We start from the raw sequence: 142450 nt of genomic DNA, 5'->3' as shown, positions 1-142450 counted from the left end.
GCCTAGCTCTAACCCTGTCCCTTATCCTAAGCCAAACACTATCCATAATGCTAATCCTAGTCCTAATCATAATCCTTAGCCTAAATCAAACACTAACCCTATTACCAGTCCAAACCATAGCCCTCATTCTACCTCTAAACCTAACCCAAAACCTAACCCAAACATTCACCCTTATTCTGACCATCACACTACTTATAGGTCTAAATCTGTCCCTAACCCTAAACTGAACCCTGAAAGTAATCCTACCAGTAAACTTTTGCCTAAATCTAACTGTAACACTACCCCTAAACCTAAACCTAATCCTAAATCTAGTGATTACTCTAGCCCTAGACATAAACAAAAACATAGTCATAGCCCTAAAAATAACCCTTAACCTAAACCAAACAATAACACTACCCCTAGACTTTACCCTACTCCTGATTCTGGCTTTTACCCTAATTCTAATCTGAACACTGATCCTGAAACTAACACTAAATCTAGCTCTAAAAATGACTCTAAACCAAAATCTAAACCAAACACTAGAACTAGCCATAAAACTAACCCTAATACTAATACTAGCACTAATTAGAACCCTAGATCTTACTTTACCCATAGCACTAACCCTAGACTTAAACCTAATACAAAACCTGCCCTAATCCAAGGCCTAAACCTACCGTAAGCATAACCCTAACCCTAAACCTAGCCCTAACTTTAAATCTAACCCTCACCTTAGACCTAAGCATAGCTCAAGGCCTAAACTTTGGCCTAAACATAACCCTAGCCTTATCCCTAACCCTAAACCTAACTCTAACCCTATACATTACCCTTATGATAACACTATTCCTAATGCTAACCCTAGGCCTAACCCTAACCTTATTGCAAACCCTAAATCTCTCCAATACCCTAAACCTACCCTGAACACTAAATCTAACCCTATTAATTACTCGAAACCTAACTCTAACCCTAATGCTCACTTGAGCCCTATCCCTAAATCTTAACCTAATACAAACCATTACCCTGACCTGAAAATATCCCTAGCTCTAAAACTGACCCTTAGCCTAACCTTAACACATACACTAGAATAAGACATAGACCTAATCCTAAATCTACTCCTAACTGTAATACTAGCTCTAACATTATCGCTAGCCCTAATTCTAGACCTAAATCTACAACAAACCCTAGCCCTCATCCTAGCCCTAAACCTAGACTTAATCATAACCCTAACCCGAACACTACCCCAATACTAATTCTAACCCTCACTCTACCTCTAAACCTAGCTATAACACATCCCTTACCATAAACTTAACCCTAAACCTAGCCCTAATGCTAGGACTAATCTGAACACTAACCCTAGTTCTAAGCATTACACTGATTTAAACCTATCCCTAAAACTAACCATAACCCCAACCCTAAGACTAACTCTAACTCTCATGTTAACCTTATCCCTAGTTCTATACCTATTATTTACCATAACCCTAAACCTAGACCTAACCCTTGTCCTATCCTTAGACCTAGCACTAACCCTAGATCTAACCCTAACTCCAAGTCTTAACCTAACCCTAAGCCTAAGCCTAACACAAACACTAGCCCTAATCCTAATGCTAATCATATAACCTAGGACTAAAACAAAACTGAGCAATAGGGGCTGAGGATGTGGCTCAAGCGGTAGCACATTTGCCTTGCATGCATGGGATTCTGGGTTCAATACTCAGCAACAATAAAAATATAATTTAAAAAAAGATGTGTGTCAACCAAAAAATTTAAAAAAATTAAAAAATATTTAAAAATTCTCTCTCTCTCTCAAAAAAAAAAAAACTGAGCAATAGTCCTAATCTTAAACCTTAACATAAACCAAACCCTAACACTGCACCTAGACCTAACCCTAGCCCTAATTCTAGTCCTATCCATAACCTTAAACTAACCCTGACCCCGAATCATATGCTAACACTCACCTTATGTCTAAACACCACCCTAAACTTAAACCAAACCCTAACAGTAACTCTAGCCTAAATTCGAGTCATAACCCTAACCTTAAACTTACTCTGACACTGACTCATATCCTAACAATCACCCTAGCTCTAAAGACCACCCTCATCTTAAACTGAACCCTAAAATAATCTAGCCCTTATTTGAGTCCTAACCCTAACTCTAAAACTAACACTGTCTCTGAATTATATCCTTATACTAACCTAGCTATAAAAATCACCCTAACATTAAACCTAACCCTAACACTAGACCTACCCCTAACCCTAACCCTAATTGTAACCTAGTTCTTACATTATCTATTGCCATAACATTGGCCCTAACCCTAACACAAAAATTAGCACTAATCTGAGCCCTAAACCTAGATTTAACCCTAAACTTAAACTTAACTCTACTCTAACCCTAGCTCTAAGCCTATCCCTTATCCAAAGCAAAACCATAATAATGGTAACCCTAGACCTATCCCTAATCCTTAAGCTAACCAAAGTCCTAACCCTATTTATAGTCATAACCCTACCCTCACACTAGATCTAACCCTATTCCAAACCCTAAGGTTAACCCTGACCATTATTTTGACTCTAACATTAATCCTAGGTCTAAACCTGGCCCTAACCGTAGACCAAACCATAACACTAGCCTAGACCTAAACCAAATCCTGAATCTAGCCTTAACTTTAGCCCTAGACCTAAACAAAAACCTATCCCTAGCCCTTAAAGTAACCCTTAACTTAACACAAACACTAACCCTACCCCGAGACCTAAACCTAGTTCTAATTCTGGCTGTAACACTAACTCGAACCCAAACACTGACTCTGCTTTTAAGAGTAAACCTACCTCTAAAACTGACCCTAAACCTAGAGCAAACCCTAACACTGGCCAGACTGCTAACTTATACCTAAACCTAACCCTAACCCTAGTCCTAAGACTAACTCTAACTCTCATACTATCCCTATCCCTAGATCTAAACCTATCCATTATCATAACCCTAACCCTAGCCTTAACCCTTGCCATATCCTTAGTTCTAGCCCTAACCCTAAATCTAAACCTAACCCAAAATCTAATCCTAACCCGAAGCTTAAGCCTAACACTAAAACTAGACCTAAACCTATTGCTAATTTTAAAACTAGGCCTAACCCTAACGCTAGCAGTAAAACAACCTGAGCAATAGCCCTAAGCATAAACGTTAACTTAAACCAAATCCTAACACTACACTTAGATCTAAGCATAGCCTTAATTCAATACTTAACCCTAACCTTAAATCTAACCCTGACCCTGACTCATATCCTAACACTCACCCAAGTTCTAAACACCCTCCTAACCTTAAAATAAAACCGAAAAGTAAACCTATTCTTAATTCGAGTCCAAACACTAACCCTGACTGGACTCATTTCCTAACACTAACCCTAGCTCTAAATATCATCTTAACCATAAACCTAACCCTAACACTAGACCTACCCCTAACCCGAACGCTAAAACTAACCCTCATTGTAACCCTAGCTAATACATTAGCCATTGCCCTATCATTAGCCCTAATCCTAACCCAAAATCTAGCCCTAATCTGAGCCCTATACCTAGATTTAATCATAACCCTAACTCTAGCCCTAACCCTAGCTCTAAGGCTATCCCTTACCCTATGAATAACCCTAACACTGATGGTAGCCCTAGACCAATGCCTAATCTTTAGGCTAACCAAAATCCTAACCTTATCAATAGTCCTGACCCTAGCTCTCATTCTAGCTCTAATCCTGTACCAAATCCGAACACTAACCCTGACCCTTATCCTGAGCCTAACACAAACCCTAGTTCTAAACCTGACCTTAACACTAGGCTAAAACCTAACACTAGCCCTGGACCTAAACCTAATCCTAAATCTAGCTTTATCTCTACCTCTAGACCTAAACAAACACATAGTCCTAGGCCTAACAATAACCCTTATCCTAACACAAACACTAACCCTACCCCTAGACCTAAACCTACTTCTAATTCTGGCTGTAACCCTAACGTGAACTCTGACCCAAACACTGACTCTGTCTTTAACATTAAACCTACTTCTAAACCTGGCCATAACTGAAAATCTAAACCTAACACTAGATCTTGGCATAACTCTAATCCTAAAACTAGCTGTATTCATAATCCTAGCTCTTACATTACCCTCAGCTTTAACCCTAGGCCTAAACCTAACACAAAACCTAGAGCTAATTCTAGGCCTTATCCTAGCCCTAAGCATAACCCTAACTTTAACCATAAACCTAACCCAAACCTAACAGTCGCCTTAGTCCTAACCCTAGTGCCGCGTCCGGCCAAGGGAGCTGAGTCCGGCGAGGGACGGCGAGGTTAAAAGACACACAGGACACCAAGGTTCTTCATGCAGGAGTCAATACCCTTTATTGCTAACACACCTTTTTTTATACCCCAAGCAGCAGAAGTGGAAATCTACCCAAAAGCAGGAGGGAGGGGGGAGAAATTTAGTTTCAACATTTGTTATTGTCAGGTACCGAAACCTCCCTTAACAAGAAGTCCATCAGACCGGAAAAGGTCAAGGCATTCCCGTGGGACACATATGTCTCAGACGGACAAGCAGGAACAGAAAAACCGCAAGTTCGCCATGGCCTTGTGAGCTGGCCACACTGGCATGCAGAACAAACTAGTGGAGGTTGGGCTCCAGGGGCCAGGGTAGACCTGCTGCCAACAAGTCCCCCTCTTTTGTTTTTTGCATGGCAGTGGGAATCAAGTAGCCCCTGTCTTAGGTCGTTCACAGCCCTTGCGATGCTTACCCGTCTCTGGGAAGGCCCCGATTCCCTGGCTTAGGTTGCACAGCAAGCGTGAAAGTTGCCCGTCACTGGGTACTACAAGATCAGCTCAAGGTGTTATGACCTATCAAGACATTATTGGGTGAGCGCTTAACTGTCTCCACCTACGGGACCCACGACCCTCACCGCCGAATGGCAGATGTGATTGGACCGAGAGATTAGACAGCAAAGATCCTAGTACAGGAAGGCAAGAGGGAGAAGTATGCATAGAGAAAAGATATGGCAGGAGATCTTCTTTTAAGGAGGACACTCATCTTCGGATCGGTCTGAAGTATATCTCAGAGGGGTGATCATCCATCTTCAAGCGTTGATAGTGAACCTGTATCAGCTTAGAGGTTGAAGGGGTGAGAACAACAGTGGCAGGATCAGCCATCTTGGGAACTTCATTTTGTCTTGAATTTTCATTCACCGGTCTGGTGCAGCGCTCCGGGATTCAAATGGGCTTCTCAGTTCCTGGGGGAAAAACACATACAGCTCCCCTCACTCTAGCTAAGAGTGGAGCCGGGGGTTGCCACTTTCCGGTGGATAAATCTTTCCACCTTATTTGAGCATCTTGTACAGTGGGAGGGGAAAAGTAGCGTTGTGCAGCCATGCACCCTCCAGTGTCAGTGAGTAAAAAATTTAAAGTAAATAGGGTTATACTTAGAAGTGCTTGTGGTCCCTGACAATTCCGGTATATCTCCCCCTCTTTTGTTTTTTGTAAATAAGTTTTTAAATGTTGATGGGCTCATTCCATGATAGCCTGTCCCTGTGGATTATAAGGGATTCCAGTCTTATGATTAATTTCCCATTGGGTGAAAAACCGTTGAACCGCCTGGCTTACATATGTGGGACCATTATCGGTTTTGAGGCATCGTGGGGTGCCCATGGAGGAAAAGGCTTTTAGAAGATGACTGATTACATCCTTAGCCTTCTCTCCAGTATGTAAGTTGGCAAAAATGAAGCCAGAATATGTGTCAGTGGAAACATGTATAAAGGAGAGCTTACCAAAGCTAGGGAAGTGTGTAACATCAGTTTGCCAGACATCATTAGGTTGTAGTCCTCTTGGATTAACCCCAAGGGAAGGAGAATGAATAAATGGTGCACAGGTTGGACATAATGAGACAATTTGTAAAGCCTGGTCTCGTGAACATCCTGTGTGGAAGCGTAAAGACTGTGCCTTTAAATGAAATTTGTTATGGAATTGTAAGGCCTTATCATATTCGGTCATCACACAGGAAAGGCCAACAGCATGAGTAGCAGCGTCTGCTTTTGCGTTGTCCTCTGACAAAGGTCCAGGGAGCCCTGTATGGCTTTGGATGTGGCCGATGTATAAAGGATCTCGTCTAGCCCAAATGAGAAGCTGTACTACCTGTAGTTGTTCTGTGATGGTGGATTGCTTTCCAATATATGATGCTGTTTCTATGACTAGAGCCAGATTGGCTACATACAAGCTGTCAGTATATACATTAAGAGGAATAGAACTATAGACTTTGAGAGCTATGATTAAAGCTTCAACTTCCACCTTTTGGGCCGACTGACCTGACACAGGTTGTCAGAGAATTTGAGATCCATCAAAAACGACGGCAAATCCATTTTTGGCCCCATCTGTATATACAGCTTGGGCCTTTGGAATAGGTTCCCTTTTCATAATCTTTGGGAAGATAATGGGACACCTTTTAAAGCCCTCCAAAAGTCTATGTTTAGGGAAGTGATTATCAATCTGACCCTTGAAGCTGCACAGGAAAAGACACCAAAGGTCATGTTCTTGTTGTAACTTGTGTATCATATCTTGAGTGTAAGGTTGAATAAGTATGTCAAAGGTTTTTCCAAACAATGCATCACCCAAATATTTAGCCTTCCAAATTAAGTTAATAACTAGCTCATAAAAGGGAGTCAGTACCCGGGGGTTAGAAGCCGGCAAGTGGACCCAATTAATGGGACCCGTTTGCCAGAACACTCCTGTGGGAGTAATTTTAGAAGATAGAACTATAAATGACAAGGACAGAGAATAATCTATCTGCATAATCTGCATGTCCTGCAGAGCCTCTTCTATTAGCCTCAGTGCTTGTAAGGCTTTTGGTGTAGGTACTCTACTCGACGTAGGAGAAGGATCTCCTCACAAGAGGTCATACAGGGGCTTGAGCTCTCCAGTTGGAATATGAAAGGACGGGCACAGCCACTGTATTTCTCCGAGGAATTTCTGCCACTGATGTAAAGTTTTGAGTTGATTTATCTGGAGCTGGGGTCTCTGGGGAAAGATTCCTATGTTATTAATGATGTATCCCAAATAATTGTAAGGGTGTTGAAACTGGACCTTTTTGGGCGCTATGACCAGCCCTGCCCCTTTTAGAAGGGATTGGAGGACTTCATAAGATTGAAGAAGCCTTTTTTTCTTGGGCCCTGCCAGTAAGATGTCATCCATATAATGAATGAGGTAGAGCTGTGGGAACTGCTGTCGAAAGGGTCGTAAGACCTCAGCTACAAAATATTGACACATTGTAGGACTATTAGTCATCCCTTGAGGTGGGATGGTCCATTCATACCTTTGGTAAGGTTCCCTAAAGTTTGTTGAAGGCAAGGAAAAAGCAGAACGCTTTCAGTCTCGTGGGTCTAGGCGGATAGAGAAGAAACAATCTTTTAAATCTATGACAATAAGGTGCCAATCCTTTGGGATCGCAGTAGGAAAGGGTAGCCCAGGCTGTAAGGGTCCCATGGGTTGCATAGTTTTATTGATAGCCCATAGGTCCTGAAGGAGCCTACACTTCCCAGACCCCTTTTGTATAACAAAAATAGGGTTATTCCAAGGGGAGGTAGAGGGCACCACGTGTCCTAACTCAAGCTGGTCTTGAACTAATAGGGAAGCGGCCTGTAATTTGTCCTTAGTTAGGGGCCACTGTTCTACCCACACAGGGTCATCTGATAACCAAGTAATGGACAGTGGAGGCGGCCGCACTTCAGTGGCCCCTAGGATAAATTTCCCAGTCCTCTGCGGTCTCTTCCCCTCTGGGTAACCTGTTCCACTGGATCCACGGGTGATATTCTGCCCTCATGTCTCTTTCCTAGTCCCCTTCCAGGGATCCACCCCATGTCTAGCATTGTATCATTAACAAAGTTATTATTTTCTTTTAAAGTCTGGGTAGTAAGAATAGCCCCCATTTGATGAAGCAAGTCCCTCCCCCAAAGGTTCATGGGGAGTCCAGTCACCACATAAGGCTGGAAATGGACACTATGTCCTTTGCCATCTCTCCATTTTAAAAAGGAGGCACTTCTTTTTGGTCGGGTTTGTCCTATCCCCTGTAATATGGCCGAGGGATTCTGGAGGGGCCAGGCAGGTGGCCATTGTTTTTCAGAAATGACAGAGACATCCACCCCCGTATCTAGTATTCCCTTGAAAGCCTTGTCCTGTATCTCAATGGTCAGGTTGGGACGCGAATCCAAATGAGCTACCCAAAAGGCCTGGGGAGTTCCAGTGGAGCCAAAGCTGCCGTTGCCCCGGGTCCCATGGAGGGCGTGCCCAGGAATAGAAGCTAAGGGTAGCAGCATCAATTGAGCTATACGCTCCCCGGGGGGAAGAATAACAATTCCTTGGGTAGCTTCTACTACTATTTTTTATCTCTCCCTGATAATCAGCATCAACAACCCCCGTAAGAATCTTCAAGCCCCACTGAGGTGCTCTACCTCGTCCCAACACTAGTCCCACTGTCTCCTCTGGCAGGGGTCCAAAAACCCGAGTAGGCAGCATCTGGGGTCCCATTTGGGGAGTTAATACCACTCGGGAGGTGGAACTGAGGTCCAGTCCTGCACTTCCTGGTGTTCCCCTGGGGAGTTCCCAGATAGAAAGGGGTTGGTCAGTGGGAGGCGGCGGAGACGCCCACTCCCTGGGGCACTGTTTGGTTCCTGTACTGCCCGTACACTTTGGCTTCTGGGGCCCGGGGCGGGCCCCTGCTCCCGTTTCCCTATGGTATTGGGTTACCCTGGATGTCAAATTTTGACCTGCACTCACTGCTCCAATGATTTCCTTTATGACATCGAGGACAAATTCCAGGCATCCCTCTGCCAGCACCCTCGCTCCTTTCCGGGCAGTTTCTCCTTATATGTCCCTCTTTTCCACATTTAAAACATCCCTTAGAGCGGGTTCCCCTGTTATCAGATTTTTGCATTCCAGTCTTAAGAGCAGCAGCCAAAACCTGACCAGTAATATGAGGCCCATCTATATCTTTGCATGCTCGAATCATATCATCTATACTTTTGGCCCTGGAGGACTTAATAGCATTTTGGCAGTAAGTGTTAGCGTTTTCATATGCCAGTTGTCTAATAAGTGGCATAGCCTGTTCCAGATTAGGGAATATTTTTCCAGCCGCCTGCATTAGGTGGGCTATAAAGTCCGAATAAGGTTCAGAGGACCCTTGAGAGATCTTGGAAATTTTTGCTTCAGTCTTAGAAATGGGCAGGGCTTTCCAGGCATGGACCGCAGCTGAGGCTATTTGAGCATAAACACCTGGGTCGTAACTAATTTGTTGGCCTATGGTGGCATACTGCCCAGTTCCTGTTAACATTTCGGCATTTTGCCATTGATGGCCCGCATTCAGGTTAATCTGAGCCAGCTCATGGCACCTTTCATGATATTCACTTTTCCACAATAAGAAATCCCCTCTAGATAACACAGCCCTGCAAAGTTGCTGCCAATCATTAGGTATTAGTTGACTGGCTGAGAGGGACTCGAAGAGGGTCAATGTGAAAGGGGCATGAGGTCCATAATTAATGACCACCTCCTTAAGCTGTTTTATGTCCTTGAAGGCTAGGGGGACATGGGCTCTGGCCGGCTGTCCATCAGCATCGACGTTTTCAATCATTGGAAAAACCTGAGCCGCTCTAGAACCCCAGTGGACCCCCGCCTGTCTAGTAGGGGCGTCCTCATTCCAATCAGGATTATAGGGAGGAGGTGCGGCAATTGAGGGGGCCCTAGGCACCCTCACATTTGCCCTTTTAAGGCGATGTTCTAGTTACTCTATCTCCCTTTCTAATCCCTTCTCTTCCTCAGAGAGAGAACTGAGGTCCTCAGGATCCTTTTCGGGCTTAGAAATCTGGAGGTGTTTCCTACCCCCTGAGCCCGAGTCCTCAAGAGGACCCTCATCCTTTACGGATTCTGCCATTTGCTCCTCCTGCACCTGATTAAGGGCCTGTTCACATTCAGCAAGTTGATCCTTGATCTTTACTTTATCTGTTAATAAAGCATCCTTTACCAACCTCCATAAGGAAAAGGTGGCAACCGGGACACTGTCCGAGCCCTGGTCCCTCAATAATTTCTGAAGGTCATGTCTCACCAGGTCCCAGTCACTATTATTAAGAAATCCTCCTGTCAGAAACCAAGGACAAGCCTGGGCAATAATTTCAACGAATTTGGTTGCTGTCTTAGTTTTTATTCCTGTTCCTTGTGTATTTAACAGCTCTTTCAGTTTGTTGGCCAGACGAACCTTCGCTGTTGAGTTACCCATGGTACGTACCCTGTCTCTTTAAATTATTTTTAAACCAATCCTCTCCCTTCTTTCTTAGAAAGTGAGCGCCGTCCGCTTACCCCTGCTTTCCGGATCTCGGTGGGAACCTCCAATTGTGGCGTCCGGCCAAGGGAGCCGAGTCCGGCGAGGGACGGCGAGGTTAAAAGACACACAGGACACCAAGGTTCTTCATCCAGGAGTCAATACCCTTTATTGCTAACACACCTTTTTTTATACCCCAAGCAGCAGAAGTGGAAATCTACCCAAAAGCAGGAGGGAGGGGGGAGAAATTTAGTTTCAACATATGTTATTGTCAGGTACTGAAACCTCCCTTAACAAGAAGTCCATCAGACCGGAAAAGGTCAAGGCATTCCCGTGGGACAATATGTCTCAGACGGACAAGCAGGAACAGAAAAACCACAAGTTCGCCATGGCCTTGTGAGCTGGCCACACTGGCATGCAGAACAAACTAGTGGAGTTTGGGCTCCAGGGGCCAGGGTAGACCTGCTGCCAACACCCTAGCTCAAAACCTAATTCTTACAATAAATATAAACCTAGAAATATCCCTGAATCTAACCCTAAACCTAGTCCTAATCCTAACCTTAGCACAAGCCCTAACCCTAGCTTTAAACTTACCCATTACCCTAACCCTAACCCTAAATTTAATTGTAAATGTAGCATTAACACTAACCATAATCCTAACTCTAAACTAAAATCTAACCCTAGACCTAACCCTTAACTAATACTCTATATAGCCCTAACCATAAATAAAACCCTAACCCTTACCATAAACCTAAACATAACCATAGACCTCACCCTGACCCTAAACTTAAATCTAACCCTATCCCTAACCCTAAACATATATTTAACCATATTTATTACCCTAACCCTAACCTAAACTTAATTATAATCATTCCCCTAACCCTAACCCTAACCTAAACCTACTGTAATCCTATCCCAAAACATAACCCTGAACCTAATCCTTGCTCTAACCCTAATAATAGCTCAGAACCTAACTCTTACACTAAACATAACACTAACCCTAACCATAGTTCTAACCCATACCTTAACACTAAATCAAGGCCTAATCCTAATCATAAGTCTAAATTTAAGCTTAGATCTAACTGTATGCATTACCCTAATCATAACCCATATCCTAATTCTAATGCTAGGCCTAACACTATTTCAAGACCTAATCTTAACCATAACCCTAGAACTAACCTTAACTCTAACTATATACATTACCCTAAACATAACCCTTTCCCTAATGCTAACCCTAGGCCTAAACCTAACCCTATCACTAACCCCAAACCTATCAATTACCTTAAACCTAACCTGAAGCCTAAATCTAACCCTATCATTACCCTAAATGTAACCCTATTTCTAATTTGAGCCCTAACCCTAAACTCAAACCTAAAAGAAACCCTAATCATGATGCTGACCCTAATAATTCGTCTAGATCTAACCTGACCCTTACACTAAACCTAATCCTTACATTAGACCAAGCCAAAACTTAACCCTAAAACTATCCATAACCATAAACCTAAACCTGACATTAGACCTAGATATAATCCTAGCCCTAATCCGAACACAGATCCTAGCCCATATTAGTATTAAACATAGACTTATTCATAATCCTAACCTTAAACCTAGACCTAACTTAAAACCAACCCTATCCATAATCTTAGACATAACAGCCCTATCCCTAACCTAAGCTTAACCCTAGGTCTAAAACTAAGTATAACTCTCTACCTAGCCCTAAAACTAGTTCTAACCCAATCCCTTACTGGAACTCTAAAACTAGCCCTAACCCTAGGCCTATCCCTAGCCCTTTCCTTACTCCAAGCCCCTAGATCTAAACTTAACTCTAAATCTAACCCTAATGCAAAGCCTAAGACTAAACCTAACACTAACCCTAACCCTAACCCTAATGCTACTCTTAAAAAATAGCCCCAACTCTAGCCCTAACGCTCATACAAAACCGAGCCATAGCCCTAACCCTAACCATTATCCAAAAGCAAACCCTAACCATACACCTAGACCTAACCCTAGCCCTAATTCTAGTTTTAAGCAGAACCCTAAATCTAACAGTAACCCTGATTCTGATGCTAACACTAACCCTAGCTTTAAACATCACCCTAAACATAACCCTTAACCATAACACTAGACTTAGCCCTAACCCTAAACCTAACCCAAAAACTAGCCCTAATTTTAACCCTAGTACTTACATTAGCCATAACCCTAACCCTAGCCCTAAATTACCCCAAAACCTAGCCTAATCTGAGCCCTAAACCGAGATTTAACCCTAACCCTATCCGTAACCCTAAACCTAGCATTAATATTAACCATAAGCTTAGTTCTAACCCTAGCTCTAACCCTATGCATTACCCTAGCCATAATCCTAACCTCAATGCTAACCCTAGGTCTAAACTTTACCATATACCTAATCCTAACCCTATCCATTACCCTAAACCTATCTTGAAATATAAACCTCACTATCCCATTACCCTAATCCTAAACCTATGCTAATTCGAGTAAGAAATATAAACCTTAACCTATCCCAAACACTAATCACAACCCTGACCTAAACAATACCCTTAGCTCTAAACCTGACACTAACCCTAAACCTAACACTTACACTACATCTAACATAACCCTAAACTATCTTTAACTGTAAAGCTGGATCTGAAACTAGCCCTTGCCCTAATACTAGACCTAAACCTATCCTTAATTCTAACCTGAATCATACCCTGAGGTTTAACCTTAATTCTGACCCTCGCCATAGCCTTAAACCTAGCTATAACCCCATCCCTTACCCTAAACCTAACCATAACCCTAACCCTAACTATAATCTTAAACATAACCATAATCCTTTTCCTAACCCTAGGCCTAACCCTAACACTAAACCTAGCACTAACCCTAATTTAGTTCTATCCTAACCCTAAACCAAGCCTTAAGACTAAATCAAACACTTTTTTTAAAGAGAGAGAGATAAAAAAAAAATAATATTTATTTTTTTAGTATATGGAGGACACAACATCTTTGTTTGTATGCAGTGCTGAGAATCAAACCGAGTCGCATGCCAGGCGAGTGTGCTACTGCTTGAGCCATGTCCCCAGCCCCTACCTCTAACTCTTGCCCTAGCCCTATCCCTAGTTCTATCCTTAGCCCTAGCCCAACCCTGGATCTAAACTTCACTATAAATTAAAACCTAACTCTAAATTTAACCATAACCATAATTCTAAACCAAACCCTAACACTAACCCTAACATTAATGCTAATCCTAAATCTTGCCTTACCCCTAGCCCTAGCTTTAAAACAAAACCAAGCCATATCCCTAACCCTAACCCTTAACCTAAACCAAACCATAAACCTACACCTAGCCCTAACACTAACTCTAAAAATAACCCTGACCCTGACGCTGCTCCTAATATTAATCCTAGCTCCAAACATCACCCTAACCTTAAATTAACCATAACACCAGACCTAGCCTTAACCCTAACCCAAAAACTAACCCTAATTGTAACCCTAGTTCCTACATTAGTTGTTGACATAACCCTAGCCCTAACCCTAACATAAATCCTACCCCATCATTCTAGGTCTAATCCTAACCCTGACCATTATTCTGATCCTAACAGTAACCCTAGGTCTAAACCTGACCCTAACCCTAAACCAAACCCTAACACTAGCCCTACCAGTAAGACTATAACTTATACCTAACACTAACATAGATCTAGACCCAAAACTAATCCTAAATATAGCTATAATTCTAGCCCTAGACTGAAACAAAATCCTAGTTCTAGCCCTAATAATAACCCTTAACCTAAACACTTACCCTACCCATAGAACTAACACTAGTCCTAATTCTGGCTCTAACCCTAACCCTAATCCTATCTGGAACACTGACCCTGACCCTAACATTAACCTATCTCTAAAGCTAACCCTAAACCAAAACCCAGTCCTAACACTAGACCTAGCCATAATCCTAACCCTAATACTACTCCTAAACATAACCCTATCCCTAACCCTATTTTAACCCTAATCTTACCCCTAACAGTAGCCATAAACCTAACCATAGTCCTAAACCAAACCCTAAACCTAACACAAACCTAGCCATAATCCTAGGTCTATACTTAGCCCTAAGTATAACTCTAACCCTAACCCAGCCCTAACACTAACCCTAACACTAATCCTTGCCTTAGACCTAACCCTAGCTCAAAGCCAAACCCTTAACCTAAATACTACCCTAGCCCTATCGTAAACCATAACCCTAACCTTAGCTCTTATCCTAACCTTAATCCTAGCTCAAACTTTAGTTCTAACCCTGTCAATTACCATAACCCTAACCCTAATCCTAATTGTAAATCTATCCCTAACACTAAATTTAACCCTAATCATAAATGTATCCCAAGACCTAACCAAAACCTAAACCTCATCATAGCCCTAAGCCTAGCTGAAACATTAAGCCTTACACTAAACCTAATCCTGAGACTAGCCCGAATCCATACCCTAACCCTAACTCTAACCCTAAATCTAACATTATCAATTACACAAACCTAACCCTAACTGTAAGGAACTCTCTAGCCATAACCCGAACCCTAAACAAAACCCTAACCATAAACATATCTCTAGATCTAAACGTAAACCTAAACCTTGCCCTTGCCATTACGTTAGTTCAAACTCTAATCTTCACCCTAACCTAACCATAACACTAGCCTCAAACCTAACACTTACCGTAAACCAAACCTAGCCCTATTCCTAACCTAACTCTACTTTTAGACTTAATGCAAACCATAACCTATCCATAACCCTAACTCTAAATCTATTCATTATACTAAACATAACCCTAAACTAATGTTAACCTTAACCCTATTGCTAAAGCTAACTCTACCCATTACCCTAAACCTAAGACTAAACCTAACACAAATTCAAGCCCTAAACCTAAACTTGTACTGAAACCAAATGCTAACCCTGACCATGGCCCTAATAATAACCCTAACTCTAAACCTGACCCTTACCCTAAACATAGGTCTTACACTAGACCTAGCCATAACATAACCCTAAAAATATCCTTAATCATAACCCTAGACTTGACATTAGCCCTAGCCCTAGTTCTAGCCTTGAACCTAACAGAAACCCTAGCCCTAAACATAGCCTTAATCCTAACATAAACACTAACCCTAGCCCTAATCCAAATTCTAACCCTCACCATAGCAATAAAGCTAGCTATAACCCCACCCATTACCCTAAACTTAATCCTAACTCCAATGCTATTCCTAAACCTAACCCTACCCCAAGGCCTAACACTATTCCTAGCCCTAATCCTAGCCGTAATTTTGATTTAACCCTAACCCTAAGCCTAGTCCTAAATCTTAATCTAACTTTTGTCCTAGCCATTTCCCTAGTCCTAACCCTATCCCTTACTGTAACACTAATCCTAGCCCTAATCCTAACCCTGGATCTAACCCTAACTCTAAATCTAACCCTAACCCTAAGCCTAAACCTCACCCTAACACTAGCCCTAACCCTAAAACTAATTCAAAATCTAGCCCTAACCCTAGGCCTAGCCCTAAAATAACCCGAACCATAGCTCTAACCTTAACCCTAACCCATAGAAATCAGGATAAAATGAAACCTTTTAGTTTTCAATATATTATGGCCTATAGGTGGGAACAGAAATGGAGCTGGAAATCAAATAGGGTTGGTACTAGCTGCATGAAACTTCACACACTCAATCACTTGAATTTTTAGTTTTCACTACATTATGGTGTATAGATATGTACCTTGAACTGAGAAGGCCCAACATGAGAAACATGGTAATGCTTGGTAAAAAATGAATTCTGACTGGGATCAAAGAAATTTGAACAAAACTAACTCTAAGCCAAACATTAGTTCTAACCCTAGCCCTAACCCTAATTCTAAAACTAAACCTTTCCTGTTTATAACATAAAAGTCAAAAACTTGGAGTGCTTAGTTGGGCAAGGTAACAGATGAATCCTGCCAAGTATCAAAAATTGAGACAAATAATTGGGGAAGGTGTTTCAGTACATGCCTATTTCCCCTATTTTCTCCTAAAGTGCTTTTGGATAAATTGTTTTTCATGCTTCAGCTTAAAGTATTTTCACAAGGAATAAATCAGTGCATGCCCACAGCAAAGTGATTGAGTGTGTGAAGTTTCATGCAACTAACACCAACCCTATTTGATTTCCAGCTCCATTTCTGTTCACACCTATAGGCCATAATGTAGTGAAAACTAAAAATTCAAACTGTTCCTGACACTGAACCATTTAACCTTGAAGGCTCAAACTTGGGAAGCCTATGAGGGTTGATCAAAGATGAATCCTGTACAGTATCAAAGTAATATGACCAAAAAATTGGAAGCTCTTTCAGTACATGTGTATTTGGCTTACTCCTAAAACACTCAGAGATAAAGTTTTTTTTTCTTTCTACTTCAGCTTAGGGATACTTCACAGGGAAAAAAAAGAGAATGCTCACTGAGAACTGATTGAGTATGTGAAGTTTCAAGCAGCTAGCACGAAACCTGTTTGATTTCCAGCTTCATTTCCATTCACCCCTAAGGGGCAAAAAGAAGAGAAATGTGAAAATTGAAACTGTTATGAGAGAAAACACTTTTATGTAGGAGGCCCAAACATTTGGGGTATAGTAAAAAATAGGAAAAAGGTGAATCCTGCCCAGTATGATAAAAATTTGAAAACAAAACTAACTCTTACCTTTACACTAGGTCTAGTCCTAGTCCTAACACTAACCCTAACACTAACCTTAACCTGTTTAGAGTCCCTTTGATCCTAGAAATTCCACACTTGGGGAGCCAGTTTGGGTAGGCTAACAGATGAATCCTTCACAATATCAAAGAAATCTGGCGAAAAAACTTGGGAGGCAGTTCAGTACATGCATATTTCCTCTTTTCTCCTAAAGTGCTCTCACATAAAGTTGCTTTGCATGCTTTAGCTTATGGCTACTTTTACAAGGAATAAACCAGAGAATGCCCATAGAAAACTGATTGAGTGGGTGAGGTTTGAAGCAGCTAGCACCAATCCTCTTGGATTTCCTGCTCCATTTCCATTTACATGCATACGTCAAAATGAAATGAAAACTTACAATACAAACTGTTCAGGAGAGCAAATCCTTGACACAAGGGGCCAAAACGTAAAGAACATAGTAAGGCTAAGTAATAGTTGAATCCTGCCCAGTATCAGAGAAATTCGAATGAAACTAAATCTAACAGAACACTAGTTGTAACCCTAGCCCTAACCTAATACTAAATCTAACCTAACCTGTTTAGAAAACCATTGATCATAGTAGTCCCCAAATAAAGGAGACCAATGGGGCAAGCTGACAGATGAATTTTGTGCAGTATCAAAGAAATCTGACCAAATTTGGGGGGATGTATTTCAGTACGTGCATATTTCCCTGTTTTCTCCTAATGTGCTCTTGGATAAATTATTTTTTTTTAATGCTTCAGTTTAAGGTACTTTCACAAGGAACAACCAGAGAGTGCCCACAGAGAGTTGATTGAGTGTGTGAAGTTTCAACCAGCTAGTACTAACACTGTTTGATTTCCAGCTTCATTTTCACTCACGTCAATAGGCCATAATAAAGTGAAAACTAAAAATTTAAACTGTTCCTGACAGTGACCTGGCAAACCTTGAAAACCCAAACTTGGGGATCCTACTAAGACTAGGAAAAGTATGAATCCTGTATAATATCAAAGTAATCCATGCAAAAAAAATTGAAGCTTGCTCATAAAGTGCTCACAGATAAAGCTGCTTCTTTATAATTCAGCTTTGGTCTACTACCACAAGAAACAAATGAAAGAATGTGCACTGAGAACTGATTGTGTGTGTTAAATTTCAAACAACTAGCACAAAACATGTTTGAGTCTAGCTCCATTTCCATTCACCCCTCTAGGGCAAAATGAAGTGAAACATGAAAATTAAAACTGCTCCTGAGAGCAACATACTACAAAAAGGAAAAGATGAATCCTGCCCAGTATCCAAAAAGTTGAAAAAAAATAACTCTAACCCTAACACTAGTTGTAACCCTAACTCTACCAATAAGCCTAAGCCTAACCTGTTAAGATAACCTTTGATCATAAAAGTTTTAAACTTGGGGAGACTAGTGAGGAAAGAATTTAGATGAATCCTGCACAGTATCAAAGAAATCTGACAAAATATATTTTGGTGGGGTATTTCAGTACATGCTTATTGCCCTGTTTTATCCTAAAGTGCTCTTGGATAAACTTGTTTTGCATGCTTCAGCTTATCACTACATTTACAAGGAAGAAACCAGAGAGTGCCGACAGACAACTGATTTAGTATGTGAAGTTTCAACCAGCTAGCATCAACCCTCTGATTTCAAGCTCCATTCTTATTTACTCATATAGGTCAGAATGAAGTGAGACATTAAAAACAAACTATTCCCAACAGCGAATCATTGAACTGAGAAGGCCCAAAACTGGGGCACATAGTAAGGCTAGGTAAAAGATAAATCTCTCCAATATCAAAGAAATTTGAACCAAACAAACTCTAATCCTAACACTAGCTCTAAAGCTAGCCCTAACCCTAACCATAACACTAACCCTTACCTGTTTATAGAACCATTGATCCTAGAAGTGCCAACCTTGGGGAGCCTAGTGGAGCAAGCTAAAAGATGAATACTGCACAGTATCAAAGAAATCTGATTAAATTGTTGGGAGACTTATTTCAGTACATACATGTTTCTCTGTTTTCTCCTTAAGGGCTCTCAGATACAGTTACTTTTTCATGCTTCATCTTTGGTCTACCTTCACAAGAAAGAAACCAGAGAGTGCCCACTGAGAACTGATTGTGTGAAGTTTCAAGTACCTCCTGCCAAACCTGTTTGATTTCCAGCTCAATTTTCATTCACATCAATAAGCCATAATGAAGGGAAACCTTAAAATCAAACTGTTCCTGACAGTGAACCATTGAACTGACAAGGCCAAAATCTTTGGATCATAGTAAGGCTAAGTAAAAGATGAATCTTACCAAGTATCATAGAAATTTGAAGAAAACTACGGCTGCATGGGTGCTCTCAGTGCAGATGGATGGCTCCACTGCACATTTTCTCTGGGCGCAGACAGCAGTCTCAGCCACACAGGCACTCTCTGCACAGACAGAGGACCCACAGAACACAGAGGCTTTGCTTGCGGGTCACCAGACCGAGCTCTGGACACAGTGCAAGGTCACTGCAGAACAATCCACCTCACCAAACACAATACATGGGTAACAGCAACTGTACAGGCACATGATTTCCAATTCAGAGACTAAGAGTAGGGAGACTCCAGGTAGAAGCTCAAGCCCTCTCACCCTGGCTACATCCACCACCCTGAGCACAGAGACTCAAGCTAGGAATCGACAACTCTACCTACTGCAAGAAAAGAAGACAGAGTTCTGAAAGACTTTTTTTTTGTTTGTTTGTTTCTTACTTTTCTTTTCTTGATATTCTCATCCATTCTCCTCTACCCTTCCCCCTCTGGTCCTCACAACATCAACATATGTGAAACCAAGAACTTTCCATGAAATTGGACTTTAAGAACTGAATCACTAGAATTGTATAGTATACAGGAATTGCATAGGCCCCACCTCACCACCTCTTTATTTGCTCTTATTTTTTTCTCCCTCTCTTTCTTACTTTCTTGTTACTTTTTCTTCTTTTTTTCTTTCTCCCTCTATCCCACTTTCAGTATCCTAACTTTTACTATTTATACATAGGGTAATTTTATGAATACAGATAAAGAGTTTGAATTTATACCTTCTTCCATAAATTCCCCCTGTCTATTCATTAGAGTTCTCCTCCAAAGTTGCTAAGTCAGATTGATCACATACCCTCATTCCTTTCCCCCTTAACTTAGCATCCTACCCCTGACCCTCAGTTCTCTATACACCACCAGAAATGGTATGCCTTTTATGAGGATTTGGGTTAGGATTAGATTTAGAGTTAGGTTTTTGTCTATGGTTATGGGTAGGGCTAAGATAGGGCAAGGGTTAGGACTAGTGTTTGGGTTAGGTTTAGGATTATGGTAATGGATAGGGTTAGAACTAGTGATAATGCTAGTATGAGTGTTAGAGTTAGTCTTAGGGCTATGGTTAGGGTTACGTTTAGGGTTAGGGATACAGCTAAATTAGGGCTTGTGTTAGTTTTAGTTTTAGGCCTTGGGTAAGGGTTAGAGTTAGGATTACGTTTAGAGTAAGGTACTGGGTTATAGCTAGGTTGAGGTCTAGGGCAAGGGTTAGTATCAGGGTTAGGGCTACTCTTAGGTTTAGGGTTATGATTAAAGCTAGGTTTAGGGCTAGGATGAGGGTTAATGTTTGTGTTAGGGTTAGGACTAAAATTAGGGCTAGGGATAATGTCAAGTGTAGGGTTACCTTTACATAAAGATTTAGTGTTAGGTTTATGGCTTGGTCCAATGTAAGGGTTAGGTTTATACAAGGGTTGTTTTAGAACTAGGGTTATTATAAGGGTCAAGATCAAGGTGAGGGTTAGGGTTAAGTTAGGGTTTAGGCTTAGGGCTTGATTATCATTAGGGTTTTGGGTTAAGGTAATGAAAGGGTTAGGTTTATGGTTTAGGTGTGGTTTAGTGTAATAGATATGGTTAGGGTTAGGCCTAGGGTTAAGATTAGGGTTATAATTAGGGTAATGGATAGGGTTAGGCTTAAGATTAGGGATAGGTTTATGTAAAGGATTAGGGCTTTTGTTTGGTTTAGGGTTAGGGCTTAGGTGTGGTTTAGTGTAATGGATAGGGTTAGGCTTAGCCCTAGGTTTAGCATAATGGGTTATCATTAGGGTAATGGATAGGGTTAGACCTGAGATTAGGGGTAAGATTATGTATAGGTTTAAGGCTTTTTTTGGGTTAGGGTTAGATTTACTTTTAGGGTTTAAGCTAGGTTTAGCAGCTGGGGATTTGGCTCAAGAAGTAGTGTGCTCACCTGGCATGCACAGGGCGCTGGGTTCGATCCTTAGCACCACATACCAATAAAATAAAGATGTTGTGTCCACTGAAAACTAAATATATATAAACAAGGTTTAGGACTGGGATTAAGGCTAGGATTTGGGTTATGTTAGGGCTAGGGTTAAGTCTACGGGTAATGTACAAAGTAGTGTTATGATTAGAGCTAGTGATAGGGTCAGGGATAGGGCTATGTCTAGTGTTAGGGTTAAATTTACAGTTACAAAAATGTTTAGAGCTAGGTTTAATATTAGAGTCAGAGTCAGAGTCCAGATTAGTTTTCAGGTTAGGGTTAGGATTAGAATTAGAGATAGGATTAGGGCTAGGGGTAGGGTTAGGGTTATGATTTGGTTTTGTTTTAGGGATAGGGGTAGAGTTATGGTTAGTTTTAGGATTAGGGCTAGTGTTAGTGTGAGGTTTAGGCTTAGGTTTAGGGTTAGATTTAGAGTTAGGTTTAGATCTAGGCTTTGAGCTAGGGGTAAGGATAGGGCTAGGATTAGGGCTAAGTTTAGGGCTAGGTATAGGGTGATGGTAATGGATAGGGTTAGAACTAGGTATAAGGCTAGGGCGAGATTTTGAGTTAGTCTTAGGGCTAGGGTTAAGGTTGGGTTAGGGATAGGTTTAAATTAGGGCTGGGATTAGGACTAGGGTTGGTGTTAGGGTTAGGCCTAGGTCTAACGCTAGGGTTAGTGTTAGGGTTAGGGTTAGGCTTAGGTTTAGGTTAAGGGATGGGATTATAGCTACTTTTATGACTAGGGTGAGGATTAGATTTAGGGTTATGGTTAGGGATAGGTATATGATTAAGGCGAGGTTTATGGCTAGAATGTGGGGTAAGGTTGGTGTTTGGATTAGGACTAGGATTAGAGCTAGGGCTATTGTCATGTCTAGGTTGACAGTTAGGGAGAGTCTTAGGGTTTGTTTTATAGCTAGGTCTATTATAATGGTCACGTTTCTTGTTAGGGTCAGGTTTAGAGCAATGAGTATTATTAGGGTCATGGTCAGGTTTAGCGTTTTTATTAGATTAAGTTTTAGGGTTAATGCTCAACTTATCACTACAGTTAGGGATAGGTCAATGATAGTTTTAGGTTTAGAGTTCAGGTTAGGTGTAGGGTAATGGATAGGGTTAAAGATAGCATTAGGGTTCAGCCTAGGGTTAGCAGAAGCGTTAGGGTTATCATTAGGGTAATGGATATGGTTAGAGCTAGTGATAGGGCTAGTGTTATGCTTAGGATTAGGTCTAGGGCTAGGCCTAGGTTTAGGGTTAGGGCAAAGATTAGGGTTATGGTTAGCTTCAGGGTTAAAGGTAGGGTAGGGCTTGGGTTAGGGCTAGGGTTTGCAATAGGCTAGGGATATGGCAAATGTTAGAACTTTGTGATGATTAGGGCTAATTTTAGGGTTAATATTAGAGCTAAGTATAGTTTTATGTTTAGGTTTAGGGTTAGGGTGATGTTATTGTTAGTGTTAGAGTCAGTGTTCAGTTTAGGGTTATGGTTAATGTGAAAACCAGAATTAGGACTAGGGTTAAACTAGGGGAAGGGTTAGTTTTGGCTTTAGGCTAAGGGTTATTATTAGGGCTGGGGCTAGCTTTTTCTTTAGGTCTATGGCTAGTGTTAGGCTTAGGTTTAGGTGTAAGGTTACCAGTAGCACGAGGGTTAGGCTTCAGTTTAGTGTTAGGTTCAGGTTTAGACCTATGATTAGTGTTAGGTTCAGAATAAGTGTCAGAGTTAGGGTAAGGGTTTGGGTTATAATTAGAGCTAGAATGAGGATTAGGGTTAGGACTACTAATAGGATTAGTGTTTGGGTTAGATTAAGGAATAGAATTAGGATTAGGATTAGCATTAGGTTTAGGGCTTGGCATAGGGTAAGAGATAGGGTTAGAGCCAGTGTTAGGGCTAGGTTTAGGGTTAAAACTAGGTTTAGGGCTCGGATTAGGGCTAGTTTTTGTGTTAGGGTTATGGCTTGGGTTAGAGCAATGGCTAATGGAATAACTATGGTTTTTAGGGTTAGTTTTAGGGTTGTGGTTAGAGGTTAAAGCTCTATTGTTAGGATTAGGTTTAAAGTTAGGGTGAAATTTAGAGCTAGTGTTAGTGTTAGGTTAATAGTCAGGGTCAGGTTTAGTTTTTGGGTTAGGATTAGGATTCAAATTAAGGCTAGGATTACTGTAAGAGTTCGTTTTAAGGTTAGGGTGGTGTTTAGAGCTACGGTGAGTGTTAGGATATGAGTCAGAGTTAGGGTTAGTATTAAGGTTAAGATTAGAACTTGAATTAGGGCTAGGGTTAGGTCTAAGTTTAGTGTTAAGGTTTCGTGTAAGTTAAGGTTTAGGGTTAGGACTATTGCTCAGTTTTGTTTTCTGCAAGGTTTAGGGTTAGGGCTATTGCTCGGTTTTGTTTTCTGCAAGGGTTAGGGTTAGGGCTAGTTTTATGATTAGCATTATTGTTAGGGCTAGTGTTAATATTAAACTTAGGCTTAGGTTTAGGGTTAGATTTAGAGTTAGGGTTAGATCTAGGGTTAGGACTGAGAATAAGGATTTGGCAATGGTTTGGCTAGGTTTAGGACTAGGATTAGGGCTAGGTTTAGGATTAAGGTAATGGATAGGGTTAGAAGTAGGGATAGGGCTAGTGTGAGAGTTAGAGTTAGTCTTAGGCCTAGGCTTAGGTTTAGGGTTAGGGATATGGTTAAATTAGAGCTAGAATTAGGCCTAAGGTTGGTGTTCACCTTAGGCCTAGAGTTAGGGTTAGGGTTAGGGCTAAGTTCAGAGTAATGAATGGTATTCTAGCTAGGTTTAGAGATAAGGGGAATGTTAGAATTAGGGTTAGGGCTATGGTTAGGGTTGGGGTAATGATTAAGGGTAGGTTTGGGGCTAGGATGAGGGCTATGATTTATTTTAGTGTTCGGCTAGGATTAGGGCTAGGGCTAATATCAGATCTAGGGTTATGTTTAAAGATAGTTTTAGTGTTAAGTTTATGGCTACATGTAATATAAGGGTTAGGTTTAGTGTCAGGGTCAGGCTAGGGGTATTATTAGTTTCAAGTTCTGGGTTAGAAGTTTGGAATAGATTAAGGTTTAAATTAGGGCTCGAGTTAGGGTTATGGTTAGTGTTAGTGTAATAATAGGATGAGGTTTAGGGTTTAGATTTGGTTTAGAATAATTCATAGGTTTAGGATTAGGGATAAGGTTAGGTTTAGGCCTAGATTTATGGTTATGGCAATGGATAGGGTTAGAAATAGGGTTAGGGATAGGGTTATGGTTTTGATTAGGGCTAGGTATAGGATTAGGGTTAGGGTTAAAGCTCGGGTTAGGGCTTGGATTAGGGCTAGGTTTTGGGTTAAGTTAGTGCTAGGGTTAGGGATAAGGCTAATGTAAGTACCAGGGTTACAATTAGTGTTAAATTTAGGGTTAGGATTAGTGGTAGTTCTAGTGTTAGGTTTAGGGTTAGGGTTAGGGTGATGTTTAGAGTAGGGTTAGGGTAAGTGTTAGTTCTAGTTTTCAGCTTAAAAACAGCTAAGGTTAGGGTTAGGGTTAAAGGTTGGTTTAGGTTAAGGTTTAGGGTTAGGGCTATGGCTCGGTTTTGTTTTATGGGTAGGGTTAAAGTTAGATTTAGAGTTAGGGTTAGGGTTAGACTTAGGATTAGGGTTTGATTTAGAGTTAAAATTAGACCTAGGTTAGGGCTAGAGCTAATAATAGGGCTAGGGTTATGGCTGGGTTTAGGGTAGGAATAGGGTTCCAGTAAGGGATAGGGTTAGAACTAGTGATGGGTCTAGGGTGAGAGTAAGAATTAGTCATAGGGCTAGGGTTAGGCCTAAGGTTAGGAATAGGACTGAATTAGTGCTAAGATTAGGGCTAGGGTTAGATTTTAGGTTAGGCCTAAAGTTACGTTTAGGGTTAGAATTAACACTAGGTTTAGGGCTAGGATAAGGGCTGGGGTTTGTGTCAGGTTTAGGGCTAGAATTATGGCTATGAATATTATCAGGTGTAAGCTTATGGTTGGGGATAGTTTTAGGATTAGTGTTATGGCCATTTCTAGTGTAAGGGTTAGGTTTAGTGTAAAAATCATCCTTAGAGCTAGGAGATTTATTAGGCTCAGAGTATTTGTTAGAGTTTGTTTGAGGTTAAGTTTTAGAATTAGGGCTTGAATTATCACTAGGGTGTGGGTTAGTTTAATGATAGGGTTTTGTTTAGAGTTTACATTAGGTTTAGGGTAATTGATAGGGTTAGGGTTAGTGATAGGGTTAAGGTTTGGCCTAGGGTTCGCATTAGGGTAAGAATTATTGTTAGTATAATGGATAGGATTAGAGCTAAGTTTAGGGCTAGGCTTATGGTTAAGAATAGGTCTTGAATTAGGGTTAGTGTTAGGGTTAAAACTAGGGTTAGGCTTAGGTTTATGTTTAGCATAAGGGTTAGGTTTTGAGCTAGGGTTAGGGCTAGGGTGAGGGTTAGGTTTAGGGTTACTTCTAGGGATAAAATTATAGTACTCATAGGATTAGGGTTAGGGTTAGGGTTAGGGACATCATTAGGAATAGGGTTAGAGTTAGGATAATGTATACGATTAGATGTAGATTTAGGGCTATGTTTAATATTAGATTGAATTTCAGGCTTAGAGTTAGGGCTATGATTATGTTTAGGTTTCTGGTAAGAGTTAGGGTTTGAGCTAGGGTTAGGTATATGGCAAGTGTGAGGTTTAAGGCTAGGTCTAGGATTAATTTTCCATTTAGGTTTAGGTTTAGTATTACACCTTGGATTATCAATAAGTTTAGGTTTAGGTTTAGAGTAACGGGTAGGTTTAGAGCTAGGTTTAGGGCTATGGATAAGTTTAGGATTAGGGCTAGGGTTAGGGTTAGATTTAGGTATAGGTGTAGGTTTAAGTTAGAGTAATGTTTAGGCTTTGAGCTCGGATTAGGACTAAGGTGAGGGTTAGGTTAGGGTTAGGGCTAGGGTTAGGGTTAGGATTAGGCTTAAGTCTTGATTTAGGCCTAGGATTAGCTCTAGGTTTTGTGTTAGGTTTAGGCCTAGGGTTAGGGCCATGGTTAATGTAAGAGCTAGGGTTATGTTGAGGGTTAGTTGTAGGATTAGGGTTATTGCTAGCTCTAGTGTTAAATTAGATGTTCGGGTAGGGTCAGATTTAGAGATAGGTTTACTCTAAAGGCTGGGTCAGTGTTTTGGTTAAAGTTAGTGTTAGGGTTACAGCCAGAATTAGGACAATGTTTAGTGTTAGTTATAGTGTTTGAGTTAGGTTCAAGATTATTGTTAGGGTTAGGATAGTGTAATCATGGTTAGGGTTAGGGTTAGGTTAGATCTAGGGCTAGAGTTAAGGCTAGATTTAGTATTAGGTTTAGGTCCTGAGTTAGTGTTAGGGTTCAGTCTATGGTTAGGATCAGTTTTAGACCTAGGGTTAGTGCTAGGGTCAGAATAAGGGTCAGGGTTTGTGTTAGGGTTTGGGCTAGGGTTAGAGCTAGAATGAAGGCTATGGTTAGGATAATAATAGGGTTAGGGTTTTGCTTAGCCTAAGGATTAGAGATAGGTCTAGGGTTACCATTAGGGTCAGGGTTTTTCTTAGGTTAAGGGATAGCCTTAGAGCTAGGGTTAATGCTAGAGTTAGGGTTAGGGTTAGGGTTAAATATAGGTTTAGACCTCCAATTAGGGCTAGTTTTTGTGTTAGGCTTAGGGCTAGATTTGGGCATTGGCTAATGTAAGAGCCATGGTTACAATTAGGGTTAGTTTTAGGTTTAGGTTTAGGGGTGGGTCTAGTGTTAGGTTTAGGTTTAAGGTTAGGGTAATATTTAGAGCTAGGGTTATTATTAGGATATGAGTCATCATCAGAGTTAGTTTTAGGGTTAAGGTTAGGATTCAAATAAGGGCAAGGGTTACTGTTAGTGTTCGGTTTAAGGTGAGGGCTGTATTTAAGAGCCAGGGTGACTGTAAGGATATCAGTCAGGGTCAGGGTTAGCTTTAAGGTTAGGGTTATGACTGGTTTTAGTGTTAGGGTTATTTTTAGGGTTTGGTTTAAATTTAGGAGGTCTTTAGAGCTAGGGTCAGTGTTAGGATTTGAGTCAGGGTCAGGATAAGTTTTAAGGTTAGAGTTAGGACTCGAATTAGGGTTCATCTAGGTGAGGTGTTAGGGTTTGGTTTAAGTTAAGGTTTTGGTTTAGGGGTTTGCTCAGTTTTGTTTTAGTCCTAGGTTTAGGGTTTGGGCTAGTTATAAGATTAGCATTAAGGTTAGGTCTCGTGTTAGTGTTAGGCTTAGGCTTTGGGTTAGGGTTAGATTTGGTTTTAGTGTTAGATCCAGGATTAGGGCTAGGTTTAACTATAGGGAAAGGGTTAGGACTAGGGTTATGGTTACGGTAACAGATAGGGTTAGAACTAGGGCTAGGGCAAGGGTGAGAGTTAGAGTTAGTCGTAGGACTAGGGTTTTGGTTAGTTTTAGGGATAGGGTAAGTCAGGGCTAGGATTAGGGCTAGAGTTAATGTTCAGCTTAGGCCTAGTGTTACGGCTAGGGTTATAGTTAATTTTAGGGTAAGGTATGGGGTTATAGCTAGGTTTAGAGGTAGGGTGAGGATTAGAATTAGGGTTAGGGCTAGGGTAAGGGTTAGGGTTAAGATTAAGGCTAGGTTAAGGGCTAGGATGAGGGCTAGGTTTTGTTGTACGTTTAAGTCTAGAATTAGGGCTAGGGCTAATGCCGGGCTTAGTTTTACAGTTTGGGTACATTTAGTGTTAGGTTTGTGTCTATTTGTAGTGTAAGTGTTAGGCTTTGGGTAAGGGTCAGGTTTAGAGCTAGGTGTATTTTAAGGGTCAGGATCAGGGTTAGGGTTTGTTTTATGTTAAAGTTTTGGGATAGGGCTCAAATGAGTATTAGGGTTAGACTTAGGGTTAGGGTAATTGACTGGGTTAGGTTTAGTTTTCAGGGTAGGTTTAGGGCAATGGAGAGCTTTATTGTTAGCAAAAGGGTTAGGGTTATTCCTAGGATTAACATTAGGATTAGGGTTATCATAAGGATAATATATAGGATTAGATCTATGGTTAGTGTTAGGGTTGGTTAGGATTAGGGCTAGAGTTAGGTTAGGTTTTGGGTTAGGGCTAGTAACCCTAGCTTAGAGTTAGGGTTATATTTATGGTAAAGTTTTGGTTTTGAGCTAGGGTTAGGTCTAGAACGAGGTTTAGGTTTAGTGTTATGGTCAGGGTTATGTTTAGGGTTAGGGATAGGGTTTTCTTTAGGGTTAGGATTAGGTTTAGGGTAATAGATTGAGTTAGGTGTAAGGTTAGCTTTATGGTTAAGGTTAGGTTTAAGTTTAAGTTTAGTTTTAGGGCTAGCTTTACTGTTGGTTTTAGGGTGTTAGGGTTTGAGTTAGGGTTAAGGCTATGGCAAGGTTTAGGTTTAGGGTTAGGTCTAGGGTTAGTTTTATGGTATGGGTTAGGGTTTTGGTTATGGTTATGGATAGGGTTTTCATTAGGGTTATATTTGAGTTAGGGTTATCATTAGGTTAGGGTTAGAGTTAGGGTAATGGCTAGGGTTAGAGTTAGTGTTAGGTCTAGTGTTAAGTTTAGGATTAGGGCTACGGTTAGTGTTATGGTTAGGGATAGTGCTAGGGTTATGTTTAGGCTAAGGGCTAGGCTTTGAGCTAGGGTTAGGAATAAGGTGAGGGTTAGGGTTAGGGTTAGGACTAGGGTTAGTGTTAGGGTGAAGGTTATGCTTAGGGTAGGTTTAGGCCTCAATTAGGGTTAGGGTTAATTAAGTTTTGTGTTAGGTTTAGGCCTAGGGTTTAGTGCTATGTGTAATGTAAGATCTAGGGTTTTGATTAGAGCTAGTTTTAGGGTTAGGGTTTGGGCTAGGTCTATCGTTAGGTTTAGGTTTGGGGTTAGGGTCAGGTTTACAGCTGGGTTTTATGTTAGTGTCTTGGCCAGTGTTCAGGTAAAGTTAGGGTTAGGGTGAAACCAGAATAGGATTATGGTTAGATCTAGCGGTAGGGTTAGTGTTTGGTTTATGTTAAGGGTTATTTTTAGGGCTAGCACTAAGTTTTTGTTTAGGTCATGGGCTAGAGTAATAGCTAGATTTATTATTAGGTTTAGGTCTAGGGTTAGTGTTAGGGTTAGGTTTAGGTATAAGTTTACTGGTAGAGCTAGTTTCAGGTTTCAGTTTTGGTGTAGGGTCAGGTTTAGATCTATAATTAGTTTTAGTGTCAGGTTAGGGCTAGGGTTAGTCTTTGCATTAGGTTAATGGTTATTTGGGTTAGGTTTTGATCTAGAATGAGGGCTAGTGTTAGGACTACTAATAGGGTTATCGTTTGGGTATGGCTAAGGATTAGGTGAGGACTAGAATTAACATTATGAATAATGTTTGGCTTAGGGTAATGGGTAGGATTAGAGCTAGAGTTAGGGCTAAGTTAGGGTTATGTTTAGGGATAGTTTTAGGGTTAGGGTTAGGGTTAAATCTAGTGTAAATGCTCGGATTCGGGCTATTTTTGTGTTAGTGTTAGGGCTTGGGTTTTGCTAAGGCCAATGTAAGAACTAGGGTTATGATTAGGTTAGTTTTAGGGTTGGGGTTTCGGCTAGGTCTAGTGTTACCATTAGTTTTAGTGTTAGGGTGCTTTTTCGAGCTAGGCTTTGTGTTTGGATATGAGACAGGGTGAGGGTTAGTCTTAGGCCTATGACTCGAATTAGAGCTCGGGTTATGGCTAGTTATGGGTTAGGGTTTGGTTCAGTTTAAGGTTTAGTGTTAGAGCAATGGCTCATTTTTTTTTTTTTTTAGGGCTAGGGCTTGGATTAGGGCTAGTTTTAGGATTAGCAATAGTATTAGAGCTAGTTGTAGAATGAGGTTTAGGCTTAAGTTTAGGGTTAGATTTAGACATGGTAAGATATAGGGTTAGTGCTCTTTCTAGGCTAGGGTTATGGCTCAGGTTAGGGCTATTGTGAGGGTTATGGTAACAAATAGAGTTATAAATAGATATAGGGCTATGGTGTGAGTTAGAGTTAGTCTTGGGGGTAGGATTAGGGGTAGGTTTAAGGTTTGGGTTCAAATAGGGCTAGGATTAGTGCTATGATTAATGTTAGGGTCAGGCCTATGGTTAGGGCTAGGGTTAGGGTTTGTTTTAGGGGAAGGGATGGGGTTATATAGTTATGTTCAGTGCTAGGGCAAGGGTTATATTTAGGGATAGGGCTAGGGTGAGGGTTTGGGTTAGGATTAAGTCTAGGTTTAGGGCTAGGATGAGGGATAGGGTTTGTGTTAGTGTTAGGGCTAGGATTAGGGCCTAGGTCTAGGGTTATGATTTGGAATAGTGTTAGGGACAGGTTTTTGGCTAGGTCTAGTGTAAGGTTAGATTCAGTGTAGGCGTCAGTTATAGAGTTAGGTTATTATTAGGGTCAGAGTATGGGTTAGGGTTTGGTTTGGGATAAGGTTTAAGGTTAGGGCTAAAATTAGAATTAGGGTTAGGGTTGGGGTTAAAGTGATGGATAGAGTTAGGTTTACATTTAAGGTTTGGTTTAGAGCAATGTATAGGGTTAGTGTTAGGGATAGGGTTAGGGTTAGGGCTAGGGTTATCATTTGGTTTAGGCAAACCAAATGAATAGGTTTAGTGCTAGTGTTTGGGCTTAGGTTAAGGTTAGGATTAGGGCCAGTGTTTGGGTTAATCCTAGGGTTACTGTTAGGGTCCGGTTTAGGGTAAGTGTTATTGTTTGATCTAGGGTTAGGGCTAGGGCGAGGGTTAGGTTTAGAATCAGTGTTAGGGTTAGGGTTAGGGTTAGGGCTAGGGTTAGCATTAGGGTTAGGGTTATGTTTAAGGTAAGAGATAAAATTGGAGCTAGGGTTTGGGCTATGGTTACACTTAGGAATAGGGATAAGGTTAGGATTAGGGATAGAGCAAGGGTTTTGTTTAGAGTAAGGGTTAGAGTTTTAGCTTGGATTATGGCTGGGGCAAGCATTAAGTTTAGGGTTAGTGCTAGGGTTAGGGTTAATGTTATGCTTAGGTCTAGATTTAGGACTTGTATTAGGGCTAGGTTTTGTGTGAGGTTTATGGCTAGTGTTGGGCTATGGGTAATATAAGAGCTAGGTTTATGGTTATGGCTAGTTTTTTTTTTTTTTTTTGGATTAGAGTTATAGATATGTCTACTGTTAGGTTTAAGTTTTGGGTTAGGAAAAGGTTTAGAGCTAGGGTTTGTTTTAGGGTAAGCATCAGTGTTTGGGCTAGCATTGGGTTTATGGTTAGGGCCAGAATTAAAACTAGAGTTAGGTCTAGGCCTAGGGTTAGTCTTTGAATTAGGTTAATGGTTATTTTAAGGCTAGGGTTAGGTAATGTTTAGGACTAGGGCTGGAGCTATGGCTATATTTAGGATTAAGTTTAGGTCTAGTGCTAGTGTTATGGTTAGGTTTAGGTATAGGTTTACTGGTCGGACTAGTGTTAGGGTTCGGTTTAGTGTTAAGGTCAGGCTTTGACCTAGAATTAGTGTTAGGGTCAGAATAAGGGTAAGGGCTAGGCTTAGGCTTTGGGTTGGAGTTAGAGATAGAATGAGGGCTATGGTTAGGACTAGTAATATAGTTAGGGTTTGTGTTAAGCTAAGGATTAGTGTTAGAAATAGGGTTGCATTAGGGTGAGAGTTTGACTTAGGGTATGGTATAGGTTTAGAGCTAGGTTTTGGGTACGGTTAGGGTTAGGGTTAGAGTTAAAACTAGGGTTGAGGCTCAGATTATCATTAGGTTTTGTGTTAGGGTTAGGGCTATGGCTAATGTAAAATCTAGCTTTACATTTAGAGATAGTTTTAGGGTTAGGATTAGGGCTAGGTCTAGTGTTTTGGTTAGGTTTATGTTTAGGGTGATGTTTAGAGGTAGGGTTAGTTTTAGGGTCAGAGTCAGTATTAGTTGTAGGGATAGGGTTAGGACTAGGTGTAGCATTAGGATTTGGTTTAGGTTAAGGGTTAGTATTAGAGCTATAGCTAAGTTTTGTTTGTGGGCTATGGCTAGGGTTAGGGCTAGTTTTTAAATTAGAATTAGATTTAGGGCTAGTGTTTGGGTGTGGTTTAGCTTTAGAGCTATGGTTAGATTTAAAGTTTGGTTTAGTTCTAGATTTAAGACTATGTCTAGGGTTAGGACTGATGTTAGGGCTAGTGTTAGGGTTTGGCAATAGATAAGGTTGGTACTAGAAATAGGTCTAGGGCTAGAGTTAGGGTTAGTCTTAGGGCTAGGGTTAGAGTTATGGTTACAGTCAGCAGTAAATTAGGGCTAGGATTAGAGCTATGGTTAGTGTTAGGATTAGGCGTAGGGTTGGGGCTAGGGATAGTGTTAGTTATAGGTTTAGGGTTAGGGTTAGAAATAGGGGAAAGTATGTGGATATACCTAGGTTCAGAACTAGGGCGAGGGTTGAAATTCGGGTTTGAGCTAGGGTTAGGGTTCGGATTAGGATTAAGGGTAGTTTTAGTGCTAGGATAAGGGCTCGGGTTTGGGTTAGGTTTCAGACAAGAATTAGGTAGAGTGCTAATGTCAGGTCTAGGGTTACAGTTAGGGATATTTTTATGGTTAGTTTTATGGCTAGGTTTAGTTTAAGGGTTATGTTTAGGGTAAGGGTCAGCTTAGAGATAGGTGTGTTATTAGAGTCAGTGTCTTGCTCAGAGTTTGGGTTAGGTTTTGGTTTAGTTTTAGGGCTCGAATTAGCATTAGGGTTAGGATTAGAGTTAGGGTTAGAGTAATTGATAGGGTTAGGTTTAGTGTCCATTTTAGGTTTAGGTAAGGATAAGGTTAGTGTTAGCCATAGTTTTAGGGTTAGGCCTAAATGTATACGGTTAGATTTAGTTTTATGACTAGTATTAGTGTTAGGTTTAGCATAACTCTTAGTCTTTAAGCTAGGATTAGTACTATGGCAAGGGTTAGGTTTGTGGTTAGGTCTAGGGTTAGGTTTACAGTTAGGGTTAGTGAAGGCTTAGAAACAGGAATAGGGTTGAGTTTACAGTTAAGGTTAGAGTAGGTTTAGGATTAGCACTAGTGTTATCATGATGATTATACGTAGGGTTAGTGTAATGGGTGGGGGTAGAGCTATGTTTAGATCTATGCTTGCATTAGGCTTATGTTTACAGTAATGGATAGGTTTAGGGCTAGGATTATGGTTAGGATTATGGCTAGGGTTAGTATTAGGGTTAGGTCTTGGGTTAGTATTAGGGTTAGATTTAGTATAAGTGTTAGGGTTTGAGCTATGGTTAGGGCTAGTTCGACCGTTAGGGTTAGTGTCAGGTCTAGGTTTAGGATTAGGGTTAAGTTTAAGGGTAGGGTTATCATTAGAGTTCAGGTTATGTTTAGGGTAATGGATAGGTTTAGAGCTAGAGTTAGGGCTAGGATTAGGGTTAGGATGAAGTCTAGTGTTAGGTTTAGGGTTAGGGCCAGTTTTAGGGTTAGATTTAGGTTTAGGGTAATGGTTAGGGCTAGGGTTAGGGTTAGGGTTAAAACGAGGTGTAGGGCTCAGTTTAGGGACAGGTTTTTGGTTAGGTTAGGGCTCCGTATAATGTAAGAACTAGAGTTATGATTAGGGCTACTTTTAGGATTACAATTATGGCTAGTACTAGCTTTAGGTTTAGGTATACTTTTAGGGTGATGTAGATCTAGCGTTAGTTTAAGCTCAGAGTCAGTCTCAAGGTTAGTTTTAGGGTTAGGTTAATACTGAATTAGGGCTAGGGTTAGGGCTAGGTGTAGGGTTAGGTTTTGGTTTAGGTTAAGGTTTAGGGTTAGGGCTATGGCTCGATATTGCTTTAGGGCTTGAACTAGATTAGGGCTAGTTTTAGGATTACTGTTAGTGTTAAGGCTAGTGTTAGTGTGAAGTTTAGGATTAGGGTTGGACTTAAAGTTATGGTTAGTTCTAGGGTTAGGGTTAGGGCTAGGGTTAGGGCTAAGGTTAAGGCAAGTGTTAGGGTTATACCAAGGGATAGGGTTAGATCTAGGAATAGGGCTAGGGCAAGACTTAGAGTTAGTTTTATTGGTAGAGTTAGGGCTAAATTAGAGCTAGGATCAGGTCTAGGATTAGTGTAAGGGACAAGTCTAGGGTTAGAATTAGGGTTAGATTTGTGGGAAGGGATGAGGTCATAACAAGGTTCAGAACTAGGGTGAGGGATAACATTAGGGATAGGGCTAGAGTTAGGGCTTGGGTTAGGATCAAGGCTAGGTTTAGGGGTAGGATGAGGGCTAGCATTTGTGTTAGGGTTAGGGCAAGAATTAGGGCTAGGGCTAATATCAGGTCTAGGGTTATGGTTAGGGATAGATTTCGGGTAAGATTTATGGCTAGGTCTAGTGTCAGAGATAGGTTTAGGTTGAGATTCACATTGAGAGCTAGGGGTATTATAATAGTCAGAGTCAGGTTTTGGGTTTGGATTAGGTTGAGGTTTAGTGTTATGTCTCAAATTAGCATTATATTTGAGTTAGGGTTAGGGTAATGGAAAAGGTTAGGTTTAGGTTTTAGGTTAGGTTTAGAGCTCAGGTTTGATTTAGGGTAATGAATAATGTTAGGGTTAGGCCTAGGGTTAGCATTAGGTTAATAGTTATCATTAGGTTAATGGATAGGTTAGAGCTAGGGTTAGAGCTAGGGTTATGTTGAAGATTAGGGATAGAGTTAGGATTAGGGTTAGGTTTAGCATATGGGTTAGGGTTTGAGCTAGGGTTAGTACTAAGATTAGGGTTAGATTTAGGATTAGGTCTAGGGTTAGGATTAGGGTTACCATTAGGGTTAAAGTAATGGACAGGTTTAGATGTCGGGTTGGGGTTAGGGTTAGGTTTAGGTTTAGGACTAGTGTTAGTGTTAAGTTTAGCATAATTGATATAGTTTGATCTAGGGTTAGGACTATGGCAAGGGTTAGGTTTATGTTTTAAGGTTAAGGTTTAGGTTTAGGTCTATTGCTCGGTTAGGTTTTGGGCTATTGTTATGTTTAACGTAAGGGCTAGGTTTTGAGCTAGTGTTAGTGCTAGTGATAGGTCGAGAATTTGCTTCAGCCTTATGTCTAGGGACAGCATTATGGTAGGTTTAGGGTTAGCGCTAAGGTTAGGGCTTGGGTTATCATTAGGGTTAGGATAAGGGTTAGGGTAATGGATATGATTAGATGTAGGTTTAGGTTTAGGGTTAGATTTATTTTTAGGGTTAATGTTAAGGCTATGGTTATAGTTAGGTTTATGGTATGGGTTAAGTTTTGAGCTAGGGTTAAGGCTATGGTGAGTGTTAGGTTTAAGTTTAGGTCTATTTTTAGTTTTCTGGTTAGGGTTAGGGTTATGATTATGGTAAGGCTAGGGTTATAAATTAGGTTAGGTGTAGGGTTAGGTAAGGTGTAGGTATAGAGATAGGTTTAGGGATAGGATATAGTTCAGTGTTAGGGCTAGGGTTAGGGTTTAGAATAAGGTACATTTCTAAATTTATATTCATGGTAAGTGTTAGGCTTTGAGTAAGGTTTGAGACTAAGGCTAGGTTTAGGTTTAGGGACACTGTTAGGTCTAGGGTTAGGGTTGGGCTTATGCTTAGGGCTAGATTTAGGCCTAGAATTTCTTCTAGGGTTAGAATTAGATTTTGGGTTTTGTTTAGGTGAGGGTTTAGGTTTAGAGATTGAATTAGCATTAGGGTTTGGTTAGGGTAGTGATAGGTTTAGGTTCAGGGTTCATGTTAGGTGTAGGGTAATAGATAGGTTTAGAGTTAGCAAAAGGTTTAGGGTTAGGCCTAGGGTTAGCCTTAGAGTTATGGTGTGCTTAGCATAATGGATAGGGTTAGGGCTACAGTTATTGTTTGTATTAGGGCTAGGGTTAGGGTTAGGCCTAGAGTTTGGGTTAGGTTTAGGTTTAGGATATGGTTTAGAGTTTGAGCTAGAGTTAGTGCTAGGGCAAGGGTTAGATTTAGGGTTGGGTCTAGGTTATAGTTACGGTTAGGGTCAAGGTTAGTGTTAAGTTTAGGGCTAGGGTTATTATTAGGTTTAGGGTATTGCAAAGGGTTTGATTTCATGTTAGGGTTAGAGTTACGGTTAGGTTTTGGTTTAAGATTAGGATTAGGGATAGACTTAGGTTTAGGTTTAGGGTAATGGTTAGGATTTGAGCAAGGGTTATCTCTATGGTAAGGGTTAGGTTTATGGTTATGTCAAGGGTTAGTGTTAGAGTAGATTTAGGGTAAGGGCTAGGATTATCATAAGGGTTAGGGTTAGGGTTAGGATAATGGGTAGGGCTAGAGCTAGGGTTTGAGCTAGGGTTATCATTAAGATTAGGGTTAGAGTTAGGGTAGTATATAGGCTTAGAGCTAAGGTTAGGGATAGGTTTAGCGTTAGGATTAAGTCTAGGGTTAAGGTTAGGTTTAGGTGTAGGCCATGGGTTAGTGTTTGGGTTAGTTTAAGTTAAAGGGTTAGGGATTGAGCTAGTGTTTTGACTAGGACAAGGATTAGAGTTAGAATCAGTGTGAGGGTTAGGGCTAAGGTTAGCATTGGGTTTAGGTTTAGTGTTAGGGTAATGGATAGAGTTAGAGGTAGGTTTTGGCAAATGGTGATGGCTTGTTTCAGGGTTAGTGATATGGCTAGGTCTAGTGTTAGGTTTATGTTTTTTGTTAGGATAAGGTTTAGAGCTAGGTTTTGTGTTATGGTAAGCGTCAGTGTTCAGTTTAGGGTTAGGTTTATTTTTAGGGCCAGCATTAAGACTAGGGTTTGTTCTAGGGGTACGGTTAGCATTTTTGTTTGTTTAAGGTTTAATATTAGTGCTAGGACTAAGTTTTTGTTTAAGGCTAGGCCTAGTGTTATCAGTAGAAAAAGGATTAAGCATAGGTCTAAGTCTAGTGTTAGGGTAAACTTTAGTTAAAGGATTACAGGTAGTGCCATTATTAGGGGTCGATTGAGGATAGGGTCAGGTTTAGACCTATGGTTAGTTTTAGGGTCAGAATAAGGGTCAGGAATAGAGTTAGGGTTTTGGATAGTGATAGAGCTAGATTGAGGATTAGGATTAGGACTAGTAATAGAGTTCGGTTTTGGGTTAGGTAAGAATTAGGTTTAAGATTAGAGTAGCTTTAGGGTTAAAGTTTGGCTTAGGATAAGGGAAAGGGTTATCACTAGTGTTAGGGCTAGTGTTAGGGTTAGAGTTAGGGCTAGGGTTAGGTTTAGGGTTAGGGTTAAAGCTAGGGTTAGAGCTTGGATTAGGGCTAGGCTATTTTTTGTGTTAGCTTTAGGGCTCCGTCTAATATAAGAACTAGGGTTACACTTAGGGCTAGTTTTAGGGTTAGTGTTACATCTATGTTTGGTGTTTGGTTAGGTTTTGTGTTAGGGTTATGTTTAGGGTAACAGATAGGTTACGGTTAGTGAATGTGTTAGGGTTCAGCTGAGGGTTAGCATTATTTTTAGGATTAGGGTTAGGGTTAGGGTAATGGATAGGATTAGAGCTAGGGTTAGGCCTAGGGTTATAGTTATAGTTAGTGTTACTGTTAGGGTTAGTGTTAGGTTTAGGGTTAGTGCAAGGTTTAAATTAGGGTTAGGTTTAGCGTAAGGCTTAGGACTTGGTTTAGGTTTAGAGTTAGTGTTAAAGCTAGGGTTGGAGCTCACATTAGGGCTAGATTTTGGGTTACATTAGGGTTAGGGTTAGGGATACAGATATTGTAAGACCTAGGGTTATGATTAGGGATAATTTTAGGGTTACGGTTAGGGCTAAGTCTAGATTTATGGTTAGATTTTAGTTCAGGTTGATGTTTTGATCTAGGGTTAGTGTTAGGTTCAGAGTCAGTGTGAGGGTTAGTTTTAGGGTTGGGGATAGGACTCTAATTAGGGGTAGGCTTAGGGCTAGATGAAGGGTTAGGATTTGGTTTAGGTTAAGGTTTAGGGTTAGTGCTATGGCTCATTATGTTTTAGGCTAAGGCTAAAGTTAAGGGTAGTTTTACGATTAATGTTAATATTATTGCTAGTGATAGGGTGAGTTTAGGCTTAGAGGTACATTTAGAGTTATGGTTATTTCTAGTCGTAGGGCTATGGCTATAATTAGGGCTAAGGTTAGGTTTAGTGTTTGGGTTACCGTTAGGGAAAGGGTTAGATCGAGTAATAGAGCAAGGGCGATAGTTAGAGTTAGACTTAAGGCTAGGGTTAGGGTTAAGTTTAGGGCAAAATTAGGGCTAGGAATATGTCTAGGATTGGTGTTAGTTTTAGGCCTAGGGTTAGGGATGTGTTTAGGATTAGGTTTAGGGGAAGGGATGGGGTTATAGCTAGGTTTAGGGCTAGGGCAATGATTAGAATTTGGTTTAGGTCTAGGGTTAGGTTTGTGTAGATTTCAGGCTATATTTGGGGTTAGGATGAGGGCTAGGGTTTATGTTAGGTTCAGGGCAAAATTTTTTGCATAGGAAAAATATCAGGTTTAGGGTTATGGCTAGGGATAGTTATAGGGTTAAGTTCATTGCTAGGTCTAATGTTAGGTTTAAGGTAAGGCCCAGGTTAATAGTAAGGTGTATTTTTAGGGTCAGGGTCAGGTTTCGGGTCTGTGTTAGGTTAGTTACTAGGGTTAGGGCTCAAATTAGCATTAAGGTTAGAATTAGGGTTAGATTTATGGATAGGTTTAGGTTTAGGATTCAGGTTAAGATTAGTGTAATTGGTAGGGTTAGGGTGAGTGATAGGGTTAGGGTTAGGCCTATGGTTACTATTTGGGTTAGGGTTATTGTTAGGGTAATGAATAGCATTAGAGCTAGTGTTAGGGCTAGGGTTTTGCATAGGATTAGGACTACAGTTAGGGTTAGGGTTAGGCCAGGTCTAGGGTTAGGGTTTGGGTTAGGTTTAGGGTACAGGTTAGGTTTTGATCTAGGGTTAGTGCTAGGGTTAGGGTTAGGTTTAGGATTATGTCTAGGGTTAGATTTATGGTTAAGGTTAGGGTTAGTTTTAGGGTTAGAACGAAGGTTATCTTTAGAGTTAGGTTAATGGATAGGGTTACATATCGGGTAAGGGTTAGTGGTAGTTTTAGGTTTAGGCTTAGTGTTAGGTTTAGGGCTAAGATTATCATTAGAGTTAGGGTAATGGATAGGGTTAAATGTCAGGTTAGGGTTAGGGGTAGTTTTAGATTTAGGGTTAGTGTTAGGGTTTGGGCTAAGGTTAGTGTTAGAGTAAGGGTTAGGTTTTTATCTAGGGTTAAGGCTACCATGAGGGTTAGGTTTAGAATTACGATTAGAGCTAGTGTTATCATTAGGGTTAAGGGTCGATTTAGGGTAATGGTTAATTTTAGAGATAGTATTAGAACTAGTGTTAACATTATGATTGGGGCTAGGATTAGAATGAGGTTTAGGGCTAGGGCTAGGGTTATTTTTAGGGTTCAGTTTTGGGTTTTATCTATTGTTAGGTCTAAGGTGATGGTTAGGGTTAGCATGAGGGTGTGGGTTAGGGTAAGGGATAAGGTTAGGTTAGGGTTAGGATTACACTTTGGGCTAGATTTAGGCCTTGGATTAGGGCTAGGTTTTGTGTTAGGTTTAGATCTAGTTTTAGTGCTATGGTGATGTAAGGGTTATGTTTATGGTTATGGCTAGGTCTAGTGTTAGATTTAGGTTTCCATTAGGGTCAGTTTTATAGCTAGGGTTAGTGTTAGTGTCAGGTTCTGTGTTTTGATTAGGTTTAGGGTTCGGGCTAGAGCCAGAATTTGTATTGGTTTGTTCTAATGGTTAGGTTATTGTTTGGCTTAGGTTAAGGGTTATCATTAGAGCTAGGGCTAGTTTTATGTTTAGTTCTTGGTTAAAGATCTGGCTCGATTTAGGATTAGGTTTAATCAAGGCTAGTGTTAGGGTTAGGTTTAGATATAGGGTTATATGTAGGGCTAGTGTTAGGATTTGGTTTAGGTTTAGGGTCAGAATAACTGTCAGGGATATGGTTAAAATTTGGGTTGTGGTTATAACAATAATGGGGGCTTGGGTTAGGATTAGTAATAGGTTTATGGTTTGTGTTTGACTAAGGATTAGTTTTAGGACTAGGGTAAGCATTAGGGTTGGGGATTGGCTAGGGTAAAGTATGAGGTTAGAGCTAGGGTTAGAGCTAGGGTTCAGGTTAGAGTTAGGGCTAGTGTTAGAATTAGGGTTAGGGTGAAAGCCAGGGTTAGGTATCAGATATGGGCTAGGTTTTGTTTAGCATTAGGTTTAAGATTATGGCTAATTTATGATCTAGGGTTATGATTAAAACTAGTTTTAGAATTAGGGTTAGGACCAAGTCTAGTGTTAGGGTAAGGTTTAGGTTTAGGGTGATGTTTAGAGGTAGGGTTAGTGTTAATGTCAGAGACAGGTTAAGGGGTAGTTTAGGGTTAAGATTAGGATTCAAATTAGGGCTAGGCTTAGGGCTAGATGTAAGGTTAGGTTTTGGTTTAGGTAAAAGTTTAGGGTTAGTGTTATTGCTCAATTTTGTTTTAGTGCTAAGCTTATGGTTAGGGCTAGTTTTAGGATTGGCGTTAGGGTTAGGGCTAGTGTTAGGTTTCGGTTTAGGTGTAGATTTTGGGTTAGAATTAGAGTTAGTTTTAGATCTAGGGTTAGGGCAAAGTGTAAGCTTAGGGCTAGGGTTATTCTAGGCTATGGCTAGGAATAAGGTTATGGTAAGTGATAGGGTTAGAATTAGGGCTAGGGCTAGGTTGATAGTTATAGTTAGTCTGAAATCTAGGGTTAGGTTTAGGATTAGGGCTAGGGTTAGTGTTAGGTTTAGTCCTAGGGTTAAGGTTAGGGCTAAATTTAGTGTAAGGATTAGGGTTTTGGTTAGGTTTAGGGTAAGCAATGGGGTTATATCTTGGTTTAGGGCTAGGGAAAGCGTTCAAATTGGGGTTAGGGTTATGATTAAGGCTAATTTTTTGGCCACGATGAGAGCTTCTGTTCCTGTTATGGTTAGGGTTAGCATTAGGGCTAGGGTTATAGTTATAATGTCAGGTCTAGGGTTATAGTTAGGGATAGGTTTCAGGTTATGTTTATGGTTAGGTCTAGTGTTAGGTTTAGATTTAGGGTAAGGGTCAAGTTTACAGCTATGTGTATTATTAGGGTCAGTGTTTGGTTTAAAGTTTGGTTTAGGTTAAGGTTTAGGTTTAGGGCTCAAATTAGCATTAGAGTTAGAGTTAGGGTTAGGGTAATGAATAGGCTTAGGATTAGGGTTCAGGTTAGTTTTAGGGCAATAGATAGGTTTAGGGGTTGTGATAGGGTTAAGCTTAAGCCTAGGGTTAGCTTTAGGCTTAGGATTATGATTATGGTAATGGATAGAATTATTGCTAGGTTTAGGGCTAGGGTCATGGTTAGGATTACGGCTTGGGTTAGGGTAGTGAATATAATTAGAGCTATGGTTAGTGCTATGGTTAAGGTTAGGATTATGTCTAGTGTTAGGTTAGGTTTTGGGATAGGGCTAGGGTTATGTTAAGGGTAAAGGTTAGGTTTGAGCTAGCGTTAGGTCTAAAGTGAGGCTTAAGGTTAGGTTTAGGGCTAGGGTTAGGTTTTGGGTTACACTTAGGGCTATGTTTAGGCCTAGGATTAGGGCTATGTTTTGTGTTAGTTTAGGCCTAGGGTTAGGGCCATGGGTAATGTAAGAGCTAGGGTTATGATTAGGGCTAGTTTTAGGGTTATGGTTATGGTTAGGTCTAGTGTTAGGATTAGGTTTTGGTTTAGGGTGAGCTTTGGAGCTAGGATTATGTTAGGGTCAGGGCCAGTGTTCAGATTAGAGTTAGTGTTGGAGTTACTGCCAGAATTAGGACTAGGATTATGTCTAGGGATAGGGTTAGAGTTTGATTTAGGTTAAGGCATACTGTTAGGGCTAGGGCTAGGTTGTTTTTCAGGTCTAGGGCTAGAGATATGGCTAGATTTAGGATTAGGTTTAAGTCTATGGCTAGTGTTAGGTTTAGGTTTAAGTATAGGATTACTTGTAGTGCTAATTTTAGGGTTCGGTTTCGGGTTAGGGTCAGGTTTAGACTTACGGTAAGTGTTAGGGTCAGAATAAGTGTCAGTGTAAGGTTTTGGGTTTAGGATAGGGTTAGAGCTAAATCGAAGGTTAGGGTTAGGATTAGTAATAGGGTTAGGGTTTGGGTTAGGCTCTGGATTAGGGTTAGGACTAGGGTTAGCATTAAGTTTAGGGTTTAGTTTAATGTAATGGATAGGGTAAGAGCTAGGGTTAGAGCTAGGGTTAGAACTAAGGTTAGGGGATGGGTTAGGGCTAGTTTTAGGTTTAGTGTTAAAAATAGGGTTAGCACTCAGATTAGAGCCAGGTTTTGGTTTAGGTTGGGACTAGTGTTAGGCCTAAAACCAATGTATAAAAAGGGTTATAATTAGGGCTACTTTTTGGGTAAGCATTATGGCTTGGTCAAGTTTTACAGTTAGGATTACCATTAGCATGATGTTTAGAGCTAGCGTTAGTGTTAGGGTCAGTGTCAGTGTTCGGGTTATAGTTAGGGTTAGGGTTAAACCCAGAATTATCACTAGAGTTATGTCTAGGGGTAGCGTTAAAGTTTGTGTTAGGTTCAGTTTTATTATAAGGGCTAGGGCTAGGTTTTTGTTTAGGTCTAGGCCTAGAGATATGCTAGATTTAGGATTACGTTTAGGTCTAGTGCTAGTGTTAGGGTTAGGTTTAGGTATAGTTTTACTGCTAGTGTTAGTGTTAGGGTTCGGTTTATGGTTAGGGTCTGGTTTAAACATACGGCTCCCATTAGGGTCAGAATATGTTTCAGGGTTACGGATAGGGTTTGGGTTATGGTTAGACCTAGAATGAGGGCAAGGTTAAGACTAGTATTAGGGTGATGTTTTGTGTTAGGGTAAGGATTAGGGTTAGGCCTAGGGTTAGCATTAGCATTAGGGTTAGCTTAGGGTAAGGGATAGGATTAGAGCTAGGATTAGAGCTATGTTTAGGGTTAGGGTTAGGCTTAGTGTTAGGTTCAGGTTTAGGGTTAAAGCTAGGTTTATGTCTTGCATTAAGGCTAGGTGTTGGTTAGAGTTAGGGCTAGGTTTAGAATTATGGCCAATGTATGAACTAGGGTTACGATTTGGGCTAGTTATATGATGAGGGTTAGGACAAGGTCTAATGGTAAGTTTAGGTATAACGTTTAGAGCTAGGGTCAGTGTTAGGTTCAAATTCAAAATCAGAGTATTTTTACGGTTAGAGTTTGGACTCAAATTAGGGCTAGGGTTAGGGCTAGGTGTAGGGTCAGGTTTTGGTTTAGGTAAATTTTTAAAGTTAGGGCTATGGCTCGGTTTTGTTTTATGGCTAGGGCTATGGTTAGGGCTAATTTTAGGCTTAGCATTAGGTTTAAGCTATTGTTAGGTTTAGGTTTAGGCTAGGGTTAAAGTTAGATTTAGATTTAGGAATAAATCTAGGGTTAGGTCTAGGACAAAGGATAGGGCTACTGTTAGGTCTTGGTTTATGGCTAGGATTAATGTAATGGTAAGGGATAGGTTTAGAATTAGGAATAGGGCTAGGATGAGAGTGAGAGTTAGTCTTATGGCTAAGCTTAGTGTTTCGTTAGGTATCGGGGGCTTAATTAGGGCTAGTAATAGGGCTAGGTTTATTGTTCTGTTTAGGCCTAGAATTAGTTTTAGTCTTAGGGGTAGGTTCAGTGTAAGCGATGGGGATAGAGCTAGAGATAAGATAGGGTGAAAGTTAGAATTAGGGTTAGGGCTAGGGTTTCATTAGAGTTATGATTAAGGCTAGGTTTAGGGCTAGGATGAGGGCTAGGGTTTGTGTTAGGGCTAGGGCTAGAATTAGTGTTAGGGTGAATGTGAGGTCTAGGGTTATGGTTAGGGATAGTTTTGGGGTTAGGTCTATGGCTACCTTTAGTGTAAGTGTTAGGTTTAGGAAAAGGATCACTTTTAGAGCTAGGGGTATTTTTAGGGTCAGGGTCAGGTTTAGGTTTTGTTTAGGTTAGGGTTTAGGGTTAAGGATTGAATTAGCATTAGAGTTTGGGTTAGGGTGATAATAGGGTTTGGTTTAGGGTTCAGGTAAGTTTTATCATAATGAATAGGGTTACGGTTAGGGATAGGGTTAGATATAGGCCTAGGGTTAGCATTATAATTAGGGTTATATTTAGGGTAATTGATAGGGTTAGGGTTAGGACTAGGGTTATTGGATAGGATTAGGGCTAGGGTTAGGGTTAGGCTTATGGGTTTGTATGTGTTAATGTTAAGGCTAGAATTACGGCAAGGGCAAATGTCAGGTCTAGGGTTATGGTTAGCATTTGTTTTAGGGTTATGTTTATGGCTAGGTCAAGTATAAATGTTAGGTTTAGTGGTAGGGTCAAGGTTTTAACTTGGCATATTATTATGGGAGGGTGGGATTTACTGTTTGGTTTAGGTTAAGATTTAGGGTTAGGGCTCAAATTAGCATTAGGGTTAGGGTTATGGTAATGATAAGATTAAGTTTAGGGTTCAGATTAGGTTTAGGTTAATGAAAGAGGTTAGGGTTAGGGATAAGTATAGGGTAGGCCTAGGGTTACCATTAGAGTTATGGTTATTGTTAGGGTAATGGATAGGTTTAGAGCTAGTGATTGGGCTTGGGTAATGATTTGAAATCTGGCTAGTGTTAGGGTAAGGTTTAGGGCTAAGTCCTGGGTTAGGGTTAGGTTTAGAGTTAGGGTTAAAATAGGGTTAAGACTCGTATTAGGGTTTGGTTTTGGGTATGGTTAGGGCTAGGGATAAGGCTATGGCTAATGTAAGAACTAGAATTACAATTAGTGCTAGTTTTGGGGTTAGGGTTAGGGTTAGGTCTAGTGTTATGGTTAGGTTTAGGGTTATGGTGATGTTTAGAGCAAGGGTTATTGTTAGGGTCACTGTCAGAGTCAGGGTTAGTTTTAGGGTTAGAGTTAGAACACGAATTATGGCTAAAGTTAGTACTATGTGTATGGTTAGTGTTTGGTTTAGGTTAAGGGTTAGGAATATAGGTTGTTTTGTATTAGGGCTAGGGCTACTTTTATGGCTAGATTATGTATTAGCATCAGGGGTAGAGCTAGTGTTAGGTTGAGGTTTAGGCTTAGAGTTAGGGTTAGATTTAGTTAGTGTTAGATCTAGGGTAAGGGCTAGGCCTAGGGCTAGGTTTAGGTTATGGTAACAAATATGATTAGAACTAGGTATACAGCTAGGGTGAGAATTAGAGTTAGTCTTAGTAGTAGTCTTAGGGTAGTGTTAGAGTTAGGACTAAATTAGGACTAGAATTAGGGCTAGGGCTAACCCTAATTCTAATTCTAATTCTGACTAGGGTTAGGGATAAATTATGGTGAGGATTAGCGCTAGAGTTAAGATAAGTTTTAGGGCTAAATTAGGGCTAGGATTAAGTGTAGGTTTAGTGTTAGAGTTAGGGTTAATTAGGGCTAGTATTAAGGCTAGTGTTAGTGTTGAGGTTATACCAAGGGGTTGGGCTAGAGTTAGGGTTAGCATTGGTGTTAACGTTAAGTTTAGGGGAATTAGTGGGGTTATAGCTAGTTTTAGGGCAAGGGTAAGTGTTAGAATTTGGAATAAGCCTAGGGTTATACTTCAGTTTAGGATTAAGCTAGGTTTAGGGTAGGTTAAGGGCTAGGGTTTCTGTTAGGGTTATGGCTAGGACCAGGTCTAGGGCTAATATGAAGTCTAGGGTAAATGATAAGGATAGTTTTAGGGTTAGGTTATGGCTAGGTATAGTGTAAGAGTTAAGTTTAGGTTAAAGGTCAGCTTTAGGGCTAGGGCTATTATTAGGATCAGGGTCAGGGTCAGGATTAGCTTTTGGTTTAGCTACAAGTTTAGTGTTGTGGCTCGAATTAGCATTAGAATTAAAATTAGGGTTAGGGTTTGTGTTAGAATTAGAATTAGGTCAGATCGATGTAAAGATGGCGGCTAGGGGAGTGCATTGCCCCCGTGTGCTGCTTCACTGTGTGGGAGTATGACAAGTCAGGATGGCTAAAGGATATCTTGTTAGGAATTTCCAGCAATAGTGGGGTGCTCCGGAACCTGGAGGAAGGATTTCCATTGCACGAGGATTGGCTATGGGGACTCAAACGCGAGAGGTTTGTCGCACGGAGGGTAACACTGCTTATTCAGCAAATCACCCCGCGGCTAGAGTCTGCAGCGCGCGCTGGGATAGAGACGCAGGGTTACAGCGCTGCAGTTTCTGCCAGCCGTGCAAGCACCGTACTCAGGGCTGAATTCTGGGTTCGAGACGGGGGAAGGAAGCTGTCCATCTCGGTTCTCCACACCGGTCAGACCACAGAGGAGGCCAGCAGCCACCATGTTGGTAAACTGACGTCACCTTCCCTGTTTTCAACTGACCGCAGCTCATTCAGCCATAGATCAGGTAATTTCAGGCTGCAATTCGCCTGCGGCTTGCAGACAGATTGCTAGGGTTCAGCGCCTGGGGGCTTCTTAGAACCTGACCTTATCGGAGCGAACACCGAGCATGGGGCGGCCGAGTTCCGGCTCCCGGAACTGTCCCGGAACCGCCCTGGCCCAGGGCTGTGGAGCCTGTGGAGGCTGCTTCTTGGACCCTGCTCCTATCAGAGTATACACCAAGCACTAAGCAGCCGAATTCCGGCTCCCGGAACTGAGCCCGCGGGGACTGCTTCTTGGAGCTTACACTTATAGGAGCTCACACCGAGCACGGAGCGGCTGAGTTCCGGCTCCCAGAACTTCCCTGGACCGGGGCTAGGAGCCCGCGGAAACTGCTTCTCGGTCCGGGTCCTGCTGAGGGCCGGTCAGGACTCACCTGTTGCTTTGGTTGCCCGGCAAGGGGAACAAAATGCTGCCATTCGCATAGGATACCAACATGGCAGAGATCTGATGTCAGCAGAAAGCGGCGGAGGAGAGAACTTCATCAATACCAGCGGTGACGTAAGCAGTTGGTCTCCTGGTAGGGGGGGTGAGGCACAGTCACCCGAGTCTCCTCAATTTGTCGTCGAGCCAGAGGGGAGGAGCCGGGCCGCCGCCAGCGTCCGGAGCAGGCCCAGCGGCTCGCCAGCGTGGTGACTGCGTGACCCCAATTGGAGAGGGGGCGGAGAGGAGCCGCCACTCGCACCTGCAAGGTGGGCGACCTGCGACCCAGTGGTACATGGGCGTGGTAGGAGGGGCAAGGCAGAGCCGCCGTTCGCGCTTGCAAGGTAAACAGACCTGTGACAGCCTGGCGGGTCAGGCCCAGTGGCCTGCCAGTGTGGTACACACGTCACCCCAACTGGAGTAGGGGCAGAGCAGATCCTTCTCCCATGCCCAGATCAGGCCCTGCCGGTGTGGTGGTCACGTGACCCCAATTGGAGTGGGGGCGGAGCGGAACCGCCACCCATGCCCGCAGGGTGAGCAGACCAGTGATCAACCTGCAGATCAGGCCCAGGGGTCCGCAGGCATGGTAGGAGGGTCAGGGCAGATCCGCCGCCCTCGCCTCCAAGGTAGGCAGACCTACAACAGACCGGCGGATCAGGCTCAGGCCCAGGAGCCTGCTGGCATGGTACAAACACCACCCTAATTGGAGTAGTGGCAGAGCAGAGTTGCTGCCCGTGCCAGGTACAGGCCCAGTGTCCTGTAAGCGGGGTAGTCACGACACCCCAATTGGAGTAGGGGCAGAGCAGAGCCTCCAACCGTGCCCGAAAGGTGGGCAGATCTGCGACCGACCAGCGGGACACGCCCAGTGGCCTGCCGGTAGGACAGACACGTCACCGCATTTGGAGTAGGGGCAGAGTAGAGCCGCCGCCCGTGCCTGCAGGGTAGGCAAACCTGCAACCGACTGGCGGATCAGGCCAGGTGGCCTGCCGGCGTGGTACACTCGTCACCCCAATTGGAGTAGGGGCAGAACAGAGCCGCCGCCAGCTCCCAGAACAGGCCCAGTGACCTGCCGGCGTGGTAGCCACGACACCCGAATTGGAATAAGGAGAGAGCAGAGCCGCTGCCCTCACCTGCAGGAAAGATACGCAAGCAGTATGAAAAGACAAGGAAAGAAAGGACCACAAGCAATGCAGGTCAACGCAACTTTAGAAGAGGTAACAGCTGCAGCAGATGGAATGTCAGATAAAGAATTCAGGATATACATGCTTCAGATGATCTGGAGTATCAAGGAAGACATTAAACAGCAAAATCAGACAATGAAAGATCACTTCGACAACGAATTACGCAAACAAATCCAGGAAGCAAAGGATCAACTATACAGGGAGATAGAGGTTATAAAAAACAAACAATCAGAAATCCTAGAAATGCAGGAAGCAATAAACCAACTTAAAAACTCAATGGAGAATATTACCAGAGAAGTAGAACACTTAGAAGATAGAACATCAGACAATGAAGACAAAGTATTTCAACTGGAAAAGAACATAGACAGCTCAGCAAGACTGTTAAGAAACCATGAGCAGAACATCCAAGAAATATGGGATAACATTAAGAGACCAAACTTAAGAGTCATTGGGATACAGGAAGGAACAGAGCTCCAAACCAAAGGAATGAGCAGTCTATTCAATGAAATAATACAAGAAAACTTCCCAGACTTGAAGAATGAGACAGAATCCAAATCCTAGAAGCCTACAGGACGCCAAATGTGCAAAATCATAAGAGATCCACACCTAGACACATTATAATGAAGATGCCCAACATACAGAATAAGGAGAGAATTTTAAAAGCTACAAGAGAAAGGAAGCAGATTACATTTAGGGGTAAGCCAATCAGGATAACAGCTGATCTTTCAACACAGACTCTGAAAGCTAGAAGATCCTGGAATAACATATTTCAAACACTGAAAGAAAATGGGTTCCAACCAAGAATTGTGTATCCAGCGAAATTAAGCTTCAGGATGGAGGATGAAATTAAAACCTTCCACGATAAACAAAAGTTTAAAGAATTCGCAGCTAGAAAACCATATCTTCAAAACATCCTCGCCAAAGCATTACAGGAAGAGGAAATGGAAAATAACAATGAAAACCAACAGTGGGAGGTAGGACAGTAAAGGGGGGGGATAATCAAAGAGGAAAACAAACCATGTTTAGTAACAGAAATAAACAAATATGGCTGGAAGAACAACCCATATCTCAATAATAACCCTAAGTGTTAATGGCTTAAACTCACCAATTAAGAGACACAGGCTAGTAGAATGGATCACAAAACAAGACCCAACAATATTCGGCCTACAGGAGACGCATTTGATAGGAAAAGACATACATAGGCTGAAGGTGAAAGGTTGGGAAAAATCATATCACTCATATGGACTTCGGAAACAAGCAGGAGTGTCCATACTCATATCAAATAAAATAGATTTCAAGCCAAAGTTAATCAAAAGAGATGAAGAGGGACACTACATACTGCTTAAGGGAACCATACACCAACAAGACATAACAATCATAAATATTTATGCCCCAAACAATGGTGCAGCTATGTTCGTCAAACTGTTCTCAAGTTCAAGAGTCTAATAGACCACCATACCATAATCATGGGAGACTTCAACACACCTCTCTCGCCACTGGACAGATCTTCCAAACAAAAGTTGAATAAAGAAACTATAGAACTCAATAACACTATTAATAACCTAGACCTAATTGACATATATAGAGTATACCACCCAACATCAAGCAGTTACACTTTTTTCTCAGCAGCACATGGATCCTTCTCAAAAATAGATCATATATTATGTCACAGGGCAACTCTTAGACAATATAAAGGAGTAGAGATAATACCATGCATCTTATCTGATCATAATGGAATGAAACTGAAAATCAACGATAAAAGAAGGAAGGAAAAAGCATACATCACTTGGAGAATGAACAATAGGTTACTGAATGATCAATGGGTTATAGAAGACATCAAGAAGGAAATTAAAAAATTCTTAGAGATAAATGAAAACACAGACACAACATATTGGAATCTATGGAACACATTGAAAGCAGTTCTAAGAGGAAAATTCATTGCTTGGAGTTCATTCCTTAAAAAAAGAAAAAACCAACAAATAAATGATCTCATACTTCATCTCAAAATCCTAGAAAAAGAAGAGCAAAACAACAGCAAAAGAAGTAGAAGGCAAGAAATAATTAAAATCAGAGCTGAAATTAATGAAATCGAAACAAAAGAAACAATTGAAAAAATTGACAAAACTAAAAGTTGGTTCTTTGAAAAAATAAACAAAATCGACAGACCCTTAGCCATGCTAGCGAAGAGAAGAAGAGAGAGAACTCAAATTACTAGCATAAGGGATGAAAAAGGCAATATCACAACAAACACTTCAGAAATACAGAAGATAATCAAAAACTATTTTGAATCCTTATACTCCAATAAATTAGAAGATAGTGAAGGCATAGATAAATTTCTTAAGGCATATGATCTGCCCAGATTGAGTCAGGAGGATATAGAAAACCTAAACAGACCAATATCAATTGAGGAAATAGAAGAAACCATAAAAAGACTACCAACTAAGGAAAGCCCAGGTCCGGATGGGTATACAGCAGAATTTTACAAAACCTTTAAAGAAGAACTAATACCAATACTTTTCAAGCTAGTTCAGGAAATAGAAAAGGAGGGAGAACTTCCAAATTCATTCTATGAGGCCAACATCACCCTGATACCTAAACCAGACAAAGACACTTCAAAGAAAGAAAACTACAGACCAATATCTCTAATGAACCTAGATGCAAAAATCCTCAATAAAATTCTGGCGAATCAGATACAAAAACATATCAAAAAAATTGTACACCATGATCAAGTAGGATTCATCCCTGGGATGCAAGGCTGGTTCAATATACGGAAATCAATAAATGTTATTCACCACATCAATAGACTTAAAAATAATGACCATATGATCATCTCGATAGATGCGGAAAAAGCATTCGACAAAGTACAGCATCCCTTTATGTTCAAAACTCTAGAAAAACTAGGGATAACAGGAACATACCTCAATATTGTAAAAGCAATCTATGCTAAGCCTCAGGCTAGCATCATTCTGAATGGAGAAAAACTGAAGGCATTCCCTCTAAAATCTGGAACAAGACAGGGATGCCCTCTCTCACCACTTCTGTTCAACATAGTTCTCGAAACACTGGCCAGAGCAATTAGACAGACGAAAGAAATTAAAGGCATCAAAATAGGAAAAGAAGAACTTAAATTATCACTATTTGCAGATGATATGATTCTATACCTAGCAGACCCAAAAGGCTCTACAAAGAAACTATTAGAGCTAATAAATGAATTCAGCAAAGTGGCAGGATATAAAATCAACACGCATAAATCAAAGGCATTCCTGTATATCAGCGACAAATCCTCTGAAATGGAAATGAGGACAACCACTCCATTCAAAATATCTTCAAAAAAAAATAAAATACTTGGGAATCAACCTAACAAAAGAGGTGAAAGACTTATACAATGAAAACTACAGAACCCTAAAGAGAGAAATAGAAGAAGATCTTAGAAGATGGAAAAATATACAATGTTCATGGATAGGCAGAACTAACATCATCAAAATGGCGATATTACCAAAAGTTCTCTATAGGTTTAATGCAATGCCAATCAAAATCCCAATGGCATTTCTTGTAGAAATAGAGAAAGCAATCATGAAATTCATATGGAAAAATAAAAGACCCAGAATAGCAAAAACAATGCTAAGCAGGAAGTGTGAATCAGGCGGTATAGCGATACCAGACTTCAAACTATACTACAGAGCAATAGTAACAAAAACAGCATGGTACTGGTACCAAAACAGGCGGGTGGACCAATGGTACAGAATAGAGGACACAGAAACCAATCCACAAAACTACAACTATCTTATATTTGATAAAGGGGCTGAAAGCATGCAATGGAGGAAGGATAGCATCTTCAACAAATGGTGCTGGGAAAACTGGAAATCCATATGCAACAAAATGAAACTGAACCCCTTTCTCTCGCCATGCACAAAAGTGAATTCAAAATGGATCAAGGAGCTTGATATCAAATCAGAGACGCGCCATCTGATAGAAGAAAAAGTTGGCTACGATCTACAGTCGGTGGGGTCAGGCTCCAAATTCCTCAATAGGACACCCATAGCACAAGAGTTAATAACTAGAATCAACAAATGGGACTTACTCAAACTAAAAAGTTTTTTCTCAACAAAAGAAACAATAAGAGAGGTAAATAGGGAGCCCGCACCCTGGGAACAAATCTTTACTCCTCACACTTCAGATAGAGCCCTAATATCCAGAGTATACAAAGAACTCAAAAAATTAGACAATAAGAGAACAAACAACCCAATCAACAAATGGGCCAAGGACCTGAACAGACACTTCTCAGAGGAGGACATACAGTCAATCAATAAGTACATGAAAAAATGCTCAACATCTCTAGCTGTCAGAGAAATGCAAATCAAAACCACCCTAAGATACCATCTCACTCCAGTAAGATTGGCAGCCATTAGGAAGTCAAACAACAACAAGTGCTGGCGAGGATGTGGGGAAAAGGGTACACTTGTACATTGCTGGTGGGACTCCAGATTGGTGCAGCCAATTTGGAAAGCAGTATGGAGATTTCTTGGAAAGCTGGGAATGGAGCCACCATTTGACCCAGCTATTCCCCTTCTTGGTCTATTCCCTAAAGACCTAAAAAGAGCATGCTACAGGGACACTGCTACATCGATGTTCATAGCAGCACAGTTCACAATAGCAAGACTGTGGAACCAACCTAGATGCCCTTCAATACACGAATGGATAAAAAAATGTGGCATTTATACACAATGGAGTATTACTCTGCATTAAAAAATGACAAAATCATAGAATTTATAGGGAAATGGATGGCATTAGAGCAGATTATGCTAAGTGAAGCTAGCCAATCCCTAAAAAACAAATGCCAATTGTCTTCTTTGATATAAGGAGAGTAACTAAGAACAGAGTAGGGACTAAGAGCAGGAGAAGATTAACATTTAACAGGGATGAGAGGTGGGCGGGAAAGGGAGAGAGAAGGGAAATTGCATGGTAATGGAAGGAGACCCTCAGGGTTATAAAGTGGAGGAGGTAGAGAGAAAGGAGGGGAGGGGAGGGGAGAGGTGGGGAGGGGGGAGGGTGGAGGATGGGAAAGGCAGCGGAGCACAACAGACACTAGTATGGCAATTTGTAAATCAATGGATGTGTAACTGATGTGATTCTGCAATCTGTGTATGGGGTGAAGGTGGGAGTTCATAACCCACTTGAATCAAAGTGTCGAATATGATATGTCAAGAAATTTGTAATGTTTTGAACAACACACAATAAAAAATTAAAAAAGAAAAAAAAAGAATTAGAATTAGATTTTGGGTTAGGGTTAGAGTGAGTGTTAGGGTTAAGGTTCGGGTTGGGTTAGTAATAGGTTGATTGTTAGGGTTCGGGTTAGGGTTAGGGTTATGTTTAGGTAAGGCTTAGGTTTAGGGTTAGATTTACAGTTAGGATTAGGATTTGATTTAAATTTCGGGTTAGGGTTAGTCTTAGGGTAAGTTTTAGCGTTAGAGTTAGTATTAGTGTTAGTGTTAGCATTATCGTTTGTATTAGGGTTAAAATTATTTTTAGGATTTTTGTTAGGGTTAGGGTTAGGGATAGTTTTATGGTGAGTATTAGGGATAGAGTGAGGCTTAGGGTTAGTTTTAGTGTTACAGTTATGGTTAGGGTTAGTGTTAGTGTCAGGGTTAGAGTTAGTGTTAGGGTTAGGGTTAGGGTATAGTTAGCATAAGGTTAGTGTTAGGTTTAGGGTTAGGTTTAGCTTTAGGGTTGTATAGGGTTAGTGTTTGAGTAAGGGTTAGTGTAAAGATTTGGGTTTGAATTATTGTTATTGTTAGATATTGTTATGTTAATTATATTGTTATGTTAATTATTGTTTGGTTAGAGTTAGGGCTAGGTTTATGGTAAGAATTTGGGTTAGGGTTTCTGTTAGGTTTAGGATTAGGATTATATTAGGGTTAGGGTTAGGGTAAGGGTTAGGTTTAGTGTTAGTGTTAGGGTTCAGGTTACTGTTAGATTTAGGGTTAGGGTTTGTGTTGGGGTTATGGTTTGGGTTATGCTAAAGGTTAAAATTAGGGTTAGATTTAGGTTTAGGGTTAGGGTTAGGATAGATTTGGGGTTAGGATTAAGGTTAGTGTTAGGGTTAGGGTAAGGGTTAGGGTTAAGATAAATATTAGATTTAGGGTTCATGTTAGGATTAAGGTTAGTATTCGTGTTAGGTTTAGGTTTAGGGTTAGGTTTAGGGTTAGGCTTATATTTAGGGTTAGAGTTAGGTTTAGGGTTTGGTTAGGGTAAGGTTTAGGATTAGGGTTAGTGTTTGTGTTAGTGTTAGAGTTAGGTTTAGGGATAGTGTTAGAATAAGGGTTAGGGGTAGTTTTAGGGTTAGGGTTAGAGTTAAGGTGAGGCTTAGGGTTAGTGTTAGGGTAGGGTTAGTGTTAGGGTTAGGGTTATGATTAAGTTTAGAGTTACCCATATGGTTAGTGTTAGATTTAGGGTTAGGATTAGGTTTAGGGTTAGTGAAAGTTATAGGGTTGAGGTTAGGCTTAATGTTAGGATTAGGGTTAGGGTTAGTGTTAGGGTTAGGGTTAAAATTAGGGAATGGTTAGGTTTAGTGCTATATTAGGGTTAAGGTTATGTTTCGGTTTAGGATTTGTGTTAGGGTAATGGTTAGGGTTAGAGTGTGGGTTACTTTAGGCTTAGGTTTAGGGTTAGGGTTAAGGTTAGTGTTACGGTTAATATTAGGGTTATGGTTAGGGTTAAGGGAAGGTTTAGTGATAGGGTTATGGTTAGTTTTAGGGTTATGGTTATGGTTAGGGTTAGGGTTAGGTTTAGTGTTAGGGTTAAGTTTATTGTTAGGGTTAGTTTTAGGGTTAGAATTAGGGTTAGGGTTCATGTTAGGGTTAGTATCAATTTTAGTGTAAGGTTTAGGGTTAGGTTTATGGTTAGGCTTAGTGTTACATTTAGGGTTAGGGTTAGGGTTAGGATTACTTTTTGGGTTAGAGTTGGATTTAGGTTTAGGTTTAGTGTAAGGTTAGGGTTAGAGTTGAAGTGAGGTTTAGGGTTAGATTTAGGGTAGGTAGGGTTAGGTTTAGAGTTAGTGTTAGGATTAGGGTTGGTTTTAAGGTTGTGTTTGAGTAAGGTTTATGGTTAGGGTTAAGGCTATTGTTAGTGTTTGCGTTAAGTTTAGGTTTATGCTTAGTGTTAGGGTTAGGGATAGTTTTACAGTTAGTGTTATCATTAGGTTTAGGATTAAGAATTTTCTTACAGTTAGGTTAGGATTAGGGTTGGTTAGTGTTAGGGATAGGGATAGATAGGTTTGTGTTAGGGTAGAGTTAGTTTTAGGGTTAGAGTTAGTGTTAGGGTTAGGATTAGGGTTAAATTTAGGGTTTGTGTTTGAGATAGTTTTACGGTTAGAGTTAGGGTTATTTTTAGTGTTTGGGTTAAGTTTAAACTTAGGTTTAGTGTTCAGTTTAGAGATACTTTTAGGTTTACTATTATAATTAGGTTTAGGGTTAAGGTTTTTCTTACTGTTAGGGATACATTTAGGGTATGGTTAGTGTTAGGGTTAGGATTAGTCTTAGTGATAGGGATAGTGTAAGGATATGTGTTAGTGTTAGGTTTTCGTTAAGGTTAGGATTCGGTTATGGTTAGGGATAGGGTTAGGGTTAGGGTTTGTGTTTCGGTTAGTGTTAGAGTAATGGGGTTAGAATTTCATTTGGGATTAGGCTTAGGGTAAGTGTTAGTGTTAGGGTTAGGTTTAATGTTAAGATTGAGATTAGAATTAAGGTTATGGTAAATTTTATAGAGTTAGGGTTAGGGTTATGATTACAATTACTGTTAGTTTTTTTGTTATGGTTAGGGTTATAGTTAGTGTTAGGTTATCCCTAAACCTTACTCTAACACTAACACAAATACTAATCCTAAACCTAACCATAACCCATAACGTAAAACTAACTCTAACACTAAACCTAAACCTAACACTAACACTAGTGTTGGGGTTATGGTTAGGGTTATAGTTGGGGTTACAATAAGGGGTAGGTTTAGGTTTAGAGTAAGGTTAGGATTAGGGTTAGCGTTAGGTTTAGGGTTAGTGTTAGGTTTAGGTTTAGGGCTAGGGTTAGGGTTATGATTAGGTAAGGGTTAGGTTTAGGGTTAGGGGTATGGTTAGGATTAGATTTAGGTTTAAAATTTCAGTTAAGTTTAGTCTTAGGGTGAGTTTTAGTGTTAGGATTAGTGTTAGTATTAGTGAGCATTAGGGTTATTGTTTGTGATGTGGTAAATTTAGGTTTAGAGTTAGGGTTAGGGTTATGGATAGTTTTAGGTTTAGTATTAGGGTTAGAGTGAGGCTTAAAGTTAGTTTTAGGATTACGGTTAGGGTTAGGGTTAGTGTTAGGGTTAGGGTATATTTAGGGTTATGGTTAGTGTTAGTTTTAGGGCAAGGGTTATGGTTATGGTTAGCATAAGGTTAGTTTTGGGGTAAGGGTTAGTGTTTAGATTTGGGTTTGAATTAGCATTAGGGTTAGAGTTAGGTTTAGGGTAGGGTGAAGTTTAGGGTAAGGGTTAGGGTTTGGGTTAGGGTTTTTTAGGGTTAGGATTAGGATTACATTAGGGTTAATGTAAGGGTTAGGGTTAGTGTTATGTTTTGGGTTAGGGTTATGGCAAGGTTCATGTTTAATGTTAGGTTATTTTTAGCTTTAGGATTGGTGTCTAGGGTTAGTGTAAGTGTTAGTTTAAGGGTTATGGTTAGGGTTGGGGTTAGTGTTAGACTTACGCTTTGGGTTGGGTTTGGAGTTAGGGTTAGCGTTTAGGTTTTGGGATAGGTCAGGTTTACTTTGGGGGTTAGGATTAGTGTTAGGGTTTGTGTTACTGTTAGGGTTAGGGTTGAATTTAGGGTTAGTTTTAGGTTTAGGTTTTGGGTTATGGTTAGAGTTAGATTTTGGTTTAGAATTAGAGTTAGAGTAAGGGTTCAGGTTACCTTTAGGGTTAGTTTTAGAGTTACGGTTAGGATTAGAGTTAGAGTTAGTATTTGGGTTAGAGTTATGATTTGTGTTAGGGTAAGTGTTATGGTTAGGGTTTGTGTTAAGGTTACAGTTAAATTTAGGTTTGGGTTATGGTTAGTAAGAGGGTTAAAATGAGGCAGAGGGTTAGGGTTAGGGTGAGTTTTGGGTTATGAGTAGGTTAGGATATGTTAGGTTTAATTTTAGTTTTAGGTTTAGGGTTAGGGTTAGTGTTACTGTTAGGTTTAAGTTTAGGGTTAGGGATAGGGTTAGTGTAAGATTTAGGTTTAGGGTTAGGAGTAGGGTTAGTGATAGGGATATGGTTGGGGTTAAAGTTAGTTTTTGGATTAGGGTTAGTGTTACTGTTCGGTTTAGTGTCAGGGTTAGGGTGAGGGTTAAAAATAGGAAACAGTTAGGGTTAGTGTTAGAGTTATATTTTGGGTTAGATTTGTGTTAGGTTTATGGTTAGGGTTATGGTTAAGGATAGGTTTAGTGTTAGAGTTATGGTTAGTTTTAGGGTTAGTGTTAGGGTTAGGGTTAAGTTAAGGGTTAGTGTTAGGTTCAAGTTTAGTATTAGGGTTAGTGTTATGGTTTGGGTTAGGGTTAAGGTTAGGGTTTGTGCTAGGGTTAGGTTAAGAGTTAGTGTTAGTTTTATGGTTAGGTTTAGGGTTAAGGTTAATTAATTTATGAGTAATGGTTAGGGTTAGGATTAGTGTTTGGGTTAGTATTAGAGTTTGGTTTTGGGTTAGTGTTAGATTTAGTGTTAGGATTAGTGTTAGGGTTAAGGTTAGGGTTAATATGAGGCTTAGGGTTAGTGTTACAGTAGGGTTAGTGTTAGGGTTAGAGTTAGTGTTAGGGTTAGTTTTAGGTTTAGTGTTTGTGTTTGGGTTAGGTTTAGGGATAGGGTTAGGATTTTTGTTAGTTTTGGGGTTAAGTTTAGGGTTAGGATTAGGGATAGTTTTAGGGTTAGTATTATCGTTAGGTTTAGGGTTACAGTTTTTTTACTGTTAGGAATAGGATTAGGGTATGGTTAGTTTTAGGGATATGGTTACGATAAGTGATAGGTATAGAGTAAGAGTTTGGGTTAGTGTTTGGTTTTGGTTAGGGTAAGGTTTCAGTTATGGTTAGGGTGATTTTTAGGGTTAGGGTTTGTGTTATGGTTAGGGTTAGAGTTAGGGTTGGGGTTAGAATTTCGTTTAGGATTAAGGTTAGAGTTAGTGTTAGGGTTATGATTGTGTTTAATGTTAGGTTTAGAGTTAGAATTAGAGTTAGGTTAAGTTTTAGGGTTAGGGTGACGGTTATGGTTACAATTAAGTTTTATTGTTAGAATTAGGGTTAGTGTTATTGTTAGGGTTAGGGTTAGTGTTATAGTTTGAGTTACAATAAGGCTTATAATTAGGGTTAGAAATAGTTTAGGGTTGGGTTAGGTTTAGGTTTAGGGTTAGTGTTGGTGTTAGGGTTATGTTTAGGTTTAGGATTAGTGTTTGTTTTAGGGTTAGTGCCAGGGTTAAATTAGGGTTAGGGTTAGGATTTGTGTTAGGGTTACCGTTCGTGTTAGGTTTAGGTTTTCGTTTATGGTTAAAGTGAGGGTTATGATTAGGATTAGCATTAGTGTTTGTGTTAGGGTTATAGTAAGGATTAGGGTTACTGTTAGTTTTAGGGTTAGGGTTAGTTATAGGTTTAGGGTTCGGTTTCGAGTTAGGGTTAGGGTTAGGGTTACAGTTAAGATTAGGTATAAATTTTGGATTAGGGTTAAGTTTTGCATTAGGGTTAGTTTTAGATTTAGGGTTAGGGTTAGAGTTGGTAATAGAATTAGTGTTAGGGTAGGGTTAGGGTTGGGGTTTGTGTTAGGGTTAGGGTTCGGGTTAGTATTAGGGTTAAGGAAAGGGTTAGGTTTAGGGTTAGGGTTAAGGTGAGATTTAGTGTTAGGTTTAGGGTTACGTTATTGTTTGGGAGAATGTTAGGGTCATAATTAGGATTAGGTTAGTGTTACGTTAGTGTTAGTGTTAGTGTTAGGTAAAGGTTTAGGTTTATGGTGAGTTTTAGGGTTAATGTTAGGGTTAGGGTTATCTTTAGAGTTAAGGTAAGGGTTGGGATTAGAATTAGGATTAGGGTTTCGTTAATTTTAGTGTTTGGTTTAGGTTTTGTGTTACTGTTATGGTTAGCTTGAGGGTTAGGGTTACAGTGAAGGTTAGTTTTAGGGTTAGGTTCGGTTTACGATTAGGGTTTGGGTTCATGTTAAGTTTAGGATTAATATTAGTGTTAGGTTTAGGTTTAAGGTGATGGTTAGAGTTAGGGTTAGGTTAGTGTTAATGTTAGGTTAGTTTTATGGTTAGGTTTAGTGTTAGGGTAAGATTTAGGGTTAGGTTAAGGTTAGGGTCATGGTGTGGATGTGTTAATGTCACAGTTAGGGTTAGTGTTAGTATTAGGTTTAGGGTTAGGGTTAGAGTTAGTGTTAGTATTAGGGTAGGGTTAAGATTAGCATTAGTGTTTGGATTAGGGTTAGAGTTAGGTTAAGGTTTAGTGTTAGCTTTTGGTTAGTGTTAGTGTTCGGTTTAAGATTAGGGTTAGTGTAAAGGTTAGTTTTAGGGTTTGGGTTATATTTAGGGTAAGGGTTATTGTTTCGGTTACAGTTAGGGATAGGGTTGTATTTAGGTATGGTTTAGGTTTAGTGTTAGGGTTACAGTAGGATTAGAGTTAGCTTTAGGTTTAGGGTTAGGGTTAGTCATGAGTTTAGATTTAGCATTAGGTTTAGTGTTAGGTTTAGATTTAGGGTTACGGTTAGGAATAGGGTTATAGTGAGGATAAGGTTTAGTGTTAGGGTTAGTTTTAGGGTTATGGTTAGGGTTAGGGTTACGTTAGGGTTAGGGTTATGGTCAGGGTTAAAGTTAGGATTAGGGTTAGGGTTAGTGCTAGGGTTAGGGTTAGGGTTAGGTTTAGTATTAGGATTTTGGTTAGGTTTATGTTTACTCTCATTTAGGGATAGTGTTAGGGTTAGTGTTAGTGTTAGCTTTAGGATTAGTTTTGGGGATAGGGTTCGTGTTAGGGTTAGGGTTAGAGTGAGGGTTAGGGTAAGGCTTAGGGTTAGTGTTAGGGTTAGGGTTAGAGTTAGTGTTAGGTTTAGGTTTAGGTTTATGGTTAGTGGTAGGGTTAGGGTTAAAATTATGGTTAGTGTTAGGCTTAGGGTTAAGGTTAGGGTTTGGACTAGGGTTACGGTTACAGTTTGTGTTAGTATTAGTGTTAGTGTTAGGGTCCATGTTAGGGTAAATTTTAGGGTTATGTTTAATGTTAGGGTTAAGTTTAGGGTTAGTGTTAGGGTTACACTTAGGGCTATGGTTACGGTTACAGTTGTGTTTACAGTTAACATTACTGTTAGGTATAGGTTAAGGGTTAGTGTTATGTTAGGGTTAGGGTAGTGCTAGTTTTAGGTTAGGATTAGTGTTAGATTTAGGTTTAGTTTGAGGGTTAGTGTTAGGGTGAGGTTTAGGTTTAGGGTTAGGATAAGTGATAGGTTTAGGTTTAGGGTTAGTGTTAGCATTAGGGTGAGGTTTAGTGTTAGGGATAGTTTGTTAAGGTTAGGGTTAGGGTTAGTGTTTGGAATAGGTCTAGGTTTAGGGTTAGTGTTAGGTTTTGGTACAGGTTTAGGTTAGTGTTAGGTTTAGGATTAGGGTTAGTGTTAGGGATACAGGTAGGGTTAGGGTTAGTATGAGGGTTAGGTTTTGTGTTTGGGTTAGGGTTCAGGTTAATGTTAGGTGTAGGATTAGTGTTAGGGTTAGTTATAGGGTTAGGTTTAGGCTTAGGGTTAGTGATAGTGTTAGGTTTCATGTTGGGATAGGGTTAGGATTAGTTTTAGGTTTAGGGTTAGGTTTAGGTTTAGTGTTAGGTGTAGGGTTAGGATTAGGGTTAGGGTTAGTGTTAGTATTAGGGTTAGGGTTAGGTTTAGGGCTTTTGTTAGGCTTAGGGTTAGTGTTAGGGTTAGAGTTATTGTTCATCTAAGGGTAAGGTCTAGGGTTGGGATTAGATTTAGTGTTAGTGTTAGTGTTAGGGTTAGGGTTAGTGTTAAGTATAGTGTTAGGTTTACATATAGGATTAGGGTTAGTGTTAGGGTTAGAATTAGTGTTCGTGTTATGCTTAGGGTTAGAAATGGGTTTAAGGTTAGTGTTAGGTTTAGGGTTAGGGTTAATGTTAGGATTAGGATTAGGTAAGTGTGAGAGTTAAGGTTAGGTTAGGGTCAGGGTTATGGTTTAGGTTAGGGTTTCTGTTAGGTTTAGAGATAGAGTTAGTGTTATTGTTAGGTTTAGGGTTAGGGATAGTGTTAGTGTTAATGTCAGGATTAAAGTTAAGTTTAGGGTTAGTGTTAGGTTTAGAATTAGGGTTTGCTTTAGGGTTAGGTTTAGTGGTATGGTTAGTGTATCGGTTCGTGTTAAGTTTAGGGTTAGGTTAAGTGTTAGGTTTAGTGTTAGGGTTAGGGTTACTGTTAGGGTTAGGTAAATTTAGCATTAAGGGTTATGTTAGAGTTATGGTTATGGTGTCATTTAGCATAAGGGGTAAGTTTACAGTTAGGGTTAGGTTTAGAGTTAGTGTTCTGATTAGTGTTAGGGTTATGGTTAGCGCTACAGTTATGGATAGGTTTAGTGGTAAGATTAGGTTTAGATTTAGGGTTAGTGTTAGTGTTAGTGTTACTGTAAGGGTTATTGTTAGGATTAGGTTCAGTGTTAGGGTAAACATTAGGTTTACATAAGCATTAGGGTTCGGTTTGGGGTTAGGGTTTGGGTTATGGTTTTTGTTACAGTTAGTGTTAGGGTTAGTTTTGTATTATGGATAGGGTTACATTAGGGTTAGCATTAAGATTAGGATTTGGAATAGAGTTAGGGTAAGAGTTAGGTTAGCTTTAGGGTTAGAACTTGAGTTAGTGATTGGGTTTTGGTTAGGGTTAGAGATAGGATTAGTGTAAGGATAAATTTAGGGTTAGGTTTAGGTTAGGGTTAGGGTTAGGTTAAGGTTTTTGATATGGTTACTGTCCATGTTAAGGTTAGGGTTAGTGTTAGTGTTAGGTTTAGGTTTAGGGTTAAGGTTAGTGTTAGGGTTAGGGTCACATTTAGATTGAGCTTTATTGTTTGGGTTTGGGTTACAGTAAGCTTTAGGGATATTGTTAGGGTTAGGGTTAGTGTCAGGTATAGTGTAAGGTTTAAGCTTAATGATAAAGTTAACATTAAGGTTAGGGTCAGTGTTAGGGTTAGGGTTATGGTAACGGTAAGGATAAGGTTTAAGATTAGGTTTCATGGTAGGGTTAGGGTTAGGGTTAGAGTTAGGGTTAGGATAAATCATAGGGTTTGTGATAGGTTTAGGGTTAGGTTTAGGGTTAGTGTTAGGTTAGGGTTAAGTTTAGGTTTAGGTTAAGATGAGGGTTATGGTTGGATTTATGATTTGTGTTATGATTAGGGTTAGTTTTGCAGTTAGTGATACAGTTAGGGTTAAAGTTAATTTTAGGATTAGGTTTAGGGTTAGGATGAGGTTTAGGATTATGTTTAGGATAATGGTTAGAATTTTTGTTCGTGTAAAATGAGTGTTAGGGCTTGTGTTAGGGTTAGGATTAGGTTTAGTTGTAAGGTTAGGTTTAAAATTTGTGTTAGGTTTACCATTAGGGTTATGTTTAGATTTACAGTTGCGGTTTGGATAAGGGTTAGGGTTAGTGTTAGGGTTAGGGTAGGTTTGGGTAAAAGTTAGGGTTAAGGTTAGTTATAGTGTTAGGGTTAGGTTAGGTTTGGTTTTAGGGTTAGGGTTCGTGTTAGGTTTAGGGTTAGGGTTAGTTTTAGGTTTAAGTTAAGGGTTTTAATTTAGGGTTAAGATTAGTGTTAGGGTTAGGGTTAGTTTTTGTGTTAGCATTGGTGTTTGGGTTAGGGTTGTACTTAGGTTTAGGGTGAGTGTTAGTGTTAGGGTTAGGGTTAATATTAGGTTTATGATTATGGTTAGCATAAGGGTTAGTTTTAATGTTAGGGTTAGGGTTACTATTAGGGTTAGGGTTTATTTTAAGATTAGGGTTAAGTTTAGGTTTAGGGTTAGTGTTAGGGTTAGTGTTTTGGTGAGCGTTAGGGTTAGGGTTAGGATTAGGTTTAGGGGTAGATTTAGGGTTGGAGTGAGTGTTTAGTTTTACAGTAGGGTTAGGTTTAGTGATAGGATTAGGTTTAGAGTTAGGGTTTATGTTAAGATTAGGGTTAGGTTTAGGTTTAAGTTTAGTTTTAGGATTATGGTTAGTGTTTGGGTGAGGGTTAGGCTTAGTGTTATGGTTAGGTTTAGTGTTAGTGTTAGTGGTAGGATCAGGGTTAGGTTAGGGTTTGTGGTAAAGTTATGGGTAGAGTTGTTGTTAGGGTTAGTGTTAAGGTTAGGGTTAGGGTTATTGTTAGGTTATCATTATCGTTAGTGTTAGGGGTACGGATTGGGTTAGTGTTGTGTTAGGGTTAGGGTTATGGTTATGGTTAGGTTTATTATTAGGGTTATGCTTATGGTTAGGGTTAGTGTTAGGTTTAGTGTTAGAATAAGGGTTAGGTTTGTTTTAAGGTTACGGTTAGGGTTATGGTTAGGGTTACGGTGGTGGTTAGTGTTAAGATTCGAGATATGGTTAGGGTTAGGTTTAGGTTATGGTAAGGGTTAGGGTTAGGTTAGGATAAGGTTTAGGGTTAGGGTTCGTGTTAGGGTTAAGGTTAGGGTTAGTGTTATGTTTAGGTTTAGGGTTAAGGTTAGGTTGCATTTGGTGTTAGGTTTAGGGTTAGGTTTAGCATTAGTGTTTGGGTTAGAGTTATAGATAGCTTTAGGGTTAGTGTTAGAATTAGGGTTAGGATTTCTGTTTGGTTTAGGGTTAGGGTTAGGATGAGATTTAGGGTTAGGTTTATTATTAGTGTTAGGGTTAGTGTTAGCCTCATGGTTAGGTGTTAGAGTTAGGTTTAGAGTTAGGTTTAGGGTTATTGTTAGGATTAGGATTAGGTTTAGATTTAGGATTAGGATTAGTGTTTGAGTTAAAATTACTTTTAGTGTTAGGGTATGTGTTAATGTTAGTTTTAGGATTTGTGTTAGGTTTAGGTTTAGGGTTAGTGTTAGGGTTAGAGCTAAGGTTAGTATTATTGTTAAGGTTAGGGTTAGGTTTAGTATTAAGTTTTTGGTTAGGTTTATGTTTAGTGTTGGTTTAGGGTTTGTGTTAGGTTTAGGGTTAGGTTTATAGTTATTGTTAATGTTAATGTCAGGTTTAGGGTTAGGTTTAGAGCTAATGTTAGGGTTAGGATTAGAGTTAGAGTTAGTGTTAGGGTTAGGTTTAGGGTTAGTGTTTGGTTTAGTGTTGGAGTTAAATTTATGGTGAGTGTTTGGGTTAGTTTTAGGTTTAACATTACATTTTGGATTCGGGTAAGTTTTAGGGTTTGGTTTAGGGATATGGTTTCAATTTGTGTTAGTGTTAATGTTAGGGTTAGGGTTAGGGTTAGTGTAAGGCTTAGGGTTAGGGTTACGGATAGGTTTACTGTTAGGTTTTTGTTTAGGTTTAGGGTAAGTGTTAGGGTTATGGTTAGTGTTAGTTTTAGGGATAGGGTTAGGGTTAGGTTGAGTGTTAGTGTTAAGTTTAGCTTTAGATGTAGGTTTAGGGTTCCTGTTAGGGTTAGGGTTAGGTTTGGTTTTGGCTTAGGGTTAGTGTTAGGGTAAGGTTAGTGTTAGAGTTAGTGTTAGTGTCAGCTTTAGGGTTAGGATTTGTGTTAGTGTTAGGGTTAGGATTATGGTTAGTGTTAGGGTAAGGTTTAGTGTTAGGGTTAGAGTTAAGGTTAGGGTTAGGTTTAGGGATAGCATTTGTGTTTGAATTTTGGTTATAGTTAGGTTTAGGGTGAAGGTTAGGGTTAGTGTTAGGCTCAGTGTTATAATTAGGTATAGGTTTAGGATTAGAATTCATGTTACCCTTAGTATTAGGGTTAGGGGTAATTTTAAATTTAGGGTTAAGGTTAGGGTTAATGATACGTTTAGGGCTTGGGGTTAGAGTTAGGGTTAGTGTTAATGTTAGTTTTAGGGTTAGGCTTAAGGTTCATGTTAGGGTTAAGTTTTGGGTTATTTTTAGGGTTAAAATAAGGGTTAGGGTTCATGATAAGGATAGGGTTAAGTTTAGGGTTAGTGTTACATTTAGGGTTAGGGTTAGGGTAGAGTTAGTGTTTCGGTTAGGGTTAGGGATAGTTTTAGTAATATGGTTAGGTTTAGTGTTAGGGTGAGTGTTAGGTTAGGGTTAGTATTAGGGTTAGGTTATGGTTCAGGTTTTGGTTAGGGTTGGGATTTGTGTTACGTTTAGGTTTAGGTTTAGGGTTAGTTTTAGGGTTAGGATTAAAGTTAGTGTTATGGTTGGGTTTGGTTAAAGTTTACGATTTGGTTTAGGGTAATGGTTAGAATTAATGATAGTATAAAGTTAAGGTTAGGGTTAGTGTTAGGATTAGGGTTAGGGTTAGGATTAGTGTTAGGGTTAAGGTTATGGTTTGTTTTAGGGTTACTGATAGGGTATGGTTTAGGTTTACAGTTACGGTAATTATTAGGGATAGGTTTAGGTTAGGTTAGGGTTAGGGTTAGTGTTAAAGTTATACTTATTGTTAGGGATAGGGGTAGGCTCAGGTTTAGTGTTAGGGTTAGGGTAATGGTTAGTGTTAGGTTAGAATTAGGGTTAGGGTTAGGGTTAGGTTTAGGTTTAGGCTTAGGGTTAGTGTTAGGTTTAGTTTTCGGTTTGGGGTTAGTGTTAGGTTTAGGGTAAAAGTTAGCATGAGTATTTGGTATAGGGTTATAATGAGGTTTCAGTTTAGTGTTAGTGTTAGGGCTGGGGTTAGTGTTCGTTTTAGGGATAGGGTTATGGTGAGGGTTAGGTTTAGGGTTAGGGTAAGAGTTTTTGTTAGGGTTAGGATTAGGTTTAGGGTTAGAGTTAGGGTTAAAGTTAGGGTTAGGGTTAGGGTTAGGTTTAGGTTTAGGGTTAGACTTAGGATTAGGATTTCTGCTAGGTATAGGTGTATGGTTACATTTAGGATTAGTGTTATGTTTGGATTTATGGTTTGTGTAAGGGTTAGGCTTTGTGGTATGTTTAGTTTTGGGGTTCATGTTAGGGTTACCGTTAGCATTAGTGTTAGGGTTAATGTTACTCTTAGGATTTGGGTTTGGTTAGGTAAGCGTTAGCTTTAGGGTTAGGTAAAAGTTCGGCTTATTGTTTGGGTTAAAGTTGTTAGGTTTAGGATAATGTTAGGGTTCGTGTAAGGGTCAGGATACGGTTAGGATTTGTGTTAGGTTTAAGGTTAGTTTTATGGTTAGGATTATGATTACAGTTAGTGTTAGTGTTCAGGTTGAGGTTAGGGATAGGATTATGATAGGTTTCGGGTTAGGGTTATGGTATTGTTAGTGTTAGGGTTAGGATTAGGCTGACTTTTAGTGTTTGGGTTAAGGTTATAGTTAGGTTTCGGTTTAATGTTAGCATTAGGGTTAGTGTTAGGCTTAGGGTTAGGGTTAGGATTAAGGTGAGCATTAGGGTTAGGCTTGGGTTTATTTTTAGTTTTATGGGTAGAGTTAGGGTGAGCATTAGGGTTAGGTTTAAGGTTATGATTAGGATTAGGGTTAGTTTTTTGGTTAGTTTTATATTTAGGGTTAGGTTTAGGGTTAAGCTTCGTGTTAGGGTTAGGGTTAAGGTTAGGGTAAGTGTGAGGGTTAGGGTTAGGGTTACAGTTAGAGTTAGTGTTAGGGTTAGGGTTAGGATTAGTGTTAAGTTTAGGGTTAGGGTTAAGTTAAGGGATAGAGCCAGTGTTTGGTTTAGGGATAGGATTAGTGTTTGTGCTAGGGCTAGGGTTAGGGTTAGGTAAAAGTAAGGGTGAGGGTTAGATTAGGGTCAAGATTTTGGTTCAGGAAGGGTTTGTGTTAGGGTTAATCTTAGAGTTAATATTAGTGTTTGTGTTAAGTTTAGGGTTATGTTTAATGTTAGTGTTAAGGTTATGATTGTGTTCAGGGTTAGTGTTAGGGTTTGGGTTAGGGTTTGGTTTAGTTGGGCTTAGTTGAATGGTTAGTGTTAGTGTAAGTGTTATGATTATGTTTAGGGTTATGTTTATTGTTCAGGTTAGGGAAGGTTTAGCTTAAGGGTAAGGGTTAGGCTTAGGTTTAGTTTTAGTGTTCGGTTTAGGGTTAGAGTTAAGGTTAGAGTTTGGGTTAAGGTTTTGGTTAGGTTTGGTGTTAGTGTTAGGATTAGTGTTAGTGTTAGTGTTTGCTTTACGTTTACTGTTAAAGTTGGGTTTAGGTTTACTGTTAGGGTTAGGGTTAGTGTTAGGCTTATGGCTAGTGTTATGGTTAGGGTTAGTGTTAGGCTTAAGGTTATGGTTCGTCTTAGGGTTAGGGTTAGGGTTAGAGTAATGGCTAGGTTTAGGGTTAACATTAGAATTAGTGTTAGGGTTAGGGTCAGGTTAAGTGTTAGGTTTTTGAAATAGTTATGGGTTAGTGTTAGGGTTAGGGTTGTGGTTTGGGTTAAGGTTAGTGTTAAGGTTTGGGTTACAGTTAAGCTTAGTGTTAGGGTATAGTTTTAGGTTAGGGTTAGGCTTAGGTTTAAGTTAGTTTTCGGGATAGGCTTAGAATTTGAGTTAGGATTAGGGTTAGGGTTAGTGTTAGCATTAGGGTTATGGTTAAAATTACGTATGGGTTAGGGTTAGTGTTAGTGTTAAATATTGCGTTAGGTTTAGGGTTAGGGTTAACATTAGGGTTAGGGTTAGGATTACGGTTAGTTTTAGGGTTAGGATTAGGGTTATGTTTAGGGTTAGTGTAAAGGTTAATGTAAGGGTTTGGATTAGCATTAGGTTTAGTGTTAGGTTTAAAATTAGGGTTCATGTTAAGGTTAGTGTTAAGGTTAGGGTTAGGGTTAGGTTTAGTGTTACTGTGTGTTTTAGGGTTAGGGTTAGGGTTAATTATACTGTTAGGTTAAGGTTTAGAGTTAGTGTTATGGTTACAGTTAGGTTTAGAGTTAGTGTTAATGTTAGGGTTAGGGTTAGTTTTAGGCTTAGAGTTTTGGTTATTGTTAGAGTTAGGGTTAGTGTTAGTGTTAAATTTAGGGTTAGGTTTATGGTTAGTGTTATGGTTAGGGTTAGATTTAGGGTTAGTGTTACGGTTAGGGTTAGGTTTAGAGTTATAGTAAAGGTTAGGTTTAGGGTTAGTGTTAGGGTTAGGGTTAGGTTTAGGATTAAGGTTAGTGTTAGTAATTTGGTTAGTGATAGGGTTAGAGTTATAGATAGTGTTAGGTTCAGAAATAGGTTTAATTTTAATGTTAGGCCTAGGGTGTTAGTGTTACAGTTACGGTTAGGGTTCAGTGTAGGTTTAGTGTTAGATTTAGATTTAGTGTTAGGGTAAGGGTTAGGGTTAAGGTTAGGGTTAAGTTTATGGTAGGTTTAGGGTTAAGGGTATTGTTACTGTTAGGTTAGGGTTAGAATTAGGGTTAGTGTTAGTGTTAGGTTTAAGTTTAAGATTAGGGTTAGGGTTAGTGATAAGTTTAGGGATATGTTTAGGGTTAGTGTTAGTGATACGGTTACATTTGGGTTTAGGGTTAGTGTTATGATTAGGATTAGTTTAAGAGTTAGTGTTTGTGTTATGGATAGGTTTAGGTTTAGGGTTAGGGTTCATCTTAGGGTTAGGGTTAGGGTTACTGTTAGGCTTAGGATTAGGGTTATCATAAGGGTAAGGGCTAGAGTTACGGTTACAGATAAAGTTAGTATTAGGGTTAGGGTTAGGGTTAGATTTAGGGTTAGGGTTAGGGTTAGGTTTAGGTTTAGTGTAAGGGTTTCTGTTAGAGTGAGGGTTAAGTTTAGATTTAGGGTAACTGTTACAGTTAGGATTCAGTTTAGACTTAGGGTTAGAGTTAGATTTGGGTTAGGGTTAGAGTTAAGGTTTGTGTTAGGATTACATTTAGGTTTAGGTTTTGGATAAGGTTAGGGTTAGGGTTATTGTTAGATTTAGGGTTAAGGATATTTTTAGGGTTAAGGTAAGGATTAGGTTAGGGTTAGGGTTAGGGTTAGGTTGGAGTTAGGGTTATGGTTAGCAGTAGGGTTTGTTTTAGGGTTATGGTCAGTTTAGAGTTAGTGTGAGGTTTAGTGTTAGGGAAAGGGTTAGGTTTAGGGTTAGGATTTTTGGTCAAGGTTATGGTTAGTGTTAATTTTTTTTTAGGGATAGGATTAGGGTTACAGTTAAGATTAGGGTTAGAGTTAGTTTTAGGGTTAGGATTAGGGTTACTGCAAGTGGTAGGGTTAGGCTTAGGGTTAGTGTTATGGTTAGGGTTATGTTTAGAGTTAGGGTTTGTGTTAGGGCTAGGATAGGGTTAGGTTTAGGGTTAGAGTTAGGGTTAGGTTAAGAGTTAGGTTTAGTTTTAGGTTTAGGTTTATTGTTTGTGTTAGGGTTAAGGATAGGGTAAGACTTAGGGATTGTTTTAGGTTTAGGGTAAGAGTTAGGGTTAGATTAGGGTTAGGATTAGGGTTAGTTTTAGGGTTAGTGATAGGTTTAGGGTTAGTGATATGTTTTGGTTTAGGGATAGGATTTGGATTTCTCTTACCGTTAGTATTATGGGTAAAGTTAGTGTTAGGGTTAGTGTTTGGGTTAGGGTAAGGTTTAGGTTTAGGTTAAGGATTAGGATTAGGTTAGGGTTAGAATTAGTTTTAAGGTTAGTGTTGGTGTTAAGGTTAGGTTTAGGGTAAGTGTTAGGTTAGGTTTATAAATAGGATTCCTGTTAGGGTTAGGGTTAGGGTTAGGGTGAGGGTTAGGGTGAGCCTTATTGTTAGTGTTAGGGTTATTGTTAGGGTTAGGGATAGGGTTAGAGTTTTTGTTGGGTTTATAGTTAGGTTTAGTGTTAGGGTTAGGGTTAAGGTTAGGGTTTGGATTAGGGTCACGGTTACAATTTGTGTTAGTATAAGTGTAAGTGATAAGGTTAGGGTTAGGGTAAGTGTTAGGGTTTTGTTTAATGTTAGGGTTAAGTTTAGGGTTAGTGTCTGGCTTACAGTAAAGGTTATGGTTATGGTTATAGTAATAATTATAATTAATTTTAGAGTTAGGGATAGGGTAGGTTTTAGTGTTACATTAGGGTTAAGGTTAGGTTTAGGATAAGTGATAGTTTTAGGTTTAGGTTTAATGTTAGTGTTAGGTTGATGTTTACTGTTAGGAATAATGTTAGGGTTTGGGTTAGGGTTACGGTTACGGTTAGTTTTTGGATTAGGTTTAGGGTTAGGGTTAGTGTTAGGTTTTGGTACAGGTTTAGGTTAGTGTTAGCCTTAAGGTTAGGATTAGTGTTATGGATAGTGTTAGGGTTAGGGTTAAGGTTAGTGTTGTAGTGTTAGGGTTAGGGTTAGGTTTCATGTTTGGGTTAGGGTTCGGGTTAATGTTAGGTGTAGGGTTAGTGTTAGGGTTAGTGATAGTGTTATGTTTAGAGTTAGGGTTAGGGTTAGTTCTAGGGTTAGGTTTAGGGTTAGAGTTAGCATCAATGTTAGTGTTAGGGTTAGGTATCATGTTTGGGATAAGGTTAGGGTTATTGTTAGGTTTAGTGTTAGGTTTAGGTTTAGTGTTAGGGGAAGGGTAAAGGTTAGTGTTAGTGTTAGTGTTAGGTTTATGTTTCTTGTTTAGGATAGGGTTAGGTTTAGGGTTAGGTTTAGGTTTATTGTTAGCAGTAGGGTTAGGTTTAGGGTTAGTGTTAGTATTAGGGTTAGGGTTAGGTTTAGTGTTTTTGTTAGGTTTAGGGTTAGAGTTATGGTTCATCTAAGGGTAAGGTTTAGGATTAGGGTTAGATTTAGTGTTAGTGTTAGGGTTAGGGTTAGGTTTAGAGTTAAGTATAATGTTAGGTTTATAGATAGGTTTAGGGTTAGTGTTAGGGTTAGAGTTAGTGTTACTGTTATATTTAGAGTTAGAGATAGGGATACAGTCAGTGTCAGGGTGAGGTTTTGTGTTAGGGTTTCTGTTACGGTAAGTGTTGGTGTTAAGGTTAGGTTTAGGATTAGTATTAGGTTTAGGGTCAGGATTAGGGTTATGATTATTGTTAGTTTTAAAGTTAGGATGTGTGTTAGGTTTAGGGTTAAATTTAGTTATAGTATTAGGGTTAGGGTTAGGTTTAAGTTTATTGTTAGGGTTAGTATGAGGTTTAGTGTTAGTGTTAGTGTTAGAGTTATGGTTGGTATAGCTTTCTGGTTAGTGTCTGGGTTAGGGTTAGGGTTAGGTTTAGATTAGAATCAGGTGTAGGTTTAACATTAATGTTATGGTTAGTGTTAGGGTTAGGGCTAGTGGTAGTGTTAGGATTAGGGTTAGGGTTGAGTTTAGGATTAGCTTTAGTGTTAGGGTTAGGGTTTAGTTTCAGGTTCAGGTTAGGGCTAGGATTAGGGTTGGGTTATTTTTAGTGTTAGGTTTAGGGTTAGGGTTAACGTTATGATTAGGATTAGGTAAGTGTGAGAGTTAGGGTTAGGTTAGGGTCAGGGTTATGGTTTAGGTTATGGTTTCTGTTAGGTTTAGAGTTAGAGTTAGTGTTAGTGTTAGGTTTAGGATTAGGATTAGTGTTAGTGTTAGTGTTAGGATTAAGGTTAGGTTTAGAGTTAGTGTTAGGTTTAGAGTTGGGGTTAGATGTAGTGGTATGGTTAGTGTATGGGTTTGTGTTAAGTTTAGGGTTAGGGTTAGTGTCAGGGTTAGTGTTAGGTTAGGGTTACTGTTAGAGTTAGATAAATTTAGCGTTAGGGTTATGTTAGAGTTATGGTTATGGTTTCGTTTAGGGTTAGGGTTAGGTTTACAGTTAGGATTAGTGTTCGGGTTAGTGTTGTGGTTAGTGCTAGGTTTAGGGATAGCGCTACAGTTAGGGTTAGGTTTAGTGTTAAGTTTAGGGTTAGGTTTGGGTTAGTGATATTGTTAGGATTAGTGGAAGGGTTATTGTTAGGATTAGGTTTGGTGTTAGGGTTAAAGTTAGGTTTAGATAATCATTAGTGTTAGGGTTGGGGTTAGGATTAGGATGATGGTTTTTGTTAGAGTTAGGGTTAAGGTTGAGTTTTGTATTACAGTTAGAGTTACATTAGGGTTAGCATTAAGATTAGGATTCAGAGTAGACTTCGGGTTAGGGTTAGGTTTAGGGTTAGTTTTAGGGTTATGGGTAGAGTTAGTGTTAGTTTTAAAGTTAGGGTTAGGGTTAGGTTAGGTTTAGGTTTAGGATTAGGGTTAGTGTTTGTGTTTGGGTTGTGGTTAGAGTTAGGATTAGTGTTAGGATAAATGTTACGGTTAGGGTTAAGTTAGTGTTAGGGTTAGGTTAAGTTTAGGGATATGGTTACAGTCCATGTTAGGCTTAGGTTTAGTGTTAGTGTTAGGTTTAGGTTTAGGGTTATGATTAGTGTTAGGGTTACAGTTAGGTTGAGCATTAGTATTTGGGTTAGGGTTATAATAAGTTTTAGATTTAGTGTTAGTGTTAGGGTTAGTGTCAGGTATAGTGTAAGGGTTAAAGTTAATTAAAACTTTAAAGTTGGGGTTAGGGTTAGGGTTATTGTTACTCCTATGGTTATGGTTAGGATAAGGGTTAAGGTTAGGGTTCGTAGTAGGTTGGGTTCAGGTTAGTGTTAGGGTTAGGATAAAGCATAGGGTTAGTGATAGGATTAGGGTTAGGTATAGGGTTAGTGTTAGGTTAGGGTTATGTTTAGGGTTAGGTTAAGATTAGGGTTCTGGTTAAAGTTAAGGTTTGTGTTATGATTAGGGTTACGTTAAGGTTTAGGATTAGATTTAGGATTATGGTTAGAATTCATGTTCATTTAAAATTACGGTTAGGGTTTGTGTTAGGCTTAGGATTAGAGTTAGTTGTAGGGTTAGGTTTAGGGTTTGTGTTAGGGTTACCGTTAGGGTTATGTTTTGAGTTACAGTTACATTTAGGATTAGGGTGAGGGTTAGGGTTACTGTTAGGGTAGGTTTGGGTAAGAGTTAGGGTTAAGGTTAGTGTTATTGTTAGGGTTATGGTTAGGTTTAAATTTACGGTTAAGTTTCGTGTTAGGTTTAGGGTTAGGGTTAGGGTTAGATTTAGGTTTATGTTTAGGGTTTGGGTTAGGGTTAGGATTAGTGTTAGGGTTAGGGTTAGGGTTTGTGTTAGTGTTATTGTTTGCATTAGGGTTATTCCTTGGATTACAGTGAGTATTAGTTTTAGGGTTAGGATTAGTGTTAGGTTTAGGCTTAGGGTTAGTGTGAGGTTTGGGTTTAAAATTAGGGTTAGGATTAGTATTAGGGTTAGGGTTAGGATTAGTGTTTATTTTAGAATTAGGGTTAGGTTTAGATTTAGTGTTAGAGTTAGGGTTAGTGTTTGGGTGAGGGTTAGGGTTAGGTTTAGGGTTTGTGTAAGTGTTTAGTTTTACACTAGGGTTAGGTTTAGTGTTAGGGTTTATGTTAAGATTAGGGATAGCTTTAGGTTTAGGGTTAGTGTAAGGTTTATGGTTAGTGTTTGGATGAGGGTTAGGCTTAGTGGTATGTTTAGGTTTAGTGTTAGTCTTAGTGCTAGGGTTAGGGTTAGGTTAGGGTTCGTGTTAAAGTTATGGGTAGAGTTGTTGTTAGTGTTAGTGTTAGGGTTAGGATTGTGTTTAGGGTTAGGTAAGCGTTATCGTTAGGGTTAGGCTAGGGTTAGGGTTTGGGTTAGTGTTTATGTCAGGGTTAGGGTTATCGTTATGGTTAGGTTTAGGGTTAGGTTCAGTGTTAGGATAAGTGTTAGGTTTGTGTTAGGGTTACAATTAGCATTACAGTTATGGTTATGGTTACATTTAGTATTAATTTTCGGGATAGGGTTCTGGTTAGGTTTAGGTTAGAGTAAGGGTTAGGGTGATGTTAAGGTTAGGTTTACGGTTAGGGTTTTTGTTAGTGTTAAGGTTAGGGTTAGTGTAACATTTAAGTTTAGGGTTAGGGTTAGGTTATAGTTGGTGTTAGGGTTAGCGTTAGGTTTAGCATTAGTATTTGGTTTAGGGTTATACATAGCTTTAGTGTTAGTGGTAGGATTAGTGTTAGGGTTACTGTTTGGTTTAGGATTAGGGTTAGGGTGAGATTTAGGGTTAGGGTTATTGTTAGTGTTAGGGTTAGTGTTAGCCTTAGTGGTAGGGTGATGGTGTGGGTTAGAATCAAATTTAGGCTTAGTGTTATAGTTAGTTTTAGGTTTAGGATTAGAATTCGTGTTAGAATTAAGATTAGAATTAGCATTAGTTTTTGGTTTAGTGTTAAGGTTAGGGTTAATGATATGGTTAATGTTTGGGTTAGAGTTAGGGTTGGTGTTACGATTTTTATTATGGATAGGGTTAAAGTTCATGTTAGGGTTAGGTTTATGGTTAGTGTTAGGCTTAGGGCAAAATTTAGGGTTCATGATAGGAATAGGGTTAAGGTTAGGGTTAGTGTTACCATTAGGGTTAAGGTTAGGGTAGGGTTAGCGTTTTGGTTAGAATTAGGTATAGGATTAGTGATATGGTTATGTTTAGGGTTAGGGTGAGTGTTAGGTTAGGGTTAATATAGGGTTAGGTTAAGTTTCAGGTTTTGGTTACGGTTGAGGTTTATGTTACAGTTAGGCTTAGGGTTAGGGTTAGGATTAAAGTTAGTGTTAGTGTTAGGGCAAAGGTTAAATGAAGGTTTACGGTTAGGTTTAGGGTAATGGTTAGAATTAGTGTTAGTATAAAGTTTGGGTTAGGGTTAGTTTTACGATTAGGGTTAGGATTAGGGTTAGTGTTAGGGTTAGGATTAGGGTTTGTGTTAGGGTTACAGATAGGGTTAGGTATATGTTAACAGTTATGGTTATTATTAGAGTTAGGTTTAGGGATAGGTTTAGGGTAGGTTAGGGTTAGGGTTAGTGTTAAAGTTATTGTTATTGTTAGGGTTAGTTGTAGGCTTAGGTTTAGTGTTAGGGTTAGGGTGACAGGGTTAGTTTAGGGTTAGGATTAGAGTTAGGGTTAGGTTTAGTCTTAGGGTTAGTGTTTGGTTTAGGTTTAGGTTTTGGGTTAGGGTTAGGGTTAAATTTAGCATTAGTGTTTGTTTTAGGGTTTTAATGGAGGTTTAGGTTTTGTGTTAGTTTTAGTGTAAGGGTTAGTATTAGTTTTAGAGATAGGGTTATGGTGACAGTTGGTTTAGGGTTAGGGTTATTGTTAGAGTTAGGGTTAGGGTAAAAGTTACTGTTAGGTTAGATTTAGGGTTAGGGTTAGGCTTAGGATTAGAGTTTCTGTTAGGCTTAGGTATAGGGTTAAGTTTAGGGTTAGTGTTAGTGTTGGTGTTATGGTTTAGGTGATGGTTAGGCTTAGTGGTATGGTTAGGTTTAGGGTTCATGTTAGGGTTACAGTTTGCATTAGTGTTACCGTTAGTGTTACTGTGCAAATTTGGGTTTGGTTAGGTAAGTGTTAGCGTTAGTGTTAGGTACAATTTAGGTTTATGGTTTGGGTTAGGGATGCTGTTAGGTTTAGAATGAGGGTTAGGGTTAGTTTTAGGGTTCGGCATAGGGTTAGGTTTTGTGTTAAGGTTAAGGTTATTTTTATGGTAAGGTGATGATTACAGTTAGTGTTAGGGTTCGAGTTTAGGTTAGGGATATGATTATGATAGGGTTTGAGTTAGGGTTAGGTTATTGTAAGGGTTAGGGTTAGGGTTAGAGTTAGGGTGAGTGTTAAGGTTTGGGTTAGGATTAGGGTTAGCTTTAGAGTTTGAGTTAAGGATATAGTTAGGTTTAGGTTTAGAATTAGGGTTAGGGTTAGTGTTAGGTTTAGGGTTAGGGTTAGGGTTAGGCTTAGGGTTATTTTAAAATTTATGGTTAGAGTTAAGGTTAGCATTAGGTTCAATGTTAGGTTTAAAATTAGGGTTCATTTTAAGGTTAGAGTTAGGGTGAGTGTTAGGTTTAAGGTTAGGTTTAGGGTTAGGTTTAGTGTTAGTGTTTGTTTTGGGGTTAGGGTTAGGGTTAATTATACTGTTAGGGTTAGGGATAGGTTTAGAGTTAGTGTTATGGTTACAGTTAGGTTTAGAGTTAGTGTTAAGGTTAGGGTTAGTGTTAGTTTTAGGCTTAGTGTTAGGGTTATTGTTAGTATTAAGTGTAGGCTTAGAGTTCAGATTAGGGTTAGGCTTAGAGTTAGGGTTAAGGATAGTGTTTAAGTTAGGGTTAGGTTTAGCAGAAGTGTTAGTGTTAGTTTTAGGTATAGAATTATGTTAAGTGTTAGGTTTAGGGTTAGTGTTAGAGTTAGTTTTAGGGTTAGGGTTAGGTTTAGGATTAGGGTTAGTTTTAGTAATTTGGTTAGTATTAGGGTTAGGGTTATGGTTAGTGTTCGGGTCAGAAATAGGTTTAAGGTTAATGTTAGGCATAGGGTGAGGGTTAGCGTTACAGTTAGGGTTAGGATTTGATTTATATTTAGTGTTAGGTTTACATTTAGCGTTAAGTTTAGTGTTAGGGTAAGGGTTAGGGTTAGGATTAGTTTTAAGTTTACGGTTAGGTTTGTATTACTGTTAGTTTCGGGTTAGAATTAGGGTAATTGTTATTGTTAGGGTTCGGTTTAGAATTTGGGTTAGGGTTAGTGATATGTTTAGGGATATGTTTAGCATTAATGTGAGTGATAGGGTTAGGTTTGGGGTTAGGGATAGTGTTAGGGTTATGGTTAGGATCAGTGTAAGAGTTAGGGTTTGTGTTAGGGATAGGGTTAAGTTTAGTGTTACGGTTACCGTTAGGGTTAGTGTTGAAATTAGGATCCATCTTAGGGTTAGGGTTACGGTTACGATTAGGCTTAGGATTAGGGTTAGGGTAAGTGTAAGGTTTAGTGTTATGGTTACAGAAAGAGATAATGTTAGGGTTAGGGTTAGTGTTAGACTTAGGGCTAGGTTAGGTTTAGGGTTTGGATTAGTGTTAGGGTTTCTGTTAGGGTGAGGGTTAAGGTTATATTTAGGGTAACAGTTACAGTTAGGATTCAGTTTAGAGTTAGGGATAGAGTTAGGTTTGGGTCAGGCTTAGAGTAAAGGTTTGTGTTGGGGTTAGATTTAGGGTTATGGTTATATTATGTTTTAAGTTAGGGTTAGTTTTAGGGTTAGGGTTAGAGTCAGGTTTAAGGGTAGGGTTAGAGCTAGAGTTAGGGTTAGGTTTAGGATTAGGGTTATTGTTAGTGTTAGGGTTATGTTAGGGATAGGGTTAGTGTTAGAGTTAGGGTTAGTGAGGGATAGGGTTACAGTTAGAGTTAGTGATAAGTTTAGAAATATGTTTACTGTTAGAATTATTTAAGAGTTAGGGTACTTGTTAGGGTATTGGTTAGGGTTAGGTTCAGGGTTAGTTTTAGAATTAGGGTGAGGATCATGGTTAGGGATCAGTTTATGGTTATGGTAAGTTTAATAGTTAGGATTAGGGTTAGTGTTAGGATTAGTGTTAAGGTCAGGGTTAGGGCTAAGATTATGATTTGTTTTAGGTTGAGGGTTAGGTTTTTGGTTTGGGTTAGTGTTAGGGTTAGGGTTACAGTTGGATTAGGGTTAGAGTTAGGGTTAATATTAGGGTTATAGTTAGGGTTAAGGGTAGGGATAGGGTTAGTGTTATGATTAGGGTTAAGGAAAGGATTAGGCTAAGGGTTAGGGTTAGGGTTAGTGTTAGGGTAAGGGTTAGGGTTAGGATTAGGTTTAGGGTTAGTGTTATTGTTAGGGTTAGGGTTAGTTATAGGGTTAGGGTTTGTTTAAGTTTTAGGGTTCATTGTAGGGTTTGGGTTAGGGTTTGTGTAAGGGTTAGGGTTAGAGTTAGAGTTAGGGTTTCTGTTAGATTTAGGGTTAGGGTTAAAATTAGTGTTAGTGTTACAGTTAGGATTAGGGTTAGGGTTATTGTTAGGGTGAGAATTAGGGGTAGGTTTAATGTTAGGGTTGGTGTTTGTGTTAGGGTTCATTTTATGTTAATGGATAGGATTATTGTTAGTTTTTCAGTTAGGATTAGTGTTAGGTTTAGCATTAGGGTTAGGATTAGGGTTAAGTTTAGGGTTAGTGTTATGGTTCGGGTTAGGGTTATGATTAATGATAGTGTTCAGTTTAGGGTAAGGGTTAGGATTAGTGTTAGGGTAAGGTTTAGGATTAGAGTTTTATAAGGGTTAGGGTTAAGGTTAGGTTGGGATAGGGTGGTGCTTTGAGTTATGATGTTTGTTTAAATTAGGGTTAGGGTCAGGGTTTGTTTCGGTTTAACATTAAGTTGCCGGTTTGTTTTGGGGTTACTGTTAGGGTTATTCTTAGGTTTTGTGTTAGGGTTAGGGCTAGGTTTAGTGTTAGTGTTAGGTGTAAGTTATTGGTTAGTGTTAGTGTTAAGGTTAGAATTAGTGTTTCACTTAGGGTCAGCGTTAGGTTTAGGGTTTGTGTTAGGGTTAGGGTTAGAGATAGGGTTAGGGTTAGGTTTAGGGTGGGGTTTACAGTAAAGGTTAGGGTTAAAGTTATGATTAGGATTAGAGTAATATTTAGTGTTATGGTTAGGGTTCGTGTTAGATTAGGGTTAGGATTAGGGTTAGTGTTAGTGTTTTGGTTAGGATTAGGTTTAGGGTTAGTGTTAGTGTTTCAGTTAGGGTTTCTGTAACATTTAGGGTTAGAAATAGTGTTAGGATTAAGGTTAGGGTTAGTGTTAGTGTTAGGTTTAGGATTTGGTATAGGTTTGGTTTTAGTGTTAGAGTTAGGGTTAGGGTTAGTGTTACAGTTAGGGTTACAGTTAGGGTTAGGTTTAGTGTTAGGTTTAGTGTTAGGGTTAGTGTTAGAGTACGGGTTAGAGTTAGGGTCAGGGTTAGTGTTAGGGTTTGGGTTAGGGTTAGAGTAAGGTTTAGGATTAGGGTTAGTGGTAGTATTAGCGGTGAGTTAGGGTTAGGTTTCCAGTTATGGTTAGGATTAGTGTCAGAGTTAAAGTTAGGGTTAGATTTAGGGATAGTATTAGGCTTAGTTTTAGGGTTAGGGTTGTGTTTTGTGTTAGGGTTAGAGTTATGATTAGAATTTGTGTTAGGATTAGATTTAAAATTATGGTTGGATTATGGTTAGAGTTAGGGTTAGGGTTAGGGTTAGGGTTAGGTTTATTGTGAGTGTTAAAAGTAGGTTAGTGTTAGTGTTAGTTCTAGGGTTACAGTTAGAGTTAGTGTTAGTTTTAGGGTTAAGGATACTGTTAAAATTAGATTTAGTGTTAGGTTTACGGTTAGGGTTAGTGATAGGGTTAGGATTATGGTTATTGTTTCGGTTAGGTATGGTTTAATTTTAGTGTTTTGGTTAGTGTCAAAGTTAGGGTTAGGATTAGATAAGGGTTAGGGTTAGGGTTAGGGTTAGGTTAAGTATAAAACTATGGTTTGGGTTAAGATTTGTTTTAGGGTTATGGTTAGGATTAGGAACAGGTTTTAGGTTAGTGTTAGGGTTAGGTTTATGGCTCATGTTAGGTTTAGGGTTAGTGTTAGTGTAAGAGTTAGGGTTAGAGATAGTGTTAACATTACAGTTAGTTTTAGGGTTAAAATTAGTGTTTTGTTGAGTGTTAGATTTAGAATTAGTTTTAGTGTTAGGGTTAGTGTTAGGGTTAGTGTTATGGTTAGTGTTAGGTTAAGGGTTACGGTTAGTAAGATTAGTGTTAGATTTTGGGTTAGGTTTTGGGTTTGTGTTAGGGTTAGTGTTAGGGTAAGGTTAGGGTTAGGGTTAGGTTTGGGTTCATATTAGGGTAGTGTTATAGTTAGTGTTAGGTTTAGGTTTAGGATTAGGTTTAGACTTAGGGTTAGGGTTATAGTTATGGTTAGGGTTATTGATAGGGTTAGGATTAGTGTTAGGTTTAAGATTAGAGATAGGGTTTGGGTTTGGTTTAGGGTTAGTTTTAGGGTTAGGGTTAATTTTAGGGTTAGGATTAGGGTAAGGTTTAGTTTTAGGGGGCTGGTTAGAGTTCATGTTAGGGTTAGTGTTAGTGTTAGTGTTAGGATTAGTGTTAGGATTTTTGTTATTGTTAGGGTTAGTGTTAGTGTTTGGATTAAGGTTAGGATTAGGGTTAGTGTTAGGGTTAGGCTTAGTGTAAATTTAGGGTTAGATTTAGGGTTGGTTAGGATTAGGGTTACGGTTAATTTCATGGTTTATGTTACAGTTTGTTATGTTAGAATTAGTATTAAGTTTAGCTTTAGGATTAGGGTTTGGGTTGTGGTTAAATTTAGGGTTAGTATTTGTGTTAGGGATAGTGTTAGGTTTGGGTTAGGGTTAGTGTTAGGGTTAGGTTCAGCATTAGAATAAGGTTTAGGTTTAGATTTAGGATTATAATAAGAGTTAGTGTTAGGGTTAGGGTTAGGGTTAGTGTTAGGGTTAGGGTTAGGGTAAGTGTTAAGATTAGGGTTAAGTTTGGGTTAGGGTAAGTATTAGGTTTAGTGTTAAGGATGGGTTTAGGTTTGGTTTTAGGTTTCATGTTAAGGATAGATTTAGGGTTAATTTTGGTGACGGTTAGGGTTTGGCTTAGGGTGCGTGTTAGTGTTAGGGTTAAGGGTAGTGTTATATTTAGGTTTAGGTTTAGGGTTAGGGTTACAGTTAGGGTTAGATTTAGGTTTAGTGTTTGGTTTAGTGTTATAATTCTGTTTAGAAATAGAGTTAGGTTTAAGATTAGGGTTAATATCATGTTTAGAGTTATGTTTAGATTTAATGTAAAAGTTAGGTTAGGGATAGGGTTAGGGTTTTGGTAGTATTAGGGTTAGTTTTAGGGTTAGAATTAGGTTTCGGCTTAGGGTTAGTGTTGATGTTATTATTATGTTTATGATTATGTTAGGGTTAGTAAATGTTAGGTTTCGTGTTATAGTTAGGATTAGGTTTAGGTTAAGGGTCAGGATTATGGTTAGTATTAGGTTTTGGTTTAGGGTTATGGTTAGGTTTAGGTTTAGGATTACGTTTAATGTAAGGGTGAGGTTTAGGTTAAGGGTTAGGGTTAGGGTTAGATTTAGTGTCAGCTTTAGGGTTAAGGTTATTGTAAGGTTAAGGATTAGGGTTATGGTTAGATTTAGGTTTAGAGTTATATTTTGGGTTAGGTTTAAGGTTAGGGTAATTGTTAGAGCTAGGTTTAGAATTAGGATTAGGTTAGTGTTATGTCTAGGTTTAGGGTTAGAATTAGGATTAATGTTTGGGTTAGGATTAGTGTTAGTGTTAGTGTTAGGGTTATGATTAGGGTGACTTTTAACGTTATTATTAGCTATCAGGTTAGCATTATATTTAGGGTTAGGGTTAGGGTTAGGTTTTGTTTTGGGATTAAATTTAGGGTTAGGTTTTTGGTTAGGGTTATAGTTAGTGTTATCTTTAGATTTAGGGTTAGGGTTTGTTTTATAGTTAGTGTTAGGTTTAGGGTTAGGGTAAAGTTTAGGTTACGAGTAGGGTTAGGTTAAGGTTAAAAAATGGTTAGCATTAGAGTTTGTGTTAGGGTTTGGGTTAGTGTTAGGATTAGTGTTAGGGTAAGTGCTAGTGTTAGGGTAAGTGTTAGTGTTAGTGTTAGGGTTAGGGTTAGGGTTAGAGTTTGTGCTAGGGTAAGGGATAGGGTTAGAGATATGTTTAGGATTAGGGTTAAAGTTATTGTTAGGATTAGGTTTAGGGTTAGTGTTAGTGTTTGTGTTAGGTTACAGTTAGTGTTTGTGGTATAGTTTGGGTTAGTGTTAATGTTAGGTTTAGCGTTAGGGTTAGGGTTAAGTTTAGCATTATGGTGAGGGTTAGGGTTATGGTAGGGTTAGGGTTAGGTTTCGGATTAGGATTAAGGTTAGGATTAATATTAGGTAATGGGTTAAGGTTAGTGTTAGATTTAGGTTTAGGTTAGGGGTTAAGGTTAGTGTTAGGGTTGGGTTAAGGTTAGGATTAGTGTTAGGTTAGCATTATAGTTAAGTTTAGTGTTAGTGTTTGTGTTAACATTAGGGTAAGGTTAGGGATAGGGTAAGTGTTAGGTTTAGGGTTAGGGTTAGTGTTATTTTTAGGGTTAGTGTTATTTTTTGGGTTAGGGTTTTGATTAGGTTTAAGTTTAGTGTTAGGGTTAGTGTTAAGGTTAGGGGTAGTGATTTGGTTACAGATAAGTTTAGGGTTAGTATTAGGGTTAGGATTAGTGTTTGTGTTAGAGTTTGGGTTAGGGTTAGTTTTAGGGTTAGGGTTAGTGTTAGGGTTAAGGTTAAGTTTAGGTTTAGTGTTAGGTTTTGGTTTGATTAGGGTTAATGTAAGGCTTGGGTTATGGTTAGAGTTAGTGTTAAGGTTAGCATTAGAATGAGGTTTAGTGTTAGTGGTAGGGTTATGGTAAGGGTTAGGGTTATGGTTAATGTTAGGTTTAGTGTTAAGGTTAGAGTTTGGAATAGGGTTATGTTTAAAGTTAGGTTTAGTGTTAGTGTTAGTGTTAGGGTTAGGGTTAGTTTTAGGGTTAGTTTATACTTAGGGTTATGGTTAGGTTTAGGGTTAGTGCTAAATTTTGCAATTGAGTTAGTGTTACGGAGAGTTTTAGAGGTAGGGTTAGGGTTAATGTTAGGGTTTGGATTAGAATTAGTGTTAGTGTTAGGGTTATGGTTTGTGTTATGGTTAGGTTTAAGGTAAGTGTAAGTCTAGGTTTACAGGTAGGATTAACGTTACTGTTAGGGTTAGTGTTAGTGTTAATTTTTGCATTAGAGTTAGTGTTAGATTTATTGTCAGGTTTAGGTTTAGAGTAAGGGTTAGGGTTAGTGTTAGGTTTAGGGTTAGGTTGAGGGTTAGGGTTAGTGTTAGTGTTAGGTTTAGGGATCAGTTTAGGGTTTTTGTTAGGGTTAGGGTTAGGGTTTGCATTAAGTTTAGTTTTAGGGTTCATGTTCGGTTAGGGTTAGAGTGAGTGTTGATTTTAGTGTTAGGTTTAGGTTTATTGTTAGTGTTTGGTTTAGGGTTAGGGTGCGTGTTAAGGATAGGTTTAGGGTTTGAAATAGGTTTAGAGTTAGTGTTAGTGTTAGGGTTAGGGTTAGTGTTGTGGTTATGATTAGGGTTATGTTTAGGTTTAGTGTTAGTGTTATGGTTAGTGTTAGGCTAATGATTAGTGTTAGGGTTAGTGTTAGGTTTAGTGTTTGGGTTAGTTAGGTTAGGGTTAGGGTTAGCATATTTGATAGGGTTATGTTTAGGGTAAGTGTTAGGGATATGAATAGGATTAGTTTTAGATTTAGGGTTAGGTTTAGTGTTAGTTTTATGGTAAGGTTTAGAATTAGGGTTAGGGTTAGAGTTAGGGTTAGAATTAGTGATAGGGTTTTGTTTTTGAATTAGATTTAGTGTTAGGTTTAGGGTTAGCGTCAGTGTAAGGTTTAGTGTTAATGTTAGGTTTAGGGTTTTGGTTAGTGTTAGGGTTAGTGTTAGGTTTAGATTTAGGGTTCATGTTAGGGTTAGGTTAAGGGTTAGGGGTAGTATTAGGGTAGAGTTAGGCTTTGATATAGGGTTGGGGTTAGGGTTAGGGTTGGGGTTAGGGTAAGATTCAGGATTAGGATTAGTGTAAATGTGAGGTTTACGGTTAGGGTTAGTGTTAATTTTAGGGATACAGTTGGTTTTAGTGTTAATTTTAGAAATACGATTAGTGTTAGGGTTAGGGTTTGTATTAGGTTACTTGTTAGGGTTAGGTTTCTTGTTAGGTTTAGGTTTTTTGTTAGGGTTAGGGTTAGGGTTAGATTTTGTGCTAAATTTAGGGTTAGGTTAGGTGTAGGTTTACCGTTAAAATTATGTTTAGGATTAGAGTTAGGGTTAGTTTTAGGGTTAGGGTTTGTGTTTGTGTTAATATTAGTTTTAGGATTTGGTTAAGGTTAGAGTTTGTATTAGTGGTATGGTTTTTGTTAGGGTTTGTGTCAGGGTTGTGATTAGGGTTAGAGTTGGGGTTACACGTAGGATTAGATTTAGGTTTGGGGTTAGGGTTAAGGTTAGAATTAGGGTTAGTATTAGGGTTAGATTTAGGGTTAGTTTTAGGGTTACTGTTAGGGTGATGTTTAGTGTTAGGGTTAGTGTTATTGTTAGAGTTAGGGTTAATTTTAGGGTTAGGGTTAGAGTTAGGATTATTTTTATGTTTAGGGTTAGTGTTTGTGTTAGGTTTATGGTTAGGGGAAGGTTTAGGTTTTGTCTTAGTTTTAGGGTTAGAGTTAGGGTTAGGGTTGCAATTAGAATTTGGTTTGGCTTAAGGTTAGGATTAGTGTTAGGGTTATTGTTAGGTTTTGTGTTAGTGTTAAGGTTAGGTTTAGTGTTAGGTTAGGTTTACGGGTAGGATTATTGTTATGGTTATGGTTAGTGTTAGTGTTTGTTTTCAGGTTAGTGTTAGGGTTAGTGTTAGGGTTAGGGTTAGGTTTAGGGTTAGGTTTATGTTAGGGTTAGTGTTAGGGTTAGGGGTTATGTTAGGGTTAGGGTTAGGATTATTGTTATGTTTAGGATTAGGGGTAGGGTTAGGGTTATTTTTATGTTTAGGGTTATGGCTAAAAATAGGGTTAATGTTAGGTTTAGCATTAGGGTTAGGTTTAGCCTTACAGTTATAGTTAGCATTAGGGTTAGTGTTAGGTTTAGTTTAAGGGTTAATGTTATTCTTAGGGTTATTTTTAGGGTTATATTTCTGATTAGGTTTAGGTTTGGTGTTAGTGTTATTGTTAGGGTTAGGGTTTCTTTAATATTTGGGTTAGGGTAAGGTTTAGGGTTAGGTTTAGTGTTAGGTATAGGGTTAGGGTTAGGCCTAGTGTTAGAGTAAGTGTTAGGGTTATTGTAGTTAAGGGTTAGGTTTAAGAGGTTCAGTTTTAGGGTTAGGGTTTGTTTTAGGGTTACATTTAGGGCTAGGGTTAGGGTTATAGATAATATTAGGGTTAAGTTTAGGTTTAGGGTTAGAGTAAGTGTTAGGTTTAGGTTTAAGTTTAGCACTAGTGTTATGGTTTGTGTTATGGTTATTGTTAATTTTAGGGTTAGGGTTAGGGTTAGGTTTAGAGTTACATTTACATTTAGGGTCAGTGATAGATTTAGGTTTTGAGTTAAGGTTAGTGTTTGTGTTAGGGTTAGGATTACTGTTAGGGTTACTGTTAGGGTAAGGGTTAGAGTTAGGTAATTCCCAAACCTAACCTAAAATTAACCCTAACACAAAACGTAACCTGAACATAACACTAAAACTAACCCTAAGCATACCATAACCCTAACCATAACACTCACCATAAACCAAAGACAAACCCTAACCAAACCATAATTCTAAACTTAACCTAATCGTAATTCTAACCGTTAACTAACCCTAAACATAACCCTAAACCTAACCCTAAACCAAAAACTAATGCTAACCCTATCCCTAACCCTAAATCAAACTCCAAACCTAAGCCTATCACTGTCCCTAAACATAAATGTAACACTAACCCTAACACTAACCCTAACCCTAACCCTAAATCTAAACCTAACCCTAAAAGTAACCCTAATCTTAACCCTAACACTTACCATAACCCTAACCTAACCCTAATTCAAACCCTAATCTTATCCATAACCCTAATCCTAAACCTAAAACTAAACCTAACACAACCCCTAACCCTAACCCCAACCCTAACACTTGCCATAAAACTAACCCTAACCCTAACCCTAAAAGTAACTGTTAAACTAACCCAAACACTTACCCTAACCCTAATCCTAAACCTTAACCTAACACGAATCCTAACCCTAATCCTAACTCTAAATCGAACCCTAACACTAAAACTAACTCTTATACTAACCCTAAAACTTAACATAAAGCAAATCCTAACCCTTACCATAACATTAACCCCAACTGTAACCCTAACCCTACCACTAATCCTAAGTGTAACCCTATCCCTATTTGTTACACTAAACCTAAACCTAACCCTAACAGTAACACTGTAAATCCTTTCCTGAACCTAACAGTAACCCTAAGCCTAACCCTAACCCTAAACATAACCATAACAGTAACCCTAACCCTAAAACTATCCCTAACACTAACCCTAACTCTAACACTAAGAATATCCCTAACCCTAACCCTAAGATGAACCGGATCCCTAACCCTATCACTAACCTTAAATGTAATCCTAATCCTAACCCAAACCCAATCAATAAGACTAATCCTAACCCTAACACTAACCCTAAAACTAAAAGTAACCCTAAAACTAACCCTAACACTAACACTAACCCGAATGCAAACCCTAACTCTAACACTAATCCTAACACTAAACCTAACCCTAAACTTAAATCTAAAGCAAACCTTAACTCTAACCCTAACACGAACCCTAACCCTAACCCTAACTTTAACCCAAAGCCTATCCCTAACACTAACCCTAACCATAACCCTAAACCTAACAGTAAACCTAACCCTAAACCTTACCTAACTCTAAAACTTACCCCAACCTGAAAAATAAAACTAAATCTAAACCTAACAATAAAACTAATGCTAGCACCAAACCTAAACCTAATCATAAAACTAACACTAACTCTAACCCTTACCTTAACACTAAACATAAAACTAAACATAACCCTAAGCCTAAAGCTAACCATAACGCTAAACCTAAAACTAACCCTATTGCTAAACCTAACACTAAGCATACTCTTAAACCTAAACCTAAATATAACACTAACCCTATCCTTAACCTGAATTTTAAACGTAACCATAACCCTAACTGTAACCCTAACACAAACCCTAACCCTAACACAGACCATAACTCAACCCTAATATAATCGTAAAAATAACCCTAACACCAATCCTAACACAAACACAAACACTAAAACTAACCCTAACCGTAACACCAAACCTAATTTTAACCCTAACCCTAATACTAACCCTAACCCCACCCTTAACCTTAAACCTAACACGAATTCTAACCCTAAGCCTAACCCTAACTCTAACACTAACTCTAATAGTAACCCTCACCCTAACCCTAACTCTAAGAATAACCCTAACACTAACCTCACAATAAACCTAACACTGAACCTAACCCCAACTCTAATCCTATCACTAATTCTAACCATAACCATAACCTGAAAAGTAACACAAACCCGAACTCAAAGCCTAAAACTCAACCTAATACTAACACTAACACTAACTCTAACCCTAACTCTAAAATTAACCCTAAACTTAACCCTAACCCTAAAACTACCTCTAACCCTAACCGTAACCCTAATTCTTAGCCTAAAACTAACTAAAACCCTAACCCTAAAATTAACACTAATCTTAAACTTAATTCTAACCCTAACCATAAAACTAATCCTAACAGTAACCCTACCACTCCCTCTAAACCTATCACTAACACTAACATTATACTTCACAGTAAACCTAACCCTGACCCAAACACTAACACTAAGCATAACCCTAACCCTAACCATAACACTCATGCTAAACCTATCCCTAACCCTAACCCTAACACAAACCCTAAACTTATCTCTAATCCTAACCCTCAACCTAAACCTAACCCTAACACTAACCCTAACACTAACTCTAACGAAAACTTAAACACTAACCTTAAACCTAACTCTAATGATAATACTAACCATAGCCCTAGACCTAAAATTAACCATAAACCTAACCCTAAACCAATCCATATCCCTAACCCTAACCCAAACTCTAACCCTAACACTAACCCAAACCCTAACCCTAACCCTAACCCTAACAACCCTAACCCTAACACTAACTCTATCCCTAACCCTAAACCTTACCCTACCACTAACCCTTATGCTAACCCTAACACTCACCCTAACTCTAACCCTAACCGTAACACTAACCTAAACCTAACCCTAACCTTAACACTAATCCTAAACCTTTTCTTAAAGCTAACACTACCCGTAACCCTAACCCTAAATTTAGCCCTAACCCTAATTTTAACACTAACCCTAACTCTAATACTAAGACCAAACTTAAACCTAAACCTAACACTAACCATAACCCTAACTCTAACCTAACATTAACACTTACCGTAACTTAAAACCTAACACAAACCCTAACATTCACCCTAACTCTAACACTAACACTAACAATAACCCTAATGCAAATCCTAACACTAACATTAATCCTAACACTAACGCTAAACCTAACCCTAACACAAACCCTAACCCAAACTCTAACACTAAACATAACCCTAAACCTAACCTAACACTCCCCCAAACACTAAACCTAAAGCTAGCTCTAATGCTAACCCTAACACTAACTATACCCCTAAAACTAAATTTAACCATAACATTAACCCTTTCCTAACATAACCCTAACACTAACCCTAAACCTATTTCTAAACATAATACTATTGGTAACCCTAACTCTAACCCTAACTCCAACCCTATTCCAACCCAAATCCTAACCCTAAATCTAACCCTAAACCTAACCCTAATGCAAACACTAGCACGAACATTAACCCTAACCCTAACACTAATCCTTCCTGTAACCATAAGCTAAAACTAAACCTAATTCTAACCCTAACCTTAACCCTAATAATAACCCTAACACTAACACTAACCCTATCACTAAACCAACCCTAACCCTGACCCCATAACCTAACTGTAACCCTAACATTAACTCTAATTCTAACCCTAAAACAAATATAAGATTATCCCTAACGCTATCCCTAACACAAATACTAACACTAACCCTAAATATTAACAGTAACAGTAACCCTAACAATAACACAAATCCTAACCTTAACCCAAAGCATACCCCTAACACGAAACCTAACCCTAACAATAACCCTATCACTAACCCTAAATCTAATCCCAGTGCTTACTCTAACACTAATTCTAACCATGACCCAACCCTAATATTAGCCCTAACCCTAACCCAAACCTAAAACTAACCCTAACCATAACCTTAAAACTAACACTAACACTAAAGTGAAACCTAACCCTAACCCTTTATGTAACATAAAAAATAACCCTAACCCTAAACATAAACATAAATTTAACCTTAACCCTATAACAAACCCTAACCCTAATCCTAAACCAAACACTAACACTAAATATAAACCTAAACATAACCCTAACTCTAAAAATAACCCTAACCATAACCCTAATTGTAACACTAACCCTAACACTAACCTGAACCTAATGGTAACAATAATACTAAACCTAAACCTAACTATAATGCTAATCCTAACACTAACCCTAACCCCAACCCAACCCTAACACTAACCTAACCATAAACTTAAATCTAACACTAAGCCTAACCTTAATGTAAACCCTAAAACTAAACCTAACCCTAAATTAAATGGTAATCCTAAACTTAATCATAACCATACCATAAAACTTAACCCTAACTATAATAATAAAACCAAACTTAAAACTAACCATAACCCTAACACAAACAAAAACCCTAACACTAACCATAATACTAACTCTAACCCTAATCCTAACTGTAACCCTAACCATATTCTTAATCCTAACAAAAAACCTAATCCTAACCCTAATATGAACAACAAAAAAATGTAACCCTAACCCTAAATGTTTCCCTAACACTAAACCTAACCCTAAATCTAACACTAACATTAACCCTAACCCTATCACAAACCCTCATGCTAACCAAAACCCTAACCGCAACCTAACCTTAACCCTAACCCAAAACTTACCCTAAACCTAAACCTAAAAGTATCCCTAAAAGTAACCTTAACCCTAAATTAAATGACAACCCTAACCCTAATCCTACCCAAACCCTAACCCTAAATCTAACCCTAACAGAAACCTTAAGTCTAACCTTAACTCAAACCTTACCCTAACCCTATGTCTAACCTGAATCCTAACTGTAAACATAATCCTAAACCTAACCTTAATCCTCATCCTAACAGAAAACGCAACACTAACCCTAACACTAACCCTAACCCTAAACCTAAACCTAACCTTAACCCTAACACTATGTCTAACCCTGACCCTAACACTAACTCTATCCATAACCATAACCCAAACACTTAACCTTACCCTAATCCTAATCCTAAGCCCAACCATAACCTTAAACCTAACCCTAACATGAACCCTAACCCTATGCCTAACACTAACACTAATCCTAACACTAAACTTAACCCTGTCCTTAACACTAATACTAACACTAAACCTAACCATATCCCTAACACTAAACCTAGTGCCAACCCTAACCCTATCACTAACAATAAACCTAATACTAAACCTAACCCTAACCCTAACACTAACACTAATTCTAACTCTAACCTAACAGTAACACTAACCCTAACCCTAAACCTAAAAATAAACTTAACAGTAACCCTAACTCTAATCCTTACACTAACACTAACCCTAACCCTAAAACTAATTTTAACACTAAACCTAAACTGAACCCTAACTCTAACCATAACACTTTCACCATACACATAACATTAACACTAAATCTATCCCTAATTCTAACAATATCCAGTACCCTAACCTAACCCTAAACCAATCACGAACATTAACCCTAATCCCAAACCTAACCTTAAACATAACTCTGACCCTATTAACCATAAATCTAACACTAACCCTAACACTATCCTAAACCTGAACCTTAACATAACTCTACACCTAACCTTAACCCTAAAACTAACCCTAACCCTAACAATAACAATAACACTAGCACTAACCATACATCTAACTCTAAATATAACCCTAATCCGAACTATAAACCTAATCCTAATATGAACCCTAACCCTAACACTAACCCTAACCCTATCAATAACCCTAACCATAAACATCACAATAACAGTAACCCTAACACTTACCTTAAACCTAAACCTAACACTAACAAAAAAACCAACACTTAACCCTAAAACTAACACTAACTGTAAACCAACCATAACCCTAACACTATCCCTAAACCTAACCTTAAAACTTAACCTAATAGTACCCCTAACCCTAACCCTAACAATAAATCTGAACCTATTCCTAAACATAACACTATTTTTAGTACTATTTATAACCCTAACACTAGAACTAATCTTAAACCAAAGCCTAACCCTAAAACTAACTGTAACACAAAACTTAACATTAACCCCCAAAATAACCTTAAACCTAACCCTAACCATTATTGTAAACTTAACCCTAACACTTACCCAAACCCTAATCCTAAACCTAACCCTAATCCTAAACCTAACCCTAACACTAAACTAATAATAAACCTAACACTAACCCTAAACCTAACCCTTACCATAACACTAACCCTAAACCATAAGCCTAACTCTAACCCTAACACTAATTCTAAACCATAACACTAACACTAAACATAAACCTAAACCTAAATGTAACCATAACTCTAACCCTAACACTAACTATAAACCTATCCCTAACCCTAACATTATAATTAACCATAACCCTAACCCTAACACAATCCAAACCCTAACCCTAAACCAAACTATAGCACTCACCCTAACCCAAACCCTAACAAAATCTTTAATTCTAACATTAACCCTAACCCTAAAACTAACCCTAACCCTAACTCTAACACTAACCCTAAACTTAAAGCTAACCATAATCCTAATCCTAACAATAACCCTAATACTAACCCTAACTCAAAACTTAACACTAATATTAACTCTAACCCTATCCTAATCCTAACTGTAACCCTAACCCTAAAAATAACCCTAACCCTAATCCTAACAACCACCCTAAACCTAAACCTAAAACTAAATCTAACCCTAACCCTAACCCTAAACTTAACCCTAAACCTAATCCTATCACTAATCTTAACCTATAACCTAACACTAATCTTAACCCTAACACTAATCTTAACCCTAAAACTAATCATAATACTAACCCTAAACCTTACCCTAACCCTAAACCTGACTCTAAACCTATCTCTAACCCTAACAGTACAATAAACTCTGACCCTAACCCTAACACAAACACTAACCCTAAACTTAAACCTAACCCTATCTTTTAACCCAAACCTAACCCTAACTCTAAAACTCACCATAACCCTAACCCTAACACGAACACTAATTCTAAACCTAACATTAAACCTAACCCTAAACTTAACCCTAACATTAACAATAAACTTATCCCTAACATTAACCTTAAAACTAACCCTAACACTAACACTAAACCTAACCCTAACCCAAACCTAAACCTAACCCTATCCCTAACCCTAACACTAATCCTAATGCAAACCATAACCCTAACTCTAAGATGAACCCTAAGTCTAAACCTAACCCTAACATTGAACCTAACACTAATCCTAATCCTAAAACTAAAAACAACCGTAACACTAACCCTACCCATAACCCTAACCCTAACAATAAAACTAATCCCAAACCTAATCCTATCACTAAATCTAACCCTAAATATAATTCCAAACCTAACAATAACCCTAACCCTATCCATAACCCTAATGCTAACACTAAACCTAACTCTATCCTAAACCCTAACACTAACATTAACTGTAACTCTAGAACTAATCATAATCCTAACAATAAACCTAACCCTAATTCTAACCCTAAATATAACCCTATTTTTTATTCGTAACCCTAACACTAACCCTAATTCTTACACAAACCCTACTCCTAACCCTAACTAACCCTAACCCTAACACTAACACTAACACTAACCCTAACCCTAACCCTAAACCTAACCCTAAACCTAACACTAACACTGAACGTAACATGTACCCTAACCCTAACTCTTACCATAAAATTAACACTAATCATAACCCTAACATTAAAACGAACCATAAACCTAACCATAACCCTAACTATAACACTAACCCTAATCCTAACACTAAACTAAATCTAAACCTAACGTTAACCCTAGCAATAACTCTAACTTAATCTGGACCCTAACACTATAATTAACCCTAACTCTAACCCTAACACAAACCTAACCCAACCCTAAAACTAACACTCACACTAACACGAAACCTAACACAAAGCCTAATTTGAACAATAACACTAAACCTAACCCTAATCCCAATCTTAACTTAACCCTAAGAGTAACCCTAAAGTTAACCCTAACCCTAAAACTAACTCTAACTCTAATTCTAACCCTAATTCTGGCACTAACCCTCACCCTAAACCTAATCCTAACAATAACCCTAACAATAACCCTAACACAAAATTTAACACTAACTTTAATCTTAAACCTAACCTAATCCTAACTCTAACCCTAAACCTAACCCTAACACTAATCCTAATCCTAACTCAAAACCTAATTCTAACCCTAACACTAACCCTAACCCTAACACTTACCTTAATACTAAACTTAACCTTAAACCTAACCCTATCACTAATTTTAACCCTAACCCTAACCCTATCCATAGACTACCCTAAACCTAACTGTAACTGTAACACTAAATTTAAATCTATCTCTAACCTTAAGACTATAATTAACACTATCCCTAACCCTAAAACAAACACTAACACTAAACATGAGCCTAATTCTAACCCTCACCCTAAACTTAACCTTAAACTTAACACTCAACCTAACCCTAAACTTAACATAACCCCTAATTCTAAACCTAATATTAACCCTAATGCTAATCCTTACCCTTAGTTTAACCCTAAATCTAACCCTATACTTAACACTAACCCTAATTCTAAAACTAACAGGAACACTAACTCTAACCATAACATTAATCCTAACCCTAAATCTAATGCAAAATTTTACACTAACACTAAACCTAAACCTAACGTAATCCTAACCATAACCCTAATGCTAACACTATCCCTAACCTTATTCTTAACTCAAATTCTAAACCTAAACCTAACTAACCTAACCCTAAGCCTAACCCTAACCCTAACCCATACCCTAACACTAAACTCAACCATAACCCTAACCCTAAAAATAACCTTAAACCTAACCCTAAATCTAACACAAACCCATGCCTATTCCTAAAACTAACACGATCCCTAAACCTAATCCTTACCCTAATCATAACACTAACACTAATTCTAATGTTAACCTAACCCTAGACATTACACTAAACCTAAACCTAACCCTAAGACAAATCATAACCCTAAGCCTAATTTTAACCCTAACCCTACCCTAACACTAAACATAAGACTAACCCTAACCCAAACCCTAACACTAAACCTAACCCTAACCTTAACACTAACCCTATCACAAATACTAACACTAACACTAATCCTAACACTAAAACTAAAGCTAACCCTTACCTTAAACCTAAACCTTACCCTAATCCGAACACTAAACCTAACCCTAACCATAAACATAACATTAAACCTAAAACTATCCCTAACCATTCCACTAAGCCTGACCCCAAAACCAAACCCTAACCCTAGCCCTAATCATAACACTAAACCTAAACCTAATCCTATCCTTAACACTAACACTAATCGTAACCCTAACTGTAACATTAACTCTAACTCTAACCCTAACAAAAACCCTAACCCAAGCATAATCCTGACCCTAATCTATCACTAACAATCACCTTTACCTAACGCTAAACCTAACCCTAACACAAACACTAACCGTAACCCTATATCAAAGACTAACACTAATCCTAAACCTAACCCTTACCCTAAACTTAACCGTAACACGAACCATAACACAAAATCTAACTTTATTTTTAACCCTAACCCTCACACTTACCCTAACCCTAACCCTAACTCTAACACAAAGCTTAACCCTAGACCTAACCCTAAACCTAACACTAACCCTAACCCTAACCCTAACTTTACACTAACACTAATTTGAAACATAACCCTAAACCAAAACTTAAACCTTAATCTAACCCTAATCCTAACCCTAACATTAACTTTAACCCTAACCCTAAATCTAACCCTAACACTAATCCTAACTGGAACACAAACCCCCAACCCTAACCATAAGCCGAACCTTAACCTAACCTTAACCTTAACCTTAACCTACCACTAATAGTAACCCTTAAACTAAACTTATGACTAATCCTAACCCTAACCCTAACCCTTACAAAAACCCTATCCTAACCCTAACCCTAGTCCTAATCATAACACTAAGCTTCACCCTTATTCTAACCCTGTAACGAACCCTAATTTTAACGTAACCCTAACACTAACCCTAAACTTAACCCTAACACGAACCTTAAATCTAACCCTAAAATAACCCTAATACTAAACCAAACCCTAAACCCAACACTAACCATATCATTAACCCTAACCTTAACACTAAAACTCAAACTAACCCTAACACTAAGTCTATCACAAATTCTAATCCTAAATTTAAACCTAACTATAACCTAACGCTAACACTAACCCTAAACCTAACCATAAAGCTATCCCTAACCCTAACACTAACAATAACTCTATACCTAATTCTCACCCTAATCCTAACCCTAAATAAAACACTACCCTTACCCTAATCCTAAAGTGATATAACCTAACACTAACACTAAACTTATAAAACACTAATGAAAATAGTAATGCTAAACCTAACACTAACCCTAACAAAACCTAACTTAACCCTAACCCTAAATATAAACCTAACACTAACCCTAACTTTAACAATAAAAAACCCTATCCATAAACCTAATCCTAACCTAAACTTAACCCTTATCCTAACCTAATCCTAACTCAAAACTCAACACAAACCATAACCCTAAACATATCTTTAACTGTAACTCTAACACAAACCTAACCCTAAACCTAACACTAACTCTAACAATAACACAAACCATAACCCTAAATATAAACTTAAAAATAACCCTCAACCTTACCCCCCAACCATAAACCTAACACTAACCCTAACCCTAACACTAACACTAAACCTAAACTTAAATGTTACACTACCCCAAAAACTAAATGTAACCCTAATCTTAACCCTAACACTAACACTAACCCTAACCCTAACCCTTTACCAATACTTAACACTAAACTTAAACCTAACATGAACCCTAACCCTAACACAAACCCTAACCTAACCCTAACCCAAACTCTAAGCCAAACTCTAACCCTAACATAATACTATCCCTAAAACTAAACCAAACCCTAACACTAACCTTTACTGTAACCCTAACCATAAAACTAACCATAACCCTAACACAAAACCTAACACTAACCTTAGCCCTAACACAATCCCTAACCCTAATCCTTTAACTAACAACAACTCTAACCCAAAACATAACCCTAACTTTTACCTAACACTAACACTAATGCTTTCCTAATCAAAACCAAATACTAACACTAAACTAACCCTAACACTATCCCAAACTGTAACCCTAATATAAACCCTAAACCTAACCATACCACTAAGTCGATCGCTCACCCAAACCATAACCCCAACCCTAACACTAACCTAACCCTATCACTAATCCTAACAGAAACCCTAACGATAAGTCTAACCCTAATTCTAACCATAACCCTAACCCTAACTTTAATCCTAACCTAACCATAACCCTAATTCTAACCCTAACACTAAGCCTAACCCTAAACCTAACCCTCACCATAACCCTCTCCATATAGCTAACACTAACTCTAACCATTAACCTCAATAAAGACTTAAACCGAACACTAATGCTAACCCTTACCATAACCCTAACTGAAACCCTAAACCTAAACCTAACACTAACCCTAAGCTTAAACCTAACACGAACCCTAACCCTAACACTAACCCGAACCCCCTGACTGTAACCCTAACCCGAACACTAAACTTAACCATAACCATAACCCTAATGATACAATAACTTTAACAATAACCCTAAACCTAACCTACCCTAAACCTGTCCCGAACCAAAATTCTAATCCTAACTGTAACAGTAAACCTATGTGTAAAGCTATCAGTAACCCTAACACAAAACCTAACCTTAACCCTAACACTAACCCTAACCCTAACACCAACCCTAACCCTAATCCTAACACTAACCCTAAAACTATTTTTACACTAACATTAATTCTAAACATAACCCTAAACCTAAACCTAAACCTTAACCTAACCCTAAATGTAACCCTAACACTAACTTTAAACTTAACACTAAAAATAACCTTAACTCTAATCCTAACTGTAACACAAACCCCAACCCTAACCATAACCTGAAACTTAACCTACCCTAACCCTAACCTAACACTAACCCCAACCCTAAACCTAAACTTATCACTAATTTTAAACCTAACCTTAACACCAACACTAACATTACCCTAACCCTAAACCTAACTGTAACCCTAAAACTAACCCTAACCTTATCACTAACACTAACCATTGTCCTAACCCTAACAATAACCCAAACTTAACCCTAACATGAAACTTAACCCTAACCCTAAAACTATCCATAACACTAACCCTAACCCTAACCCCAACAATAAACGTAAAATTAACCCTAACCTTAACACTAAACCTAACAGTAACACTAACCCTAACTCTAAGTGTAAAACGAATTCTAATGCTAAACCTACACCTAACTATAACACCAACCCTAACCCTAATGCTAACCCTAATGCTAACTCTATCTCTAACCCTAAACCTCACCCTAACCCTAACCCTCACCTTAACTCTAACCCTCACCCTAACCCTAAACCTAAACCAAACACTAACCCTAACCCTAATACTAACACTAACCCTAAACATATGTATAACCCTAAACCAAATACTAATGCTAAACCTAAACCTAACACTAACACTAAGACTAACCTAACCCTAAACCTAAATCTAAACCTAGCACTCAAACTAACCTTAACCTTAACATGATCCCTAACCATAAACCTAATCAGAACCCAACCCACAACCTTATCCTAACCTAAAGCTAACCCTAAACCTAACCCGAACGTTAACACTTACTGTTACTGTAACCATAACCATAATTTTAACTGTAACCCTAACACAAACCTAACCCTAACCCTAACAATAACCTTAACCCTAACCAAAACTGTAACACAAACCATAACCCAAACCCTAACCCTCACCCTTACCTAACCCTAACACTAATGCTTACCTAACCCTAATGGTAATCCTGACCTAACACTAACCCTAACACTAACTGTACCTGTATCTTTATCACGAACCCTAAAACTAACCATACCACTAGCCTAACCATCACCCTAACCCTAATCCTAACCTGAACACCAAACCACAACCTAACCCTAACCCTAATCCTAACAGAAACCCTAACACCAACCTTAACCCTAAACCTAACAGTAAACCTAACTCTAAATTGAAACCTAAGTGTAAACCTAACCATAATCCAAACCCTAAAATTACCCTAAACCTAAGCCTAAAAAATAAACCTAACACTAAACCTAAACCTAACCCTCACACTAACCCTAAACCTAAACCTAACAATAACCCTAACTCTAACACTAACACTCACACTAAATCTGACTATAACCCTAACCCAAATGGTAATGCTAACACAAAAACTAACCCTAACCCTAACACTAATCCTAACGCTAACCAAAACCCTAAACCTAACCCTAACCCTAAGCCTAAACCTAACACGAACCCTAAATCTAACCCTAACCCTAACCAAACCATAACCCTAACTCTAACTCTAACTCTAACACTAACCATAAACCTAACCCTAACCCTAACCCTACCACTAATCTTAACCCTAACCCTAACCAAAACCCACCCTAACACTAACCCTAACCCTAACCCTATTCCAAACCTTAATCACAATTCTAAACATAATAATAACAGTAACCCTCAAAAAATCCCTAACGCTAACCGTGCAACTAACCCTAATTCTAACCCTAACACAAACCCTAACACTAAATTTATCCTAACACAAATTCTAAACATAATCCTAAACCTAATTCCTAACCTTAACCTAACATTAATCCTATACCTAATCCTAACACTAAGTTTAACCCTAACACTAACACTAACCCCAACACTAATCCTAACCATAACACAAACCCTAACCTAAACATAACCCTAAACTTAACCTAACACTGACACCAACTCTAAACTAACACTAAGCCTAAACCAGGTTTAGGGCAGGGCGTGGGTTAGTATTAGGTTTAGAACTAGGGTTAGGGTTAAGATTAAGGCTATGTTTAGCTCTACGATGAGGACTAGGATTTGTTTTAGGGTTAGGGATACTATTAGGGCTATGGCTAATGTCAGGTCTAGGGTTGCAGTTAGGGATAGATTTAGTGTTAGGTTTATGGCTTGGTACAGTGTAATGGTTAGGTTTTTGGTTAGGGTCCAGTTTAGATCTTGGGTGGAATCAGGGTCAGGATTAGGATTTGGGTTAAGTTAGTGTTTAGGTGCAGGGCTCAAATTAGTGTAAGATTTAGGGTAAGGGTAATGACAGGATTAGATTTAGGGGTTAGGTTTGGTTTTGTGTAATTTATAGGGTTAGGATTAGGCCTAGGGTTATCATAAGGGTTAGCATTATCATTAGGATAATGGATAGGGTTAGCCCTAAGGTTAGGGCTGGGTTTATGTATAGGATTAGGGCTAGTGTTTGGGTTAGGGTTAGGTTTAAGTTTAGGGTTAAAGCTAGGATTAGGACTCGGAATAAGGCTATGTTTTGGTTAGGTTAGGGCTAGGGTTAAGGCTACTGCTAATGTATGAATTAGGTTTATGATTACAGCTAGTTATAGGGTTAGAGTTAGGTCTAGGTCTAGTGTTAAGGTTAGGTTTACGGTGATGATGTTGTTTAGAGCCAGGGTAAGTGTTAGGGTCAGAGTCAGAGTCAGGGTTAGTTTTCAGGGTAGGGTTAGACTATAATTAGGGATAGGGATAGGGATAGGTGTACAGTTAGTGTTTGGTTTAGGTTAAGGGTTAAGGTTAGGGCTATGACTCGGTTTTGTTTTAGAGCTAGGGGTAGGGTTAGGGCTAGTTTTAAGATTAGTCTTAGGGTTAGGGCTAGTGTAAGTGTGAGATTTAGGCTTAGATTCAGGGTTAGGGATTGGAGTAGAGTTATGGCTAGATTTAGTCTTAGGGTTAGGGTTAAATTTAGAGTTAGCTTGAGATCTAGGTTTTGAGATAGGGCTAAGTATAGGGCTAGGGTAGGGCTATCTTTAGGGCTTGGTGTATGGTGATGGTAAGGGATAGATTTAGAACTAGTTATAGAGCTAGTGTGAGAGTTAGAGTTAGTCTTAGGGCTAGGGTTAGGGACAGGGCTAAATTAGGACTTGGATTACAGCTAGCGTTAGTGTTAGGTTTAGGCCTAAGGTCAGGGCGTGGGTTAGTGTTAGGTTTAGGCCTAGGGTTAGGTTTAGGGTAAGGGAAGGGAATATAGCTAATTTTAGGACTAGGGTGAGATTTAGGGTTAAGGTTAGGGTTAACGTTAGAGTTAGGGTTATGATTAAGGCGAGGTTCATGGCTAGGATGTTGGCTAAGTTTTGTATTAGGGTTAGGGCTAGGATTAGAGCAAGGGCTAATGCCAGGTCTAGGGTACGGTTAGGGATAGTTTTAGGGTTAGTTTTATGGCTAGGTCTATTGTAAAGTTTAGGTTTCTTGCTAGGGTCAGGTTTAGAGCTATGGGTATTATTAGAGTCAGGTTCAAGGTTAGGGTTAGTGTTAGAGTAAGGTTTAGGTTTAGGGCTCAAATTAGTCTTATGTTTAGGGATCGGGTTTAGGCTTCAGGTTGTGTGTAGGTTAATGGATAGGGTTAAGTTTAGTGCTAGGATTAGGGTCCCACCTAGGTTTAGCATAATTTTTATCGTTATCATAGGGTAATGAATAGAGTTAGAGCTAGGGTGAGGGCTAGGATTATGGTTAGGATTAGGTCTAGGGTTAGGCTTAGGGTTATAGTTAGGGCTAGGGTTATTGTTAGGGTTAGCTTTAGGGTTTATAGCTAAGGTAGGGCTTGGATTAGGGATAGCTTTTGTGATAGGTTAGGGCTATGGCTAATGTAAGAACTAGTGTAATGATTAAGACTAGTTTTATGGTTAATGTTAGGGCTAGGTGTAGTTGTAGGGTTAGTTTTAGGGTTAGGGTGAAGTTTAGAGCTAGGGTTAGTGTTAGTGTCAGGGACAATGTTCGGGTAGGATAATAGTTAGGGTTAGGGTTAGGGTTAGGGCTAGGGTTAGGTCTAGAGGTAGGGTTAGAGTTTAGGTTAGGTTAAGGGTTATTGTTAAGTCTAGGTCTAGTTTGTCTTTAAGTTTAGAGCTATAGTTATGGCTAGATTTAGGATTAGGTTTAGGTCTAGGTCTAGTGTTAGGATTAGGTTTATGTATAAGTTTACCAGCAGGGCTAGTATTAGTTTTCAGTTTAGAGTTAGGTTTAGATTTAGACCTCAGGTTAGTGATAGGGTCAGTATAATGATCAGGGATAGGGTTAGGGTTTGGGTTATGGTTAGATCTAGAATGAAGGCTAGGGTAAGGACTAGTTATAGTGTTAGGTTTTGGTTAGGCTAAGGATTAGTGCTAAGAATATGGTTAGCATTAGGGTGATGGTTGGCTTAGGGTAAGGGGTAGGGTTAGAGCGAGGGTTAGGACTAGGTTTGGAGTTAGGTTTAGGGTTAAAGCTAGTATTAGGGCTTGGATTAGGTCTAGTTTTGTATTAGGGTTAGGGCTAGTGTTATGGTTATGGCTATTGTAAAAAAATAGGGTTCATATAGTGTTAGTTTTAGGGTTAGGTTTAGGGCTAGGTCTAGTGTTAGGGTTCGGTTTAAAGTTAAGGTGATGTTTAGAGCTAGGTTTAGTGTTTGGATATGAGTCAGGGTCATGGTTAGGTTTAGGGTTAGGGTTAGGTTTCAAATTAGGGCTAGGTTTAGGGCTGGCATAGGGTTAGGGTTTGGTCAAGGGTAAGGGTTAGTGTTAGGGGTATGGCTCAGTTTTGTTTTAGGACTAGGGTTAGGGCTAATTTTAGGATTAGCAATAGGGTTAGAGCTATTTTCAGGGTTAGGGTGAGGCATAAGATCAGGGTTAGTTTTAGAGATAGGTTTCAATCTAGAGTTAGTGCTAGGGCTAACGATAGTGCAAGGGTTATGAGTAGGGTTCGGGTTACAGTAAAGGATAGAGTTAGAAGTAGGGATAGGTCTTTTGTGAGAATTAGAGTTAGTCTTAATTCTAGGGTTCAGGTTAGGGTTAGAAATAGGGATATATTAGGGCTAGGATTAGGGCTAGGTTTAATATTAGGGTTAGGGCTAGAGTTAGTGTTATGATTAGGGCTAGGGCTAGGGTTAGATTTAGGGTAAGGTTTAGGTTTTAAGCTACAGTTAAGGCTAGGGGGAGTGTTAGGTTTAGGGTAGGGTTATGGTTACGGTAATGGTTTGGGATGTGGTTAGGGCTAGGGTTTTCCTTAGGGTTAGAGTTAGTTTTAGAGTAATGTATTGGATTACTTGTAAGATTAGGGTTAGGGTTAGTTTAGGTTATGGTTAAATTTAGGTTTAGGGATAAGTTTAGTTTTGTTTCATGGGAGGTTTAGGGTTAAGTTTATTGCAAGGGTTAGGTTAAAGGTTAGGTAGGGGGTTAGGTTTATGATTAGGGTTAGAAATAGGGTTAGGTTTAGGGCTAGGGTTTATTATTAGGGTTAGGGTTAGGGTTAGGGTAATGTTAGTGTTAGAGCTAGGGTTAGTACTAGGGTTAAGGTTAGGATTAGGGCTAGGGTTAGGTTTATGTTTATGAATAGGGCTAGGATTAGGTTTAGGCTAAGGGTTAGGCTTTGAGCTATGGTTATGTCTAAGGCGAGGGTTAGGGTTAGGGCTACATTTAGGATTATGGTTATACTTAGGGTAGGTTTAGGCCACGGATTAGGTCTAGGTTTTGTGTTAGGTTTAGGCCCAGGGTTAAGGCGATGTGTAATGTAAGATCTAGGGTTGTGATTAGAGCTAGTTTTAGGGTTAGGTTTATGACTATGTCTAGTGTTAGGTTTAGGTTTTGGGTTATGTTCAGGTTAAGAGCTAGGTTAAGTGTTAATGTTAGGGTCAGTGTTCAGGTTAGAGTTAGGTATAGGGTGAAAGCCAGAATTAGGACTAGGGTTAGGTCTAGGGATAGAGTTAGTGTTTGCTTTAGGTTAAGAATTATGTTAGGGCTAGGGCTCAGGGTTTTTTAGGTCTAAATCTAGAGTTATGGTTATATTTAGGATTAGGCTTATATCTAGGGTTTGTGTTAGGGTTAGGTTTAGGTATATGTTTACTGGTAGGGCTAGTTTTAGTGTTTAGTTTAGGGTTAGGGTCAGATTTAGGCTGAGGGTTTGTTTTAGGATAAGGATTTAAGTTAGGGTTAGAGCTAGAATTAGGGCTAGGGTTACGACTAGTAATAGGGTTAGGGTTTGGATTAGGCTATGGATTAGGATTAGGACTAAGATTAGCATTATTGATAGGGTTTGGTTTAGGGTAAGTGATAGAGTTAGAGCTAGGGTTAGGGCTAGCTTTAGGGTTAGGGTTAGTGCTAGGGTTAGGTTTAGGTTTACATCTAGGCTTAGGACTCAGATTGGGCTAGTTTTTCTGTTAGGTTTAGGGCTAGGGTTAGGGCTATGGCTAATATCAGAACTAAGGTTATGATTAGAGTTAGTATTTCGTCTAGATCTAGTGTTTGCACAATCTTTAGTGTTAGTGTGATATTTAGAATTACGGTTAGTGTTAGAATATAAGTCAGTGTCAGGGTTAATTTTAGGACTAGACATGAATTAGAGGTAGAAGGTTATGGCTAGGTTTAGGGTTAGGGTTTGGTTTAGGTTAACATTTAGTGTTAGGACATTGACTTGGTTTTGTTTAAGAGATAAGGCTAGGGTTACGGCTAGTTTTAGGATTAGTGATAGTGTTAGGTCTAGTGGTAGGTTGAGGATTAGGCTTAGGGTTAGGGTCAAATGTAGAGTTATGGTTAGATCTAGGGTAGGGTCTAGGGCTAGGGTTAGGGCTAAGGTTAGGACTTGTGTTAGGTTTATTGTAATGGATAGGATTAGAACTAGAAATAGGGCTAGGGGGAGAGTTAGAGTTAGTCTTAGGACAAGGTTAGGGGTAGAGTTAGGGTTAGGGCTAAATTAGGACTAGAATTATTGCTAGGAGTAGTGTTAGGGTTAGGCCTATGGTTAGAGCTATTAGGGTTAGGGTTAGTGATAGGGTTAGGGGACAGGATGGGGTTATACCTAAGTTCAGGTCTAGGGGCAAGTGTTAAAATTACAGATAGGGCTAGAGTTAGGGTTTGGGTTAGGATTAAGACTAGGTATAGGCCTAAGATAAGGACTTGTGTTTGTGTTAGGGTTTGGGCTAGGATTAGGGCTGGGGCTAATGTCAGGTATGGGTTTGTGGTTATGGTTAGTTTTTGGGTTAGGTTATGGCTAGTTCTAGTGTAAGGGTTAGGTTTAGGTTAAGGGTCACGTTTAAATGTAGGTGTATTATTAGGGTCAGTGTTCGAGTAAGGTTTGGTTTAGGTTAAGATTTAGGGTTAAGGCTTGTATTAGTTTTAGGAATAGGGTTAGAGTTCAGGTTAGGTTAATTCATAGGGTTAGGTTCAGGGTTCAGTTTAGGTTTATAGTAATGAATAGGGTTAGTGTTAGCAATAGTGTTAGCATTAGTCCTAGGGTTAGCATTTGGGTTAGGATTATTTTTAGGGTAATGGATAGGGTTAGAGCTAAGGTTAGGGGTAGTGTTAACTTTAGTATTAGGACTAGGGTTAGAGTTCGGCCTAGTGTCCGTGACAGGTTTGGGGTAAGTGTTAGCATTTGAGCTAGGATTAGGGCTAGCGTGAGGGTTAGGTTTAGATTCAGGGCTAATGTTAGGGTTAGGTTTAGGGTTATGTTTAGATTAAGGTTAGAGTTGAGCTAGAATTAGTGTTAGGGCGAGGTTTAGGGTTAGGGTTAGGTCTAGGCTTATGGTTAGGGTTACAATACGGGCTAGGATAAGGCTACGTTTGTGTGAGGTTTATGGCTATCATTAGGGCTATGGGTAATGTAAGAGCTAGGGATATGGTTATGACTAGTTTTAGGGTTAGGGTTATGGATAAGTCTAGTGTTCTAGTTAGGTTTGGGGTTAGGATAAGTTTTAGAGCTAGGGTTTGTTTTAGGGTAATGGTCATTGTTCGGGTTAGGGTTAGGTTTAGGGTGAGAGCCAGATTTAGGACTAGCGTTGGGTCTAGGGATAGAGTTAGTCTTTACGTTAGGTTAACAGTTATCGTTAGGCTAGTGCTAGGTTTTTGCTTAGGGCTAAGGCTAGATTTATGACTCTATTTAGGATTAGGTTTGGTCTAGTGCTAGTGTTACTGTTAGGTTTAGTATAGGTCTGCCAGTAGGGGTAGGGTTAGGGTGTGCTTTAGGGTTAGTGTCAGGTTTAGACCTAGGGTTATTGTTAGGGTCAGAATAAAGGTCAGGGTTAGAGTTAGGATTAGAGGTAGAATGAGGGTTAGGTTTAGATTAATAATATAGATAGGGTTTGACATAGGCTAAGGATTATGGTTAGGACTAGGGTAGTATTGTGGTGAGGGTTTTGGCTTAGGATAAGGGATAGGGTTAGATGTAGAGTTAGGGTTGTGTTAGGGTTAGGGTTAGGGTCAGCTTTAAGGTTATACCTAGGTTTAGGCCTCAGAATAGGGCAAAAATTTGTGTTAGGATTAGGGGTACAGTTAATGAAAGAACTAAGATTCCGATTAGGGCTAGTTCTAGGGTTAGAATTAAGGCAATGTTTAGAGCTAGGTTTACTATTAGGGTCTGAGTAAGCATCAGGGTTACTTCTAGGGTTAGGGTTAAGACTCAAATTAGGGCTACATTTAGGGCTAGGTGTAGGGTTAGCATTTGGTTTAGGTTAAGGGTTAGGGTTAGGGTTATGGCTCAATTTTGTTTTAGGGCTATGTTAGGGTTAGGGCTAGTTTTCCAATTAGCATTAGAGCTAGTGTTAGTGTGAGCTTTAGGCTTAAGGTTAGGATTGGATCCAGATTTAGGGTAGAGTGAAGGTTAGGGCTAAGTTGGGGCTAGGGATAAGGATAGGGTTTGGGTTATGGTAATGGATAGGTTTAGAACTAGGAATAGGGCTAGGGCAAGAGTTATAGTCTTAGGGCTAGGGATAGTGTTAGGTTTAGGGTTAGGGCTAAGTTAGGGCTAGATTAGAGCTACGGTTAGTTGTAGGTTTAGGCCTAGTTTTAGGGCTAGGGTTATTGTTGTTAGGGTTAGGGTAAATTATGATATTACAGTTACATTCAGGGCTAGGTCAAAGCATAAAATTAGTGTTAGGGCTAGGGTTAATGTTAGGGTTAGGATTAAGACTAGGCTTAGGGATAGGATTAGGGCGAGGATTTGTGTTAAGGTCGGGGCTAGGATTAGGGATAGGGCTAAGGTCATATCTAGGGTTATGGTTAGGAATAGTTTTAGGCTAAGGATTATGGCCAGGTCTATTGTAAGTGTTAGGTTGAAGATTAGGGTCAGGTTTACAGCTAGAGTTATTATTAGGGTCAGAGTCAGAGTTATGGTATGTGTTAGGTTAAGGATTAGGCTTAGGGCTCAAATTAGCATTAGGGTTAGTGTTAGGGTTAAGGTAATGAATATGGTTAAGTTTAGTGTTAAGGTTAAATTTAGAGTAATGTACAGGTTTAGGGTTAGTGATAGGGTTAGGTTTAGGCCTAGGGATAGAATTCGGTTAGGGTTATGGTTAGGGTAATAGATTGGATTAGAACTACAGCTAGGACTAGGGTTATGGTTAGGTTAGTGCTATGGTTAGGGTTAAGTCTAGGGTTTGAATTTGGTTAGGGTTATGGTTAGGGTAATGGATAAGATTAGAGCTATGGATAAAGCAAGGATTATGGTTAGGATTAGGGCTATGTTTTGTGTTAGATTTCAGGTTAGGACAAGGTTTAGGTTTATGGTTAGGTTTAGGTTAAGTATTAGGGCTAGGTTTAGGGTTAGGGCTAGGGTTAAAGCTAGGGTTAGTGCTCTGATTAGGTCTAGGTTTTGAATTAGGTTAGGGCTATTTAGGACTAGGGCTAATGTTAGAACTAGGGTTATGATTAGGACTAGTGTTAAGTTTAGCATTATATCTAAATCTAGTGTGTGGATTAATTTTAGTTTTAGAGTGATGTTTAGAGATAGGTTTAGTGTTACCATCAGAATCTGGATCAGTGTTACTGATCAGAGTTAGGGATAAACTCGAATTAGGGCTAGGGTTAAGGCTAGGTGTAGGGTTAGGGTTTTTCTAAGGGTTAGGGTAAGAATTAGGGATAGGTCTAATGTCAAGTCTAGAATTATAGTTTAGTTAGGGTTAGCATTAGCGCATTGTCACAGTTTTGTTTTCCAGCTAGGGCTACTTTTAGGATTAGTGATAGTGTTAGCACTAGTGGTATGGTGAGGTTTAGGCTTAGATTTATTGTTATGGTTAGATCTATGTTTAGGGCTATGGCTATGTTTACTGCTAAGTTTAGGGCTAGTGTTAGGGTTATTAATGGATAGAGTTAGAACTAGAAATAGGGCTAGGGTGAGAGCTAAAGTTAGTCTTAGGGCTAGGGTTAGGATGAGGCTTAGGGTTAGGGCTAAATTAAGGCTAGACTTAGGGCTAGTGTTAGGGTTAGGGTTAGGCCTAGGGTTAGGGTTTCAGTTAGGGTTAGGGATAGGGTTATAGCTAAGTTTAGGGCTAGGGCAAGGGTTAGAATTAGGGTTAGAGCTAGGGTTAGGATTAAGGCTATGTTCAGTGTTAGGATGAGGGTTTGTGTTAGGGCTAGGGCTAGGATTAGTGATACAGCTAATGTAAGGTCGAGATTTATGATTAGTGTTAGTTTTAGGGTTAGGTTACAGCTAGGTCTAGTGTAAGGGTTAGGTTTAGATAAGGGCCAGGTTTAAAGCTAGGTGTATTTTTAGGGTCAGGATCTGGGTAGGGTTTGGTTTAGGTTAAGTTTTAGAGTTAAGGATTGAATTAGCTTAAGGTTTAGGGTTACAGATAGGGTAATGGATAGGATTAGGTTTAGGGTTCATGTTAAATTTAGAGTAATGGATAGGGTTAGTGTTAGCGATAGGGTTGGCGTTATGCCTAGGGTTAGCATATGAGTTAGGCTTATCTTTAGGGTAATGGATAGTGTTAGAGCTAAGGTTAGGGCTAGGGATAAGGTTATGATTAGGGCTAGGATTAGGGTTAGGCCTAGGGTTAGTGTCAGGCCTAGTTTTAGGGTAAGTATTAGAATTTGAGCTAGGGTTAGGTCTTGGGCGAGAATTGGGTTTAGAGTCAGGGCTAGGGTTAAGGTTAGGTTTATATTTAGGGTAAGGGTTAGAGTTTGAGCTAGGTTTAGGGCTTAGGTGAGTGTAGGATTAGGCTTAGGTCTAGGATTATGGTTATGGTTATGATTAGGGCTAGGTTTAGGGCTAGGATAAGGGCTAGGTTTTGTGTGAGGTTTAGGGCTAACATTAGGACTATGGGGAATATAACAGCTAGGAATATGTTTATGGCTAGTTTTAGGGTCAGTGTTATGGAAGTGTCTAGTGTTAGGGTTAGGTTTTGGGTTAGGTTAAGGTTTGGAGCCAGAGTATGTTTAGGGTTAAGTGTCATTTTTCAGGATAGGGTTAGTTTTAGGGTGAGTGCCAGAATTACGTCTAGCGTTGGGTCTAGGGATAGGTTTAGTCTTTAAGTTAGGTTAATTGTTATTGTTAGGACTAGTGCTAGGTTTTTGTTTAGGGCTAGAGGTAGATTTATGACTATATTTAGGATTAGGTTTTGTCTAGTGCTAGTGTTACTGTTAGGTTTAAGTATAGGTTTACCGGTATGGGAAGTGTTAGGTTTTGGTTTAGTGTTAGGGTCAGGTTTAGACTTAGATCTAGTGTTAGGGTCAGTATAAAGGTCAGGGTTAGGGTTAGATTTAGAGCTCGAATGAGGGCTAGGATAGGACTAGTAAAAGAGATAGGGTTTGGGGTAGGCGAAGGATTAACTTTAGGACTATGGTAGCATGAGGGTTAGGGTTTGATTAGGGAAAGCGATAGGGTTTAAGGTAGGGTTAGGTTTAGGTTTAGGTCTAGGGTTAGGGTTAGGGTTAGGTTAGAGTTAAAAAATAGGGTTAGGTCTCCAATTCAGGCTAGGATTTATGTTATCATTAGGGCTACGGCTAATGAAAGAACTAGATTTCTGTTTATGGTTAGTTCTAGTGTTAGTGTTATGGCAATGTTTATAGCTAGGGTTAGTGTTAGGGGCCAAGTTAGTGTCAGGATTATTTCTAGGGTTAGGGTTAGGACTCAAATTATGGCTAGGTTTATGACTAGGTGTAGCTTTAGGGTTTGGTTTAGGTTAAGGGTTAGGGTTATGGCTCAGTTTTGTTTTAGGGTTAGGGTAGATTTAGGGCTAGCTTTCCAATTAGCATTAGGGCTAGTTCTAGTGTTAGGGTGAGGTTTATACTTAATTTTAGTTTTAGATCCAGATTTAAGCCTTGGGCGAAGGTTTGGGCTAAGTTTGTGGCTAAAGTTAGGGCTAGCTTTTGAGTTATGGTAAGGGATATGTTTAGAACTAGGGATAGGGTTAGGGTGAGAGTTAGAGTTAGTCTTAGGGATAGGGATAGGGTTAGGTTTACTGTTAGGGCTAAATTAGGGCTAGGAATAGTGCTAGGGTTAGTGTTAGATTTCGGCCTAGGTTCAGGGCTAGGGTTAGGGTTAGCATTAGGGTTAGGGTAAGGTATGATGTTACATCTATGTTTAGTGCTAGGACAAGGGACAAAATTAGGGTTAGGGCTAGGGTTAAAATTAGGTTTAGGATTAAGGCTGGGCTTAGAACTAGGCTAGATCTAGGGATAGGGTTCTAGGGTTAAGGTTAGGCTAGGGTTATGGATAGGGCTATGGCTCAGTTTTGTTTTAGATCTAGGCCTAGGTTTAGGGCTACTTTTATGATTAGTAGTAGTGTTAGGGCTAGTGGTAGGGTGAAGTTTAGGCTTAGATTTATTGTTATGGTTAGATCTAGGTTTAGGGCTAGGGTTAGGGTTAAGGCTAAGGTTAGGGCTAGTGTTAGGGTTATGGTAATGGATAGGTTAGAACTAGAAATAGGGCTAGGGAGAGAGTTTGAATTAGTCTTTGGGCTAGGGTTAGGGGTAGGTTTAGGGTTAGGGCTAAATTAGAGCTAGGATTATCGCTAGGTTTAGTGTAAGGGTTAGACCTAGGATTACGGTTACTGTTAGTGTTAGGGTTAGGATTAGGTTTAGGGAAAGGGATAGGGTTATAGCTAGTTTAGGGCTACAGCAAGGGTTAGAATTAGGGTTTGGACTAAGGTTAGGGTTTGGGTTAGGATTAAGGCTAGGTTTAGGGTTAAGCTGAGGGTTTGTGTTAGGGCTAGGGCTAGGATTAGGTCTAGGGCTAATGTCAGGTCTAGGTTCAAGGTTAGTATTAGTTTTAGTGTTAGGTTATGGCTATGTCTAGTATAAGGTTTAGGTTTAGGGTAGAGGTCAGTTTTAGCGCTAGGTGTACTATTAATGTCAGGGTCTGGGTAGAGTTTGGTTTAGGTTAAGATTTAGGGTTAATGATTGAATTAGCAGTGATTTAGGTTTAGGGTTAGGTTAATGTATAGAATTGGGTTTATGGTTCCTGATAGGTTTAGAGTAATGGATAGGGTTAGTGTTTGCTATAGGGTTATCTTTAGGCCTAGGGATAGCATTTGGGTTACACTTATCTAAGGGTAATGGATAGGGTTAGAGCTGTGGTTAGGGATAGGCTTAAGGTTAGGTTTAGGTTTAGGGTTAGGGTTAGGCCTAGGGTTAATGTTAGCATTAGGTTTAGGGTAAGTGTAGGCATTTGAGCTAGGGTTAGGCCTAGAGCAAGTGTTAGGGTTTGAGTCAGGACTAGGGTTAGGATTAGGTTTAGGGTTATGTTTAGACTAAGGATTTTAGTTTGACTCAGGGTTAGGGCTAGGGTGAGCATTAGCATTAGGGTTAGGTCTAAGGTTATGGTTAGAGTTATGATTAGGGCTAGGCTTAGGACTAGTATAAGGGCTAGGTTTTGTGTGATGTTTAGGGTAACGTTAGGGCTATGGGTAATGTAAGAGCTAGGGATATGGTTATGGCTAGTGTTAGAGTCAGGGTTATGGATAAGTCTAGTGTTAGGGTTAGGTTTTGGTTTAGGATAAGGTTTAGAGCTAGGGTTTCTATTAGATTAAGGGTCATCATTGGGTTAGGGTTATTTTTATGGTTAGGGCCACAATTAGGACTAGTGTTTGGTCTAGTGATAAGTTTAGTCTTTATGTTAGGTTAAGGGTTATTGGTAGGGCTAATGCTAGGTTTTTGTTTAGGGCTAAGGCTAGATTTATGACTCTATTTAGGATTAGGTTAGGTGTAGTCCTAGTGTTAATGTTAGGTTTAAGTACAGGTTTACCGGTAGGGGTAGTGTCAGGGTTTGCTTTAGGGTTAGGGTCAGGTTTAGATCTAGGGTTAGTGTTTGGGTCAGAATAAGGGTCAAGGTTAGGATTAGGGTTAAGCTAGAATGACGGCAAGGTTTAGGACTAGTAATAGAGTTACAGATTGGGGTAGGCTAAGGATTAAGGTTAGGACTAGAGTAGCATTAGGGAGAGGGTTTGGCTTGGGTTAAGGAATGAATTAGAGGTACGGTTAGGGTTAGGGTTAGATTCAGGGCTTGGATTAGAGCTAGAATTTGTGTTAGCATTAGGGTTACGTCTAAAGAACGAACTAGTTTTCTGATTAGGGCTAGTTCTATGGTTAGGGTTATGGCAATGTATAGAGCTAGGTGTACTGTTAGGGTCTGACTCAGGGTCAGGGTTATTTCTATGGTTAGAGTTAGAACTCAAAATAAGGCTAAGTTTAGGGATAGGTGTAAGTTTGGTGTTTGGTTTAGGTTAAATGTTAGGGTTAGCGTTATGGCTTGGTTTTGTTTTAGGACTAGGGTGGGTTAGGGCTAGTTTTCCAATTAGCATTAGGTTTAGGGCTAGTGTTAGGGTGAGGTTTGGGCTTAAGGTTAGAGTTCACAACCAGGTTTATGGCTAGGGTGATGGTTAGAGTTAGGGTTGGGGCTAGGGATAGGGATAGGTTTTGCATTATTGTAAGGGATAGGTTTTGAACTTTGAATAGGGCTAGGGTGACAGTTAGAGTTAGTCTTAGGGCTAGGGATAGAATTAGGTTTAGGATTAGGTTTAAATTAGGGATAGGATTAGCCCTAGGGTTAGTGTTGGGTTTTGCCCTACAGTTAGGGCTAGGGTTAGGGTTAGCGTTAGGGTTAGGGTAAGGTATGGTGTTACAGCTACATTTTGGGTTAGGCCATGGGATAAAATTAGGGTTAGGGCTCTGGTTAAGGTAAGGAATAGGCTTAAGGCTAGCCTTAGGGCTAGAATTAGGGGTAGGGTTTGTGTTAGGGTTTGGGCTAGGGCTAATGTCAGTTCTAGGGTTATGGTTAGGGATAATTTTAGGTTTAGGTTTATGGCCAGGTTTATCGTAAATGTTACATTGAGTGTTAGGGTCAGGTTTACAGATAGGGTTATTGTTAGGTTAATAGTCAGGGTTAGGGTATGGGTTAGGTTAAGGTTTAGGGTTAGGGCTAAAATTAGCATTAGGGTTAGGGTAAAGGATATGGTTAGGTTTCAGGTTCAGGTTAAGTTTAGTATAATGGACAGGGTTAGGGTAAGGCATAGGGTTAGAGTTAGGTCTAGGGATAGAATAGATATGGTTCAGGTAATGGATAGGATTAGAGCTACAGTTAGTACTGGGGTTATGGTTAGGTTATGGCTATGGTTAGGGTTAGGCCTAGGGTTAGAATTTGCTTAGGGTTATGGTTGGGGTAATGGATAAAATTATATCTATGTTGAGGGCTAGTGTTATGATTAGGAATAGGGATATGGTTCGGTTTAGGTTTCAGGTTAGGACAAGGTTTAGGTTTAGGGTTAGGTTTAGATTAAGTGTTAGGGCTAGAGATAGGGTTAGGGCTACGATTAAAACTAGAGTTAGGGCTTGGATTAGGCTAGGTTTTGGGTTAGGTAAGGACTAGTGTAGGACTACAGCTAATGTAAGAACTAGGGTTACGATTAGGGCTAGTATTAGGGTTAGCATTAGGACTAGGTCTAGTGTTTGTATTAGGTTTAGATTTAGGGGGATTATTAGAGATAGGGTTAGTGTTAGGGTCAGAGTCAGGATCAGTGTTACTGATCAGGGTTAGTGATAGTACTCGAATTAGGGCGAGGGTTAAGGCTAGGTGTAGGGTTAGGATTTGTGTTAGTATTAGAGTAAGAATTAGGGATATGGCTAATATCAGGTCTAAGGTTACATTTAGGTTAGGCTTAGGGTTGGGGCTATGGCCAGTTTTGTTTTAGAGCTAAGGTTAGGGTTAGGGCTAGTTTTGAGATCAGTGATAGTGTTAGGGCTAGTAGTAAGGTGAGGTTAAATCTTATATTAATTGTTATGGTTAGATCTAGGTTTAAGGCTAGGGCTATGGTTAGGGCTAAAGTTAGGGCTAGTGTTATGGTTATGATAACACATAGTGTTAGAACTAGAAATAGGGCTAGGGCGAGAGTTAGTGTTAGTCTTAGGGCTAGGGTTAGGGGTGGGTTTAAGGTTAGGGCTAAATTAGGGGTAGGATTAGCACTAGGGTTTTTGTTAGGGTTAGGGCTAGGGTTAGGGTTAGTGTTAGTGTTAGAGATAGGGTTAGGTTTAGGAAAAGGTATGGGGTTATATCTAGGTTTAGGGATAGGGCGAGAGTAGAATTAGGGTTAGGTCTAGGTTAGAGTTCAGGTTATGATTAAGGCTAGATTTAGGGCTAGGTTTGAGAGTTTGTGTTAGGGCTAGGGCTAGGATTAAAGATAGGGCTAATGTAAGGTCTATGGTTTTGGTTAGAAATAGTTTTAGGGTTAGGTTATGGCTAGGTCTAGTGTAAGGATTATGTTTAGGGTAAGGGTCAGGTTTAGATCTAGGCAAATTATTAGGGTCAGGGTCGGGTAGGTTTGGTTTAGTTTAAGGTTTAGAGTTAAGGTTTGAATTAGTGTTAGGGTTAGGTTTAGAAGTAGGGTAACAGATAGGGTTAGGTTTATGGTTCAAGTAAAGTTTAGAGTAATGGATAGAGTTAGTGTTAGTGATAGGGTTAGCGTTAGGCCTATGGTTAGCATTTGAGTTAGGCTTATCTTTAGGTTAATGGATAAGGATAGAGGTAAGGTTAGTGCTAGGGTTAAGGTTAGGATTAGGGCTAGGGTTAGGTTTAGGCCTAGGGTTAGTGTCAGGGTTAGGTTTAGGGTAAGTGTTAGGATATGAGCTAGGGTTAGGGCTAGGTCGATGTTTAGGGTTAGAGTCAGGGCTAGGGTTACAGTTAGGGTAACAATTAGTGCTAGGCTAAGGGCTAGGATAAGGCTAGGTTTGTGTGGTATTTATGGCTAGCATTAGGGCTATCAGTTAGGATTAGGGTTAGGGTTAGAGTTTGGCCAGAATTAGGACTAGTGTTAGGTCTAGGGATAGGATTAGTCTTTGGGTTAGGTTAAGGGTTATTTTTAGGGCTAGTGCAAAGTTTTTGTTTAGGGCTAGGGATAGATTTATGACTACAATTAGGATTAGGTTTGGTCTAGTGCTAGTGTTACTGTTAGGTTTAGGTTCAGGTTTATTGGGAAGGGTAGGGGTAGGGGTAGGGGTAGGGTCCAGTTTAGGGTTAGTGTGATCTTTTGTTCTAGGGTTAGTGTTAGAATCAGAATAAGGGTCAGGGTTAGGGTTAGTGTTACAACTAGAATGAAGTCTAGGGTTAGGACTAGTAATAGAGTTGGGGATTGAGGTAGGCTAAGGATTAGGGTTAGGACTAGGTAATATTAGGGTGAGGGTTTGGCTTAGGGAATTGGATGGGTTTAGAGGTAGGATTAGGGTTAAGGGTAGATTTAGGGCTAGGGTTAGGGTTAGGGTTAGTCTTAGGGTTAAACCTAGTTTTAGAGCTTGGATTAGCACTAGGATTTGTGTTAGCTTTAGGGTTATGGCTAATGAAAAAACTTGGTTTCTGATTAGGGATAGTTCTAGGGTTAGGGTTAGGGCAATGTACAGAGCTAGGGTTAGTGTTAGGATCCACATCAGCATCAGGGTTCCTTCTAGGGTTAGGTTAACAATCAATTATTGCAAGGTTTAGGGCTAGGTGTAGGGTTAGTTTTTGCTTTAAGTTAAGGGTTAGGTTCAGGTTTATGGCTCAGTTTTGGTTTTCTGCTAGGTTAGGGTTAGGGCTAGTTTTCCAATTAGCATTAGGGTCAGGGCTAGTGTTAGGGTGAGCTTTAGGCTTAATGTTAGGGTTATATTCACATTTAGAGCTAGGGCAAAATTTAGGGCTGAGGTTGGGGGTAGGGATAGGGCTAGAGTTTGGGTTATAGTAAGGGATAGGTTTACAACTAGGGATAGGGCTAGGGAGAGAGTTAGAGTTAGTCTTAGGTCTACGGATAGGGTTACGTTTAGGGTTAGAGCTAAATTAGGGCTAGAATTAGGGCTAGGGTTAGTGTTAGGTTTAGGCCTAGCTTTAGTGCTAGGGTTAGGGTAAGGTATGATGTTACAGCTACGTTTTTGGCTAGGTCAAAGTATAAAATTAGGTTATGGTTAGGGTAATGGATAGGATTAGAGCTACAGTTAGGTGTAGGGTTATGGTTAGGTTAAGGGTATTGTTAGTATTAGGCCTAGGGTTAAGTTTATGGTTAGGATTAAGGCTAAGCTTAGTGCTATGGTTATGGTTAGGGTAATGGATAGGATTAGAGCTCTAGTTAGGTGTAGGGTTATGGTTAGGTTAGGGGTATTGTTAGTATTAGGCCTAGGGTTAAGTTTATGGTTAGGATTAAGGCTAGGCTTAGTGCTAGGATTAGGGCTAGGTTTGTGGTAGGGTTAGGGCTAGGATTAGTGCTAGGGCTAATGTCAGGTCTAGGGTTATGTTTAGGGATGGTTTTAGGGTTAGGTTTATAGCCAGATCTATTGTAAGTGTTAGGTTGAGTGTTAGGCTCAGCTACACAGCTAGGGTAATATTAGGGTTGGAATCAGGGATAGGGTATGTGTTAGGTTAAGGTTTAGGGTTAGGGCTCAAATTAGCATTAGGTTTAGTGTTAGGGTTAGGGTAATGGATATGATTATGTTTCTGGTTCAGTTTAGGTTCAAGGTAAGGTACAGCCTTAGGGTTAGTGATAGTGTTAAGGTTAGGCCTAGGGATATAATTCAGTTATGGTTATGGTTAAGGTAATGGATAGGAACAGAGCTACAATTAGGGCTAGGTTTATGGCTATGGTTAGTATTAGGCCTAGGGTTAGAATTCTGTTAGGGTTATGGTTAGGGTAATGAATAAGATAGAGCTAGGGTTAGGGCTAGGGTTATAGTTAGGATTAGGGCCATGGTTCGGGTTAGGTCAAGGTTTAGTTTTGGGGTTAGGTTCAGGTTAAGTGTTAGGGCTAGAGTTAGGGTTAGGGGCAGGGTTAAAGTTAGGGTTAGGGGTAAGAATAGAGGTAGGTTTTGGGTTAGGTTAGGGGTAAGGTAGGACTACGGCTATTGTAAGAACTAGAGTTAAGATTAAGGTTAGTTTTAGAGTTAGCATTAGGTCTAGGTCAAGGTCTTGTGTTTAGATTAGGTTTAGGCTTATGGAGATGATTAGAGGTAGGGTTATTGTTAGGGTCAGAATAAGGATCAGTGTTACTGATTAGGGTTAGGTATAGGACTCTAATTAGGGCTAGGATTAAGGCTAGGTGTAGGGTTAGGTTTTGTGTTAGGGTTAAGGTAAAAATTAGGGATAGGGCTAATGTCATGTCTAGCATTACCGTTAGGCTAGGGTTAGGGTTAGGGCCATGGCACAGTTTTGTTTTAGAGCTAGGGCTAGAGTTAGGGCTAGTTTTAGGATTAGAGATAGTGTTAGGGCTAGTGGTAGAAGGAGATTTAGGCTTAAATTTATTGTTATCATTAGATCTAGGTTTAGGGCTAGTGCCTGCATTAGGATTAAGGTTAGGTTTATGGTAACAGATAGGGATAGAAGTAGAAATAGGACTGGGGTGCGATTAGAGTTATTCTTTGGGCTAGGGTTAGGGGTAGGTTTAGAGTTATGGCTAAATTAGGGCTAGGATTAGTGCTAGGGTTAAAGTTAGGGTTAGGCCCAGGATTAGGGGTAGGGTTATGGTTAGTGTTAGTGTTAGGGTTAGGGTTAGATTCAGGGGAAGGTGTGGGGTTATAGCTAGGTTTAGAGCTAGGGTTCTGGTTAGAATTTGATTTAGGGCTAGGGTTAGGGTTTGGGTTAGGATTAAAGGCTAGGTTTAGTGCCAGGATGAGGGTTATGTGTTAGGGCTAGGGCTAATGTCAGGTCTAAGTTCAAAGTAAGGGGTAGTTTTGTGGTTAGGTTATGGCTAGGTCTAGTGTAAGGGTTAGGTTTAGGGTAAGAGTCAGGTTTAGAGCTGGGTGTTTTGGTTTAGGTTAAGGTTTAGGGTTAAGGCTTGTATTAACATTAGGGTTCAGTTTAGGATTAGGGTAATGGATAGGGTTACTTTTAGGGCTAATGTCAAAGTAATGACAGGGTTTTGTTAGCTATAGGGTTAGGGTTAGGCCTAGGGTTAGCATTTCATATAGGTTTATCTTTATGGTAATGGCTAGGGTTAAAGCTAAGGTTAGGGCTAGAGTTAAGGTTAAGTCAATGGCTAGGGATAGGTTTAGGCCTAGGGTTAGTGTCAGGGTTAGATTTAGGGTAAGTATTAGTGTTTGAGCTAGGGTTAGGTCTGGGGCGAGGGTTAGGGATATAGTCAGGGCTAGGGTTAGAGTTAGGGTTAGTGTTATGATTAGGGAAAGGGTTAGAGTTTGAGCTAGGTTTAGGACTAGGTCGAGGGTTAGGGTGAGGGTTAGGTCTAGGATTATGATTGGGGTTGCAATTAGGGCTAGGTTTAGAGCTAGGATAAGGGCTAGGTTTGTGTGATGTTTATGGCTAGCATTAGGGCTATGGGTAATGTAAGAGCTCTGGTTATGGTTATGGCTAGTTTTAGGGTTAGGATTATGGATAAGTCTAGTGTTAGGGTTAGGTTTTGGATTAGGATATGGTTTAGAATTAGGGATTTTGTTAGGGTAAGCATCAGTTTTTGGGTTAGGGTTAGGGCCAGAATTAGGAATAGTGTTGGGTCTAGGGAGAGGGTTAGTCTTTCTGTTAGTTTAAAGGTTATGGTTAGGGCTAGTTCAAGGTTTTTGTTCAGGGCTAGGGCTACATTTATGACTCTATTTAGGATTAGGTTTTGTCTAGTGCTAGTGTTACTTTTTAAGTATTTAAGTTTAAGTATAGGTTTACCATAGGGGTAGAGTTAGGGTCTGGTTTAGGGTTAGTGTCAGGTTTAGATCTAGGGTTAGTGTTAGGGTCAGAATAAGGGTCAGGGTTTGGGTTAGGGCTAGAGCTAGGATGAGTCCTACAGTTAGGACTAGTAATAGAGTTAGGGTTTGGGATAGGTTAAGGATTAGTGTTACATCTAGGGTAGCATTAGGGTGAGTGTTTGGCTTAGTGTCAGAGATAGGATTAGAGATATAGTTAGGATTAGGGATAGGTATAGGGATAGGGTTAGTGTTAGGGTTAGTCTTAGAGTTAAACCTAGGGTTAGGGCTAGGATTAGCACTAGGATATGTGTTAGCATTAGGGCTACAGCTAATGAAAGAACTTAATTTCTGATAAGGGCTACTTCTTGGTTTAGCATTAAGGCAATGTTTAGAGCTAGGGTTAGTGTTAGGATCCAAGTCAGGGTCAGGGTTACTCCTAGGGTTAGGTTTAGCACTCAAATTATGGCAAGGTTTAGAGCTAGGTTTAGGGTTAGTGTTTGGTTTAGGTTAAAGGTTAGGGTTAGGTTTATGGCTCAATTTTGTTTTAGGGCTAGGTTAGGGTTAGGGCTAGTGTTGCAATTAGCATTAGGTCAGGACTAGTGTTAGGGTGAGCTTTAGGCTTAAGGTTATGGTAATATTCATATTTAGTGCTAGGGCAAAAGTTAGGGCTAAGATTCTGGCTAGGGATATGGCTGGAGTTTGGGTTGTGGTAAGGGATATGTTTAGAACTAAGGATTGGGCTAGGATGAGAGAGTCATTCTTAGGGCTAGCGATAGGGTTAGGTTTAGGGTTAGGGCTAACTTAGGGCTAGGATAAGTGCTAGGTTTAGTGTTAGGCTTAGGCCTAGGTTTAGTGCTAGGGTTAGGGTAAGGTATGATGTTACAGCTACATTTTGAGCTAGGTCAAGGGATAAAATTAGCTATAGGGCTAGGGTTAAGGTTATGGTTAGGATTAAGGCTAGGTTTAGTGCTAGGATTAGGGCTAGGATTTGTGTTAGGATTAGGGCTAGGATTATGGCTAGGGCTAATGTCAGGTCTAGGGTTATTGATAGGGATTGTTTTAGGGTTAGGTTTATAGCCAGATCTATTGTAAGGGTTAGGTTGAGTGATAGGGTCAGCTTTACAGCTAGGGTATTATTAAGGTCGGAATCAGGGTTAGGGTATGTGTTAGGTTAAGGTTTAGGTTCAGGGCTCATATTAGCATTAGGGTTAGTGTTAGGGTTAGGGTAATGGATATGGTTAGGTTTAGGTTTCATTTTATGTTTAGGGTAATGGACAGCCTTAGTGTTAGGGATAGTGATAAAGTTAGGCCTAAGGATAGAATTCAGTTAGGGTTATGGTTAGGTAATGGATAGGATTAGAGCTCCTGTTAGGTGTAGGTTTATGGTTAGGTTAGGGGTATTGTTAGTATTAGGCCTAGGGTTAGAATTCTGTTTGGGTTATGGTTAGGTTAATGATTAGAGCTAGGGTTAGAGCTAGGGTTCTGGTTAGGATTAGGGCCATGGTTCAGGTTAGGTCAAGGTTTAGTTTTTGGGTTAGGTTTAGGTTAAGTGTTAGGGCTAGGGTTAGGGTTAGGTATAGGGTTATAGCTAGGTTTAGGGATCAGATTAGGGCTAGGTTTTAGTTTAGGTTAGGGATAAGGTAGGAATATTGTAAGAACTAGAGTTAAGATTAAGTTTAGTTTTATAGATAGCATTATGTCTAGGTCAAGGTCTAGTGTTTAGATTAGGTTTAGATTTAGGGAGATGATTAGAGATCAGGTTAGTGTTAGGGTCAGAGTCAGGATCAGTGTTAGTGATCAGGTTTAGGGATAGGAATCAAATTAGGGCTAGGATTAAGGGTAGGTGTAGGGTTAGTTTTGTGTTAGGGTTAGGATAAGAATTAGGGAAAGGGCTAATGTCAGGTCTAGCATTACCATTAGGGTAGGGTTAGGGTTAGGGCTATGGCACATTTTGTTTTAGAGCTAGGGCTATGGTTAGGGCTAGTTTTAGTACTAGAGATAGTGTTAGTGCTAGGGGTAGAAGGAGAATTAGGCTTAGATTTATTGTTATGGTTAGATCTAGGTTTAGGGCTAGGGCCTGCATTAGGATTAAGGTAAGGGCTAGTGTTAGGGTTACGGTAATGAATAGGGTTAGAAGAAATAGGGCTGGGTGCGATTAGAGTTATTCTTTGGGCTAGAGTTAGGGGTAGGTTTAGAGTTACGGCTAAATTAGAGCTAGGATTAGCACTAGGGTTAAAGTTAGGGTTAAGCCTAGGCTAGGGATAGGGTAATGGTTAGTGTTAGTGTTAGGTTTAGGGTTAGATTTAGGGGAAGGGATGGGGTTATAACTAGATTTAGAGCTAGGGTTTGGGTTAGAATTTGATTTAGGGCTAGGGTTATGTTTTGGTTTAGGATTAAGGCTAGGTTTAGTGCCAGGATAAGGATATGTGTTAGGGCTAGGTCTAAGATTAGGGCTAGGGATAAAGTCAGGTCTAGGTTCAAAGTAAATGATAGTTTTATGGTTAGCTTATGGCTAGATCTAGTGTAAGTTTTAGGTTTAGTGTAAGGGTCACGTTTAGAGCTAGGTGTTTTATTAGGGTCAAGGTCATGGTATGGTTTGGTTTGGGTTAAGGTTTAGGGATAAGGCTTGTATTAGGCTTGGGGTTCAGTTTAGGATTCGGGTAATGGATAGGGTTCAGTTTAGGATTCCGTTTAGGTTTAGAGTAATGGCTATGGTTATTTTTAGTGATAGGGTTAGTGTTAGGCCTAGGGTTAACATTTGGTTTAGGCTTATCTTTAGGATAATGGATAGTGTTAGAGCTAAGTTTAGGGCTATTCTTAAGGTTAAGTTTAGGCTTGGGTTAGGGTTGGCCTAGGGTAAATATCAGGGTTAGGTTTAGGGTAAGTATTAGGGTTTGATCTAGGGTTAGGTCTAGGGCAAGGGTTAGGGTTAGAGTCAGAGTTAGGGTTAGGGTTAGTGTTATGTTTATGGAAAGGGTTAGAGTTTGAGCTAGGTTTAGGGCTAGGTCAAGGGTTAGGGTTAGGGTTAGGGTTAGGTCTAGGGTTATGGTTAGGGTTACAATTAGGGTTAGGTTTTGGGCTATGATAAAGGCTAGGTTTGTGTGATGTTTATGGCTAGTGTTAGGGCTATGGATAATATAAGAGCTCGGGTTATGCTTATGGTTAGTTTTAGGATTAGGGTTATGGATAAGTCTAGTGTTAGGGATAAGGTTTAGAGGTAGGATAAGGTTTAGGATAAGGTTTAGAGGTAGGGTTTGTGTTAGGGTAAGCATCAGTTTTGGGTTAGGGTTAGGGCCAGAATTATGAATAACATTGGGTCTAGGGATAGGGTTAGTCTTTTTGTTAGGTTAAAGGTTATGGTTAGGGCTAGTTCAAGGTTTTTGTTTAGGGCTAGGGCTACATTTATGTCTCTATTTAGGATTAGGTTTGGTCTAGTGCTAGAGTTACTTTTAGGTTTAAGTATAGGTTTACCGTAGGGGTAGAGTTAGGGTCTGGTTTAGGGTTAGTGTCAGGTTTAGATCTAGGGTTAGTGTTAGGTTCAGAATAAGGGTCAAGGTTTGGGTTAGGGCTAGAGCTAGAATGAGGCCTAAGATCAAGACTAGTAATAGATTTAGGGTTTGGGATAGGCTAAGGATTAGTGTTAGGACTAAGGTAGCATTAGGGTGAGGGTTTGGCTTAGAGTAAGGGATAGGATTAATGGTAGGTTCAAAATTAGTGATAGGGTTAGGGATAGGGTTAGGGTTAGGGTTACTCTTAGAGTTAATCCTAGGGATAGGGCTCAGATTAGTGCTAGGATATGTGTTAGCATTAGGGCTATGGCTAATGAAAGAACTTGGTTTCTGATTAGGGCTACTTCTTCGTTTAGCGTTAAGGCAATGTTTAGAGCTAGGTTTATTGTTAGAATACAAATCAGGGTCAGGGTTACTTTAGGGTTATGTTTAGCACTCAAATTATGGCAAGGATTAGGGCTAGGTTTAGGGTTAGTGTTTGGTTTAGGTTAAGGATTAATGTTAGGTTTATGGCTTGGGTTTTTTTAGGGATAGGTTAGGTTTAGAGTTAATTTTCCAATCAGCATTGCTGTTAGAGCTAGTGTTAGGCTGAGATTTAAGCTTAAGGTTAGGGTTTGATCCAGGTTTAGGGGTAGGGCAAAGGTTAGGGATAAGGTTGGGGCTAGGGATAGGGCTAGGTTTTGGGTTATGTTAAGGGATAGGTTTAGAACTAGGGATAGGGCTATGGCAAGAGTTAGAGTTAGTCTTAGGAATAATTATAGGGTTAGTTTTAGTGTTTGGACTAAATTAGGGCTAGGATCAGTGCCAGGATTAGTGTTAGGTTTAGGCGTAGGTTAAGGGCTAGGGTTAAGTTTAGCGCTAGTGTTATGGCAAGGTATGTTACAGCTATGTTTAGTGTTAGGACAAGGGATAAAATTAGGGATAGGGCTGGGGTTCAGATAAGGGTAAGGATTAAGGCCGGGCCTAGAACTAGCATTAGGGCTAGGGATAAGGCTAATGTCAGGTCTAGGGTTAAGGTTAGGTAGGGTTAGGGATAGGGCTATGGCTCAGTTTTGTTTTAGAAGTAGGCCTAGGGTTAGGGCTAGTTCTATGATTAGTGATAGTGTTAGGGCTAATGGTAGGGTGAAGTTTAGACTTAGATTTATTGTTATGGTTAGATCTAGGTTTAGGGCTATAGCTATGCTTAGGGCTACGTTTAGGGATAGTGTTAGGGTTATGGTAACAGATAGGGTTAGAACTAGATATAGGGCTAGGTTGAGAGTTCGAGTTAGTCTTTGGTCTAAGGTTAAGGGTAGGTTTAGGGTTAGGGCTAAATTAGGGCTAGATTTAGTGCTAGGGTTAGTGTTAGGGTTAGGCTTAGGGTTAGGATTAGTGTTAGTGTTAGGATTAGGATTTGGTTTAGGGGAAAGGATAGGATTATAGCTAGGTTTAGGGCTATGGCAAGGGTTAGAATTAGGGTTAGGACTAAAGTTAAGGTTTGGTTTACGATAAAGACTAAGTTTAGGGCTAGGCTGAGGGTTTGTGTTAGGACTACATCTAGGATTAAAGCTAGGGATAATGTCAGTTCTCAGTTTATGGTTAGTATTAGTTTTAGTGTTAGGTTATGGTTATGTCTATTGAAAGGATAAGCTGTAGGGTAATTGTCAAGAATAGAGCTAGGTGAATTATTAGAGTCAGGGTCTGGGTAGGGTTTGGTTTAGGTTAAGATTTAGTTTCAATGGTTGAATTAGCAGTGGGTTCGTGTTAGGGTTAGGGTAGTGGATAGAATTAGGTATATGCTTCCGGTTAGGTTTAGAGTAATGGATAGGGTTAGTGTTAACAATAGGGTTATTGTTAGGCATAGAGTTAGCATTTGGGTTAGGCTTTTCTTTAGGGTAATGGATAGGGTTAGAGCTAAGGTTAGGGCTAGAGTTTAGGATTAGGTTTAGGGTTAGGGTTAGGCCTAGGGTTAATGTTAGGGTTAGGGTTAGGGTTAGTGTAGGCATTTAAGCTTGAGATAGGGCTAGGGCAAGTGTTAGGTTTTGAGTCAGGGCTATGTTAGGTTTAAGGTTAGGGTTATATTTAGGCTAAGGATTAGAGTTTGAGCTAGGGTTAGGTTTAGGGTGACGGTTAGCATAAGGGTTAGGTCTAAGATTATGGTTAGGGTTATGCTTAGGGCTAGGTTTAGGGCTAGGATAAGGGCTAGGTTTTGTGTGATGTTTAGGGATAACGTTAGGGCTTTGGTTAATGTAAGAGTGAGGGACACGGTTTTGACTAGATTTGGGGTCAGGATTATGGATAAGTCTAGTGTTAGGGTTAGGTTTTGGTTAAGGATAAGGTTTAGATCTAGGGTTTCTATTAGATTAAGGGTCATTGTGGGGTTAGGTTTAGTTTTAGGTTTAGGGCCACAATTAGGACTAGTGTTGGGTCTAGTGATAGGTTTAGTCTTTATGATAGGTTAAGGGTTATTGTTAGGGCTAGTGCTAGGTTTTTGTTTAGGGCTAGGGCTAGATTTATGACTCTGTTTAGAATTAGGTTTGGTCTAGTGCTAGTGTTACTGTTAGGTTTTGGTAAAGGATTACTGGTAGAGGGAGTGTTAGGTTTCATTTTAGGGTTAGGGTCAGTATTAGATCTAGGTTTAGTGTTAGGGTCAGAAAAAGGGTCAGGGTAGGGTTAAGGATAGAGCTAGAATGAGGGCTAGGTTTAGGACTAGTAATAGATTTAGGTTTTAGGGTAGGCTAAGAATTATACTTAGGAATAGGGTAGCATTAGGGTGAGGATTTGGCTTAGGGTAAGGGTTAGGGTAAGAGGTAGGGTTAGGGTTAGGGTTAGTGTTAAGGTTAGGGTTAGGTTAACATTAGTGTTTGGGTTTGGGTTATAGTTAGGTTAAGAATTAGTATTAGGGTTAGGGAGAGGGTTAGTCTTCGGTTTAGGGTTAGGATTATGTGAGGGTTAGGATTACGGTTAGGGTCAGGGTTAGGGTTAGTGTTAGGCTTATGGTTAGGGATAGGAAAAGGGTTAAGTTTAGGGTTAGGTTAGGGTTTGCATTAGGGTTATGGTTAGGGTTACCGTTAAGATTAGAAATAGGGTTAGGTTTAGGGTTAGTGTTAGGATTAGGGTTAGTGTTCAGATTAGGGTTAGGTTTAGGGTATGGTTTAGGGTTAGGGTGTTAGTGTTAGTGTTAGGGTTAGGGTGTTAGTGTTAGTGTTAGGGTTAGGGTTAGAGTTATTGTTAGGGTTAAGGTGAGGGTTAGATTAGTGTTAGGGTTAGGTATAGGGTTAGGGTTAGTGCTAGGGTTAGTGTTAAGGTTTGTGTTAGGGTTAAAGTTTGTGTTACGGTTAGGGTTACACTTACGATTAGGATTACAGTTTGGGTTACGGGTAGTGTAAGGGTTAGTGTTAGGGTTTGTGTTAGGGTTAAAGTTTGGGTTACAGTTAGGGTTACTATTAAGATTAGGATTAAAGTTAGGGTTAGGGTTAGTGTTAGGGTTAGGCTTAGTGTTAGGGTTAGTGTTAGTTTTTGGGTTAGTATTTGTGATAGGTTTGGGTTACGGTTAGTGTTCAGGTTAGAATTAGGTTGAGTTTTAGAGTTAAAGTTAGGGTTAGGTTTAGAGTTAGTATTAAGGTTTGGCTTAGGGTTTGTTTTAGGGTTAGAGTTTGGGTTAGCATAAGGGTTAGGGTTAGGGTTAGGGTTAGGGTTAGTGTTAGTGTTAGGATTAGGGTTAGGGTTAATGTTAGTGTTAAGAGTTAGGGTTAGGTTTAGGGTTAGTGTTAGGTTAAGCTTAGGGTTACGGTTAGTTTTAGTTATAGAGTTATGGTTGTGGTTAGGGTTAAAGGTTTAGGGTTAAAGTTAGTGCTATGTTTAGTTTGAGGGTTAGTGTTAGGGTTAGGTAAAGTTTAGGGTTAGGGTTAGTTTAGGGTTAGGGTTATGGTTTGGGTTAGGATTTGTGTTAGGTTAGGGTTAGGGTTAAATTAAGTTTTTTGTTAGGGTTATTGTTAGGATGTGGATTAGTGTAAGGGTTACAGTTAGGTTTATGATTAGGGTTCACATTAGGGTTAGGGTTATGGTTAGTGTTAGGGTAAGGTGTAGGTTTATGGTTAGGGTTAGGGTTAGTGGTAAAGTTAGGGTTAGGTTTAGGGTTCAAATTAGTGTTTGGGTTAGGGTTAGAGTTAGGTTTATGGTTAATTTTAGGGTCAGGGTTAGATGTAGTGTTAGGGTTAGGGTTAGGTTATGGTGAGGTTTAGTGTTAGTGTGAGTGTAGGGTTAGAGTTAGGTTTAGTGTTACGGTAAGTGTTAGAGTTAGGGTTAGGGTATGGGTTAGTGTTTTGTTTAGGGTTGTGTTACGGTTAGCTTTAAGGTTAAGGTTAGGGTTAATGTTAGAGTTAGGGTTACTGTTAGGATTAGGTTTAGGATAAGGGGTGTGATTTGGGTTAGTGTTAGGGTTAGAATTAAGGTTAGGTTTATAGTTAGGTTTAGGGTTAGTGTTAGGTTTAGGATTAGGGTTAAAGTTAGGTTTAGGGTTATAATTAGGTGAGTGTTAGGGTTAGGGTAACTCTTAGAGTTAGGATTAGTGTTACTGTTAGGGTTAGGGTTAGGGTTAGGGACAGGGTTAGGTTTCGGTTTAGGTTAGGGTTTGTGTTAGTGATAGTGTTAGGGTTAGGTTTAGGGTTAGGGTTACGGTTAGGGTTACGGTTAGAATTAGGGTTAGGTTTAGCGTTACGGTTAGGGTTAGTGTTAGATTTAGGGTTATTGGTTGTCTTAGGGTTAGTGTTAGGGTTACGGTTAGGGTTAGGGTTAGGGTTATGGAAAAGGTTAGGTTTTGTGTTAGGGTTAGGGTTAGGGTTAGGATTAGGATTATCTTTAGTATTAGGGATAGGGTTAGGGTTAAGGTTAGGTTTAGGAGTGGTGTAAAATTTAGGGTTAGTGTTAGGGTTCGGGTTGCTTTTAGGGTTAGGATTGGTGTTTTAGTTATTTTTAGGATTAGGGTTAGGTTTAGGGTTAATGTTATGCTTAGCATTTGGGTTAGGTTTAGGGTTAGTGTGATGGTTAGCATTAGAATTAGAGTCAGGTTTAGGCTTAGTGTTAGCATTAGGGTTAGGTTTAGTTTTAGTGTTTTTGTCATGGTTAGGGTTAGGTTTAATGTTAGGGTTAGTGTTAGGTTTAAGGTTAGGGTTAAGGTTAGGGTTAGTGTTCATGTTAGAGTTAGGGATAGGGTAAGCTTTAGGGTTGGTGTTACTGTTATAGTTAGCATTAGTGTTAGGATTAGGGTAAGGCTTTGGGTTAGGGTTAGTGTTAAGGTTAGGGTTATTCTTAGGTTTAGTGCTAGTGTTAGGCTTAGTGTTGGGTTTTTGTTATGGTTAGGGTTTATGGTAGGATAAGGGTTACAGTTAAGTTTAGGGTTATGGTTAGGGTTAGGATTAGTATTAGGGTTATGGTTAGAGTTAAGTTTAGTGTTCTGGTTAGGGTTAGTGTTTGTGATAGGGTTAGGTTTAGGGTTAGGGTTCAGGATAGGGTTAGGGTTAGTTTTAGAGTTACCATTAGGGTTGGGTTTAGGGTTAGTGTTAAGGTTTATGTTAGGGTTAGGGTGTGTGTTAGGTTTAGGGTTAAGGTTTTCTTTAGGGTTACGGTTAAGATTAGAGTTAGATTTAGGGTTAGGCGTAGGTTTACAGTTAGGGTTAGGATTAGTTTTAGGTTTAGGGTTAGATTTAGGGTCCAGGTTAGTTATAGGGTTAAAGTTGGGGTTAGGGTTACTGTTAGGGTTAGGTTAAGGGTTAGTGTTAGGGTTAAATTTAGGGTTAGGTTTATGTAAGGTTTCAGGATAAAGGTAGGTTAGGGTTAGGGGAATAGATGGGTTAGGGTTTGAGTTAGGGTTAGCGTTAGGGTTAGGGTTTGTGTTAGGGTTAGGTTTAGTGTGTGGGTTAGTGTTAGGGTTACAGTTAGGGTTAGGTTTAGGGTTCATGTTCGAGTTACAGTTAGGGTTAGTTTTGATGTTAGTTGTAGGTTTACGGTTAGGCCTAGGGTTAGAGTTATGGTTAGAATTACGGTTAGGGTTAGGATTAGTGTTTGAGTTAGTGTTAGAGTTAGGTTGAGGTTTAGTCTTAGCATTAGGGTTAGAGTAAGGGTTTGGGTTAGGGTTACGTTTATGGTGAGGTGTAGCATTAGTGTTAGTGAAAGGATTAGGGTTAGTGATAGGTTTAGAGTTAGGGTTAGTGTTAGGGTTAGGGTTAGGTTAGGTTTAGGGTTATTATAAGGGTTAGGGTTAGTGTTAGTGTTAAGGTTAGGCATAGGTTTATGGTTAGTTTTAGTATTAGGGCTGGGATTAGGGTTACGGTTAGTGTTACGGTTAGGGATAAGGTTAGGTTTAGGGTTAGGGTTATGGTTAGGGTTAGTTTTAGGGTTAAGGTTAGGGAAATGGTTATGTATAGGGTTAGTGTTAGGATTAGGGTTAGGGTTTGTGTTAGGGTTAGGGTTAGAGATATGGTTAGGGCTAGTTTTAGGGTTAGCTTCAGTGTTAGTGTTAGGGTTAGGGTTAGGGAGAATGTTAGGGTTAGGGATAGATTTAGGGTTAGGGATAAGTTTAGAGTTAAGTTTAGTGTTACATTTAGGGTTAGAGTTAGGGTTAGGGTTTGTTTTAGAGTTAAGGTTATGTTTAGGTTTAGTTTTAGCATTAGGGTTAGTGTTAGGGTTTGTGCGAGGGTTAGAGTTAGTTTTAGAGTTAGGGTTAGTGTTAGGGTTAGAGTTAGTGTTGCAATTAGTGTTGTGTGAGGGATATGGTTTGTGTTAGGGTAAGGGATAGGTTTAGGGTTTGTGTTAGGTTTTGGGATAGGGTTAGGGTTAGGATTATGGTTAGGATTGGGGTTAGAGTGAGGCTTAGGGTTAGTTTTAGGGTTACTTGTAGGTAAAGGTTGGTGTTAGCCTTGGGGTTAGGATTAGTGTTAGGGTTAGGGTTTTTGTTAGGTTAAGGTTTAGGGTGAAGGTTGGGGGTGTAGGTTCAGTGTTAGCGTTAGTGTTAGGTTTAGGGATAGGGATAGTGTTAGGGTAAGGGGTAGGTTTAGGGTTACTTTTAGGTTTAGGGGTAGAAATAGGGTTAAGTTCAGTGTTACTGTTAGGGTTAGGGTTGTGGTTAGGGTTAGTGTTAGGTTATGGTTAAGGTTAGGGTAAAGGTTAGTTTTGGGGTTAAGATTAGGTTTAGGGTTTGGGTTAGGGTTAGTTTTGGAATTAGGGGTATGTTTTGGGTTAGGGTTAGTGTTAAGGTTAGTGTTACGGTAAGAATTATGTTTTGTGTTAGGGGAAGGGTTAGGTTTAGGTTTTGTGTTAGGGTTAGACTTAAAATTAGGGTTTTAGTTATGATTAGAAAGAGGGTTAGAGTGAGGTGTAGGGTTAGATATAGGGTTAGTTTTATTGTTACGGGTAGATTAGGTATAGTGTTAGGGTTAGTGTTAGGGTTAGGGTTAGTGTTAGAATTAAAGAAAGGGTTAGGGACAGGGTTAGTGTTAGATTTAGGGATAGGCATAGGGTTAGGGGGAGTGATAGGGTTAGTGTTGGGGTTATGGTTAGTGTTACTATTAGGGTTAGGGTTAGTGTTAGGTTTAGGGTAAGGTTTAGGATTAGGTAAGGTTTAGGTTTGGGGTTCGGTTTAGCATAGGGTTATTGTTAGGTTTAGGGTTAGGGTTAAGGTTAGGGTTGGGGTTAGGGTTAGTGTTAGAGTTAGTATTTGGTTTAATGTTAGGGATAGGGTTATGGTTAGGGGTGGGGTTAAGGTTAGTGTTAGGGTTAGGGTTAGTTTTAGGGTTAGTGTTAGGGTTAGGTTTAAGGTGAGGTAAGGGTTATAGCTAGGGTTAAGGTTAGGGTTATTGTTAGGATTAGTGTTACATTAGTGTTAGGGATTGAGTTATAGTTAGTGTAAGGGTTAGGGTTAGGGATAGGTTTAATATTAGGTTTAGGGTTAGGGTAAGGGTAGGGGTTAGTGTATTGGTTAGTGTTAGTGTTACTGTTATGGTTAGGGTTATGCTATGGTTAGTGTTAGTGTTAGGGTTAAGGCTGGGTTAGTTTTAGTGTTAGTGTTAGGGTTAGTGTTAGGTAAAAGTTAGAGTTAGTGTTATGGTATGATTACGGTTATGATTTGGATAAGGGAATGTGTTAGAATTATAGTTAGGGTTAGGGTTGGGGTTACTTTAGGTTTAGGTTTAGGGTTAGTGATAGGATTAATGTTAGTGTTAGGGTTAGTGTTAATTTAGGGTTAGGGTTAGGGTTAGGTTTAGTGTTAGGTAAGAGTTAGGGTTATGGTTAGGTTTCTGGTTAGGGTTCAGTTTAGTTTTATAGTTACGGTTAGTGTTATTGTTAGGGTTAGAATTAGTGTTTGGGTTAGGGTTAGGAATTGTGTTAGGGATAAGGTTACAGTTACGGTTAGGATTAGGTTTAGGGTTATGGATATGGTAAGGATTAGGATTAGTTTTGGGTTCTGAGTTAGTGTTAGGATTAGGGTTAGGATTACTGTTAGGTTTAGGGTTAGGGTTTGTGTTAGTGTTAGTTTTAGGGTTAGTGTTTGGATAACAGTTCGGAATAGGGTTAGCTTTAGGGTTAGGGTTAGTGGTAGGTGTAGGGTTAGGTTTAGGGTTAGTTATAGGGTTATGTTTTAGGGTTAGGGTAAGGATTAGTGTTATGGTTAGAGTTAGGTTTAGGATTAGGATTAGTGTTAGGATTAGGGTTAGCTATTGCGTTTGGTTAGTTTGGGGGTTAATGTTAGGTTTAGTGTTAGGGTTAGGTTTATGTTTAGTGTTAGAATTAGGGTTAGGATTAAATTAGTGTTAGTATTAGGGATCGGGTTAGGTTTAGGGTTATTGTTAGGGTTAGGGTTAGTGTTATGGTTAGGGTTAATGTTATGGTTATGGTTCATTTTATAGTTTGGTGTAGGTTTAAGGGTAGTATTAGGATTAGTGTTAGTTTTCAGGTTATGGTTTCTGTTAGAGTTAGGTTTTGTGTTAGGGTTAGGGTTAGAGTTCGCTTTAAGGTTATTGTTATGGTTAGCGTAAGGGTTAGGGTTAGGGTTAGGTTTAGGGTTAGTGTAAGTGTTAGGGTTAGGGTTAGGTTTACGGTAGTGTTAGGTTTAGGATTAGGGTTAGGTTTGGGTTAGGGTTAGGATTAGAATTAGGGTTAGTGTTATGGTTAGTGTTAGGGTTAGGGTTAGGATTGGTGTTTGGGTTAGAATTAGTGTTAGGATTAGGGTTAGTGTGAGGTTTAGGGTTAGTGTTATATTTAGGGTTAGGGTAATTCTGAGGTTTAGATTTAATATTATCATTCTAGTTAGGGTTAGGGTTAGGTTTAGGGTTAGTGTTAAGGTTAGGGTTAGGTTTAGGGTTAGTATTAGAGTTAGGGTTAGTGTTACGGTTAGGGTTAGTGTCAATGTTAGGCTTAGGGTTAGTGTTAGGGTTAGTGTTCTGGTTAGAATTAGGATTAGTGTTATGTAAGGTTTTCCATTAGGGTTAAGTTAGGTTTAGGGTTATGGATTGGGTTGTGGTTTGTGTTAGGTTTAGGGTTTGGGTTAAGGTTAGATTTAAGGTTAGGGTTATGGTTAGGGTTAGGAATAGTGTTAGGGTTAGCGATAGAGTTAGGTTTATTGTTAGCTTTAGGGTATAGTTTGGGGTTAACATTATGTTTAGTGTTAGGGTTGGTGTTAGGTTTAGGGTTATGGTTAGAGTTAAGATTCTTGTTAGGGGTAGGATTATGGTTAGGGTAAATGTTATGGTTAGGGTTACGTTTAGAGATAGTGTTAGGGTTAGGGTTAGGTTTAGTTTTAAGATTAGTGTTGGTGTTAGGGTTAGCTTAGTGTTTGAGTTAGCATTTGGGTGAGTGTTATCTTAGGGTTAGGGTTCGGGTTAGTGTTTCATTTAGGGTTAGATTTAGGGTTAATGTTAATATTAGGGTTAGGGTTAGTATTAGCATTAGTTTTATGTTTAGGGTTAGGGTGAGTTTTAGAGTTAGTGATAGAGTTAGGGTTTTGATAATGGTTAGTGTTACGTTTAGAGTTAAGGTTAGGTGAGGGTTAGGGTTAGGGTTAGTTTAGAATTTTGGTTATGGTTTAGATTAGGGTTTGTGTTAGGGTTAGGGTTAGGGTTATATTTACACTTATGGTTAGAGATAGGTTTAGAGTTTGGTTTAGTATTAGGTTTAGGGTTAGTGTAGTGTTAGTGTTAGTGTTAGTGTTAGGATTATGGTTAGGGTTAGGGATTTGGACACGGTTAGGGTTAGGGTTAATATTAGTGTTAGTGTTAGGATTATGGTTAGGTTTAGGGTTTTTATTAGTTTTAGGGTTAGGGTTAGTGTACGTTTTGAAATAGGATTAGATTAGTGATAGGGTTAGGGTTAGGGTTCGGTATAGGTTTCCTGCTAGGGTTACAGTTGGAGTTAGTGTTAGGGTTAGGGTTAGGATTAGGTTTCGGGTTAGTGTTGAGGTTATTGTTAGAGTTGAAGTTAGTTTACTGTTAGGGTTAGGTTTAGGGTTAGTAATAGGGTTAGGGTGAGGGTTAATGTTAGATGTAGGGTTAGGGTTAGGGATGCGGTTAAGGTTAGGGTTAGGATTAGTGTTAGGGTTATGTTTAGGTTTTGTTGAAGGTTTACAGATAGGCTTACGGTTATGGTTATGGTTAAGGTTAGTGTTAGGTTTCGAGTTAGCATTAGGGTTAGGGTTTAGGTTAGAGTGAGGGCTAGGTTTGGGTTAGGGTTAGGGTTAGGGTTAGTGTTCTGTTTAGTTTTAGGGTTAGGATTAGAGTTATTGTTAGGGTTAATTTTGGGTTAGGGTTAGAGTTAGTGTTAGGTTTAGGGTTATGATTAAGGTGAGGGTTAGGTTTAGTGTTAGGGTTAGTGTTATGGTTATTGTTAGGTTTAGGGTAAGGTTTAGTGTTAAGGTTGTTTTTAGGTTTAGGTTTAGGGTTAGGGTTAGAGTAAGAGTTAGTGTTAAAGTTAGGGCTAGGGTTAGGTTTAGGGTTGGGTTAGGTTTAGGGTTAGTGTTAGGTTAGAATTAGGGTTAGGATTAGCGTTCGTATTATGGTTAGGGTTAGGGTGAGTGCTACGTTTAGGTTTAGGGTTAGGGTTAGAATTATTGTTAGGGTTTGTTTTAGTGTTAGGGGAATGTTAGTGTTAGGTTTAGGGTTAGGGTTGCGTGAGGGTTAGGTTTAGGGTTAGGGTTAGTGTTATGGTTATTGTTAGGTTTAGGAATAGGGTTAGGGTTAGCGTGAGAGTGTTAAAGTTAGGATTAGGGTTAGGGTTAATTTTAGGTTTAGGGTTAGTGTTAGGTTTAGGATTCATGTTAGGGTTAGGGTTAGCGTGAGAGTTAGTGTTAAAGTTAGCGTTAGGGCTAGGGTTAGTTTTAGGTTTAGGGTTATTGTTAGTTTTAGGATTCATGTTAGGATTAGGGTTAGGGTTAGGTTAAGTGTTAGTGTTAGGGTTAGGGTTATCGTTAGAGTTAGTGTTACACTTAGGTTAGGGTTAGGATTAGTGTTAGGGTTAGTGATATGTTTAGTGTTAGGGTTAGAGTGAGAGTTAGTGTTAGGGTTTGCGTTAGGTTTAGGATAAGTGTTTGGGTTAGGATTAGGGTTAGGTTAAGGGTTAGGTAAAGGCAAGTGTTAGTTTTAGATAAGGGTCAGGGATATGGTTTGGGTTAGGTTTTTCGCAGGATTTGGGGTAGTGTAATTGTTAGGGTTAAGCTATATGTTTAGGGTTAACATTATGCTTATTGTTAGGGTTAGGTTTAGTGTTAGGGTTAGTGTTAGTTTTAGGGTTAGGTATAGGGTTAGGATTTGTGTTAGGGTTAGGGTTAGGGTAAGTGTTATGGTTAAGGTTAGGGTTACTTTTAGAATTAGTGTTAGGTTAAGGTTAGGATTAGGGTTAGTTTTAATGTTAGAATTATTGATAGGTTTAGTGTTAGGGTTCGGTTAGGGTTAAGGTTAGTGTTTGGGTTAGGGTTAGTGGTAACGGTTGTGTAAGGGTGAGTGTCAGGGTTAGACTAGGATCAGGGTTATGGTTTGGGTTTGGGTTATAGTTATAGTTAGAGTTAGTTTTAGTGTTAGTATTAGTGTTATGGTTAGGGTTAGTGTTACTGTTAAGTTTTAGGTATAGATTTAGGATTAGTCTTGGGGTTAGGGTTAGGGTTTGGGTGAGGGTTGGGCTTAGTGGAATGGTTACTGTTAGGATTCGTGTTAATGTTAGGATCAGTGTTAGTGTTAGGGCTATTGTTAGTGTTAGAATTAGTGTTATTTTAAGTAAGAGTTAGCATTATGGTTAGGTTAGGGTTAGGGTTGTGGTTTGGGTTAGGGTTTGTGTTTGGGTTAAGTTTAGGGTTTGGGTTAGGTTTAAGGTTAGGGTTAGGGTTAGGGTTAATGTTAGATTTAGGGTTTTGGTTAGGTTTAATGTTAGGGTTAGGATTAGGTTTAGGGTTAGTGTTAGGGTTAGGGTTAGTGTTACGGTTAGGATTCATGTTAGGCTTACGGTTAGGTTTAGAATTAGGGTTCATGTTAGTGTTTGGTTTAGGGTTAGTTATAGTTTTAAGTGTAGGTTATGGTTAGGGTTAGTTTACTGTTAGGGTTAGATTTAAGGTTAGGATTAGTGTTTTGGTTAGTGTTAGAGTTAGGTTTAGGATTAGTGTTAGGGTTAGAATAACGGTTAGGTTTTGTGATAGGGTTAAGGTTAGTGTTAGGATTAGTGTTATGGTTAGGGTTAATTTAGGGTTAGATTTAGTGTTAGGGTTAGGGTTAGTGATAGGGTTAGGTTTAGGGAAAGTGTTATTGTTAGGTTAGGGTTAGGGTTAGGGTTAGGTAAAAGGTTAGCGTTAGTGTTTGGGTTTCGGTTATAGTTAGGTTTAGGGTTAGTGTTAGTGTTAGAGTTAGGGTTAGTATTAGGTTTAGGGTTAGGGTTAAGTTTAGGGTTAAGGTTAGGGTTAAAGTTAGGGTTAGTTTTAGGGTTTCTGTTAGGGTTAGGGTTAGCATTAGTTTTAGGGTTACTTTTAGGTTTGGGATTAGGGTTTGGGTGAGGATTAGGCTTAGTGGTATGGTTAGGGTTAGGGTTTGTGTTAGGGTTTGGTTTAGGGATAGTGTTAGAGTTAGGACTAGCATTAGGTTTAGGTAAGCATAAGACTTAGGGTTAGGTTAGTGTTATGGTTATGGTTTGGGTTAGGGTTTGTGTTAGGTTTAGGGTTAGAGTTGGTGTTAGTGAAAAACTAGGGTTAGGGTTAATGTTAGGGTTAGGGTTAGGTTTTGTGTTAGCGTTACATTTAAGGTTATGGTTAGAGTTACGGTTACGGTTAATGTTAGGGATAGGTATATGTTAGGGTTAGCTTTAGGGTTAAGGTTAGGGTTAGGTTAGGTTTAGAGTTAGGGTTAGTGTTCCTGTTAGTTTTAGTGTTTGGGTTAGTGTTAGGTTTAGTTTTAGTGTTAGGGTTAGAGTTAGTGTAAGGTAAGGTTAATAGTTAAGGTTAGAGTGAATGTTAGGTTTAGGATTATGGTTAAAGTTATTGTTAGGGTAGTGTTAGGGTTAGGGTTAGTATAATTTTAAGGTTATGGATAGGTTTAGGCTTAGTGTTAGGTTTTGGGTAGGGATTAGTTTTAGTGTTTGTGTTAGGGTTAAGGTTAGGTTTAAGTAAGGGTGAGAGTTAGGGTCATATTAGGGTCAGAGTTATGATTTGGGTTAAGGTTTGTGTTAGGGTTAGAATTAGACTTAGTGTTAATGTTAGGGTTAGGGTTAAGTTTAGTTTTAGAGTTAAATTTAGGGTTAGGATTAGGATTAGTGTTAACGTTAGTTTTAGGGTTTAGAATAGGGTTGTGTTTAGTGGAATGGTTAGGGTTACAGTTCATTTTAGTTTAGGGTTAGAGTTAGTGTCAGGGTTATTGTTAGGTTTAGGATTAGGTTTAGGATTAGGTAATGGTTAGCATTAGGGTTAGGTTTAGGGTTAGGATTAGGTTTAAGGTTAGTGTTAAGGTTAGTGTTAGGGTTAGTGTTAGTGTTAGGGTTAGGATTTTTGTTCAGATTAGGGTTATGGTTAGTGTTAGGGTTGGTGTTTGGGTTACTTTTATGGTTAGGGTTAGCGTTAGGTATAGTGTTAGGTTAAGGATAGGGTTTGGGTTAGGGTTAGGGTTAGTGGTAGTGTTCGGGGTATGGTTAGGGTTCGTGTTAGGGTTAGGTTTAGGGTTAGTGTTAGTGTTAGACTTAGTGTTAGGGTTAGTGTTAGTGTTAGGGTTAGAGTTAAGATTAAGTGTTAAGGTTAGTAATAAATTTAGGATTATGGTTAGTGTTGGAGTTAGGGTTAGGTTTAGGGTTAGTGTTCCAATTAGGGATAGGGTTAGGATTCGGTTGATTTAGGGTTAAGTTTAGGGTTAGGTTTATTGTTATTAACAGTTAGGGTTAGGGTTAGGTTTCTTGTTAGGGTTAGGGTTAGTTTTAGAGTTAGGGTTAGGGTTAGAGTTAGGGTAGGGTTAGGTTTAGGGTTAGGGTTTTGTTAGGGTTAGGTTTAGGTTAGGGTTTGTGTTAGGGTAAGAGTTAGGTTTAGGGTTATGTTTAGGGTTAGTATTAGGGTTAATGTTAGGGTTAGGGTTTGTGTTAGGTTAGGGTTACTGTTAGGGTTAGGGTTGGTGTTTGAATTAGATTTAGGTTAAGGTTAGTGTTTGGTTTAGTTTTACAGTTAAGGTTAGGGTTTGTGTTATTGTTAGGGTTAGTGGTAGAGTTAGGGTTAGGGTAAGGGTTAGGGTTCATGTTAGAGTTTGTGTTAGGATTCTGGTTTGTGTTAGGGTTAGGATTCGTTAGGGTTAGGCTTATGGTTTGTGTTATATTTAGGTTTAAGTTTAGGGTTAGGGTTACGGTTAGTGTGATGGTTATGGTTAGTGTTAGGGTTAGGATTAGTGTTTGGGTTAGGGTTAGTGTTAGGTTTTGGGTTAGTGTTAGGGTTAATGTTAGTGTTATGCTGAGGTTTAGGGTTGGCATTAGCATTTGGGTTAGGGTTAGGATTAGTGTTAGGGTTATGGTTAGTGTTAGTGTTAAAGTTAGGTTTAGGTTTAGGATTAGTATTAGGGTTAGGGTTGGGGTTTGTGTGAGACTTAGGCTTAGTGGTATAGTTATAGTTAGGGTTCGTGTTAGAGTTAGGGTTGAAATTAATGTTAGTGTTAGTGTTCAGTTTATAATTAGGGTTAGTGTTAGGTAAGTTTAGCATTAGGATTAGGTTAGTGTTAGCATTATAAATTGGGTTAAGGTTAGTGTTAAGGTTAGGGTTAAAGTTAGAGTTATTGTTAGGTTTAAGGTATAGTTTTAGGGTTAGCATTACGGTTTGTGTTAGGATAAGGTTTAGGTTTAGGGTTAGTGTTAGGTTTAGGGTTAGGTTCAGGGTTAGGGTTAGGGTTAAGATTCGTGTTATTGTTAGGGTTAGGGTTAGAGTAAGTGTTATGCTTAGGGTTGGATTACGGTTAGTGTTAGTGTTAGTGTTAGTGTAAGGTTTAGGTTTAGTTTTAAGGTTAGGGTTAAGATAAGGGTTTGGTTAGAATTAAGGGTAGTGTTTGGGTTAGGGATAGTGGTTAGGGTCAGGTAAGGGTGAGGGTCAGGGTTAGATTAGGGTCAGGATTATGGTTTTGGTTAGGGTTTGTGTTAGGGTTAGAGTTAGAGTTAGTGTTAGTGTTAGGATTAGGGTTAGGGTTAGTTTTAGTGTTAGTGTTAAGGTTAGGGTTAGGTTTAGGATTAGTCTTAGGGTTAGGGTTAGGCTTTGGGTCAGGGTTGGGCTTAGTAGAATGGTTAGGGTTAAGGTTCGGGTTAGTGTTAAGATTAGGGTTAGTGTTAGGTCTACTGTTAGCCTTAGGATTAGGGTTAGGATTATGTAAGTGTTAGCATTATGGTTAGGTTAGGGTTAGGGTTTGGATTAGGGTTTGTGTTTGGGTTATGGTTAAGGTTAGGGTTAAGGTAAGGGTGGGGTTAGGGATGGTGTTAGGGATAGTGTTAGAATTAGGGTTAGGATTAGGTTTAGTGTTAGGGTTATGGTTAGGTTAGGGTTCGTGTTAGGGTTAGGGTTAGGTTTCGTGTAGATTTACAGTTAGGGTTAAGGTTGAGGTTGGTGTTAGGGATAGGTCTAGGGCTAGTGTTTGGTTTAGATAGAGGTTTAGGGTTAGGGTTTGGGTTAGTGTTGCCTTTATGGTTAGGGTTAGGGTTAGGATTAGTGTTAGGGTTAGGGTTAGTAATAGGTTTAGTGTTACTGTTAGGGTTAAGGTTAGTGATAGGGTTAGGTTTAGGGTTAGTATTAGCGTTCGGGTTTGGGTTAGGTTTAGGGTTAGGGTCAATGTTAGGGTTAGAATTAGTGTTAGGTTTAGGGTTAGGTTTAGGGTTAGGGTTAAAATTAGGGTTAGGGTTAGTGTTAGGGATAAGATTAGGGTTAGGGTTTGTGTAAAGGTTAGGGTTTGGTTTATCGTTACGGTTTGGGTTAGGGTTACGGTTGGTGTTAGGGTTAGTATTAGGGTAATGGTTAGGCTTAGGTTTAATGTTAGGGTTAGGGTTAGAATTTGGGTTAGGGTTAGGGTTAGTGTTAGGGAAAGGGTTAGGGTTCGTGTTAGAATTAAGTTTAGGTTTAGGGTTTGGGTTAGTGTTAGGGTTATTGTTAAGTTTATGGTTAGGGTTAGGTTTAGTGTTATAGTTAGTTTTAGGGTTAGCTTTAGGGTTATTGATAGGGTTAGTGTTAGTGTTAGGGTAAGGGATAAGGTTAGGTTAAATTTCTGTTTAGGCTTAGGTTTAGTTTTAGAGTTAGGGTTAGGGTTAATTGTTAGGGTTAAAGTTTGAGTTTGTGTTAGGGACAGGGTTAGAGTTAGGGTTCCGGTTAAGATTAGGGTTAGCTTAGTGTTAGTTTTAGGTTTAGTATTAGTGTTAGTGTTAGGTGTGGGGTTAGGATTAGGTTTAGGGTTAGTGATAGAGTTAGGGTTTTGATTAGAGTTAGTGATAGGGTTACGGTTAGTGTTAGGTAAGGTTTAGTGTTAGGGTTATGGTTTTGGTTTGTGATAGGATTAGGGTTAGTTAAGCTTAGGGTTAGGTTTAGGGTTAGGGTTCATGTTAGGATTAGTGTTAGGGTTAGTGTTTGGGTTCAGTTTAGTGCTCGGGTTAGGGTTAGGTTTAGGGTTAGTGTTAGTGTTAGTGTTAGGTTTAGGATTAGTGCTAAGTTTAGCTTTAGGGTTAGGGATAGGGACAGGGTTAGTGTTAGGGTTAGAATTAGTTTTAATTTCAAAGTTATGGTTATGTTTAGATTTTTGGTTAGTTTTAGGTTTAGCGTTAGTGTACTTTATGGTTAGGGTTAGGTTATTGATAGGGTTAGGTTTAGGGTTCAGTATAGGTTTCTTGTTAGGGTTATGATTAGGGTTAGTTTTAGGGTTAGGGTTAGGGTTAGGGTTAGTGTTAGTGTTTGGGTTAGGATTAGTGTTAGTAATAGGTTTAGGGTTAGTGTTCATGATAGGGTTAGGGTTAAGGTTAATTTTAGAGTTGAGTTTAGTGTTAAAGTTAGGGTTAGTGTTAGGGTTACAGTAAGGTTTATGTATAGTGTTAGAGTTGGGATACGTTAAGGGTTACTTTTTGGGTTGGGGTTAGATTTATGATTAGTGTTAACGTTAGGATTAGAGTTAGGGTTAGCTTTAGTGTTAGGGTTCGGGTTAGGTTTAGCTTTAGTTTTATGGTTAGTGTCAATGTTAGAGTTAGGGTTAGGTAAGGGATAGGGTTAGGGTTGTATTAGGTTTAGGGATATTGTTTGGGTTAGGGTTTGTGTTAGTGTTAGTGTTAGGGTTAGGGTTAGGGTTAGCGTTAGGTTAAGTGTACGGTTAGGATTATGTTTAGGGTTAGTGTTAGGGTTTGCTTTAGGGTTAGGTTTAGAATTAGTGTTATGGTTAGCATTAGGGTTAGGGTCAGCATTAGAGGTAAGGTAACTTTTAGAGTTAGTGTTAGGGTTAGGGTTAGTGTTAGGGTTAGGTTTAGGGTTTATGTTATGGTGAGGGTTAGGGTTAGGGTTACAGTCAGGGTTAGTGTTAGGGTTAGTGTTAGGTTTTGTGTTAGGTTTACAGATAGTGTTACATTTATGGTTATGGTTAGTGTTAGGGTTTGGGTTAGACTTATGCTTAGGGTTTATGTTAGGGTTAGGTTTAAGGTTCGTGTTATGGTTAGGTTTCGGGTTAATGTATGTTTTAGGTTTAGGGTTAGGGTAATTGTTAGGGTTAGTTTTAGAGTTAGTGTTAGGGTTAGTTTTAGGTTTAGGGTTAGGATTAGTTTTAGTATTCGTGTTAGGTTTAGGGTTAGGTTAAGTGTTAGTGTTAGGGTTAGGGTTATGGTTAGTGTTACGCTTAGGTTAGGGTTGGGATCAGTGTTACAGTTAGTGATAAATTTAGTGTGAGGGTTAGTGTTAGGGTTTGCATTATCATTAGGGTTAGTGTTTAGGTTAGGTTAAGGGGTAGGGTTAGGTAAGGGTGAAGGGTTAGGTTTAGATAAGGGTCAGGGTTATGAGTTCAGTTATGGTTTTTTTAGGTTTAGGTTTAGGGTTAGGGTTAGTTTTAGGGTTAGAGTTAGTGTTAGGAATAGGTTTAGGGTTACATTTAGGGTTAGGGTTAGGAGTAGGGTTAGGGTAAGTGTTAGGTGTAGGGTTAGGGTTAGGATTAGTGTTAGGTTTAGGGTTTGTGTTAGGGTTACGGCTTGGTTTAGGGTTAGGGTTCCTGTTAGGTTTAGGTTTAGGGGTAGTGTTAGGTTTAGGTTTAGGGTGAGGGTTAGGGTTAGGGTTCCTGTTAAGGTTAGTGTTAGGGTTAGGGTTAGGATTAGTGATTGGGTTAGGGTAAATGTTATGTTTAGGGTTAGGATTAGGAGTATAGTTAGGGTTACGTTGAGATTTAGACTTAGTATTAGCATTCGGGTTAGGTTTAGGGTTAGGGTTAGTCTTAGTGTTAAGTTTAGGGTTAGGTTTAGGGTTAGTATTAGGGTTAGAGTTAGAGTTTGGGTAACTATGCCCCTTAGGCTTAGTAGTATAATTAGTGTGAAGGTGCGTGTTAGGGTAGGGTTAATGTTAGGGTTAGTGTTCTGGTTAGAATTAAGGTTAGTATTAGGTAAGGGTTAGCATTAGGATTAGGTTAGGGTTAGGGTTATGGATTGAATTATAGTTTGTGTTAGGGTTAAAGTTAGTCTTCAGGTTAGATTTAAGGTTAGGGCTATGGATAGGTTTAGGGTTATTGTTAGGTTTAGTGTTAGAGTTAGGGTTCTTGTTAGTTTTAGGTTATAGGTTTAAGGTTAGCATTAAGATTAGTGTTAGGGTTAGGTTTAGGGTTATTGTTAGGGTTAGTGTTAGATTTAGAGTTAGGGTTAAAGATAAGATTTGTGTTATATTAGGGTTAGGGTTAAAGTAAGAGTTATGTTTCGGGTTAGGGTTACAGTTAGAGTTAGTGTTAGGGTTAGTGTTAGGTTTAGTTTTAAGGTTAGGGTTAGTGCTAGGGTTTGGTTAGGGTTAAAGTTAGTGTTTGGGTTTGGTTAGTGGTTAGGGTTAGTTAAGGGTGAGGGTCAGGGTTAGATTAGGATAAGGGTTATGGTTAGGGTTAGGGATTATGTTAGTGTTAGTGTTAGTGTTAGTGTTAGGGTTAGTGTTAGGGTTAAGGCTAGGTTTAGGGTTACTTTTAGGGTTAGGGTTAGTGTTGGTTGAGGTTTGGGCTTAGTGGAATTGTTAGGGTTAGGGTTTGTGTTAGTGTTAGGAAATCGGTTAAGTTTAGGTAAGGGCTAGCATTTAGATTAGGTTAGGGTTAGGATTATGGTTTGTGTTAGTTTTTGTGTTTGGGTTAGGGTTAGGGATAGGGTTAGGTTTAAGGTTCAGGTTAGGGTTAGAATATCGGTTAGGTTTAGGTAAGTTTTAGGTTTAGGTTTAGTGTTAGGTTAGGGTTAGGTTTAGGATTAATGTTAGGGTTAGTGTTGTGGTTAGTGTTAGGGTTAGTGTTAGGGTTAGGGTTAGGGTTAGGTTTAGTGTTAGGGTTAGGTTTGGGGTTAAGTTTAGGGTTCATGTTAGGGTTAGGGCTAGGGTTCTAGTTAGATTTATGGTTAGGGTTAGAGTTAGGGATTGTGTTAGGGATATGTTTATAGTTAGTGTTAGGTTTAGTTTTAGGTTTATGGTAAGGTTTAGGGTTAATGTTGCGTTTAGGTTATGGTTAGGGTTAGTGTTTGGGTTAGGGCTAGTGTTAGGTTTAGTCTTAGTGTTAGGGTTAGCGTTAGGGATAGATTGAGCTGAGGGTTATTATTAGCATTCGGGTTAGGTTTGGGTTTTGGGTTAGGGTTAGTGTTATGGTTAATTTAGGGTTAGGGTTAGTGTAAGGGTTAGGGTTAGGGTTACAGTTTTGGTTAGGTTTAAGGTTGGTGTAAGGGGATTAGGATTAGGGTAATGGTTAGGGTTAGGGTTAGGTTTAGGTTTAGGGTTAGGGTTAATGTTAGGGTTAGGGTTAGGGATAGTGTTAAGGTTTTGGATAGCTTTAGGGTTAGGATTAGTGTTAGGGTTATGGTGAGGTTTAGGTTTAGTGTTACAGTTAGGGTAACACTAAACCCTTAGGTTTAGGGTTATTTATATTGATAGTATTAGGGTTAGTGTTAGTGTTATTGTAAGGTATAGGGTTAATCGTTAATTTTCTGGTTAGGCTTAGGTTTACTTTTTGTGTTATGTTTAGGGTTAGAATTTGGGTTACTTGTTATTGTTAGGGTTAGGGTTGGGGTTAGGGATAGTGTTAGGGTTAGGGATTCTGTTAAGATTAGGGTTAGCTTAGTGTTAGGTTTAGCGTTTGGGTTAGTGTTATGGTTAGGGTTAGTGTTTCATTTAGGGTTAGATTTAGATTTAATGTTAGTGTTTGGGATAGGGTTAGAGTTAGGATAAGCATTAGTATTAGGTTTAGGGTTATGATTAGGCTTAGATTTAGTGATAGAATTAGGGTTTTATTAGGGATAGAGTTAGGGTTAGGGTTAGGGTTAGGTAAGGTTTAGGATTAGGTTAAATTTAGGGTTAGGGTTATGGTTTTGGTTAGGGTTTGTGTTAGGGTTAAGATTAGGGTTAGAGTTACGCTTAGGGTTAGGTTAAGGATTAGGGTTTGTGTTAGGGT

This window comes from Marmota flaviventris, chromosome 13, assembly GCF_047511675.1.
Source record: "Marmota flaviventris isolate mMarFla1 chromosome 13, mMarFla1.hap1, whole genome shotgun sequence".
Classification (NCBI taxonomy): Eukaryota; Metazoa; Chordata; class Mammalia; order Rodentia; family Sciuridae; genus Marmota; species Marmota flaviventris.
Note: the sequence above shows the minus strand (reverse complement) of the source record.